Source organism: Falco punctatus, assembly GCF_963210335.1.
Source record: "Falco punctatus genome assembly, chromosome: 10".
Lineage (NCBI taxonomy): Eukaryota > Metazoa > Chordata > Aves > Falconiformes > Falconidae > Falco > Falco punctatus.
The window spans coordinates 42,236,114-42,376,561 of NC_137590.1; the positions used below are offsets into that span (position 1 = coordinate 42,236,114).

The 140,448-nt window shown below is 51.9% G+C and overlaps 1 protein-coding gene across 1 annotated transcript; it reads left to right on the plus strand.

The window, feature by feature from the left end:
• Window positions 1–7,335: 7,335 nt before the first annotated feature.
• On the plus strand, window positions 7,336–106,238 carry LOC308071030 (hydrocephalus-inducing protein homolog; the record flags this gene model as incomplete). Its single annotated transcript, XM_080405893.1, has 64 exons — window positions 7,336–7,344; window positions 8,292–8,411; window positions 10,508–10,589; window positions 11,746–11,954; window positions 18,600–18,799; window positions 24,281–24,405; window positions 26,984–27,185; window positions 30,380–30,563; window positions 35,202–35,301; window positions 36,813–36,931; window positions 38,996–39,219; window positions 39,476–39,543; window positions 41,504–41,739; window positions 42,547–42,647; window positions 43,899–44,034; window positions 44,514–44,678; window positions 47,976–48,128; window positions 56,350–56,588; window positions 58,952–59,207; window positions 60,308–60,451; window positions 62,205–62,348; window positions 63,176–63,489; window positions 68,357–68,549; window positions 70,490–70,594; window positions 71,256–71,465; window positions 72,339–72,641; window positions 76,809–76,983; window positions 77,826–77,953; window positions 78,039–78,227; window positions 78,629–78,778; window positions 79,853–80,092; window positions 80,368–80,666; window positions 81,156–81,420; window positions 81,595–81,856; window positions 82,481–82,654; window positions 83,805–84,013; window positions 84,434–84,586; window positions 84,904–85,087; window positions 85,575–85,716; window positions 86,582–86,748; window positions 87,084–87,091; window positions 87,348–88,121; window positions 88,573–88,746; window positions 89,072–89,274; window positions 89,453–89,592; window positions 89,807–89,999; window positions 91,344–91,503; window positions 91,608–91,780; window positions 92,294–92,492; window positions 93,354–93,453; window positions 94,331–94,430; window positions 94,927–95,095; window positions 95,375–95,613; window positions 95,936–96,104; window positions 96,465–96,903; window positions 97,261–97,496; window positions 98,109–98,260; window positions 99,221–99,413; window positions 99,955–100,063; window positions 100,649–100,912; window positions 101,497–101,639; window positions 101,981–102,202; window positions 103,388–104,290; window positions 104,783–106,238. 63 exons carry the CDS (start codon window positions 7,336–7,338, stop codon window positions 103,550–103,552), a joined length of 11,802 nt encoding a protein of 3,933 aa, XP_080262019.1. The 3' UTR covers window positions 103,553–104,290; window positions 104,783–106,238.
• Between the last annotated feature and the right edge of the window lie 34,210 nt (window positions 106,239–140,448).

The following is a 140,448-nucleotide window of genomic DNA, read 5'->3' on the forward strand; positions in this document are numbered from 1 at the left end:
TTCCATCACTTAATGCCCAAACTAAATGTCCTGGACTTCAAATAGTAGATTTTCTACAACTAAACAAAGTTCCTCTTCTGACTGTAAGAGTGCTGGTTAAATTGAGAGTATTCTTAAGACCTCGACAAAACCAACCATATTTCAAAGCAGCGGCCAACGGAGGAATTCTTTGGATTACTAAGTCTGCATTACTACAATCATACACTTTTTCACATTTCCACCATGGCACTATTTTATTTTCCTTCTCTCCCAATGTAGTTGACCTATCGTCAACCCAGGGTAATACTGAAAAAACCTTTCCATCCCAGGTAAAACACCAAGAAGTTCTTGCCATATACTGAAAATGGGAAAATATGGACATAGACCATATAGAGTCCCACTGGTCTACTAATTGGGTGCTTTGGCCAGTTTTGTTACACTTCCATTCCATGACACTTTTGCTCACATTGATTTTAAATTGTTCATCATGAGAACACCATCCCACAGTCTTAAATCTCCCTATTTTGGTAAAAACATGATTTAACAATTTTTCACAATCCGCCAGACTACCTGGAGTTTTCCACTGTTTTCTAATGACTTTCACTTGCTCGTACCATTGAGTCACTGGCCTTTGTTCACAATAGTTGGTTTCATTTTTATGTTCCAGGTTAGTCAAATTCATAGTTAAAATTCCCCATGGAATAGATTCACCTACTGCCCTTGGTATTGGCAAACAAGCAGTGATCTGCGTGACATTTTGTAAATTGGCAAATTCTTTAATCAATCCTACCATCAAATTTTCCTCAGCCATTTGTTTGGGAATTTCAATCACTTGTTCTGTTTCTACTTGTCTTTTGTTCCTGTCCACCAAGCTGGCCCATGATCCTACCAACACTACCGACCACAATAAAATCCAATATAAAAATTAGACATGTTTCAGTGTCAATTTTAAAGTCTCTGGGTCACGACTGACAATCTTCCATGGAGTAGGTGCTTTCTTCACTCGAGTATAATGTATCCAAGCATCTGATTCAGCTATCTTGATAGCTATAAAAGTGGTTAACAGTATCTGGAAAGGTCCTCTCCAGCGCTCCTGCAAAGGTTCGGAGGCCCAGGTCTTCACATAGACATAGTCTCCTGGTTGGAAATAATGCACGGAATTTTCCACGGGTAAAGGTCTATTCCAAATTACTACACTCCAAATCACAGCCAAAGTTTTCCTTAGAAAAAGCAAATAGTTATACACATCTTGTTTTCCTTTTACATGTATGTTTAGATTTGGTTCTGGAGACTCATATGGTTTTCCTTATAATAATTCATAAGGACTGACTGAGGTTCCACTCTTTGGCTGTACCCTGATTCATAATAATGCCAATGAAAGTGCCTGAGGCCACTTTAGACTGGTTTCTTGACAAATCTTGCTTATTTGTCGTTTCAAAGTTTGATTCATCCTCTCCACTTTCCCACTAGATTGTGGTCTCCAAGACGCATGCAAATCCCAATTAATACCCAATACTTTGCTAACACTTTGGACTACTTCAGCCACAAAGTGTGGACCTCTGTCAGAGGAAATTCCAATAGGAACTCCAAATCTCGGAATTATTTCTTGTAATAACCACTTCACAGCCTCTTTTTGCTTGTGTGGTGCGACAGGGAAGGGCTTCTGGCCATCCTGTACAAGTATCAACCCTTACCAGGATGTACCGGTACCCATTTTGTCTAGGTAACTCTGAAAAACCTACTTGCCAATAATCTCCAGGTTCTACAGCAGATTTCAGTCTACCCATTTGAACCTTTTTCTTAATCACTGGATTATTTTTCAAACATACTTCACACTTTGCAGTTACCATTTTAGCTATTCCCAACATCTTAACTGATATTACTGGCTTTCGTAAAGATGTTACTAAGGCTTCTGCTCCCCAGTGACATTCTTGATGTCTCGTTTGAATTATCTCTCTCATCACAAGAGGTGGAATTACTACCTGTCCATTAGGAGTTATCCACCATCCAGCTAAGTTTTTCTTCACATTTAATAACCGACCCAATTTGTCATCTTCCTCTGAATATCTCTTGAATATCAATCAAATAAAATCAATCAATCTTAACTTATTAACAAATCGATAAAAATCTTGTCTGGGCTGACGAGCAGGGCTGAGGAATGGATTTGGCCTTCTCCATCTCCCTGGGAGGGCGGAAAGGTTTGGGCTGGAAAACCAGAGGAGTTCAATGGCAGGGACGCAGCTGAGTGTGGGAGCAGGGTGGTTGGGTTTGAGAGCAGGCTGAGATGCCAGCATTGCATGCTGAGGTGCTTGCAGGCTTTGCACAGGTTCCATGTGGCTTCTGCCATGCAGCTCCATGAAGGCACTTTGCAGCTAGCGGTTTCCCTTGCTAAGCACCTGCGGCTGCTTTGTCAAGTCCTCTTGTTATCAATTTGTAAATAAGTTAAGATTGATTGACTTTATTTGATTGATTAATTGATTTTATAAAATCATTTTATAAAATTGAAAAATAGAAGGATAAGAAATATTTTTAATGAAACTTATAGCTGCACAGTAAAAGTTGTTATGAGATCTTCTGTACGTCCTGTACCAAGGCTAGAAGAAGGGGCTGGAACCATTGTTAAAACTTAGGTAATAACTCTAGGGTTGAAAGGTTCCTTTGTACTTAACCAGTCTTCTGTACGCAGAGGTGTATTGAAATGTCAGAATATGAGATGAATGGGAACTGGGGAGAGTCGACTGGAACAGCTTGTAGGTGCCTGCCAAGAAACTGTGAACTTTAGTAAAAGGTAATTCCGGCAGGGGAGATCGCGACCACTGACTCATATACCACCTACCCAAATCGTACCCCAGACCCATTTCTAGACCTTTCTAAGCTTTACTGCGCAGAAGCGGATATAGGAGGAGAGTATGTTAATGATCTATGGGAAATGTTAGGATTATGCATGAATATTTAATGAATATGTATGAATAAGTTCTCTATATGGAATCTGATTTTGGGACCTGGTGTGCGTTGATCGTGAGAGGACTCGCTCACGCACCCGGCCGTTAATAAAGAAGTGTCTGCTTATCTACATCACATTGGTGTCGATAAGTTCTTCATTCCGGGATTTCGGTAACACTCTGAGTGTGAAGCCTGGCTCCAGCTGTGCTGCTTGCCTGCAGCAGGCAGGAGTCACTTCTGTGCCGAGCCGGGGAGGCTCTGGCATTGCTTCTGAGGTGGGGGAGCGGTGGGCAGGAGCACGTGGTGGCAGCCCTGTGAGTGCATCTGAGGCCAAGCATGAGAGCCCTGATGGGTCTCACCTTGACGTCTGTCTTGGAGTTCTGCCTTCTGAGGCAGGAAGCATCACCCAGCGTCCGGTTCCCTTTCTTTAGAGCGCGTCTGTCTTGGAGCCTGGAGCGCACCGGGGTGTCATATCTGAGCTCTGCAGTTCCTGCTCAGGTTTGTGTCTGGACAACATGTGGGACACGTGTTGCAGTGAGCTGCCACAAGCTAGCTGGCTGGAGAGCCAGCTTTTATCTTCCCTGGCCGGACTGTAAAGCTCCAGATAATGTATGCTGGTTTTCCAGCGGAGGGTTCCTGGTTCCCTGCCGAGCAGATGTGCTGATTTGGTTTGCTTGTGGCCGTGAGTCTCATGGGAAGCGTTTGTTTATGCCGTATGCTGCGCTGAAAATGCGTGAAGCTCCCTGGCAGCCGAGATGGCCTTGTAAGTTGGATGCCCTCGGCTGGCGTGTGTGTAGATGTGTGCACGGTTAATTGGAACAAGCTCATAGGTGGCTACTCACCAGGTGCAACAACAGAGGACACCCCAAAGGCATTGTTGGAGCTGTGGCAAGACGGTGATTTGCCTGTTCTCTTTTGCGTTGATATGCTTGGGGTCCTCCCCAGGCAAGCAAAATAGGAATTAAGTTCTTGCTTTGTAAGTCAGCGTGGAGGTTTTTCTGTACTCCTTAAAGAAATGAGTAGCTTGTCTGCAGTGTCTGGATGAATTTACCTGAAGCTGGGATCTGTGAGTTTTTGCTTAATTTCGGGATGTCAAAAAGTGTTAGGGTAGTGCTGGGTCTTTCAAGTCCCATAAAATAAGAAGTGGGCAAATCCATCCGTCCCTTGGTCCAGTTAGCCAGGAAGGGAGGGGAAATGATTTCTAGCCCAAAGTAGTGCTTAGTAAGTGCTGTACAGACCTCTCTTTGATTTTTGTCGGTGCTTGAGACCCACTTTCTGGGGGTGTTTTCTCCTCTTTCCCTTTCTTGCACCCACACTTTTTGAGATGCAGATGGAGAGGTCGTCAGCAGGCTGGTGGTAGAAAAAGACCGGCCCATGGACCTGTTGACCCATGCAGCCTGCAGGATGAGGATGCTGGAGAAGAGCTGCCATGAGGATAGCCTATAAGTGGCCCTGCTTTCACATACGTTGCGTTTCTATTTGAGCTAATTGCTCATGCAGCTTGAATGGTTTCATGCTTTTCTTTCTGCTGTTACAGCTTCAAACGCCTGTAGGGAGCCTTGAGTTTGGGTGTTAATAAGTGAAAAAAGGGGCCCTTGTTCTCCATGGAGAAAGGTTCTTGGTCACTGTGGCAATTTCATGCCTGGAGGGAGTCCTATTTGCTGGATCATTTTTGCAACTTAACCAAATTAGCTTTGAGAAACCATAGTTGATAATCAGAGTACTGAGCTCTGTGCTCCATTAGTTAAAACCATCACCAACCTCCTTGCACAAAGGGTGGGCATTTGGTTTGCAAAGTAGGAGAGCCGTCTGATTTTCATGCTCGGGGCAGCAGCGATCCCCGGCTTTAAGGTTGTTCCTAATAATCTGAGCGCTTAGTAGGGTCAGGCGCAGAGTCGCATTGGGTCAGCTGCTTTTGCAAAATGAAGCAGTGAAGTGACATTTCCCTTTTGTTCCCACTGAAAAACTTTTGAAGAGTAATAAAGGACAGTTTGGGTATTAATCGAGATTTGGATAAAAATTCCAGTAAATAGTTCCAAAACAGATGGAAGTTGGGGGGAGAAGGTGAGAAATGCCAGCAGGCTCTGATGTGTGCGTGTGGCTTGTGAAAGGCTGTTTTGGCTCAGGGAATGTTTGTTGTGGGGTTTTACTTCTATCAATCTTCACTCTTCTGCTTCAACATGGTCTAATGATGAGACAGGGTGGGGAGGCCGCCTGCTGTCCAGTTATGAAGGATGCTACAGCCTGGAGACACAGCTGTCTCCTTTGGGTCTGCCATGGAGGGGATTCTGGATTTTCAAAGTCCTGTTGTTGTTCCTTGCAGGTCAACTGAGGCATGGCCACTGGAAAGCCCTGCTCGTTCACAGGGTCCTCCAGGATGGCTGGTGGATTCCCGAGGCAAGTGGTAGTGCCTCGTAATCTGAAGCTAGCCAGAGGGACAGAGAAGCCTGCAACTGTAAGTACCTGCTGCGGCCAGGTAGGAGCTGTGTAAGGCTGGAAACTGCCCCCGCGTCCTTCCTCTACCTGCCCCTCCTGTTGTCTGGCCGCACTGTGAAGCTGGACACCACCTCCCCGTCTCTCTGCTGCCATGCTTCTGTCGGAGGTGGCGATCATGGTGCAGTAGGGGATGGACTGTGTGCTGCTTCAGGGCAAGCCCAGAGTCTGTCTGGATGTGCCACCGGAGCCAATTTAAATGGACGTACCGGGCATTGCACCGGAATAGCTGAAGCGTGAGCGTGTGCTTCGTTCTGTCCCCTTTGTGTGGGCAGTAACGTTTTGTCACGTCGGGATGCTTGCCAGCGCTGCTCTGACCATACCTGCCCTCCAGGTAGCTGGGCATGTGGTGGGCTGCTCAAACTCTGCCTGAAGGTTTCGAGAGGTGTGGCTGGTCCCAGATGGAACAGGTTCCAGACCAGTTGTTCTGTCCCGTATCCCGTGTAGAGCACAGACCCAGCGCTGCAGGCAGCAGCGGAGTCAGGGCAATTCCTCCTTCCCATCCTCAGACGTCCTTTGCTGACCAGAGCTCACCTGGCTGAAGGCGACCTGGCGCTAAGGCTCTGTCGAGGAGATCTCTCTGCATACTTCTGTGGAGGGGTCTCGGAGGCCAGAACAGAGAAAACAAGTGCTAATTCAAAAGAGATAACTAAAACTTGGAGCCATTCCTCTCCACCTCGGTCTTGGCACAACACTGCTTCTCTGCTTTCCTCTGACTCACCCAGCAGTGACGTCTCCACGCGTGTGGTGGTTGTAAGCGTTGTGCAAGGATGGAGTTAGGGGGTTGCTGGTAACTCCTCCCGACCTTCTTCAAAGGTCACTGGCTCAATCCAGCAAATCTGAAGAGGAAACAAATGCCCGAAGAGCCAAATCCCCCAACATGTCACATCAAATCACAAAGGAGAAGCTAATGGGACAGAGCCACTTGGTTGGAGCATGTGTATTCCGCTCTCTATCATTAATTTACTGATGTTAAATATTTCAGCGGGTAATTATGGGGCTTCCAGGACTATCCTAGTGGCTGTGATCACAAATTATTGATCAGTGGCTCTTGAACAAGAAAAGCCTTTCTGAATGAAGGCAGTTCTGTAGCTCTTGCTGGTGTTTTGCATTTCAGCTGACTCCCTCTGCCTTCCTGAAGGAGATGACTCTTAGCACCAAGCAGAGGCTGGCCAGCACTCGGGACATGCGGCGGCCCCAGATTACCCAGCTTCTCAACGTGAGCGAAGCCTCCCGTCAAAAGGTAGCCTTTTCTTGCCCTTTTCCTTGCTGTTTGACGTGACATTTGAAGTGGGCCTATGCTTGTGACAGGCTTGCCTCCAGCTTATCTAAATACTTTGGTGACTAAGTCCTGTTGTCGTTTCAAACTGCTGCTGGTGGTGGTGGAGTTCCTTCTGCTGGGGGAAAGGTGAAACGTTTTCCCCCAGTGAGCTGTTGAAGTCCTGGCCTGCACTAAGCCCATATAAAGCACCTCTGCTGAAGTTGGTGGCTTTTGCTGGAGACGAGCTTCTGTGGCTAAAGCATGATACTGGAGGAAGGCTGGGGCGGGACACAAGGATGCAAGCTTGCAATTTCCCACCCTCCTGCTGAAATAGGCAGCCCTTGGTTTGGTGTAGTCTCTGTCAAACGCTTGGGGTCATCGGATGCCCTCAGTGGTGGCTGCATTGGCCTTTGGGGGCTGAGGGCCTACGGTAACTACTCAAGGTGTAGCTCAAGCAATTGCATGAATGCTTTGGGTTGGAACGACGAGTGGGACCCTTACGGGGTGTTAGATTTTGCAGGCTGCCAGGCACACAGGGGAATGGTGCTGGGCAGAGGGGAGCGGGTATGCTTTATCTGGATCAGTGTTTGCTTACACGTATGTTGAAAGCTGCTCTTCTTACACATCTGCTTAGTGTAACGCACGTTCCAAAGGGGTAGATGACTGAGGTAGGCTGCTGAGTGGAAAAGTGCCAGCAAGAGACCTGTAACAAATTGGTTGGGGATTGCCCTAGACAGCGTGTGAGGTTGGGAACGCCTCGGACGAGCACGCACAGAACTGGCCGGGTGCTGTGGCTCCTGGCTTCAGCACGACCCTGACTGCTGTGCAGAAGCAGGAGATGTGCCTGTGTCTTGTGAGTGCGAAGAGTTCAGCTGGAAGGGGGGAGACAAAGCAGGGAGGGATTTTCTCCAAGTAATGCCTCTGCGCTGTAAGCGTTTGCTGTTTCTGTGTGTCGTCAGGCACGCTTCGGTGGTGGTACTAACTGACATGGCAATAATGGACTGCAATGAAGCATCCGTTGAGAGCTCATGGGAAAAGGAGATGCCAAGTCCAGCCTTACTCAAGTTGCGCAGTAGTGCTGGGGAAGGAGCTGAACCTTATCACCTCATCTGTTGCTTTCTTAACGGCGGTGTTCCTTTTTGGCCTGTCTTCTCTTCCTCATGGTTTCTAGGCTGTGTATCAAAAAAGAGATTTGAGGATGGGTTGGACTTGGTCACTGTCTCAGGGTAAAGATAATCCCCAGACTGTTTCCCATGGAGTCTCCTGTAAATTCTTGGCTTTCACTTGCTGCACGAGTGCTTACGGCTCTCGCAGTAAGTGCTCTGGAGCTGTGTGACTGTTAGCCCAGCGCTCTGCCGGAGGTAAGTGCTGCCTTGCCTTTTGGAGCAGGAAACCTGGAGAAACGGCCAGCAAAAGAGCTGCTCGCTTGAGCCTGCTCGGTGTGGCCCAGAAACTTTTGATCTGCTCAGAGCACAGGTGGGTGAGCTGCCGTTCCCCTGGCGTGAGCTGGGCAGGCGTACTCACCGGGAGACTGTACTTCACTGGGGACCGATGTAGTATTCTCTGATTGATGAATCTTTCTCCCAGCGGCTGAAACTCTGTTTTGCATCTGCAGTTCTCGGCACCTTCCCCGAAACAGCACTCGTTCCAGCCTTTCCCGTCAGAGGTGGTATTCCAGAGCTACGTCCCCTACGAGGTGTATGAAGTGCCACTGATTCTGAGGAATGAGGACAAGGTAGGTGCTGGGATGTGGAAGTTTAACCCTGTGCTGGAACTGGAGAGCAGTGTTGTCCGCGCGGTGCACAGCACAGCCAGTCACCTGCTGCAGCACAGCGCATCCAGAGTAAAAGGTCTCGCCACCTTTATTTTGCGAGATGGTGGAAATCTTGCCATGCTGAGGTTTCTTGCCCTGGTTTTGGCTGTGTGTTGGTAGTACCTCGCTGAAAGGAGCTTTTCTAGTCAGCACCTTTCCCCGTGGAAGCCCTGCACGGATGGGAATGTTGAGGGCTGTACAGTTCTTCCCTGCCCTCGTGCTTTCCCTCGAGTGTGCGCCGCGTCCTGGTGGCTCCGTGGTTAATCTTGGTTTCCACAGGGCACCTCTGCCTCTGGGTGAGCTGCACAGAGAGCTGAACGGGCTGTCAGAGCTCGGGGTGGGGTCTTCTCCACTTTATGCTGGAGTAAGTTATAATTAGTGGTAACAGCGCTTCAGGAAAGGTGTTTTGAAACAGCAGTGGAAACAGACTGATGTAGCAGAAGCAGTGGGAGGCCTTTAGGTGCCGCTTCAGGCTCCTGCTAAGCTTAATTGGGTTCTGCTCAGGTTTTTCTGAGGCAACGTGATGCTCTGTTTTCCCTTTGGAGAGCCACAGCACGTTCAGAGTCAAGTGCCCTCGGAGGTCTCCACCTTTGCTTGAAAAACCTGATCATTTTGAGATTTCCCAAGAAAGTTGCAAATGGAAAAGTTGGAAAATGTCAGCAGTTTTGTTCCACTGTAAAGAGGGAAGTTGAGACCTTTTGAATTTCAGTTGGGGAAATATTTGCTGGAATGAGGCATGTGCCAAGAGCAAGCTGGTGGGAAAAGGCAGAGGGAGGAAAGGAGCTGAGCTCGGTGTTCTCTCCCTGCACACTTTCCTACACGCAAGGGTTTCTCTTGATCTGTAGCAGTAAGTGCACTGGCAGCAGAGAAAGGTCAGGAAGAGAGGTGTAATTAAGGGTACTCTTCTGTAATGAAGAATAAGAGGTATGCGTGAGGGGAGGGTGGGATGGGAAGATGGAAGTGTGCGCAAGAGCCGGTGAATTCCCCCCAGATTTCCAGATTTACCTGCTGGGGGGGACAAACAGGTGGACAACAAAAAAAAGCTGCCAAGGTGTATTGCGGGTGGAAGGACAGCGGGAGAAGTCCAAGAATCTCCTGAGAGAACAGGTTTTGACAGGGATGTGGGCGAAAAGGGAAGACCCTTTGGCTAGGAAGGATGCGTGTGTGGTCCCTCAGTTATTCCTGGAGAGTACTGCACCATTCCTGGTCTGGCATTTAACTTGGGAACGTGGATAAGATGTGGCATGGGTGCCTGCACCCAGGGAATGCCACTGGTGTGGTCTGCACTGGGTTTTGGGCACCCCTTGCTGTAGGTATCTTCTTCCCCAATTAAAATGTGCCTCAGTTTCTCTCTTCCTACTCTCTGCTTCGTTCCCACTGAGTCTTTTGGCTTCAGCTGCTCCATTATCCATGCAGCACTTCAAAATGGTTATCTTTGCCAAGTACCAGCCAACAGGCAAACAGTTGATTTGCTCTGTTCATGCTTCCTCGGGTGGAAAAGAACATCTGCATAACATTTCTGCCCTTCCCAGTAAGGAATAATAAACTTGTCCAGCTGCACCTTGGGATTTACGTGCCCTGTAAAGGGGGAGGCAATGTGTGAATGTGGGTTTTTTTCCAAACCGAACTAGTTTTGAAGCCGGTAAGACCTCAACCATTGGAGAGCGTGGGTGTAAAAGTAAGATCAGCTCTAAGGAAAATCCTTGGTATGTTCTAAATACAGAAAGGTAGAGATGATAATCCTGAGACAGTGTTCTATTCTAATTTTGTTGGCTTTTGGTGATGTCCTGCAGAAAAGCAGAGCAGTGTTGTGCTCTGTCTCAGAGTTTTCGCGCTGGTTTCCCAGATTCTTCTGAATCTTATACTGCACGGCAGCCTGAAGTTGTTTGCCCCCTAAAAATCCAGCTGACAGCAAAATATATTCCAAATAGAGGCTCTGTAATCGTGCAACTACAGAAGTGCTTCGCTATATACTTACTGCTCTTACCTGTGTTGTACAATTGCTTTTCTGTCTTCAGGCTGTTCCTCAGCACCCTCAGGTGTTCCGGGTGGCTTTTGTTGAAGGTCTTAGCCACACGTGCTCCTCTCCTAAGGGACTTGGTGACCAAACTGCTTGTGTGCACTGTGAAACTGGCTCCTGGAACCCGCTGCCCCAGGACCCTGCTGGGTTCCAAGGGCGTTTGGAGAGTTCAGGACTGCCTTGGCCACGGGTTACCAGGCTCGGGTGGGTGGTGCAGAACGAGCCTCCATTTTTTCCAAGCCTCCTGTGGGTTTGTTGTTTGTCAGTGAAGCTGCCCGTCAGTCCAAATCACCTGCTTTAGACTTTGAGATTTGGTGCTCAGGCGTCGCTCTCAATGTGCTTGAGAAATGCCTGTGTGCTGTCTGTGTGCTGGTGGTGTCCCAGAGGGCAGAACCGTGCAGCAGGGTGCCTGCAGGGACTGCTAGGGGTGGGCAGGGGTCCCCGGGGATCTGGCTTGCCTGCGCTGGCAGCTGCCTGGCTACGGTCACAGGCAGCAGGAGCCTCCAGAGAGCAGAGGTTGGCTTTTAAAACTGAGACTCCAGCGCCAGTCAGTGCCGGTCATGTATCTCGAGGCAGAAGATGCCTTTGGAGCCCATAGTTGATAGGCACAGCCTGGGGGGGGGGGGTCGCCTGGCTTTCCATCACTTTGTCAAGTTGCTGGCTCTCATCCTCTGCATCAGCCTTTCCTTGTAGCGTATTGTGCTTCTCCCTTGCTTCTTTACAGCTCCCTGTGAATTTTCCTAGTCATCCTCAGTTTGTGGGGTTGTCTCTTTGTCTTCCCATGGTCCTCCTTTTGCTCTTCAGGCCTGCTTTTATTCCCAGTGAGGCCACAGTATGTGTGGTCTCCTCCTCTTGCTGGTCTGCCCGCATGACTGTAGCACCGCAGCTTGAGTGCCCCGCTCAAACGCAGCACGTTAAAGTGCATTTCTTCCTTCCCCCAGGATTAACACGTACTGTTTGGCCTTCAGATAACACAGTCCCCTTCTAGGGGCATGACTGCCTGGATGTGTATGGGCAGAAGCCGGCAGGTTCTTTGGGCTTGTTGAATACACGGGTGGCTTGATTCAGATATTATACCTCCGTGCTGCTGGTGTCTTCCCTGCTTGGCCCTTCCTTCATCGCCCTGCTGCCTCTGGCCGTGAGCTGTTTTGCCCAGGCAGAAGGGATTAATGTTGACTCTTGTGTATTATGTGCACGTACCTCCAGAGCTAAAAGTGCTTTGGAAAGGTGGTTAAGGAAGGCTGTCGGCAGGTCTCTTCTCCTCCTGTTTCCACGAGCTGCAAAATCATACTTTCTTACCTTTTCTGCAGGTTCCTCAGCTGCTGAAGGTCACCTTGGAGAGGTCACCTTATTTCAAGTTGATCAGCCACCATGCCGTGTGCCGCAAAGTACCGCCTGGCATGCTTGTGACTTTCCACATCGTTTTCACCCCCAATGAGAACAAGGTGAGACTGGAGGTCCCAAGAGACAGGTGCCTTCAGCGGGAGGCGAAGCTGCGGGGCTGGGTTCAGAACAGGGCGTCTGCTGTGGGTTTTGCGGCACTGCTAATATCTGTCCGTTGCTGTATGGTTATGGGTTTGCTCTGATAATTATAAATAACAAAAGCCTATTTAAAATTGACCTGTTGTTTGGAGGACGCGAAGTTGAGCCTGATCAGAGTGAGGACCACCACCTTTGAAAACTGGAGTCACTGGAATGTGTATCACATTGGACACAGCAGTGAGACAGCGGAACGTTCTGTCTGAAGCCGGCACTTTCCTTGCGCACTGGTTATAACCCGTGCCGTGCTGCAAGGTTTGCTCTAGGCTGTGGTCAGGCAGCCTGGCTGGCAGCACCATGCGATGCCACCGCAGCAGGGACTGACGGGCTGTGCGTTCCCTCCCTGTGCTTTCCTGGGCATTTGCAGGGGAAGGTGCACGTGTGACAGTAGGAAAATGGCTGGGAGGGGTGTTGATGTTTAGCCATCCCACCTCTCCACTCAGTGTTAGGGGCTTAATTATGATGGAAAAGACTAGAGGAGTGAATAGATGCAGAGAGCTTTCCTCTTTCCCATCTGGCAACCAGTTCCCTTCCTCACCCTGGGCTGGAGCGAAGGTGATGCTTTTTCATACCATCTGTGTTCCAGCCTTGCCGCTGTGCTGCCCCTGAGGATACTTGCCTGCCTGTGCTCCAGCTGTGATTCTAGGGGAGAAGATGCGCTGTGCTCGTGGCGGGGAGCCAGCCTGGCACAGCCGCACTGAGCTCTAGATGTCTTTAATCAGCAGGGGGTCGGTGTGCTGCAGATGACAGAGACATCTGGAGCGCACACAGGAATGAAGGGGCAGGTAGAATCTGCAGGCAGACACTTACCCCGGAGCCTTTGGGCAGTCACGCTGGTGTGGCTGTGCCTGCGTGCATGTGGCTGTGGCTGCTGTGTCAGCTGGCACCTATTCCCTGCCCCGTGTGCCATGCTTTTGCTTGCAGGTTGGAACATCGGTGCTGTGGCTCTGGCAAGCCTTGCACTGTGCCGTGATGTGAAGGGGTGACAGTGTGGTCTGGAGGCTTGTTAATGCAGAAGGGTTTAGCACATGGCATGGAAGGGAGGAAGCATCGCAGGGGAATACAGACAGGCTGATTCTTTGCACCAGCACTCTGCTGCCTCTTGGCAGGGTTCTTTGTGTGACTTTGTGGGTGATGCAAGGTGAGGGGGTCGCTCTGAGCCAGCTGGCGTTTCCGCACCAGGCCAGAGGCGCAGGATCCCTTTGGGCACAGCTGTTCTCTCATCTTGTGTTCGCTGCTTAGATTTAGTTTAATGCCCTGTCCTATCCTCAAACAGCGTGGCTGTAGCAAACTAAAGAGGAAATGCCCTGCGGTCCCTGGCTCCCTGAGCTTGTGAAATGATCTGTTGCTTTGGGGAGGGACTGAGAAATGGTTTTACGTCATTCGTATGGAAGGTAAAAATGATGTTGGCCTAGGGCAGTTCTCCATACTGCCCAAGTGACATAAGAGCATAATCTCACCGAGGTAGGCTTTGCAGAGGACGCTGTTTCCTTTAAAATGCGATTTATTAGTATTCATGAGCATTCATTTTTGGGATGGAAGTAAATTGGTTCCCATGAAGGGCAAATTGCTGCTCTTCAACTAGAGAGAAGCAGCAGAGCAACAGATGAACATCACCCCAAATAGAAGTAGGGTGAGAGAACCCCCAGGAGCACTCATGTCCAGTACTTTGTCCCTTGTCTTGCCCTTGAACTGGTGAGTGTGTGGCATTAGGGAGCTGTGCCAGCAAGGTCCTCTGCACAGCTTCAGCGACACCACGGCGGTTTCTGCCGAACTGGGTTTTGTGCTCCTTGCAGGACATTGGGAGAGGGATGCGTGCTGCTCAGTGAGGAGCACATGGGGATTGTACAGCAGAACCAGAATTTTGTACAAACGGAATGTTTTGGCTCATACGTGATGGAGTGTGAATCAGCGAAGTGCCAGAGTGCTGTAGCTGAGCTAGAAATGCATCCACAGCGTGGTCAGGAGGCGCAGAGCACCTTGCAAAGCCCTTGGCCAAGAGGCAGGCTTTCGGAAATGGTTCTGTAAAGCCACCTGCGCTGGGCTTGCAGTTGCTTGCCTGCAGAGTATCTGTGTTAGTTGTGGAAGGCTCAGGAGTGCTGCCTTTGAACAACCCCTACATCCCTGATGCTGCACGATCCACAGGGACTGTGGGTAACCCAGTGAACTGGGGTCTGGGTCTTCCTGATTGGGAGTTGGTTTATATAATTCTCTTGCTTTGAATCTGTTCTTCCCTGGAGTAAGTCTGACTTCAGCGAAGTCACTCCTGATTGAAAGGAGTAAAATTGTGGCTAAGCCCTAAGTAATCGGGGCATGTGAGTTGTTAGTGGCTGAAATGCCACGTAGCCCTTTCTTGGAAAATGAGCAGTTTCCTACTGTCTCACAGTCATTTGGGAATGTGCCACGTGCTCGGACTGTCAGAAAATAAATAAACAGCTGACGTGTCTGTTGGTTTATTGGCACTTGTGTTATAAATGAACTGCTAATTTTTCTGCTGGGCAGCGTTTCCACTTAGTTACTCTTGCTGCTTCTGATTTGCACGTTTCTGTTTTGTGGCTCCAGTTGTACAGCGTGGGTGTTCTCGTGCCAGCCCACATTCCTGCGTGTCCTTGCATTATGGTCTGACAGTCTCTGCTGAACTGGGAACCATTGTGGCACTGACTGGCAGATTAACAACAGAGAGAAACACTTCCATTTGTGTGTCCTTCAGGCTTATTAATAGTTTATTGTAAAGGAAGAAGGAAGGAAGAAGCATATAAAACCAGCACAGCTTATTCTGTTTTGCCCTCTTGGTCTTTTCACTGTAGCCATACATTATTTTCCGGCAATGCCAGCTCAGTCTGTGAGGTTTGTGAAATTCATTACTGGTGCTCGGTGGAGACTGAATTAATGCACATTGATTAATATGAAATACGACAGGACAGCGAGTTACTGCATCGGTGAAATGAAGTCCTTTACAATTCAGCGCAGCCCTGTTAGATGCTTTGTAGCGCCCAGAAGCTATTCCAAGTATACTTTCCAGATGGCTCGTGTGGGGAGGAAAGGGGCAGAAGACCAAGGCAAATGGCCCGGTGCCAAACGAACCTGGAGCTAAGCGACTCATTTCAGAGTGCTGCGAACCGGCAGCTGAGGGGGGCAGGCGCAGGGGCACCCCCTTCTCCTGCGACTGGATCTTCATCCTCCGGTCCCTCCTCTCTTGTCATGGCCCTTATTTTCCAGCCTTTGATATCAGGGTTTCAGCGGGAGCTTTCCCTGCTTGGCTTGCCCTGTTACCTCATGCTACAAGGATCTTTTCTGTGCAAGTCGTCTGCTGCAAGGAATTCAGTGCAGGATTTAGGATGGGTTATGCAGGAAATCTGACATCCGAGTGTGGTGTTGTGGGCAGCTAAGGTTGATATCGCTGTGGCAGTATTACCGTTAGCCCCTGAGTTTGCAGAGAGCCTGAAACAACATCAGAGATGAGCAGCTGCTTCAGTTCCGGCGGGTGCCAGTTCAGATGCCAGTGGTGATACCTGGAAGGCCAGAGCTTGTAACTTCCTGCTTGTCACAGGGGTGTGAGAGAAGGGGAACCATCGTACAACTGTCTGTCATCCTTGCAATGGAGAGGGGAGTTGTATGAAGGATGAAGTCATGTTTTCATGAAAATCTGTAGCCTGAAGCTGTGTCTAAACACAACAGACTTTAGAGCATAGATGGGTTGCAGCCCCTCTGTCATCCAGGCATGTCTATTTAGAAACCTGGTCTTAAACAGTCTGCTAAGGGTTTGCAGTTGCGAAGCAGAACGAGATTTTGAACTGGTCTCAACAGTTGCCCAGGCTGTAAGCAAGCGTGTAGCAGAGGTAGTGTCCCGGTAGCACGAGGCAGTGCTGCAGGGGAGACTGCAACCCGTTCCCCCCCCAGGGGGGCAATTCAGCTTTCAAAAGCTTAAGGGACCATGGGTTCACAGCGACACAAGCAGCCAGCTTCTGCCTAGCACCCCTCTGCCTTGGCTTTCCCCCTGTTTGGGCTGACGCTGCATTCAGCCTGGTGCAAGGTCCCACTTTGGTGGGGTGGTAGAGCGTGGCTGAAGGGTCAGCCCGCTCTGAAGGGCTGAGTCAAGCCTTGCACGGGATGCCATGTCCCACGGTGTCCCTGGAGAGGGGGCTTGGAGCATAATGTGCATCTGCAGGAATGGCGAGAGGCAGCTTGCTCTCTCAAGGTTGTGGTTGTCTCTGTGAAACCAAACCCTTGCTGCTTTAGCCTTGCCCTCAGGTCCATGGAGAAAGAATTCCCTTTCCTTGTTCGTTGCTGTGCAGGTGGTCCCAGTGCCCCTCACCAGCAAGGGAGCTGGGAAGGCTGCCAGTGCTTGCTTTTGGGGGGTATTTATTTCTTGGGCTCTTAATTGCATTGCTGTTGATCCATTTGCTCCTTAGCAATGACAACGACTTGACAATTACTTCCTTTTACTTCCTTCAAGTAGCTCCAGTTGTTGAAGTTCCTTTTTTTTTTTTTTATCTCCCTGCTGATCTGTACTTGCATCCTCTTCTGTCTACCTGGCATCTGGAAGAGAGAGGTAAGTAAATATGGCATGCCAAGACTGACTAAGGCAGGTAGCTTTCAATTGGACTTGCCTTTGTTACAGTAGTGTGGCCGAAATAACAACAACAGCAAAAGCAAATGGCACTCTCCATTTGCTAATGCAGTTTCTGAGCATCTGAGCAGTCTGGGAGGTGAAGTACCCGGGAGATAATGGGTGCTTTAAAGTCATATGGGCTGCCCATAGCTTTTATTTTAGAGGGCTTGGGCTGCAAGATTGAGTACAAATTTGCTAATTCACAAAGACTTGCTGAAGATGAAACCCTTGCCTGCAATATGATGTTAAATCCTGCAGGTTGCTTGCTGCAGTTCCCTTGCTAGTATTTTACCTTCCAAATAGGAGAAGCAAAAGCCCTTGTGCAGTTTGTAGGGTGACTGTTTGAGATGTCTAGAAAAAGAGATCCTTCTTTATTCTTTGTGCCTTGGATGGGGCAGCATCTGTTTTGGCAACCTTAGCGGTGGGCGAGGTGCTGGGTGGTGGGTGAGGCGCTGGGTGTCAGCTGTTGTGTTGGAGCACTGGGTCCGTGTCTGTGCCTGGGCTGGCTGCCTTAGGGCCCTTCCAGGAGGGGATGGGAGCAGGAAATCCCAGCCGTGGAGGAATCCGGATCAGTTCTGCTGAAGGGAGTTTGCCGCTGTGTGCGGTTCCTAAATCAAAGCGCTTCCTGCTTCAACAATTACAAGAATATCAAATGAGTTAAAAGCACTGGGGCAAAAATCAGGGCAGCCAGTGACTGATGAGAAGCAGAGCTTTGATCAGCTCATCCATAAGAGCCTGCTGGGGGCAATGGCTCCTGGCCCTGGGGCAACAGTTTCCTCACTGATTTCAATGGGGGCAAGGTGGTACTTGCAGCGCAGCCAGCGGTGCCTGCCATCCATCTGGGGTCTGATCTGCTCATCCCTACAGTAAAATGCTTTTGGTAATTTGATTTGCCTTCCTGCTGCTAAACGCCAGGCAGCCGGGATGGGGGGGGATTGCCTGGCTCTGTTCTGCAGAAGGCAGTGGCTGGGAATGCACAGCCGGCTTTGCTCTGGTGGGGTGTCTGAGTGTCCCCCGTGTGCAGCTCCCGATGCCACCTGCCTGGGGTGGGTGTGCTAACCAGGCACCCCGTCACTTACTCCTCTAGAACAGACCTTACAGAGGGGTGTGATTAAGGCATCAGCCAGAGCTGTCTCTGTGTCCCCTGAGGCTGGGGTGAGATGTAAAGGGAAACTGAGATTAGGCAGAGAAGAACTCTCTTGAATTGCAGTGCAGAGCTGGCGTAGGCTGCTGAGGGCAGGGGTGGAGTTGTTAGTGCTTTGAAGTACCTGTGAAACATCTGGAGGGACACTTTGGGTGCAGAGCTGAGCCGGTTCTGGTGTGGGGAGATGGGTCAGATGGCTTTTGAAGGGTGCGTGTCCCCAGCCTTGGCCCTGTAAGGCTGTGGGAGGGGGTGAGAAATACAGCTGTGCCCTACACTCGCCTGGCATCGCAGCAATTACCGTGTCCAGCTTGTGAAGCATTTCCCCAGCGACTGACCGTTGCTCACGTATGTGGTGAAGTCCTTTTGAAAGTGCACCTGAGCATCGCCTGCCGAGCTTCAACGAGGTCGCCGCGTTGCTGGCGTTGGAGTTAGTGCTGTGGCACAGCTGGGTTCTCAGTGGTGCTTCCAATAGTCTGCGGTGGCGATTGAAGCAGGTTCCATTAGTGCTGTGATCCCTTGCGTGAAGCGACTCTGTTTTGGTGCCTCGGAATCAAAGCATCAGGTAATTGTGGTGCTGCCAGCTTGCTGCGAAAGCGGGTGAATCAGTGGGCTTGTTTCTTCTTTGCAAGTTAACAACCCTGTGCAAGTCATGCTACTGGAATGAAAGGTCATGAAGGTAAAAGGTACTGTTGCGTTACTGAATGATACTGCTACAGTCCTAGAAAACAGCAGTTTTTCTTCTGCCGTGGGAATGGTGCTAAAAGCATTGTGCTGAGATTGTTTCTTTCCCTGCAGGATTATTTCCACGAGCTCATCTGCATCACAGAAAGGGAGAAGTTTGTTGTGCCTATCCGAGCTATAGGTGCCCGAGCTATCCTGGACTTCCCCGACCAGGTGAACTTCTCAGCCTGTCCCGTCAAGTACAGCACCCAGAAAACGCTGCTGGTTCGCAACGTTGGTAACCGGGTGGCCCGCTACTGCATCAGCACTCAGAGGTAGGGAGCTCATCTCTTTTTGTGCAAAACACTGTGGTGTGATAATATAGTTGGGAAACAGCGACAAAAAGGAACCAGAGCATGTGAGCTGCCGTGCTGCTGCCGTGGCTGGAGATGGGCAGGGCACGTGGGTTTTGCTGTTGATTATAGTGTTTGAAGCATGGCGCAACCTCTGCTTAAACTCTGCAAGCTGCAGAGTGGAGTTTTATAGTGCAACGGTGTCTTCAGTGCACAGTCGTGCAAGGCTGATTCTGTTAGACTGAAAGAGCAATTGTAAGAAGGCAGCTGGACTGCCCTTGGGCTGTGGAAGATCCTGCGGGGCAGACGACAGCTCCAGGAGCTCAGTTCCTGCAGACCAAGGGCAGTGTTAAGAAATGGGCAAGCTCTGAGCTGGTGGAAGAGACATTTAAGAATTTATCAGCAGTTTGTCTAGAGTAGCGAGTGCAATCAGAGATGATAGATCAAAGCAATTGGTATTGAGACCCTGACAAAACCCCTGTGGGGTCCAGAACCTGGTTTTCCAGTAGGTTTGATCTGGTCCCTGGGATCCAATATTCTTCATTAGAATGAGCTCTTAAGTGGAGATGAGCTGGCAGCGGCTTCAAAGCTGCACTACAGCCCCAAAGAGGAATGCCTTACAGCGGGGGCACAGGCCAAAGATGCAGCAAATACCTGGTGCGTGGGTTGGGAGCCTCTTGTAGAGCTTTGTCTCTCTCAGATCTCCTGGAAAGTGCTCTAGCACTTTGTAGTAGCTACCGGCAAGCTCCTTGATCTTCAGTGCCTTCTGAAATAGGTATGTGGCCCTGTTGGCCAAATATACACGTTCCTTGGGAGGCCACAAGCACGTGGTATTTGGGCAGTCTCCTGGTCAGGTGCCTGACATGTGCGGCGTTGTGGACAGCCTGTACTGTTCCTGTTGGTCTCAGAAGACAGTCACTGGTTTTCCAGTTTGCTGAACTGGAGAGGGTAGTGCCTTTTTGACACTGCACCTGCAAGGAAACCAGTTCAGCTGGCTGGTAGTTAGCTCCGAGTTGCTTGGTCCCAGAGGTCTTGGTGCAGGAGCTGAGGTCCAGAACGCAGCAAAGACGTGCCATCTGCCTTAGTGCACCTGAGTTGCTTCAGTTTCTTCCCCAGGAAAACAGGGGTCAAGAGAAGGCTCTTTGCTCTTTCTCCTGGGAAGCGTGAGGGTCCAAGAGGCTCCTACCAAAGCCTGGCAAGGCTGTTGAAACAGGCTTCCAGGATGCTATTCAAGCAGGCTGCTGCTTGTCACTGTGGAAATACATAGGCAGGACCTTGTAAATCCCTGTGCAGCTTCCCTCTGGGATTTCCAGATCTAGTCGTCACCACCAAAACAGATACCCAGTCGTGTCTGGCATCTCTTGGCAACGTCCTTGCCAACTGTTCCGTTGAGTGATCCAGCGTGTGTTGAATCCTGCTTGATACGATTTTTATGCTGAACTTCAACAATTAAATTTTTCAGTCCTGATTTGCAACAGAGAGATGGGAAGCGTTACAAAAGTTTCATATGACACACAAAAAAGTAGAATTCTGAATAACTGGATTGTGTGTGTCTGCAGAGATCAAAAGCTGGTAAGATTTCCCATGTCAGCTGAAGGCATCAGTCATCTCTTCCATTTCATTACAAATTTTTGAAAGCCAGTTTGAAATTTCAAACTGATGATTTAAATCTTTGAGTATAAGCAGTGTTTTATTCTAATTAGGTCACCCCCACTTTCCTTCAGATTTCTTTTTAAATACTCTGAAGTTCCTGTGTTTCTGCTCTTTTTATTTTTTTTGCTTTAAGTGTTCAGCAAAATGTCATAATGAATTCTTCATTGGGAACTTTCTTAGAGGTTGAGTTCCTCCAGTGCCTGTCTGTCTACCATCTGTTTGCATATATGCACAGATGTATAGGAAATATGAGAAATTTGGGGGCTATGTGAAATGGAATCGGGCTGATGGAGAAGAGAAACTCAGAATAACTTTGGAAGGGACCTCTGGAGATCATCTGAGCAAACACGGCGCTCAAAGCAAGACCAGTGTCAGAGTTCGATCGGGTGTGCACACAACACGAGAAGTAAGATCGGGTAATACCAGCCTTGCTCTGTCCTCCTCCAGGCTGTGCAAAGCCCTTTATCCCAGCATCTCCCTGTACGTCCTGTGCCGCAGCCCCTAAGCTCCCTTTCCGTAGAAAGGCTTTTGTGCCCACCAGCCTGTACTGCCAGGGATTCTTCCACCCCAAATACAGGTGTTTGCATTTCCCATCCCTCGGCTGCATGCAGTTCTGCTGTGTCCCAGTGAATGGCAGCCCAGCCCTCCAGTATCTGGACTGTAGTGCCCCAAGCTTGTATCCCCCACTCAGAATCCGAGTGTTCCCCCCTCTTGACCAGGTCAGCACGTTCCCTTGCAGCCCGAGAGCAGAACTCCCACGTTCTTTCTCGCTGTGTGATGAGGCCATGGTGTGCCAGGAGCGGTTCTTCCAGCCAGTGCTGGGGACTGCACTGTGTGACAGTGGGTTCCCTGCTGCTTGTGCTGTGAGCAGTTGCCCAGGTACCTGCCCCGAGGTCCCAGGTGAGCTCAGTGGCTCCAGCAACCCCAGCAGGAAAGAAGTGGCCTCCCAGCCAGCGTGACAAGTAGGCTGGAGAGTCAGCGCAGTACTAGTGTAAATATAGAAAGTCTCTTCCTGTCGTTCTCATTGTTAAGGCTGGATAACGAGTTTCTTCTCCATGGCATTCAGGGAGATAAATGTCACTCCAGTACGTTTCAGTTGAAAATGGCGTCTGGAAGCAGATCTCAGCGCAGCACTGCCTTTTCCTGATGTTACAGACCTTGTGCTACGCTGTGCTTTGGGGTCAGAGAGGATCCGTCTGAGAAGATACATTAAGGAATGTCCCACCAGGCTCTGAAAGCTCAGGAAATGATGCTACAAGGTGCAGTGCTAGGAGCCCCCTGTAGGACCCATATACGACACCGAGGTGTGGGATTGGAGAGTTACCACAGGATGTACAAAGACAGGACAACAGATGCCAGAACAGATCCCTATGAAATTGCTTACTAGTCTGGAGTTGCTCCCTTTCTGCAGGGCAGTAACGGGCAAGATCTCAGCAGGTTCTGCTGGGAAGGTCTCCCTCGGGCTGGTGCGGCTAGATGAGTTTATACAAGCCGGGGATTGCAAGGCACCGCTGGGAGATCTGGACCTGTGACAGTTTAGATGTTGTACAACAAAGCAAACGTACAAATGGGCATAGTTAAAAAGGATGTCAGAAGAGAACCTGTTAATAAACCTCCAAACCTTATCTTTCCTGTCGTTTCAGGAGCAGTAGTGATTCACTAACAGGGTAGATCTAACAGGACAAGAATTATCCTAAAGAGCAGCTCACAATTAATGGCTAAAAGGCCAGAGTTTAGCCTGCCAGCTTCATCTCTTGGCAGTGGCTTTCATGTGGCTATTAGTGTGTCAGGGACGTTTCCCTAGCATCTCTTATCTGTAGGCTGCAGGGAACAGCTTAGTGACGTGCACTGAAGTTCAGAGTTGAGGTTAAGCATGGACCTTGCATCCCTCTGGGTCTTGGAGAACCAGGTCTACGTGAGGGATACCAAGCTGCAACAGCAGTAACAAAGTTGTCCCGTGGGTACAGCATGGGGTGGGAGGCAGGAGGTGCGGTGTCTGACTTGCGCTCTGTTTCTCAGTCCTGAGAATGAGTCCTGACCTCGGTGGGATCCTCTTCTTCTGATAATTTGAAGATGGGAAGATACCTTCTTTCTCGGGCACCCCCTGAAGTCATCCTCGGGAGTGTCATTCCCATCCCAGCTATCTGAGGGCAGGGGTATGCAGACAAGGGGACGGGATAGGAGGTGGTGCTGAATTGTGGCCCTTAAACAGCAGCTTTTCTGTTCTGGCCATGTTTGGGGCAGGGGGCGGGGGGGGGAGAAAAAAAAAAAAAGGTGGGAGGGAATTTTTCTGTGCCTTTCCCCCAGCAGGCAGTGATGCCAGCCAAGCACCAGCAGAGCCCTGCCCAGTATAACCAGGCACAACCCCCAGTGCAGGTGCAGGGCCATGGAGAGCAGTCCGGTTCTGAGGCTGGTGGCACCTTGGCTTTCCTCCTCCCTCTCAAAAGTCTCAGGTCCAGCACGTGAACATTGCAGGCCCAGTGCTTCCCCATTAGTCACTGGTGATGTTCTTGCTAGTTGTAATGGGAGCAGGTCAGGCCCCTAATTGCAGCAATATCTCCTTAATGAGCAGGAACTCCAGCAATTTCATCAGCTGTCACTACTTCCATGAATGAAGCTCAGCTCGTGCATGGCTCCTGATTTTCTCATTATTTTTGTGTGCTGCATTCCCTAATCACTGGGAAACTCTCTGGAAGGTGTTTTTGAGGTGACAAATTGACCACCAGCAAAGCACTAAAGCCAGTACCTTTTGCTTTCTAAGTGAGGCTGTACAGGAGCCGCAAAGCCCAGCTGCTGTTGTGCAGGAGCATGTTGCATCTGACTTTTCCCTGAGCGTTAAAGAACTGAATTATGTGTCTGTCAGCCAAGAGCTGTTTACCTGGCCACAAATCATAATTGCTCGTGTTAAATCCGAAGTACACCAACACCTTTTCATCATTATTTCCAACGCATTGCACAGAATTCCTCCAGCGGGCCAAGCAAACAGTTACCAAGCCTGGATTACAACCCGGAGCCCCAGACTGCATTGCTTGTGAATACACCGAAAACCTCCTGTTAAACTTGCCTCGATATGCTCCTGCTAATGGTGCTTCATTTAGCTAGAGATTTAATTGTTCAGGCTGTAAATGGGTACTCCTTTTGTGTCTTGTTTTCTTGTTTCTGTATCACTCTAATGTGCCTTTGCACTCCTACAGATTTTTCTTTGCTTAGAGCAGCTTTCACTGAAACACTGATAAAATGTGCCCTTTCTTAGGCAAAACCAGGATGCTTTCAAGGTAAAAAAAAAAAAAAAAAAAAAAGAGTTGAATTCTGCAACTTAAACTCCAGTTATTCTCTGGTCTTCAAGAAGAAATTCTCTTCTCCCTGTCTGATTTCCAGGCTGCAATCTCACTGGGACAGGCATCGCCTTGACATTTGTATCTCTTGAGGTGTATAGGTGGCAGGACAAGACGGATTCCTGAGGAAGTCCGTGTCAGGCTGTGCATGCAAATAACCCTCACCATCTCTGTGCCCTTCAAAAACCCTCCTCCGATCGTACCGCTAGCAGTCAGACTCTTGAGCCTTGCTGCAGAGAACTGGATGCAGGGTATGGGGGAGACGAGGTCGTTTTATAGCATAGGATGTTCTGAGGGCTGGAGCTCTTCAGGAGTCGAGTTGGTGGCTCAGTTTCTGATACTGTCTGTTCTCTTTTTCTTCTGCTAACTGTGGTTTGTTTGCTTCTTGCTTGCGCAGGTGAGCTGAAGTGAGCGAGACAGCCACATAGTCCCCAAATGTCCCACAGTAATCCTGATGTGCCTCTCTGTGTTGCAGCCCTTTCTCTGTTGATCGCTCTGCTGGGACTCTTGGGATTGGCGATGCCGTGCAAGTAACAGTGGACTTCCACCCACAGAAGACGGGTGATTATTCCGGGTCCCTGACAGTACACTACGACACAGGTAAGTGCTGGACACTGCATGGTGCCCACGCTTTGCGTCCTTCAAAGCAGAAGACTGTTAAACTTGCTTTGCAGGCTCCTTCTAAACTCTTTTCTTTCTAAACCCTTTTGTTTCAAAACCTCTGCATGTTTTGGTGCTTCAAGTGAGCAGGTAAGGGGCAAAGGCTGAGTGTGCCCTTGTTCTGTGTGGCTGCGTGCTGGTCTCTCCCTGGGGGATGCTGGTGTCAGCCAGGAGCGTAAGTGTAAGTGTGTCTGTGTGCCCGGTTCCTCTCCAGGAGAGCAGCAGTAGGGGATGCTCAGCAAAGCGTGTAGAAGCAGGCAGTGTATGTGCTTTCTGCCTCGTGGGCCCTGGAGTTAGTATTTTTCTGTGCTGGAGGCTTTATTCCCATCTTTGTTTAATCACTTCTGATGGTTTTACCTTCCAAGCCTTTGTCCAGTTGCTTTGCGGGTTTGTAGCTATGAGCTTCTGTAGGCTCCCATGGCAGTACGTTCCAAAGGAAGGAATATTCCTTGGGAAAGTGCTGGTACTACACTTCTGTAATTTCTGACTAATACTATTTCAGGCCCTTGGGTTCCTGTTTTACGACAAATGGTGACAAATTTTTCCTCCTTTGGATTTTCCCAGGCCGTTTGTGCTTTTACACTATCTCTTGTGTGATTTCTAGGTTAAGGAATCCTGTTCAGTCTTCATATAGAAGCTGCTCTGTACTTTGGAGAAGGGCAGAAAGAACAATTAAATTTCAAAGGCTTCAGCTTGGCTTTGAAGATCAAAACTATACCCATTATTTCAAGACCCACGTGGCCATGGGTTTAGAAGTGAGACCATGATAGTTTTAGTGGAGTTTATTTTGCCGTAGTTAGTTGTCCCGTAGAGCATTAGGTCATGTTTCCATGAACCTGAGTTGTACATGCTCAAAGCACTGTGCATGTCTCCCATTTCTTGGGTCCTGCTTCCTCTGCTTGCCAACGTATGCCGAGGATTCAGTGGAGGGGGAAGGCAAGGCTTATAAAGCACGCCTGCCTCTGTAACGCTTCTGAACCTCGGTTATTTTTGTACGCTGGGTTGTCTGTTATAGAAAGCAGGCTGTCCAGTCATGGGGACGTTGCTGTTTCTCGCAACATAACTCATCTCTGGCCACGAATCCCTCCCACTCCTCCTGGGCTCCCTTAAGAGCAGAGAAGTTGAGGTTATACAGGCATGAAGGCTGAACTCTTCATGTGTGGAGGTGAGGCAATGGCTGCAGAGATCTGTTTGAAGGGTGATTCATTCCCAACCTCCCTCCAAGAGAGGGGCTCTCTTTCTTCTGGCACGACTGTGATTCGCCGCATTGTGTCTGGCTTAGGGTTTAAGGAGTCCACCCAGAAGGCAGCCAGCTCTCCCCCGTGCTGTTGCGTGGCAGCCTTGGAAAGGCAGGTCCATCCCCTGGCTGCCTTGCTGTAACCCGTGCAGCGAGGAGAAGGCTCTGCCTCGGCAGGGGGATGCTCTCCAGGGCTGGCCGGGTCGCTGCCCTTCTCAGCTGGGGCTGGCTCTGAGGCTTTAAACACGCTCCACAGAAGTGCCATTTCGACGGAGAATGTCTCGTGTTTGGGGTTTGCTTCTCACCTGGGAGACCCTCACCTGCAACAGGCAGAGTAGGCTCGGTGCTCAAGTTTGAGCTTAGTTGACTCCCGGGAGTTGCTTGGTTGGGAAGAATGAAGGTTTGGAAGCTCTGGCAGTGAGGGACGCTTTGGTGGGGATCTCTTCTGGAGGGTGAAGGGCTGGCAGGTGCTCCAGCAAGACTCCAGGTGTTAATCGGCTGCTGTGCGCAGCCAGGGGCTCTCTCCTCTTCGGTCTGAGGCGGAAAGCAAAGGTGTGCTCGCTCGGGTTGTGGGACAGCTTGGGAATGCTCGGTGCAGGCTTGCACGCTCGGGCATAGGCACCGACAGGCTCCAGGCAGAAGAAATGGACTTGCAGGGCTGTGATGGGCAGGTGGGTGTGGGCCGTGCCCCACCGGTCTCGTTCCGACCTATCTTCACAGACCCACAGCAAGTGAGGGCACTGCTGCTCCAACACGGTGAAGTTCTCATCTGCGTCCCATCCTGCCGTGGGCTGTCACTTTGCCTGTTTCTTTTTATCTCCCTCTTCTGCCTGCATGCCCCAGGCACCTTCGCTTGTTGGCAACAAGGGATCAGGAGAGACACAACCCTGGTGGCGTGCTTGCAGGAGACTCTGGGCAAGCCGTGACCGAGGTGGGGCCTCCTCAGAGTCACCTGAACGACTCAGATGCAGAATTCCCTGTGACCCGCATGGGATGGTGACCCAAAGGCCACCTGGGCACACTGAAAACGTCTCCCTGTAGATAGTGTCACCTTGGGGATAATTCTTTACAAGCCCACCCAGAAATAAGGTGCTTAAGGTGGTGCCCAGGACATCCTCATGCTGTACACATGCAGCTCTCGGGATGCAATAAATATATTGATCTGTGGAACTGCTCACACAGCTAAAAGCTGTGACACTTCTGTTCCCTGTGGCTTCCTCCGTTCCTTGTACTCCCATCAGCAAGGGCGATGAGCAATGTCTGCCTTTTGCTTTGTTCTAGGTGAAGATACGCACACAAGCCTTCATGGAGCCGCTGAAGATGTCAACATTAGGCTGGACAGAAACTCCTTGGCAGTTGGGAAGACCTACATCACGCTGTCAAATCACAGATGTGTGGTCATCCACAACCGGAGTAAAATCATAGCCCACTTCCAGTGGAAGGCTTTTCTTACTCAAGAGGAGGAGGATCAGGAGAAGCTGAGGTTCGTTGGAAAGATTCCTTTCAGTAAGACACACTGCCCAGGGGTGAAACTACCATACGGCCTCAGAGGGATGTTGGTGCTTTTTTGGATGGTGTAGGAGAAATAAAGCATCCACCGCATCTGGGTCTGTGTCCCTGGGCTTCAGGGTAATGGAGCTCGGTGCTTCCCATTCTGGTTCCATCCATGTTCCAGCTGATGTTTTGGGGAGGAAAGGTTGATTGCAATGGCTGCATTTCCTCGGAGAGCAAATTCCCGTCTGTGGGAGCCCTAAATCAGTGAGGCCTGGTCCCTGGGCTGGCAGGGGGTCTGTGAGGCTGAGGAAAGTGTCGGCACTCCTTACCTGGGACGGCGTTGAGCAGTAGCACCTAACAGCTGCAGGCAGCGTACCTGCTGTGATATTCACTGCAGTTTCTTCCCCTCCAGCTCTGGTAGGACAGCAACCTCCTTCAGCCTGCTTTTGCAGTAATGCGCAGGGCAGGGTGCTTTGCTGGCCCTGAACGTTGAGGCCATCCGGCTGTAGGATGCTGAATTGCCTCGCGCTGTCCCGGCTTCCAGCACAACGAGGTATCCCTGCCCCTTCTCCGGGGCTGGGGAGAGTTTGGAGGTGGAGGGTTCTGCGGGGAAGTCAGGGACAGGACTTGGAAGTGCCTTTGGGCGTCAGCACCTGTGTCTTCACGGTGCTGAGAGGTGGGGCAGGCTCTCCAGAGGGTGTCTCTGAAGCTTTGAAATTCCGTTTGGGGCAGCAAGGAAACGCTTCTGGCCAGGGGGAGGCACTGGAAACGACACTTCAAAGCTGGGGTGATTTAGGGAGTCCTTGTGTGACTTTTCAGAGTTGGACGGCTGTAGGTGTATAGGAGTTAGTCTGAACCCAGAGCTGATCAGGAAACTGCCTTCAACTGGAGCACTTTTTAAGGGCTTCTGAGCAAATAAAGTTCAATGTAATTAGGTCAGAAATGCCTTGAAGGCCAAACCTAGTTTCCCACTGTTCTCTGTTTTTAATTGCACAGTGTGTGACTTTGGTGCAAGCGCAGTGTGCTAAAGGAAAAAATCTCATGACCTTCTCTTAGTACTTCCCTGTGCCATTCTTTTCGCATCTCTCCCCAGCTGCCCGTCTCAGACAGGACCCTGAGTGATCCTCTGTCCCCTCAGAAGCAACCAGCTTTCGCCAGAGTTAACATGTTTCCCCAATTTTTTTGCAGTGACGCTTGATCTCATGCCAGCCTGTGTTCTTTACTGTGACCAGGGCGCTTTGTTCTTCCTTACTTGCAGTCTTAGGGGTGGTCATGGCTCCGAGGCCACTGTGCTGCTGTCGGAGCAGCTTTTGAGATCTTTTGAGAGCAGAGAGGACTTTGACAATGGGAGGAGGCAGTGCAGCAGCCTGTGCTTTGCTGTCACCCAGAAAGACCTGGCTCGTCACAAGGTCTACCCAGGGGCTTGCTCTGTCTCCCTCCTGCAGGACTTTCTGGGATGTAGTGGTGGAATTCTTGTCCGTTGCTGATGGCTGAGTTGAGGGTTGCTCATGTCGGTGGCTGGAAGCCCTCCTCATGCACAGCGCTGTAGGTCAGCCATGGAGAAACATTTCCCACGACACTCCACTGGGAGCGAGCCAAAGAAAGTATTTTTGGCACCGGTGACAGCATCTGCCCGAGGCTCTGTCTGTGTGCCGCTAGGAACGTCCGTGACTGTGTTTCCTTGCTGATTGTATTGGAATTCAGCTGGGTGGTGACTGCTGTCCTGTTTATAGCGTGTTGCCTCGATTTTCTGTGTACGGAGCCTTCCCCTCACCCCCCTCGAGTAGTCACCTGCTGGTTCTTGGTGGCCAGGGGACTGGAGCGTGAAGGGGGCACATCCACGTGCCAGCTGGGAAGCAAGTGCTCTGCAGCAGTGCTCCCTCCTCACCTCTCGGTTGTGAGCTTTCAACGCTGCAATGATCGCTGCTACAACTACCAAGTAAGGCAGAGGTGACCTGTGTCAAAGCTCTGTGGAGAAGGCCCAAAAGAGGAAAAAGGTGAAGTGGTTCAAGGCTGGATGTAGGGGTTTGGATTCAGAGGTGCTGGTGCTGACTTCTTTATTGGCTAATGCTGATGCCAAAACGGCACAGAGTAACAGCTCGGAGACTAATTTTGTCTTTTATTTATTTCGTGCAACACTGGGGAGCTACCGATTCGCACCGGACAAACCAGCTCCGAAGTTTTCAGTGAAAAGTCGGGTAATTTATACAGGTTTTGTGAGAGGTTACAACATCTTTACATACATATTCATTTGATTTCGACATCTAATCATTCTATTCATAATAGGTGGGATCTAGGTGGAGTAAACCTTTCAACTTTCTTTGTTCAATGATCTTCTGACTCATGGTTTTCCTTTAACATCCTCAATGGAACCTTTCCTAATTATTCAGAGTACACGCCTTTACCTTTTCTAATCATTCAGAGCACATTCCTCTACTTGAACGTGGTCAGTGGGAGGGAATAGGCCCTGCCATCTCTCTCTTACCTCAACACAAAGAGAGCATCACCCAGAGCACAGTACCAAACACATCCTGACTAATCTTTTTAAGACCTTGCTCTGTTTCAATGCCAGGCAAGGCTCTCAGGGCCTCTGGCTTCATGCACCTAAACCCGTTAATTTCACTCAAGTGATGCGATGCCCGAATGCATTAGTTTGCTTTGCAAGTGCTCTGGGATCCTCTGCTGGATGGCAGTGTAGGCAACGGAGCAGCCAGTTCGCTTATCCCTGCCGGTGCAAAAGGGAAGATAAACAAGTGATGCTGGTAACCTGCAGCTGAAGCCCGGCTGCTTCTCCGCTTCCCAGTGAAGCACTGCAGTGTGTGCTCCTTCATCTCCATCCGTCTCCCCCGAGCACCTCTATGGGCGGCAAAGCCATCTGAGGGTGTTGGTGGGGTTGTGCATTAGTCGTGGCAGTAGCTTAGAGCCAGGAGGCTCTCCTGAGGGCTGCTAGCTTTCAAACCCCTCTTCTTAGCTTGTGAGTGTGGCGTAAAAGTGCCTGCCGTGCCAGTGCAGGAGTGATAACCTGATCTGCTTGGGACCCCGTGGCCTGGGGTCAGCCCCTCGCTGAGCTGCTGCTGCTGTTCCTCCCCCAGTGCGTTGCTGCTCCTGCGCTTACATGACAGTCTCTGCAAATATGTTGTTTATTAAATGATCTGCTTGGTTTGTCTCTCCCCACGGCTGCAGGCGCTGTCGCAGGCTGCAGAAGCAGGAGGAGAATGAGAGGAATTCTTTTCTCAAGCAGCGCGCGGTGGACCCCACGCTCCAAGAGCGCCTTGCCCTTCTCTCCCGTGCCTTCCAGAACCAGAGGGCAAAGGTGCAGGAAGACTCTATGCTTTTCTCTGATGATATTTTTGCCATTGAGCCAGTGGTAAGTGATAGCTGAGAACCTCCCTTCCTCCTCCTCCTCTTCCTCCTCTTCCTTCTCCCTGAATGAGGTCGCTTGGCAGATCCCCGCATCAGTGTCTTGATGTGCCTAGAGGGAGACGTGAGGTTTCTAGTGAGGCTGGGAGAGATTGTTGCAAAAAGCATTTCTAAACTGCGAGCTCCGGGCAGGCGTTGAGAGCCTGCCTAAAGCTGAGCTCTGCTGCAAGGGCTGTAAATTAAGGGCACTTCCTAAGTGTCCTGACAGTGTTCCGAGGTATCGATGGTTATATATAAGGGCACTCCTTACACGTAGTGTGTGGGGATTAACCATGAGTATTAGTTCACATACTGAAGAATGAAAAGGTCCTCTATGGAAAGGAGGGCAAGTTCAGCCCAAGTTTAATTGCGGCAAGACCAATCCCTTCATATAATCTGGACTTAGACCGTGCCTGAATCTCCCTCCCAGTGTCGTCTGTGAGCCTGCACGCAAGGCTGGCGGGTTTAAACGGACTTTTTTGAGTTCTATTGCACGCTTAGAGAAAAGTTTTTGCTTTTGTATTTATGCAAACAAAACCTCATGTCCTTCAATTAACTAGAGCCCTGATTCTGAATATTTGCATGGTCTGAGATGATGAATGCCTGCTGTCTGAGCAGTGTAAAATCCCTTCTCATCTTGGAGCAAACCCTAGAATAATCTTAGCCTCTTCTTTCTTGTAAAATAGGGGAAACTATTGTTTTGTTATTTATTTTTAAGGAAGGGGATCATGTTCTCTTCTTGGTTGCTCCTATAGCCCGTACAAGGCTGAGAGCCCCCCATGTCAGCACAGCTGCAGTTTCACACCGCCGCAGCTGAGAGCAGTGTGATGTGACCAAGAGCCTGTGTCGGAGCAGCAGGGCTGTAGCAGGGAGTGGGAGCTGATCAGCTGAACATGAAGAGCATCCTGCAGTGTGTCAGCCGGTTTTGGAGCGTGTCCCAGGGCTCCTGCTCCAGTACAGCCGACTATACCTCCATAACGAGCTTAACCTGCTCTTGGGCTCCTGAAGTGCATTAGGGTGAGGTCCAGCAGCCTGGCTGCCCACTGAGTCCTGGTGCCCCGTGTAGCGCTGTACGGAGCCAGAGTGTAGCCTGGCCTCAAGTCTTGAGTGGAAACCTTTCCTAAATGGCTGTGTTGATGTTATAGTTTGCTCTAGGACTGAGCGTAAGTGGGCTACTGCAGGAGCCTCTCCCCTTCTGTCCTGTCCAGCATTATCAATCTTCTGATTCCCATTAATTCCATGATCTGTGGAACAATGAGTTTCACATTCAGAGTTTCGCTGGTGTCTGTCTTCCCCCCCGGCATATGGGTGTCTTCACATCAAATGTTAGTATTTTTTCCTCTTTATCAAGTGTAAAATCTAAGAATGCACTGCCGCCGACTTCCACAACCTTCTCCCCGGTGACAGCCCCGTAACTTTTAGCTTGGGCAGGCCCCTTCTGGCAGCGCCGTGTAAATCTGCTGGAGGGGCCCCGCCAGAGCCTGGACTTTGCTGCCTCGGACCTTCTGGCCAAAAGCGGCTGCTGCTCTTCCCACCTATCACCCTGGGAGCACCCTACAGAAAGAATCAAACCCTTGGAAGAAGCGGCTGGAGGTTCCCAGAGGTTAGGAGGCCGCTGGAGGGACGATAGCCTTGGAAAGGCTCTCTGGGCAGGGTGGCTTTGCAGGGTTTGTGCAGCAGCTTTGCTGTGTAAGCGGGCCGGTAGCTGCCAGGTGTTGCTCTCTGTGGAAGCTGCAGCGGGTTATTTCAGCCTGTATGGGGTTAACTTGTGGATGAAAATAGTAACAAAAAAGGAGGCAGTGATTTTGGAATTAGCATGTGAGCATGAACATTCTGAGCAGCCATCCAAGCCTGTGGGAGACAAGCTGTTGTGTAAGTCTGGCTTTCTGAGCGTGTCTCCGATTTGATTTATCGGAGATGTCGGCTGTATTTCTGTCACAGATGTGCTGGCCTTGGAGTTCATCGAATCCCAAAGTCAGCTAAACTCACTCAGCTGGAAAAGCGCGCTGTTGTTAGCAGATACATATTCACCAGGCCAACGGTTCTTTTTAATTTTCTTCCTTTCCTGCTTAGCTTCGTTTTTGCTTATGAATTGTGTTACGCTTGCTTCCGTTAACGGGAGATGTATTGCCTCTGTCAGCCTCTGAGTAATAACCAAACTGCCCCGAAGCATCCACAAGGCCAATATATCTGATGGCAGCACATAAAATAGACCAGTGAGTACCACTGACTTGTGATCCAGCAGAAACGAGCAGCAAAAGAGTACTTTGTTAGATAGTTGACCTGAAAGACTGATACTGCTGCCTTAGGCTGCCAGAAGCTTGTTTTCTGGCCCCAGTGGAAGGAGAGATTTGGTTTGAAGGCTCAGGATGTGCTCTCCTTCCCCGCTTGGTGCCCCTCTAAGATGAAGACCTCAAGCATCGTCACTACTCTCAGCATTTCATTAACGTCCTTCCTCAGCACAGCAGCAGCGATGGTTTGTGTGGCGGGTGGTGCTGGTAAGCCTGGCAAGGCACAGTTTGTCACGCAGGAGCCGAGCGAGGGCTGTCAGCAGCTCTCTGGGCAGAGGACCCCAGCAGCTGGAGGATCTAAGGGCACCACTGGGCAGCTCAGCCCACACAGCGCCCTTTAAGGAGGAGCGCAGAACGCCGGTGAGCCGGGGTGTGTGTTCAGCTACAGCTGTCAGGCTGGAAGCAAATGCAAGCAGCTGCCTAATGCACACCCCACCCCCCGCCCCCCCAGGGACTGCCTGCCCAGGGTGAGACCACTGAATTCAGTCTGTTAAACATACAGCGAGCAGCTGGGTGAGGAGCGCTGGTGAGTTATTAGACTCTAATTAGCCAAGCCAGGGAAATCCGTCATCTGAGTGTTTCTTCTCAGTGGCTCGGCTTAGGCAAGCTCCAGGTGTCGTAGCAGAGCTTATGTTGTTTGGAGCAGCACCCCAAAGGCTTTTATTCCTGTAAATTCAAGATTACTCTCTGGACGCTTTTGAGTCTGTGCAGCATCCCAGCAGGACCCGAGGGATCTGCTGTCTCGTACGCTGACTGTGGGTTGCAGGCTGGTGTCCCCAGTTTGCTTCCTCAAGCGAGTGTGTTATCGTATAGTAATGCTTCATCTTCCTCCAGTTGCTTGCTGGGTAGAAACACAAAGTCCATTTGATCTGGCAAAGTGTTTTCTCTAGGTTTTGAGAAAAATCCAGGTGACTTTATTGTTTCTTCTGTGTTCTTACGCTTGGTTTGTTGGAGTTGGAAACAGTTCTTTCTACCTGTTCTTCCCTCTGAGCAGGCTGTGCATTAGGGAATCATTGTAGGTGCAGCTCAGTAACTCAGCATGTCATAGCTCTTTAATTTTTGTGGGGGCTGGCCTCTGAGCTCTATGTGCTAAGTTGATGGGAAGTATTATAGTTGTTTAATATTTATGCTGCGGCAGTGCTGGAGGCTCCAGTCAGTTCAAGATTCTTCTGGACAAAGTACGGAGAATACCCAGCAGCAAGCAGAATCAAGCTTTGTGCATAGAAAAATAACTGTTCTTTTTGTGGTCTTCCTTATTTTTTTCATTGCTTTAAAATATTATTACGGTTGTCAGAGACGCATATATTTATGCCAACAAATGGATGAGGAAGCATTTGTAGTGCTGGGGACGGAGGGGAATGTCAGTGGTGCCTTTGTTGAAACCGGTCGCAAGAAGCAAGAGCCTTTAGAAGCCAGGGATGTCTCTGAAAACACATGACGAGGCTCCCTGGGACTGAGCACCAGTGCCAGGACTCTGAGAGAGGGGGAGAGAATGAAGACCCTGAGGAAGCAGCGGTTGCGCACACACTGGTACCATGGGCCGGACTTAAATCCCGGAGCAAGAGCCTGGCAAGGAAAAGAGCTTGCTGGTTGCAGTAGGTGTGGAGCTGTAAGCAAATGCCATCTCTTCTTGTTTGAGCCTGTGTTCAGGGAAACAGGGATGTACGCACCTTGCAGAGAGAACCGGGCTGCATGTGACTCTCAGCTCCCTTCTCAGGTCATCCATCAGCTGGAGGAGCCTGCAAGCTGGCTCAGTGCTGGCGGCACAGGGCAGGAGGAACCTGGTCTTCACTGCTCCCCAGGCAGGAGGGCTTGTTCTACTTGGTGCCGAGTGCCCTGACTCACCAGAATCCATTAAAGAGTTACATGCACGTACAGGTTGAGGGTATAAGAGGCAGCACGTTTGTAACGAAGAGTGGAAAAATCCCTTTGACTTGCTGACTCTCTTCTGATCTGGGTAAAACATTCCCATGGCCATAGGGAGACAGGGATGCAAGGGAAGGGTTGGAGGAAAAAGGTGCCTTGTGCTTAGATCAGCTGGTACTTCTGAAGAAATGCTTGATTTGCTGAAGCCAGCCAGTTGGGTTCCTTTATTAGAACCCTAATTAAGGAAAAAAAAAAGCCTTTACCAGGTGCTAGTAAAGGTAAGGGACTGACATTTTTTGCAGCTGCTTCCAAAGTCTTACAAACCTGGATAAGTGCTGTTTGCTTCTTGCTCTTCATTGATGCTCTAAATAAAGGCTTACAGGGCTGTGGTTGCAAACAAGAAATGTAGTGTTTGAGGATAAATGGTTTGTTGTCTGCTTCTGTTTTAGGAGGGAGATGTCTGGCCAAATTCTTCAATTGAAGTTAAGGTGATCTTCAAACCCCGAGAAGCCCGAGTCTATCAACAAACAGTCTACTGCGACATCTCAGGTACGGCTCCTTTCTCCTCCTCCTGCCACCCACCGCAAAGGCAGGGCACAAATACTCTTCCAGCCCACTTGGTCCCCGTGGACTTGCTAGGAAGGGCAGCGCCGGCACCTTCCTGCTGTCCCTGTGGCTTCCAGCTGGTCTGTGCAGAGCCAGGGCTTGGGATGCCTGGCTCTGACCACTGATGGCTCTAGAGCAGCCAAAGCAGCGAGGGGATAAGCTTTCCTACCAGGCATTTGCTCTGCTGCAAGGTGTTTGTAAAGGCCAGAGAGCTGCGCCGCAGAAGAGCTTTGGTGGACGAGCACTAAGCCCCTGTAGACCTGCAAGCTGAGCCTTGGATCCATGGATGCACTGCCAGGCTCCTGAGGCGGTAGGAGCTGAGTGAAACGTGCTCCCTGCCCCTGGGTCACCTCCCGCTCTCCAGGCGCTGCCAGACCGTAGGTGGCTGAGCCCCGCTGAGCGCAGGGTGTCTGTGAAAGTACCAGGCGTGTGCCGCTCTCCCTGCGTGGGACCGGTCACCTCGTGGCTCGAAGTCCGTGCTGCATCTGCGTAGTGTTGTACAGGGCTCGCTGCCCTCAGCAGGGTGAGCTCCCTGCCCAGGAAGCACGGGGCGAGCAGTCTGCTAGACAAGCTTTATGCTCCTCCTGGCTGACAGAAGTGCTGTCACGTCTTTTGCTGGCAGCGGTTATCACTGACCCACCGAGTTACGCTGCCTTTGCCCTTACAGAGGTGATGGCTTTGCTGTGCTGGCACGGGGCAGGGAATGCTTGCAGCAAGCTCCGTGGTTCAGGTTACCTTGTCCTTCCTCTCCGTCTGTGTGGTGCTGCTTGAGGTGGTTTTCAAGAGCGGGAGGTCCCTATCAGGTTTCCATCCAGGGAAATGATTTTCCCCATCTAAGAGGAAGGAGGTGCGAGGCCCGTGGTCCCCAGCAGCCAGGCTCCCATTCTGGAGGGTGCTGAGATCACTAACCCAGCTGCTTTGATCCCTTCCTTACTGCTCCAAGCTGGCGGATGCAAAGGCCAGGAAACAGCTTTTTATTGATACGGTAACTGCGCAGGGTTCCGCAGGCTGCTGGGGTGCGGCTGTCAGCCGGCTGCTGGGCCGTGCTTGGGCTCTTCCTTCTCAGCTCCTGTGCGGTCGTCTCTGATGGCAGCGATACAGACAGCAGGTTTTTATCTTTGGTTCTGTTTTGTGAGCTTTGTGCCTTCACTGAACGGCTTTCAAAGCTTGTCTAAGTGCATGGGAAGGAATTCCGAAATCGTCTTTTATGCGCAGCATATCTTCTTCAGGGTGCAAAGTGATTGCTAAGTTATAAAGCAGCCCAAGGACTCGGTTAGAAATGAGAAGCCAGCCCCAAAGTATATCTTCTGAGGGAAGAGAGGGGTCCTGTATCTTCTCGCAGAGCACCTAGTGCTGGTGCCACCCAGCCCGGAGTCAGGGACTGACTCCGAGGCTGCCTGGAAAATCCAGGCGAACAGAAGGAATTCCGTACTGACATGGCAACCTCTCCCCAGGCCGTGAGACCAGGCTGCCCCTGCGCATCAAAGGGAGCGGCATAGGGCCCCAGCTGCGCTTCAGCTTTGACCAGCTGGACATCGGGAAGGTTTTTGTTGGATCAGCCCAGAGCTATGAGGTGAGCAGTGGGGTTTTCCGGGGTTGGGGTGGATCCTGATGGCTCCTGGGGCAGCGGTGAGCTTTGTGGGCCTGTGGGATTTCTGGCAACGCCGGCAGTTGTGAGCACGGAATATTTGACGTGAGTGAAATGTGGGAGGTTTTGCGGAATCTGGATAGTTTTGATGGGGTCTGAAGGGTGTGTCTGTTGTTCCCAAAGCCCCAGTCGCTGCTTTTTGGCAACCTCCCTTTGAGACCAGCTGGGAGGCTTCGTGCAGAAAAACCAGCCCTTGACACATGAAAGCAACACCGGGTCAAAAAGGTCGGGATCCAGAGGCTTTTGTTTCAGCCCTAGAGTCACTGCACCTTTGTACCCTGGCGGTTAAAAAGCAGCTGGAACAAACGTGTTGTGTTCCAACTCAAGTCCGTTGCAAACACCTTTCAGTGAAGCGCATCCAGCTGGTCCCTGGCGCCGGAGGGAAGCCGGCCAGGCTCCCCGCGCAGAGCTGCCCGCGCAGGCACCGGGAGCGCTGTCCCTGCTGAGCAGCCTCCTGCCACCCTTCAGACCTGGTGCCCCTCTGGCTCTATGAACAGAGCAGAGCAGTTCTGGAAATGAAGCAGAGGAGCTTTCCCTCCCCCCACCCATGGTGGCAAGTTTTCTGTCAAAAAAAAAAAAAAAAAAAAACCACAAAAAAACCCCCACCCAAACCCCCCCAAAAAAAACCCAAAAAACAAACCCCCCAAACCCCAAAAATCTAACCCCCCAAAAAAAATACAGCAACTGAAAGAGGTAGAAAATGAGGCAATACGTCGTGCCAGACACTTTCAAAAGCTTGACTGTGGCAGGGAAGGACATGTTAAGGGGTTTTCTTTCCAAAATATTGTGCGCTCTATGCATTTTTAATGCTGATACTTTATGGAGGAGTCTATTTATATAAATTATTTTTTTTTTCATTACTTGAGAAAATGTGAATAAGTAGATGATACTGTAGGTGCTGTATGGAGCAGCCAGACTGGAGGTAAACCTCAGCATAGGATCCCTAAGTGCAATTTGTAACTAAGGTGTAAAACACATGAGCAGTTTTCCAGTTACCAGTGCAGAGTTGGAATAGGTGAATGTTTTCAACAGCAGCTGCAAAACTGGAAAATAAGGGCTGTATGTCTGCTTCTGTCTCAGTTTTTCTGACAGGTTTTGTGGGGACAGAAATTAGGGAAAAAACCTCCAGATCAGGTAGTTGGGAGCGCAGAAATGGCAGGATGTCACCTGCAGCCATCGGAAACTGTAGAGCTTTGCTTTTGGGTAGGTCTGGTGACCAGCAGCGTGCTGGTACTCACAGGCAGGTGTGGGCGCTCCTTGCTGAACGTGAAGAGAGCTGAATCTCACCAAGCGCCGCAGGATTGCGTCGCTTGTTGGAACAGTAAATAATGGTAAATTAGCAGATGATGGCTGCGAATATTTGTGAAAGAGAAATTCTTTAGACTAGGTGGAGCTGCCATGCACCTCACTCTTGCCCTTTCTTGACGTGTCTGGTTGAGCAAAGACAGAGAGACTCTCAGATGAAAGAAAAGAATAAAATGAGCCTCACTGACGTACCCTAGCAGAGCCGGGGAGTGCTGCTGAAGCTGGTTATAGGGCTGTCCCGAGGTATTTTCTACATCAGATGAGCTTGTTGGCGGCAATGGGAGCTGAATGTGTTTTGCCCTTGGCGGGACTGGGCTCGTCTGGAGCAGAAGCAGTGAGGTGGCGATGCGCTAGTAATGCTGCGACCGCCCTTTGCTGCTCTTTGGGGCAGGTCTGCATCGCCTTGGTGATGCTGAGCACGTCCTCTGCACTGCAAGACCCAGTGGACTGCTCTGTGTCAGTGGAATAAACCCAGGGTGACTCCGTTTCTGTGAAGTTATCGCTGTTCTGCATGCAAAAGCCCAAAGGAAGAACCTGTCCCGTTGCGTGTTCTTTAGCTTCAGCCAAGCAGCAACACACAGTATCTTCTGCCCTTTTATAGATGTCTAATTAGAGAAGAAATCAGCCTTCTGTAAGGAAGGAAGATTCCTCATGTATTTCCATTTTGATTTCTTGCTGCTGCAGGCGATCCTGTTTAACAAAGGAGTCATCGATGCCCCCTTCAGCTTGGTTCCTCCAGCAACGGCTCTGGGCTCCTGCTTCTCCTTCCACCCCCAGGAGGGCATCATTTCACCAGATGGCCTCCAAATCCTCCGGATCTCCTTCAGTTCCACCATCCTGGGGCCATTCACAGAAGAATTCCGGTTCAGTGTGGGTGGATCCCCTGAGCCTGTGACCTTGACTGTCAGGTGAGGAGGGTTCTAGGAGCCTGGTGGGCACATCTGTAGCCATCTCTGGGTAATCATCTCCCACCTACCTCATTTGGTGATGGAGCAGAGAAAAAAGTGTTGTCTAATGTCTTAGTCGAGCACGAGGGTGACGGGTTGGTTTGAAACCCACTGTGGTGCTGAGACCAGCTTTTATCTGTCCCGGTGGTAACAAAAGCTGAATGCTTTGCAGTTCTTTTTAACCAAGCCAGTTCCTCCTCTGCCTTTGTCCTTACAGGGGCTGTGTCATTGGACCGACTCTCCATTTCAATGTACCTTCCCTCCACTTCGGCAATGTCTCCTTTGGTGAGTGTGCCCTGGGCTTGGACCGCAGGTCGGGAGGTCTGTGCCTTACTGAAATGAAGCACTTGAAGAGCGTCTGTCGCTTGTGTTCCTCCACAGCAGCCTTCAGGGTGTTAAAAGCAGGGCTGCCGCTTGCTCAGGTGGTGTTTTGCTGTTGTGAGAGCAAACAGGGCCAAAGGAATAGCAAGCCAGTATTTTTCTGGTGCCCTCAGAGCCTGCTCAGCCCCAGCCCGCCAATCCTTGGCGGCAGAATGATGGTGAAAGCCCTTGTCCCAGAAGGGCCCGGGGGTTGGGGCTGAAGGAGAAGGGCGTTTGAGCCACACGCTAGCCTGTGGCTGCTCGGGGCGAATGCTTACCCCACTTGACCTTTAGTGTGAGATGTTGATTTGTGCCGTGAGGGCTCCTCGTTATCACCTGCCCGGTAATAAGCCCAGGCAGTAGCTCTGCGTTGGGCACTGATGTCCCCAGAGATGTGGGCTCCTTCTCCTTCCCCAGCTGAAGCGCTGACGGAGCGGGTGGCTGAGCCCCAGTGTCTCCATTGAAATGCAGATTCTGATTCTCCATCTCGAGTCTCACAAAAGGCTTTTTACTGAGACGATCTAAAGCTTAAATGTGAAATCAATTGTGGATTGATTGAAGGGCAGTTATCATTCTGCGCCCTGGATGCCTCTGTGTTTTCATGATGTTTGTGGGCTTTTTAAGTAAGCTCATTACCTTCCCCGAGCCACTTCCCCCTCTCCCTGCGTCACCACTCTGCCACTGCTGTGTTTCCTTTTGAATAAATAAACCCACAAGAAACGCACTGGGCAGGAATACGGTTGTGTAATAGGAGGTTCATCCTACTTAATCTGATTTCGTTAACAAGGCCTTTTCAGCTGAAGGCAGCTATTGTATTTTTGCTTCTTGTAACTGTGCTGCTGACTGTTGTCTGCCTCTGGCGACTTCGGTCCCATTTGGGGCTGTGCAGTCTGTGCGTGTCCTTTCTGTGCCCCCCCTGCCCCCCGGCCGGAGTAATTGCTGGCGGTGGGCAATGCTCACTGCTGATGGGCACGGGAGAAACCTCTGCTGTGCCTGCAGGTGGTTTTTCTCCCTGTCTGTATGCAAATAGCGCTTGGTAAGCAGGGCATGGGAGGTGTCTCCTTCTGGCAGAGCTGGTGTCCGCTCCAGAGCAAGCTGCGGGCTGGTGTCCTGCCTCTGCAGCACATCCCCTGCCACCCAGTGTGGTTGTATCACTGGTTTTCCATTAGGGAAAGCAAGTGTCAGAGCTAAAGTGATGTCAGGCGTTGCGGGCAGTAATCAAAGGCAGCGAGGATGTGATGTCCCCGTTTGTTAGGTAAGGCGAGACACGTTCCTGCTCGTTTCTAAGGAAGCGTCAGGTTTGCCTGCAGTGGGGTGGGCTGAGTTGTCCTGTGCTCAGTCGTGCTGTGCTCAGTCTGGCTGCCCCGAAACAGGAGCTGCCTTAAGGATCCTGCCTAGGGAAGCTGCATCAGAGTGCTGTGCATCATGTTGTAGTGCCCAATTTCGTCCTTCCTTGTTATTGAAGAGAAGCTACAGTAAGGAAAATCTGCTACTTTCATATATTGAAAACCGGGGGAATGTTCATGGAGTTAATGGGGAATTTTACAGGCTGAATTTTCAGGATAAATGGTCTGTCTGGATGCACGCTCGTCAGTGAGAAAGAGTTGGGGCTGGTTTGGGGGCAGGTGAGAGGGTTCCTCACAGTTAAGGAGAGACTTGTGCTCTTCAGCACCAGCACCGCTGCCCATTGCCCAAGGAAGCAAGCTCGGCCGTCGAGAGAAAAGGCAACTTCAGCCACAACTCGCTCCTCCCTGAGCTTCTCAGTTACCTGCCGTGCACATTGACAAGAGCTCAACTCCAAGCAGGGTTTTATCCTAACAGGAGAGTTGCAACAGGAATCACAGCGTAACTGGGGACTTAACTGATATTTGTCTCACCTTCCCAGGCTTTCCTCACACCCTGTCGTGTCGCCTCACTAACACCTCCTTGGTGCCTGTGACTTTCAACCTTCGCATTCCTGGCGATGGCTCGGGACAGCGCAGCGTCACCAGTTTTGCTCAGATTTCAGACAACGCTTGCCTGTCCTGGAGGAAGGGAGCCCAACATCACGTCAAGCCAATGGAATTTACCATAATGCCTTGCAAAGGCATCATCCGCTCCCAAGGAGCCCTGGATATCCAGGTATGGGATGAGCCCGGCCATACGTGCTTCAACAGGTGGAGCTGCAGCGTCAGTGACGCGCGCGAGGGCTGCAGCGCTGCTGGCTTTGGGCATAACCAAGTAAGAGATGGGCTTTTGTTAGCTGAGGGACTCTGGGATGGAGCAGCGTTTTGTTTCCAGAGTCGTAAGCCAAGGATCACGTATCGTGTGGTCAAGCACAGAAGCCGTGCGTGTGTTTCTGAGCTGCTTAGAGCGATTTGTTTGATTTGAAGGGGGCCGAGGAAGGGTGAGGACGGAAGGTGGCTGTTGAAAAGAGAGATGCCATTGCATAAAGCAGTTTGCTTTTCTTCCCGGTCTTATTTTTCCTCTCCTGTTGAGCAGGATGAGTTGCATTCACTGCAGCGGGGGCTGAGAAAGCTCCAGCAGCCATGAACAAACTGCACAGCTTTTGCTGGGCCACGTTTTGCCCTCAGCTTCCCACTGTAAAGCTGAACTCATTCTGGGAAAGTCAACAGATCTCCCCTGGGTTCCCGCTATTGTAGTTGGGATGAAAAATTGGTCCCTTAATACAGTGGTGAGTAGACCATGAGTTGTGCTTTGATTTAGCTTACACGTGCCCTGGTGTGCAAGGTGTATTTCACAGGTGGGGTTTGTCAGCAGAGTTTTGTTCCTGGGAAAGGCAGTGGTCCACACGTGGAGCAGCAGCAGAACCAAGGCAAAACGCTCCCTTTCCTTAGCATGGAAGGAGAAGTGCAGGACACCACGCGTGCGTGGCTGATGGCTTCTGGGAGTGCTGAAGTATTTGACGCTGCTCTTCTCCTCTACCAGGTCACCCTGTGTTCCAACACGGTGAGGCAATACGAGCTGGCGCTGGTGCTGGACGTGGATGGTGTTGGCCAGGAGGTGTTGGCGCTGCCTCTCACAGCCAGGTACCGGTGCTTTCCTTGCAGCTGGCCACCTTTCCCCGCGTAGCCAGGCCCAGCACGCTGCCTGGCGTGTGGTGTGCTGGCTGCCGCCCCAAAGGAGAAATGGTGCTTCATGAGCTGGTTCTGCCCAGCTCGCTGTGAGCACAGCCGTGCTTTGCCAGCGGCCGTGTTGAGAAGCACCTGTGCTCAGTGCTCAGGGCCATGCCTTTCTTGTTCTGTTTTGAAGGCAACAGTGCTTATATTCCTTGTTGGCCTGTCGTCTGGGACTTGAGGAGTAACGAATCTGCAAAGGGCTGCCCCTGCTTCTCCCTGCAAGCGGTGGGCTTGTGCTGGGTTGGCCCAAAATGCAGCATTTGTTTGGAAGGCAGCGAGCAGCCTGCTGAAAGCTGGGGTCTGGCTCAGTTAGTGAAGGCGTGTGCAAATGGGAAAGGGGCTTATGGCAGGACTGGTGGGGGGAAACTAAAGGGGAAACTCGTCCTTGGTGTGGCAGGTGAGCTCAGCTTTCTCTGGTTCTCTTGAGCATGAACATTCCCAGACTTAAGCCAAAAGCTGCTCTTGCTGCAGCCACGCTCAATGCCGTTGCGCCGCAGCGGGTGCCAGTTTAATGACAAGAGGGACGCAGTTCGCTGGTGCTGTTCCCTCTCCCAGGCGGTCAGCCAGGCAGTGCCTGGGCTGCAATTTTGTAAAACGAGTGGGAATGGGAAGAGTCAGCGTGTGGGCTGGTGGGTGGAGGACCCAGGCAGCTGCAGGAGCTGGGAGAGGCTGGTCACCCAGTGCGAGAGGCAGGCGGTGCTGGTGCCCTCCATCGCGGGGGCAAGCGGCTGAGGTTTCAGGCAGGGCGAGAGCGGTACGGGAGAGGAGGGAGTTGCTTTTACTGAGATGCTGGAGTCTTGTTTTCCTTGAGCTTTGGGGAGCGCTGATCCTCAGCGGGAAGGCTCCCGCAGAGCTCGTGCCTTGCTGGGACTGTGGGAGGGTCCTTGCCGGCCTCCCGGGGCAAAGGAGGGGCAAAGCTTGATGAGAGAGCACTGGGGCAGGGCACTGGGCAGCCTCTGCCACGGGAGTCTCGGGGTCTGCCCCTCCTTTACAAGAGGCTGTTGAGAAAAAAGAAGTTAGAGGTGAGTGATTGCTGTAGAGGTAGGAAATGTCTATCTGGCAGAGACAAATGCCTTGTCTCTATTTCATGCTGTTTGGGGAGTGAACAACTTCTACATTCTCTCAGTGTCTCTAATTCCCTTTGGTCATCTCTTCACCCAGGTGTGTGGTTCCTCCGCTGCACGTGCTCAGCCCTGTTCTGAGGTTCGGACGGTGCTTTCTGAAATTCCCTTACGAGCGGACACTGACCCTTGTGAACAACAGCGATCTTCCAGGCTGCTATGCAGTCCTTCCTCAGGTTTGGCATTGCGTTCGCCTCCTGCCCTCCAACATCGTTATCGAGGGGTTTATTAGGAAAAAAAGGGGGTTTGGAGAAGACCTTGCTGTTTAGTGTTCAAACCTCAAGTTTTGCAGAGAACGGGAGGCTACCTGAATATGAACTTCAGGAGCGGTTTGAACTCTTTAGGAAGCAGTTTTGGTTCTAGTCTTTGGGGTGCTTTCATGCAGGAGAACTTTGAAGGTTGTGAAAAGCGGCTGCAAGGAGGCCACCAGCACCGGAGTGGGTGTGAGTGCAGCAGCTTTTGGACCCTGTGAGGATGCTACTTAGCCCCATATAAATCTTGCACCTTGTGTTGCGCTTTTCTGCTTTCTCCTAGGGATTTTTAAAAACGTGGGTGAATTGCTGCTGTGGTAGATGTTAAGGAGCTTGAAGTTTCCTCAGACTCTGAGGTTCTGTCACATTCTGACAATTGTTGTCTTTGATTCTGTCCCTTACAGGAGCACAAGGAGGATGCTGCTGTGTGGTACTCCAGCCCTGTGCCGTGTGGGATTATCCAGCCTCACAGCTCGGTGGAGATCCCGTTTACGCTGGAAGCCCAGGCGATAGGAAGGCAGGACACTATTGCTAGTGTCTCAGTGTTTGGGAATGAAAGTTTCCCGCTGGTGAGTGCTAGGCGAGATGCGTGCCTTTGCGTGACTCATCTTGGTGGGGCATAAAGTGTACAGGGGTTCTGCCAGGGAAAGGGAGAAGGTCATAATATGTGGCTGGTGTGGACAAGGAAAGAAGGGGTTCGTGGCATAAGTAACAGCTAATACCTAGAGAAGGGTGGTGTCCTCTTAGGTGTCTGAGATGTGTTTAATTATGGGCGTGTGAGGCGGGATAACAAGCCCAGCCTGAAACCCAGAACAATTCCTGGGTCTCTCGCTCTCCTGCATTATTAGATGAGCAGCAACTGCTGCTTCATTAGAACTTTTGTTCAGGAGCACACGGGGACATTGCTGCATGCCGCTAAAGCAAGGGCGGTGTAGGAGGCCGTGCTGAAATGATGAATTCTGTAAAGCTGGATTTAAGCTTTCATGAAAGTCAGGTCCATCCCACCTGAGAAATATCCATCATATCTCTTTGCCAAAAGCCCCAGCCAAAGATGCATGAGACTCCACGCTGCTTGCATCTGGAGCACAGACTGTTTTTGTTGGTTTTTTTTCCCTACCAAACTTGGGAAGGGGTGAGGTGAAGCATTCCTGGACTAAAGCCTCCTACAAGACATTGGCATTCAGGCATGTACAGCAGCAACAAAGTGTAGGCAAGAGAATGTTGTATGTGGTGTCCTGGCTTCCACTGGCTGAAACAGAGAACAAATTTAGTTAATAATTTAATTTAAAAACCTTTTGAATTTAAAAGGAGATTAACTTTTGAAGCAGCTGTTTTAAAATGTCTTGTCCTCTCTCTGAGCATGGAAGGGGATATCAGAGGATTCCTGAGAACCTGAAGCTTTCTGTAATGGAAAGGAAGGCTGGCATTTTGAAAGCAAATGCAGGGATATAAACTTTTTATAAAATGAATTGAAACGATGATGCCAAATCCCCTGGATGCTACTGATCATCTCACCCCAGGCTGCTGGGGATGTGCATGTAAACCAGTCAACAGCAAGGCCAGGCAATGCAGGCTTTGCAGGGAAGTCTCACGTTTGACAAAACAGTTGCTCGCAGATAGAAGGCATGCTTCCCTGGAAGAGGAGGGTTTCTCCCCACTGGAATAGCCAGTTGTTTAACTGTCACCTGGTTTTTGAGCTGCAGGTCCCTTGAAAAGCTTTTACCCTTGGGCTAACAATTTATAAATTGAAAGTTGACCTTACTGTAATCTTTTCTATTTGGACATGAACGTGTTGATGTTTTGCCCAAAGGGCGAGCATTTCAGCTGGAGAATCATAGCTGTCCCTAAAGAAAGGACTAGATGTGCTGCATTTTCTATAGGTCTGTCTTCTGGTTGCAGTGCAGTTCCAGTAGTTCCCTGGTAGCTGACGCACCCAAAGCTTTCTGGGCTGGCAGAAGAGCTGGCTGTCTTGTTACACGTCCTGCGCTGGTGGCAGATCCTACCCGTACGGCTGCAAGTCTGACCTTGGGAATGGCTGCGTGTTCCAATAGAACTTCAAAGCTCGTTCTTGCCTTAGGCTGGGGTGCCCAGTCTCGATGCCTGGTCTTTACCACCGTTTCAGGCGGAACGTGGTACAGATCTTTCATCCAGGTCGTGCAGAGTCCCTCCACAGCTCTGTTGTCAGGTATTTTGTTTGCAGGTGACCACGTGCCAGCTCCAGTCTGGTGTGTATCATCTGCATGAAGGAGCTGGTAAATCCCAGCCCTGGCGTTACTGGTGGCAAGGCAGCCTCGTGTGCCTCGTGTGCAGGGGGTTTGGCAGCTGGCCGCTGTCAGAATAAGCGGGCACTCGAGCACAGCTGTCCGCCAGGGTCAGATGCTCTTCGTTCCTAAGTGATCAAATGTGACATGACCTACCTGTTGACAAAGCCAGCGGTGCTGGGGGGGGCGTGGGGGGGTGGCTGGTGGCTGTGTCTGTAGCTGTGGCAATACTGCCGATGGCAGAGCTGCCATCTCTTCTTGCTGCCTTCCTTTCCCTGTGCCATGTTGCCTGTAACGCTGTTGCATGGCATTTTTCTTGTCCCTTTTAAGAACCCTGTAGACAAAGGGGTTGGGGTTTTTGAAGCCCTCTCCTTGGTGGTGAGGATGCGTGGTGTTAGTACACAGGCTGACAGAAGCCAGCTCACCTGGGCATCCTCCAGATGTTGTTGCGCTCATCTCCAAAGGGCTCTGCCCTACCTTTGCTGCTGCTGTCCCGCTGTCACCAGGAAGCTGAGCTGGCTGGCGAGGCGCAGCTCTTCCCTGCAGCTCCTCCTTCCTGGGAGCTTTGGGCAGCATCGCCCAGACATGCATCGTCGTGCATGGCTTCAGTTCCTTATTTTTGAGGCCCCAGCCTTGGTAGGTGATTTTTTTTGGTGCTTAGTTGCACGCAGCAGTGCCCTGTCAAGGGATGAGCATTTCTGGATGCTGCTGCTGCTTCTGGCTGAGTTGGGCTGGTGATTCTGACAGCTGTCAATACCACTTCCTTGAGCCAGACATCATTAAAGGTTGTACACGGTGGAGGCTGGTTTCTTTTTCGGTTAAATCGTACTCTGTGCCCTCCAGTGAATCATACAGCGTCTGGTCAGCATTGGGAGTTTTATGCATTCAGATCCTGTTGAAGTGTTCAGGTGTTTGGAACCAGTGAAATCCACAGCAAGACTGGACAAATTCTCATTGTTTTTAATGATGTGGGAAGGTGGTTTAGCAAAGGGATCTGTGTTCCTCCTCCAGTAGTCTGTGCCAGTTCTGCAAGGAGAAAGCTTTTTGGGTCTGACTGTCAAGAGAAAAAACACCGCTTGAATGATGTAATGAATAATTAATGCCTGTTATTCGTGTCATACCGGCAATACACCTAGGCACACATCAGAGGCCATAACTTGCACGATCTCTGCTCTGAAGAGCCTGCTTCGCTTCTGGCTTGTGCTGGTTTGCAGAGGTGCATTTTTGGGAATGTCAGAGAAGTAACTGTCCAAGTGTCGCTGTGCAGCAGCAGCGATCAGGGAGGTTTGGGGCAAGGCTGAGCGGCAGAAGGAGCGGGAGCAGGCACAAGGCAGAGAAAGGAGAGCTAACTGTGGAGGAGGTCTGGAAAGGAAAGCGTGGGACCCAGGGTTTCTCTGTCCCCTGAGAACGGGAGCTTGTGGCTTTCAGATGGGATCGCTCCCGAGCCTGCACTTGCCCCGGGCCTTCTGTTTCAGCCTTGCAACGCTGAAAACTTCCAACAGCCGTACTTATCGCCTCGTCGAGGAGGGCCCTTAGAGCTGTCTCGTATTTTTTAACTTCCCCTGCTTTTTTTTTCCTTTCTTTCCTACCTGCTTCCTGGAGCAGAATGTCTCTTTAGTGAGCGTTGGAGAAGGACCAGTTGTCTACGTGCATCCGAGGGAGATAAATTTTGGCAGTATTGAAGTTCTGCAAGATGCGTCCAAAAGTCTCCACCTCTCCAATCAGGCTGTCATCCCTGCATCCTTCTGTGTAGAGATGGTAAGTATCTGTGGGGCTGTTTCCCAATGAAAATTGACTGGTCTGTAGCAGCCTGTGGCTTGATTTTTACATGCAACGTTTCCATATTGCTGTCTCGGAGAGAAAGCAAGATATTCCGTCCCAACGCAGTGAGAGGAGCCTGGCTCTGGGGGCAGTTTTAGCTGGGGCACCCCCTCAGTAAAGTAGACAGCTTGCATAGACGTTTGTGCAGAAAGGAGTCTGGATCATCTTTACAGGTTTTCCCTTTGTTTTCTGGAGGGTATTTAACGGAGAGTCGTGTCTTTGGAGCTCAGAGATCAAGAGGCCCCTGTGGCCCTTTGCTCCTGGAAGGGCATGGATTTCCCGACACTTTCCCCATTAGGTCTGCGTTTGCTTTGTGTCAGACTGCTGTTTGTGACAGAGTCTGGGGTGTGAAGTTTGTCCTCGGCCTGCTTGTGGTGAGGTGAGTTTCACACCTGCTGGGGGCCCAACCAGCTGTGGCATTGCACAAACACAGAACGGTAAGGGTTGTGTAGCTACAGAGTCTGTGGGCTCCGTCGCGTTGCAGAGCATCTCCGGGGGCCAGCCGCAGGGAAAGGCTGTTTAACTGATGGAGGCTGCAGCTGACAAGCTGCGTGGCAGGTGGCAGGAGGAGGTTGGGTCGCTGCCCTGGCAGGGGGGGCAGGGCTGGTGCAGCCAGGGAGGGCTCCGTGCGGAGGCTGGGTGGGATGTGCCGCTCGCTGGAGGTGGGATCTGTGAGGGGCTTAAAAACAGGGTTGGGGGGAGGTTTGTTCTGCTCCACGCTGGGTGGGTTGGGTTTGTGGAGCTGGTTCACCCAGGCCTGGCTCTGTGGGCTTGGCTGGGTCTGCGGGTAAAGCATCAGGCAGCGTGCGAGAGGCCAGGCTCAGCCTCCTGGGCCAAGGAGGAGGGGGGCGAATTTCCTCCTTGCTGCTTTTCCAGCTGTTTGGGGGACAACGGTAACCTCCAAGTGGGGGAGGGATTCCCAGGGCAGATTTCTTTGAATCCACCATGAAAACTCGCTTGCCATCTGTGGCGAGAGCAAGCCACCAGGGATGGCTGGTACTGGTGTTGAAATGATGGGTTTGCATGCCTGTCGCAGGCAGTGACCCGCAGAGCTGTTGGGGTCCTGCTGCCCCGGTGCAATGCCTTCCCTCCTCCCCGGGCAGCTCGCGGTGTAGCCGGGGGGCTTGCAGGGTACATCTGCCCCTCCGTTGCCTCAGGGCCCTAACCCATGGGACTGGGCAATAAAGCCTGTCGTGCTTCACCGCCATCCCTGCCAATCCTGGGGCTGATCGATCACTAGAGCAGTAATACGCGGCGGCTCAGGGACGGTTTCTTTCCCTGCAATGAAGACGGGCTCTGCTTGAGCAGTGGCTTGGACCAGATGGTCTCCAGAGGTCTCGCCAGCCCCAGCTGCTCTGTTACTCTGTGTGTGTGTGGTGATCCCTCCTGCTGACTCCACGGGGCCGAGTTCCCCCATGGTGAGCATCTCTGCTTTTCAGGGCAGCTGCTGCTCTCATGGAGACGTGCCAGGAGGCAGGTCCTGGGGACCTGCTCCATCAGCCGCTTCACCAAGGGCTCTTCAGCCAGACTGTGGGCACGGTGCTGCTGAGGCTGCCTGATGGGAGCAGCGCGGGCGTGGGCGAGATGTGCCCGAGCTGCGCCCTGGCCCTCAGCAGCTGCCTGCTCTGCTGCTCTTTTGCTGCCCCAGTTGAAGTTTTGCCCTTGGCTGCCTTACGCTGCCTGGCAGCTCCTTGACGGGAAGCAGAGGGGACTGAATAATTGTGGAGATAAAGCCCGAGATGCAGTCGGGTGTCAGGGTGACGCACACGTGTCCATCTGAGAGCGGAGCAGGCTGGGCTGTGCCTTAGCCCAGCCGATGGGTGACACAGGCATCCTTCATTCCCCCGTGTCCCTGAACCCAAGCCTTGTGTCCTGTAAAGCGCCAAAGCCGCTGCTCTGATTCCTGCTTGGAGGTTGCTGCAGGGTGGTGAGCCGTCATTTCCCTGTCTCCCATTTGTTGGCCAATCTGCAAACGGTGGCTGTGAGGCTCAGAGATCATGGTCTCCACTTGAAAGAGCGAGTTATTGGCTGAAATTTTCACAGGAGCGTTGCATCGGGAATGTTATGCAGACTGATGGGCAGCTTGACAAACTGAATGAGGTTAACTGAAGGGGCAGCAACAGGGCAAACGAAAGGCTGGTGTCTTATTTGAAACAGAAAAGGAAAATGCTGTAATGCAGATGGCCGTGCTGCCACCTCGATGGTACTCTTAACCGTCGAGTGAAAATTGCTCTTCCTGTTAAGGCAAGCTTGCTGCTCGCTTTGGGGGAGACAAGATCATTACCTGAGCAAGCCAGGATGATTTGTGGTGAACTTCACTTTGGGATAGTGACTTCAGGAATTACTTGCAGTTCCCCTCAGGCACCAGCTTCCCTGTACCCCTCTCCTCTCTGCTGGGTGAGTTGTGTCTGTTCTGTTCTCAGTTGCAGGGAGCAGCAGGGAGCATCTCTGCCACCAGAAGAAAATAAATAAAAACCCGCCAAATCTGTGTGTTGAGATGGGGCTTTTTGGGTGGGAAGAGGGGTGTAGGGACTGCATACCTGCGTCCTCGGTTGGCTTATCCCTGCTTGCCAGGGTGTCTGCAGATCTGCGACCCTTGGGACCAGTGTGTCGTCCTGTGCTCACCCAGTGAATCCTGTGTCTGTCGGGTGTGCTTTTCCCTGTCAGATTGCTTTCCCAGCTGCCAGGCAGCCCAGCCTGTTAGGGAATCCTCTGGATCCAGCGAGGGGGGGATTTGTGTCTGTCTTGGGTAAAAATGACTGGAGCAATGGGTCAACATGAAGGAGCTGTTGCAGCTTAGCTGGGGGTTGATGTAACCTGCTGACAAAAGCGGCTGTTTCTCCTCCTTGCTCCACTGTCATCTTCTTTTCCTGCCTTCTGAAGTGTCTGATTTTTGCCGTATTGACAAGTGCCAAAGGCTTGTTATGGCCTGATGGAAGTGTTTGCTCTCCCTGCAGAAAGGGAAAAGCATCGTTCTTAGATCATTTCCTACTTGTTCTTTGTCATGCTGTCTTCTCAGGGATCTTTTGTGTGACTGCTAAGGTTGTCATCTCTTGGCATCACAGAAGGCAGCTGCGTATCACGTCTCTGTGATCAGGAAAGAAAAGACAGGCCTAGGGTGTAATTTTTCTTAATCAGTGGCAGCTTTCTTCTGCCTGCATAACCCCCGTGCTGGGTCTGTTATGTGCTACCGCAGGGTGACAAATGGTTTCCCAGTGCCTTGTAACAAGGAGGAGAGAGAAAACCTTCCTTGGGGTTTCCTCGTCTCATGACAGTCGTAATGCGGGGTCCTGTCTCCTTCAGCCTGAGCCCTGAGCTCCCTGATCCAGAGCCCTGTGCTCCAGGTGAAGCTCACTGCTGCCTGGTTTCCAGCAGTGCTTGTACAGCCAGCTGGGTTGTCTTCAGGAGGGTGCCTGGTGGCTCAGTGCAGATCCCCTTCTGCGTTCCCAGGGATGAGCTGCTGCCACATTCAACTTAGACCAAGATTTGGTTGGTTGGTTTTGTTTTTTTTAAAAAAAAGCTGTACCTGGTTATCTTGTCACTGGTATTCGCTGTGGATAACTCCATGGATTTTTCAGGCAGCGTATAAAGGCTGTTGGTCAGGTGCGGTGTAAGCAAGGGCAGAACACACAGTTCCCATACTCTCTGCTCCCCTGTAGTGCAGGATTTGTTTCATTTACTAATTTCATTGCTTATTCCCTCAAGCTTTTGATGACATTGCTTTTATTAATGCAATGGCCATATGGAAAGACCGCAAAACACGGAGATAAACTTCCAAACGGTGCCGATGCTGCTTTAGTGACTCTGTTTCTGGGTCTGGCTGACGGGCGATTCTGTTGCTCTCTGAGCAAATCGTGCAGGTTGCGGGCAGTGAAGGCTTTGAAGAGCACATCAGCATTGTCTGCAGTTCTCCCCTGCTACTCTCGCTGAAGTCGGAGCAGACTTCAATCAGCAAGAGGGTGGTTTTCAAATCTACTGTAAATCACTCCCCCCGCCCCCAAAGCAGCTGAATAATTAGCCAGCCTGTCAGTGTTTGCTCATAGTGAGACAGAGGCAGACAGTGCTGCGCCCTTCTCATGATATCTGCAGTGCTGTTTAGAAATCAGGGTTAAATTAACTTTCCAGGGTACGGGCAGCACTAGCCCTGCATATGTGGCCTCTTCCAAGGTGAGCAGAAGTTTTGAAGATGGATAGGCTTAACTCTTTCCTGAGCTGTCCCACCAGAGCCTCATGGTGCTCCAAAAGCTCACCTTTAGAATGAAACCCTTGGTTTGGGTTTAAAGGCTGTGTTTTGCTTATACAGCAGTACCAGTTTGTGCATTTCCACCCAGTTTGGTTTTGCCGGAGCCCTTTGTTGTAGCTGACAGGGCCTGGAAACACACAGCATCAGTCGTGAACATGGCTCGTGGCCAGGAGCATCCAATCTCATGCTGGTGAGGGGTTGTACCAAAAGCCAAGGAAGGTAGAAGGCTGTGTCCCTCCCAGTGTCACTCAGGCTTAGGTCCAGGGCACGTGGGCCTTAAAAGGGAGAGCAAAGGTTTGGAGGAGACCTTGGAAAAGGTGCCTGAAACCTGGCCTTAGGGAAGAGTTTGGATTTTATGGCATCCGGTATCTTCTATGGGTTCATGGTCTTTCAAAATTGCTGTGTTTCAGTAATGGAAGAAATTGTTACTCTGCTCATCTAGGAAAAGTGAACTTGTCACGTTGTGCTGCACCCGCTGGCCAACAGGGTTCAAGAAGGGTAGAAGTCTTCAAAGCAGTTACGCTGCTACAGGCCAGAGTGACTCAGCTGAGCTCTCTTCCCGAGGGAAAAGCAGGAGGATTTTGGTTGTTCAATCCTGTGCTTGGCAGCAGCTGGCCAAGCCGTGTCCGTGTCCTGGCTGGAGAGCCCCAATGTGCAGAGTGGTGGCACTGGTCTCCCCAGCCCAGCGGGGAGGGCAGATGGGACCTGGAGGGCTGAGCAATGGCCAGGGGACACAAATGGAGACAAGCTTCGTTGGCTCACTCAGCAGCTGCTGTTAGCTGAAGCAAGTGTGACAAATTGGGCTCCGTTGTTGGTGGCAGTGAGTGCCACACTTTAATTCTTTTTTTTTTCTTCTTTTTTTTTTTTTTTCACTGGCTTTAGAGGCTCTGCCTCGATTTCACAAAACATCTCCTTGCTGGTGCTCTGGGGCAGAGGCTCAACCAAAGCGGTCCCCCTGATTTTGCCGAGGAGATGCTGGTGCCGAGGTGCCAGGAGGAGGCTGGTGGCTGGTGGGAGCATCCGGCCAGCCTTGTGCTCTGATCCCCACCCTGTGGGCCTTAGGGTGCTTCTGGGCTCTTTCTGCCACTGGCCGTTTGTGCGGGTGAGGAGTCACTCTGCTATGAAGAGCACAGGCTCCCGCCCCTTAGGACAGCTAAAGCCCCTGGGACAAGGCTCCGTGCGCAGCTGATGTGGCGGGGGGTTATTTCCCCTTCGTGCGTGACCCCCACCGGGGTCGGTGGATCCGCCTGACGAGGTGTGAGCACTCTCTCGCCAGAGCTATGGCTTGGTAAAGTACAGCTGCACTTTTCATGTTGAGTTCTGCTGCTTCTTTCACTCGTGCAAGGCCGGAATGACCAGATGACTTCACTTAACGGGCTCAAAGTAACTTGCAGAGGGCAGCTTGGTGGCTCCTCAGCCATCCCTTGGGGCAGCCATCCAGCCGTCCGTCTCTGATGCGCGCTGATGCCCGCTAGAAGCAAACGTTGGCAGCTCTTATTCCCAATGAAATCTGTCCCAGGAGAAGCTAACGATCTCAGCGCTGAGCTTCTCGAAGCGGTTGATGCCAGCCCTTGCCTGGCGCTCTGACTCTGGCGTCCAGTGGTACAAGCTCCTGCAGGGACAGAAATAGCCGCTGTCTTTGTCTGCCCAGCACGTGCAGCTATTGCATCGTGTTCTGGAGCATTCAAGCCTAAGCGAGGAGCAGGGATCTTGTCAGAAGTTAGATTTTGGCCTTCAGAGCAGGGGGATGGATGCTTTTAGCGTGTTCCCAAGGGATTTCTTGTCTCTGGGACACAGCCTGGACCGGTGTAGGCAGAAGCTGACCTAAAAACCTGAGCGGAGCTGGTCCGGCAGAGCCTTTTGGTCCTGGCAGGTCTCCTGTTCAGTGGTGCGCTGTGCTGCCCCTGGGACCCACACCAGATGCTAACGGAAAGGATGAGGACGCGATGCAAATCGTGCTCCTCCGGAGTGGGCTGTTGGCCTGGCAGGGCACGGTGGGTCTGCGCTGGGTCACCCCGGGACACTGCGAGTCTGGCTCCATCGAGACAGCCTGTCATTATTCCTCAGTAATAGTTCCTTGGGTACAATTTCCTGCCCGGCTTGTTGCCAAGCTGTGATAAATGAGCTTTGTCAGATAGCAGACTTGCAGATTCACCTCTGGAGCAGCGCTATCGGGTCTCCTTTTCAAGCAAGCTACCCTGTGTCAGCGTGAATCGGAGGAGAAGTTGTACATTAACGTCAGTGAAAACCTGACGCCCACTGGCTCGGTGTGAATGAGCTGGCTGGGTAGCCCTTGGCTGGCGGCAGCGCAGCCGATGCCTCCGAGGCCAGCGACCAGCTGCAGGGACCACAGGGGAGGGTTGGTGGGAATCCTCCGTGGTCAGTGAGGCCCCAGTGTTTACCCCGTGGCAGCCACCTGCCTCCATCCCAGTCTCATCTTGCTTTTTTAAAAATTTTTTTCAAGACTCTTTTTTTGAAGCCCTAGAGGACAAATGAAATGGAGCTGAGTGTATAAATGTTGCTGGTGCCCGGAATCGTTTTGATGCCTTTGGCACGCTCTGTTACGGGATGCAGGCATGCAGCCCTGACCTGCTCTACATGGAGGGCACAGCCAGCCTAAGGAGTTAGCGTAGCTGGAGCACCTACGCTTGCTGCTGGGACCCTGAATGCTCAGCAAGTTATCGCTTCCCTGGCCTCCAGCTAGCCTTCACCTTGTCAGCAGAGGTCATTTTGGGGTGTTATTTTAAATGTTTCTGTGACTTCAAAGTGCTGCTTGGTTTTCTGCTGCTCTTCTCCCTTGGGCTGGCTGGTGTCCTGTTAGAGCTCAGAGCTGCCAGCCTGACGGACGGAAACTTGAGCTAACTTCACCTGGATCGAGCACTTGCTTTTATCATGTCAGGCCTCTGAGCACACCGTTGTTTTCTATTTAAAGGGAAAAAAAAAAGAAAAAGAAAAGGAAAGTAACCCTCTTCTCGACAGTACTGTAGAGTTTTGGATGAGTGGTGCCTGCCATCCCAAACACAGCGCTGAACTGTGATGCATGTAGCACTGATGCTGTGACGGACACTTGAAAGCCACGTGTCTGCATCCCAGTGCATTTCCTGCTGGCCCGGGAGCACTGCGTGCATTTCTCTTCTGCGAGCTTGCTCCTTGTGAATGTGGCTTTAGGTGGGCTGGAGGGGTCCAGCACCTCTGTTGCCCCATCCGTAGAGGGAGGCCCGTGAGGAACCAGAGGAAAAGAGTGCTTGGGAAGCCCAGGCCGTGCCCACAGGGCACATGTCTTGTGGTTTTCTTTCTGCTTCTTGTTTCGCTGCCCTGCTATAAACACTTAGAGCTGACTTTGCCAAAGCAGAGGGCCTTGGGGCACCTCACTGCAGGTGATGATCCGTGGGAACAGAGGGCTGCAGCCCTTGAGGGGCTGTTGAGAAGCCTGACTCTTGGGAAAGAAGACTTTGGGGTTTTATCAACCGCTTTTGCAAAGTTATTCTTTGGGGTCTCAGCAGTATCCCCCAGCCGTGTGGCTGCTGCGGGGGGACTGGAGCAGTCCTGGCTTCCTCTGGCCTGGAGCCTTTACGGCAGAGCCGGCCACCGTTGTCGGGAAGCCAGGAGATATCAAGTGGCTTCCCTGGGTGTGCCCTCCAAGAGGGAGGCTGGAGGGACAATAGCATTCTCCTGAGGGTGAGCATCCCTTGGGTCAGACAAAGCTGGGTTAACAAAGTGGGTCTGTTAAGGGAGGGTAAAATAGAGGTTGTATGAGCTCCTGCACGGGTGCTGTTTCCAGGCACTGTAGCTCCGAGTTGGGGAAAGGAAGCCTTCATGGTTTTTACCCTCATGTCTTTAATCCTTTTTCTGCATCCCGCAGGAGACCAGGGTCCATGGTTTCCATCCTAAGTTACTGTTTGGCTCATCTTACAGGCTGGCAAACGCTCGCGCTGGAGGATTGAACCCAGTAAAGGAGTGATCCCCCCCGAGAGCGAGGTGTCTGTGGCCATCATAGCAAACTTGGACGACACCGAGAGATTTGAGGATGAGGTGAAGGTGTCCATAGAGAACAGCCACACCTACGTCATCCCTGTCCAGGCTGTTGGCACGGGCACAACGATTGTCACCGACAAACCCATTGCTCCAGAGCTCAACTTGGGCCTCCACTTCAGGTAGGGATCTCTCGGCTCCCGCTTCCCACGTGGGCTCGGCAAGGAGTTTTGCTGTAGTCCTTCAGGCTAGTTGTTCTTCAGTGCTCGAGGTCCTGGCTCTGCTTCACCGAAGCCACAGGAACTCCTTTAGGAGTGTTCTATGGCCGTTTGAAAGTTGTTAGATACCCTCAGAAACGACCAAAATGGAAACCAGTTGCTAGATTGTCCCCGATTTGTTTTTAGTTGGAATATATTTATTTCTGTACTTTATCAAAGAATGAGCTGGAGGAAAACAGCAGGTCCTAGAAACCTCCTGCTGGAAAATGCTACATTACAAGTATAAACATATTTCTGTTTGCAATAACGTTGCTTACCTTTCCACTCGCTATGGACTATTCTCTCGCAAGAGTGGAAAACCTTGGTGGTAGCTTGTTAGCAACTCCTCGACTGAATTAATGGTGCTGGTTTATTTCCCTTCTGCCTGGGAGTCCTGGAGGAGCTGCAGAGTTTCTTTGCCCTGTATCATCCATCAGTCTGCTTGTCTTCCCCGGTTCCCCTGCTGGGCCGCTCTTTATTAGAGGCGCTCGCTCTTCCCTCGTTTCCCCTGCCTGCGTTCCTTGCGGTCTGCCAGCACTGCGGCGGCGGCAGCCCGAGGCAGAAGCGAGCGAGGGTGCCTGCAGGAGCAGCTCTGAGCGGGAGAAGAGGAGAAGTTGGCTGAGGTTGGGTGGGATAAATTGCATGTGCTACCTGAAAGAGCTTAGCTCGGAAGGGGGCATTCACGGATCCTAGTGCGTGTGTCTGAAACTGGCTACATTCTTACAAATGGGAGAAAAAATAAGCCTTTTCAAAGCGCTGTTGCTGTCGGAGTCCTCTTGGGACGAGAATAATACTCTTCTCCAAGTGCCTGTTCCTTTTGCTGGCTGCAAAGAGGCTCCACAGTGCTCCGATACCTAAATTTTGGGCTAGAAAGAGGAGGTTGATGCTGCCTTAAGCATTTAGGCTAGATTAGTGGGGTGGGGTGGGGCGTTGGGGTGTGTTAAATATGCACCCACAAGCCCCCCAGGTAAGCAGGGACGTTACAGGGAGATGGGCACTTGGCCAGCGTGCCCTGTGCTCTGTGCAGCCACAGATGGGCTGCACAGTGGAGGGGAGAGCGTGGGTGGGATTGGTGTCATTGTCCTCTGCCCCCCTTCGTGTCTTTGCCCGCAAGCTAGTTGGGAGCCGCCGTTGGCAGCGGGTGCAGAGCTGCCACCAGGTGAGCTGGGGGGACCCAGGTGACATCCCAGATGAGGTGGGCTTTCCCAGAGCCACAAATCAGGCACCTACCCAGAGCTTCCCCCAGCCTTCATCTGCCGCTGTCCACAACAGAAAACCGGTTCATACTAAGCCTTGTACACATCATTTGTAAAGTGTGTTTCAAAGACTCGTTTGTTCTAATCTGTCACTTCTGTGTTGGTGTTTAGCTGCTTGTGGCAGACATGCATTTTGCAAGCCACGTGTTCTGTACCTTTCAAAAACCCAATAATTGTTGTAGGAACAATTCTGTTCCTGGTGGTGCTCAGATTTATAGAGGGTAGAATAATTATTCCACGCTGGCCTGCAGTTAGTGCTTCTTTACATAATGGAACCAATTTCCATTGAATATTCGTTTCGGTTTATATCTAGCTGTAGTGATCAATCTCTTGTTGTCACTCCATTCCCTCAGCTGGTAGACCGGGTCTTGTTGCTGTGTTTGTCTTGGGGGAAGCTTATGCTGATCCTGCGTTCTCACAGTGCATTTACCTTCCTAAGACACAAAACCAGCTGCCCTGTTCAGCTGATGCGTTGGGGGCAGGGAGAGCTGGATGCTCCCTAAGAGATGGGGGAGTGAGGGGGGGGGTAAGATGGGCCCCGGCGGTGGGATAACTGGTGCCCAGATCTCCAGATGAGTCTCTGCACCCTGCCAGCTCCCCAGTAGCATCTTCAGAGGAAGCCACCTGAGGCAGCAGCTCCCCAGGAGCAGGTGAAATGGCAGCAGAGCTGCTCGTCCACCCACCTGCAGCCAGGTCAGACCAGCTTCGTGCCTGGTGCAGGGAGACCTGCAGGACGCACCTTGGGAAAACCCTCTGAGTGCTGAGCACCAAAGGGTGATGCTCTGCTCACGAGTACCTGAGGTGACGGATCTTTGCGAAGCTTTTCCTTGCTGTACACAAACTGACCAGCTGCTGGCTGCTGAACTTAGGGCCAGCCGGGGTCTGGCTTTGGCTGAAGCTTCGAGCTAGGTCAGCCTTTTCAGAGGTGGTTTTATTGCTGAGCGTGCGGTCAGATAACGCCATTGGGGTGCTGAAGCTGGGTGACCACTGGGAAATAGCAGCCCCCATAACGTTTTCCATCTCTTCTTCTAGCTTTGATCGCTGCTGTTACCATTTCAAGGTGACAAACAGAGGACGACGCACCCACCAGCTGTGTTGGTCAACAGAAGGCTTCCCCATGTTCAGCCATCGTGACCGTCTCCGTGCCGTCAGTAACACCAAGGGCACAGATTCCTTCCAGAGCCCCAAACCTGCCTGCCCTGTGTTTAAGCTTCAACCACTGAGGACAGAGCTGATGCCGGGCAAGACTGTGGAGATGGTGCTGGAAGGCTCCTCCAGCACTCCCCAGGTGAGTTGCCCCATGAGGGCTGCGCCCTCCCCACCAGGTCACCTCCGCTGGGGCTTCTTCCGACCCTTTGACATTTGCCTTGGGATAAGGAGCAAGCGCTTTCCAGAAACTGTTTTAATGCCACAAGTTACCATGGCAGCACCGGCTGCTTTCCTTGCTGGCCACCATCAGTGTTTCCATAGTCACCATAAACCCAGCTCGCTGGTACCAAAATGCTGGCTGAAGGGAATGTTGCTGCTTCAGAAGCAGAGGGCAGGTTACAGGGTGTCATGTGCTGAGGCAGAAAGGAAGGGCGGAGAAAATAAGTTACACTTAGGCTAGGAGCAGAGGCTGTAAATAAATGAAAACATGTGAGGTCATAGATGTGGTGAAGAGTGAGTTAAAAAAACCCAAGCACTAAACCTGTGAAGAGAGGGAGAGTCCGAGAGCAGCATCATTTTTCCTCTGCAGACAAACATGGGCAGAGGCTTGTCTAGCGCTGAGTCCTGGAGGAGAAAAACAGTGCGTGCCAGCCCTGATGGTCAGAGTGACGTTCATCCACGTGGGAAAGTGTTCCCAGGGACCGTTATAATTGACAGCTTGACTTGTTGTCGGTATTTCCATACCAGCTCACCCCAGACTCTCAGCCAGCCTTGGTGTCCCAAGGGCAGCCGGGTCTGGCAGCACCCTTGGGTGGCAGCTCAGCAGGGTCACAGGGTGTTCTCCCCCCCGGGCCCTTCTTTCCAGGCCAGGGGAAATCCCACTCTGCAGAGGAGCTGCCAGCTAACCCTGGTGTACGTTCCTTGGCTCTGGGACCGCTGGGCCCAGGTGTTTAAGCAAATGTGGAATGAATCTTCATGAAGCTCCTGCTGTTCCTAATGATCTGAAAGGTGCTTGCAAGGGTTGCCTCAGTGGCAGCTTGCAGAAGGCTTGATCGCTCAGCTAGCTGAGTGCCCTCATAAACAGGATGCAGCATAACAAGAGGAGGGGGCTATTGAGGAGGGCAGTGGCTGTAAGTTGCGGCAGGAATAGTGTCCGTGGTTGGGTGGCTAGCAACTGCAGCGTGTTTTGTGGATGCCCTGCCAGCACCTGCTTGGGTGACGCGTGACTCTTGCATGCAGGTGGTGAAGGAGCGGCTGCTGTGTCACGCCGTGGTGGGGAGCAAGGCGGGGAAGGCACAGATAATGCAGATGGACATCACGTGTGAGTTCGTTGATCCCGTTCTGCAAGTGTCTACCAGAGAAATCGCATTCCGGGTGGAGAAGGTAAGTCTCAGGATTGCATCCTGGCATTGAAGAGCGTGGCTGATGGCCGAAAGACTGCAGGGTGTGCGTGCCTGTTAAACATGGGGGGGATGGGGACGGTTAAACCGCTTCCCCAAGTCCACGGGGCTTCGGCTATCGATTCGAGCCAGAGCAAGCTTTGGCCGTTACCACGAGATGGTTCTACCGCCGAGATGGTGATTTCGCTGCCCTGGGGTCGGGGACAGTCACAGCTCTGCCCTTCTCGAGGTGGAGGCAGGATGGAGCTGCTGCGCCAAGGGCACAGGTGAGGCAGTGGGACCCGCGAGCGCAGCGTGGCCGTTGCACAGCCGCCTTGTGCGCTGGGGCTGCCGGGGGGAGAGCCGATCGCTGCAGCTGAGCGATGCTAAACCCCTCCTCGCCCTTCCTGAGGTGCTTTGTGAAGTAAGTGAGGATGTTCTTAGCGATGAGATGGTTTTCTGACTTCAGCGAAGTAACGCTGAGATTGCAGCTGCTGCGCTGAGGGGGGATCGTAGCCACTTGCAGAGAGACACGCATTTGTGTAGTCAAGATGAAGGGAGGTTTTTGAGGCTCCTCCAAGGCATGGGGATGTCTGAACACCGATCCTGCAGGGAAGCTGAGAAGAATGGAGCTTCCTGCCAATTCCTCAGGCTGGTGAAGGAAAACTGTCATCTTTTGTCTCTCTGCCTTCCCTGCTCTTGGCATGGATGCTGGCTCTTTGCGTTTCCCTCAGCCTCACCTCCTTCAAAGGACCTGCAGTCATCCCTCAGCTGTAGTGATGACAACACCGATGCAAAACAGGAGCCCTTTAGTCTCTGGGTCCTGACTCCTCCATCATCTTTCCCTCTCCCACGCGGTGTCTGAAACAGAGAAGATGGTTCATTATTTAGTTTCTGTATTTTCAGGCCTCTCCTCTGGTTCCCAGGCTTCCAGAGAAGCACAAAATCCTGTGAGCGGGTGGTTCACACTTAATGAGAAGCTTTTCAGCTGTTCCTGATGTCTGCCTGTGTTCTGCTTGATGCCCTGTGCTCTAGTTTATCGAGTGCTATGACGCTGCAGCTGTTGGATATCGATACAGCCAGAACTAGTTTCCCAACCGCTGCCTAGTTGATGTGAACCCTGCAGGAAGGCCAGAGCGATGCATAAACAGAAAGAAATAGCTTAGGCTGAGCTTAACTGTGAGGCTACAGACACTTTGTCACTGGAGCAGGGACAGCAGGACACACGTTGCAACCAGACCGTTGAGGTTTCTAGCTGGCTGTTTGTGCGTGTAAATGTTGCAAGCTAACCTTAGGCTACTGCAGGCTCTCTGCTCCAGGCCAAATCCTGCTTGCTTTTCTCTTCTGACTAGCATCCCTGCTTTTGTGAGGCTCCTGGAGCCACTAAGGCTGTAGGAAATGACTGGGGGTGAAAATCGTCTTGTGCCATTCTGCCCAAGAGAGGGTAAACTGGAGACAAGCGCTCTGGGTTCACTTTCTGCTTTTGACCTTGGTCAAGCAGCTGCCTCCTCTCAAGGTGCTGTTCCCTCGTCTGTATGTGAGACTGTTTCCCTGCCCCCTGGGGGATGCTGTGGTTTCTAAACGTGAAAAGCACCTGACGTTCTGAAAGAAAAACCTTGTAGAAGGGTAGAAACTAATACAGACAGTGACTAAGAGATATGTGCAATTTTGGGGTTGAAAACTCTGAAATGCGTCGGAAGGGAAGGGAGGTGCGTGGCCACTTCAGGTTGTTTTTTTCTTGTCTCCTCTTTCTGTAGCTACCCAGTGACGTCCTCAGCCTACAGCATAAGCCCCTTTCTTTAAAAAACATGTCCTCCCTGCCGCTGAGCGTCGTCCTGGCCTTAGATCAACCCTTCAGAGTCTGTGATGCGGCCCAGCAGCCCCTCCCTGCAGATGTCCAGGTGAGCAGGACCTTCCCGCGGTGGGCTTTGAGGAGGAGGGATGTGGCGGTGCGTTCCTGTTGGGAAGTCCTCTGGCAGTGTCTTCTGCAGAGTCAGCAGTAGCCTGGCCCCAACTCAATCAGATCTGAAGCGAGCTGCTGGAAGAAACAAAAATACCCGAGTTGGGAAGATACTTCGTGGCTCAAAGCCATGAGGAGAAGGGAGCAGGCACCTAGGGCTGGGCAAGCCATGGAGTAAAGGTATCTCCTGGGACTTGCAGCAGCCGTCCTCAGCCAACCTCAAGAGCAGCTTGCTCTCTGTGAGGGCAGCTCTGCCTTCGGGAAGGCTGAGGATGCTCCTCCCGCTGTCGCCTGGCACCTGCCCTGTCGGTGGTGGAAGGTGCTGGACGTGGGCTGTGCTGGACACGTGCTGGTGGAGGTGCGGGCACCGTTCCTGTGCCGTGCCGGTGACTGGCCCCTGCGAGGCTGAGGCTGCCGTGCCGGTGCACTTGTGCTGTGAGGATAAAGGAGTTTCTCTGGAGTCAGGGCAGCAGCCCTGGCTTGCCGGAGTGCTGGTTCGTCTGTGTGTTTAGCACAGAGCCTCTGTGGGTCCAGAATTCAGTAGGACAATATTTATTTCCCCCTGGTATCGATGCAAAGCACAGAAACGTGAGCCTGCAATAGTCTGACGAGAGCGTGGTGCTTGCAGTCAGGCACTCGCTGTAAAGAACGTGCAGGGTGGGCTGAGAAGCCCACGCTGAGGTCATGCTTTAAGACATTGACATGTTCCATGCTATCCAGCCTTGGACTTCATTACGCTGGTGTTTGATCTTTTTAATCTCCTTGCAGCCAATGAAGCTGGAGGTAGGGGAGGAACGTCATTTCTCCATCGGATTTAACCCTGCTCACGAGGAGCATCTGAATAGCTGGGTGGCAGAGAAGGCTCTGAAGATACAGCTGCTCGAGCATCCTCGCGAGGAGCAGGTCACTGTTCGGGGAGAAGTCTTCTTCCCCAATCTCCAGTTCCAGACTATGGCCGTGGACTTTGGGTGCATCTTGAATGACACTGAGGTGGAGCGTTACATTGAGATGACCAACTGCAGCCCGCTTCTCGTCCGGTACCACTGGTCGTTCCTGACGGGCGGCCACGCGAGCCAGCTGAGGTATGTGCACCGTTGCCCTCTCCTTGAAGCTCCTCTTCCTAGTGTCCTGTCTGTACCTGGCGAAGACCCAGGCCGTTTGCCTGGGATCTGGCAAGCAGCTGTCAGCTCTCCCTGGTGGGAATAACACCTGCCAGCCGTGGTCAGGCTAGATGCTCAGGGAAAAGGTGATCTCCGCCAGCTGGACGCTGGGGGGGAGACCCTGTTCTCCAGCCGAGCTGGGGCTGTATGACACTACTAACGCTTTTTGCTTAGCCCATACCCTGGAGTCCTGCTGTGCCTCTGGAGCTACAAAGCCACGCTTAGGCACGTGGACGGTAACATCACCGGTTTTCCATCCCTGCCGACCCTGTACGTTGTCATTTCATCCTAAGAGCCTACATAGGCGCTGCCACCAGAAGGACCTGCTGCTGCCCCGGTCCCTTGCTGCTGCTTTGCTGTAGCCCCCGTACTGGTTCCCCGGGAAGGAAAGCTGCTGTGGAGAGCTGTGCTCGCAGACCCTGGTGGCCTGAGGCAAACACCACCCTGGAGAAGGGAGTTTTTGTCTGTTAGCTGTTTTGTGAATGCGATGTGCAGTTGATTCAGCATTTTTCGCCAAAACGGCAGGTTCTGCTGGGGCTGTAGGTCCAGCTGCAGGTGTCGGTGGGAGCACTTGTCTGAGCATCCTTGGGAGGCAGGGCATCCAGCCCTGGTCAGTGGTTTCCAAGTCCAAGAGCACTCTTGCAGTGGTGCTGCAGCACATCTATAAACACATTTCTAGCAGTTCCTCCCGCTGTGGCCTCTCTGCGTAGTACAGAAGCCTAGTCTGGGCGGTTTTAATGACAGTAGCAACTGTTTTTTCCATAATGCCCTGGGAAACCGAGCAAAGTTAACCACTGCGCATTGAAGTGCTGCTATTGCAAATAACAGAGATCATAAATAAACAGTTTTGTTTAGGGAGTTGGAATTTGGCTTAGAGGAGACTGGGCACTGGCATTAGCCATGGCGGTGAGGAGGGCTTGGGGGAGAGGCTGTGGACACTGGGGTAGCCCGTTCACAGCGGGGTCTTACCAGGTAACGGCCAGTCTGGTGTGGCCCTTCATGCGCGGTGCCTTCAAGAACAGACCCTAAAATGCCATTAAAGTGGGTTTGTTTTTTTTGTTTCTTCTAATTGGTCAACCCATTTTTTCCTCCTTACTCTTTAGTCACCGCTGCTACTTTGAGCAATCGTATCAGCAACACAGTCCAGCCATTGCTGTGCGGTTAGTCATTTCCAGGGCACGCACAGTGACAGTTGGAGGTGTCGGATCTCACTGCAATGATGTTGCTTCTCTGTCTCCGCGCTGCCTGGTCTGAATGTCAACGGGTGGTTCAGTAAATGCACAAATCTTAGCTCAGCAGAGGAATTTATCCTAGCAAAGAAATAGGCATCAGGGCATTGGGACAAAATGCAGTTTCGAGTTTGCTCTTGGCGAGGGCAGACCATCACCACCACCTTCCCCAGCTGCTGGCCAGGTGGCCCAGCTCAAGCCGCGTGTTCCCACAGGGTGCACTGGGCAGGTTTTGAGTTTACTTCTGTATCACATTGTTTTGTTTTCAGTTTCAAACACCCTTGAGCTGTCTTGCTTGTTCCAAAGTCCCTTTTCAATCTGCGTCTGTTGGCCTGCAGGACAAATCAAAGTGCATCGTCGGGGTCCATAAGCCTGTTTAGATGCCTCAGGGGTGCATGGTCTCTGGTGCTTTGCCCTGTGACAGAGCTGGGGCTTTGTTGGGGGGCTTGTTTTCCCCCGGTACTTCGGCTGTGCCTAAGGGATGCACCAGCGTGTGGTTCCTGGGGGCCTGGGCAAGGATGCTGGGCGTGTGGGTGCCACGCACCAGGGCAGCAGCCTCAGCGCTGTTAAAACTCCTGCATTTAATGCAAAGGGGTGGTGGCTCCTGGCACGTGTCCTTGGTGCTGGCAGGACCTGCAGGGACCTCGGGCCTTCCGATCACCGTTCTGGGGTGTCTGTCCTGCTGGTGGTGGCTCTCGCACAGCCTGAGCTGGCAAGGTCACGTCATCCTGCCTGAATCTTCACGTGCGGTTTGCAGAAGCGGTGTGATTTCTGGCTCCTCTATTTTGGGAGGTGGGTGTGGGGAGTGGTGTGAAGCTGTGTCCTTAGGAGGCTCAGAAACCAAGAGACAGGCTGAGATGATTTTTTTTCCTAATGTCTCAGCGGTTTGGATGGTGGGTGGCACAAGGCTGTCCTGGCCCTAGCAGGAAGGACTCTTCTCTCCCTGCTGTCAGTGTGCCTGTGCTGCCATTGAATCCCCCCTGTTAATACCTGGATCCATTTTGTCTCATCTGACGGGTGGTCAGGTTGGGTGAGATGGACGCAGGGGGGTTAACACCTTGCTGTCAGCCCCTCCAGCCCCAGGCTGACCTGCTTATGTCAGGAGGCTCCTCATCTCCACTCCAGTGTGCTGGTGGAGGCACTTCCGCAGCCCTTTGGCCCCTCTGCTTTGGGGCTGGTGCCTTCTGCAGGTGGAGGAGCCGCTCTCTGCTCCTTGCCTTCATCCCTGCGTTCACAGCCTTGCTCTGAAAGTGCTGGAGGCTGCCCAGAAGGTCCCGATTCTGAGAAAGGGTTACCTCAAGCCTGGGCTGATGCCGAACATCTCATCATCTTGCCCTTCTTTCCCAGGACCAACCCCCTTCAGTGCCAGGAAGATGTCGTGTCCTTGGGGTCAGCTTTCTGTTGACATCTCGGGTTCCTCACTCCCTTCCTTTTCATGTGATGCTCATTGTTGTTCTTTTTGACTTTCCCCCACTGGAAAGAGTCCCTGGCTGTGCTGCTTCACGCTTCTCTGCAGCAGGACTTGCTAATCACATCATCTCCCAGCACTGGGTCCCGGAGGGCTTCTACTTTAGAGGGAAAAATACTGTTGTTGTCTAGGCACCACGGTCTGGTGAAGTTGCCTCAAACCATTCTGTAGAACTAGAGGTACCTTAATAAATGATTATGGCTTTTCCATCTTGGGGGTTTCCCTCTCCTCGGGAGCTGTTACTAAGCCGCATTATTTATCACGAGCCACTCTAAGAGCTGCGGTTTCATTTCCTCACCATGTGCATCGTAGCGAGCGGTTCTGGGACAGCTGCCGCGATGACGGCCGGACCCAGGCGCCCAACGGGTGCGTGGGCTGGTGCGTGGCTGGAGGGTGTTGAGGTGCTCCTCTTGGTGGCCCGACACTGTGGGCATCTCCCCTGCCGCCAGGGAAAGGTAGCGTGCAGCTGCAGGCTGCCCAAAAGCACCACTGTCCCAGCTGAGCTGGATTTATCTCATCCTTACGGAGCTGCCCAAGTCAGCGGCCGCTGGAGGTGTCGGGCAGTTTGGTCGCCCGTCAGGGCCCCCCAACATGCACCCGGGTGCCTGGGCTGAGAGGAGCAGGGGTTGCGTGGGTGGGACCGTAGGTGGGCGATGCGCTGCAGGGCTGAGCGAGCGCCTTCATCCCCTCCAGCCCTGGTTTGTTCTTCCCCACGGATGGTGCCGAGCTGTCGCTCGGGGTCCCCGTGGCGTCCCAGCAGCAGGCGGAGGGAGGGCTGTCAGGGGCTCACCTGGGCGAAGCCGTGTTCTTGCATGTCGCTGTAGGGAGGGCAAGTCAGGCGGGATCTCTTCCAGGTTGTGAAGAGCAGAGCCTGTAATCCAGAAACGAAAACCAGCCTTAGATACTAAAGACAAATCTTTGTTTGAAGCCCGTGGTTCAAGGCACTGAATTCCCAGCTGTAAAAAATGTGCCGTGTTTGACTGCGGGGGGAACGTTTACGAATAGGAACAGCGGCAGGTAGGCATGGCCCGAGCGCGTCCCTCCACGTGGCGTTGGAAATCCAAGCAGAGCTACTGTGAGCACCTGCTGCAATTTCATACAGGGACCATAGTTGGAGTCATTTGGGAATTCTGAAAACGTTAACCCATACGCTTTTTACTGGCTGCTGTTGCTCAAAGGATAAACTCGGCTCTGTTTGCAAAATGAGCGGTTGAACTGCTTTGCTGAACCGTTTGTCAAATTTGTCCTCCAACAGTTTGTGTTTAGAAAATGCTGGGGAGGTAATGATGGCATCAGGACGTGCCACACCGGTTAGAAGCTCGTTTCAGCAGAGCTGCAGCCTTTTTGGCGCGAGGTGCGGTTTGAGCTGCTGTTTTGCAGCCAGGGAGTACCTGCGGCACGGCAGGGAGCTGAATCTCGGTGTCGCGATTGGAATAGATTGATTAAAAATGACCAGCGTTTCCTTCCCCAAAGCACTAATCGCGGCTGCTTTGGTGCTCATCGGGGATCAATGGGCTGTTTAATTGTGAGTCTCTGCCTGGAGCTGCTTGGCGTGTCTTCCCGTGTTCCTTGCGTGTGCGAAGGTGTCCCGTGCTGGGCTCGTGCTGGCTCCGTCGGGGTTCAGGCACAGCAGGCGGCGGGCTCCGTCCCTGCTCCTGCCATCGCCACTGCTGGTCCTGACCCGCAGCTGTGCGTAACCGCCCAGGGGAAAATTCAGGGTGAATACCTAGAAGAGCTGAAAACCTCCTTGCGGCACTGGGTCTGTGCTGGCTCATCACCATCCAGATCTGCCCCTTTGTGTCTCAGTCCCACCTTTTTGTGCAGTTTGTCCTTTTGTCTCCCTGCAAGGTGTTCACCTCTGATATCTGCAGTTCCTCATTGCAAGCAGTTGCCACTGCTGGACCGGCGTTGTCCCTGGGCAGCCCCCAGCATTGACCTGCTGCATCCTGGTTCTGGAGCTGCCAGGTCGGATCCATTCCTGGGCTGGCGGCACCAGTGCCCACCCAGGGGCCACGTCCTGCCAAGGAACTGCTTCTCCAGGTCTTCCTCCCTCCTGCTGCAGCTTCATGATTGAAGTTACGGTTTCTTCCAGGTTCAGCCCTCCAGCACCTAAACCTTTCATCAAACCCCAGCCACCAAAGGAGGAGGGAGCCTGCTCGGAGCACTCGGCATCTGCAGAGAGCAGTGTCACTGATGGATGCATAGAGGAGCCAGCTGAAGCCCTGGGAGCAGTGGGGGATCCTGCCCAAGAGCCAGCAGATGCAGAGGACTCCCTGGAAGCAAAGGTAGATTTTCTTGTACACTCACTGTTTTGCGTTGCCTCCCCCAGCTTGCCACCAAAAAGCCGTGCTGGTGCCAGCGTCCCTTTTTTGCTGCCCTGCTGCCATGTGCCTTGAGAGTGGGCTGGGCAGCAGGGCCAGCAGCTGGACACGGGGCTTATGGGGAGGGACAAGTAGGGTAGTGTTGTTTGGAGAAGCCCATTCAGGTCCTCCTGACCTATGGTGAGGTTGGGGTTTTTTGGTTGGGTTTTTTTTGCACTGTGAAAGGAGGGGTTTTACCTGCACCGTGATGTGGAGGCTTCCAGTTCCCTTCCTCTGTCAAGCCCTGCCCAGTACTGGTCTCCATGTGCCACCTTCTCAGCCCCAGCTAGAGCCACCCGTTGTCACGTCTCTGCCTTCGCCCGAGCCCTGGTATTGCAGCGATGGCCACAGAGCTGCCTTTTTATAAATGGAGACTTGACAAAGTCGCTGTCTTTTCCTCTTAGTATGGAAAACAGCCTTTGGTCTGCTGACCTTCCTGGTGAGCCTCGGTGCTTTGGAGCTTGGCCTCGGTGCTAGTGGGAGCTGATGGCGCCTTTTGCATCACGTGGGACAGAGGCTGCTCCTGGGGCAATAAAAAAGGATATAGGAGAGCACAGGAGGTTCTGAAAGTGCCGGAGTTGGTGTTAAGTTCAAGGAGGGGGGTCGCACCTGCTGACATCTAAATATCAGTGGTTTTAATGTTGTAGCTCTGCACGTGTTTTCTGAATCAGGAAAAAGGATACCCGGTAGGCATAAAGAATAGCGCGGCTGAATGTTTTCAGATAGAAGCATGAAATCATTTTCGTGCCCTGCTTTGTTGCCATGTATGCACAGATAAAGCAGGGAAATTCAAGGGGATATGGCTAGGTAGGATCCAAAATTGCTTCAAAGGATACATCTGGGTTGCAGCGTTGTCTTCTGCTTGTGTCACTGTATCAAGGCAATGCCCATGTAGCCTTCCTGGGGAGGTGGGAGACCATAAGCCTGGGAAAGATGTGGGTTAGCGTCTTTGGGAATATGCCCTTGGCAAAGCTTTGCAGGCTGGAAGATGTGGAGACAACAGAAAGAGCACTGAGATGTGAGAAGGCTCAGCCCTCCCCAGTGCTTTATCTCCTTGGAGAGATGTAGCCTCTGGTTAGGTCTGAGGATGTGCTGTACATACCCTGCCCATGTCAGAGCCCCAGCGCAAAGCCCTCCTTCATGTTACCGAAGCAGCAGGTATTCTTAAACTTCAAGAGCAATCACAAAGCCCTTGCTTATAAATAGGGGTCAGAAGCCCAGGGACGAGGTTCCGTTTAAAGGATGGCACCTCTGAGGTTAAACACCAGCCCTCAGCTGCTGCAAGACAGAAAAACATCTCAGCTGCCTTTTTCAGGATGGTGTTATTCGAGAGAAATGGCGATCCTCAGCCCTCCAGCACTGATGAGCGCACAAGGGGAAAGCTAAGCACCACCTGAAATGGGACAGCTGTGCCAAGGACTTCTGAAGTCCTTATTTCCCATTTTTGACACTTCTCGCTTGCAGCTGCATTCCTATTATTGTCATGGAGAACCTGAGCTGTCCAGGGGTGGGGTGTTTGGTGCGTTTCTTGGGCAGGAGTGAGCAAAGCTGGGGTGGCATGAGGGTGCAACGTGCCCTCGAGGTCCCTGCCAGGACAGGGTGCTGGGAGCACCCCGCTTCCTCGTGCAAGCCGGTGGGTCCGAGCCCGCCTGCCGGTGTGACACGGGCTCCACCTGCACCTCGTGTCTCATCTGCACGGGTCTTGGACCCACACTCGGCTAATGGCACAGGCGTCCCCGTACTTGGTGTGTGCCTGTGTCCCATCTTAGCTGCTCTTGGCTCGATGAGGCGGTGGAGCCTGCAGCACAGTGATCCCCCTCAGCCCAGCCAGCTGCCTCCTGTAGCCCATGGTGCTTGTTTTCCAGCTGCTGCCGTCCGCTGCTGTGGAGCTGGAAAGTCGGAGGCCAGTGAGGACCCAGGAAAGGATGCGGTTTGTGGAGGTGGAGCCCCTCCCCTCGGGACCGGAGGAGGTAAGTGGGCATCTGTCTCACTTCCCCGCTGGGCTCCCAGCGTGGCAAGCAGTTACGTAGCCCCCGCTGCCACTGGTGGCCCTCAGTGCTGCTCACGGAGTGGCCTCGCATCCCTCCCAGCACGTTGCGCAGCGCTGCTGAAGCAACCGGCCATGTAGGGCTGACCGAGGGTCCTGCCTGTGCAGCGCCTGTGGAGGGTGTTATTCGTCTTGTTACTCATCAGGTGCTCGGTAGGAAATTTTTGCAGTAGCTTTTGCGAGAGCAGTGTGCGGGTCGGAGAGAGAGTGAAAAGTGTCAGGAGTCAGACGAGCTGGGCTGGAGTCCACCCCCAGCTCCAAGGGCTCTCATCTCCAAGTCTTGTGTTTTTCTGAAGGCAGTAAAAAGTGTTTTTAAAGGCAAGTTCTTCAGCTGAGAGAATGTCTTGCTGCCAGGAGACATCCCAAATTAATTTAGTGTATTAATACATTAATTAGTATGGGAGAAGATTTTTCCCAGGGTCTCTCCCACCGGTAAGTGGAATGGATGCAGAATGAGATTAGGGTGATCTCGCCTGTGATGAAGAGGCCCCTCCAGCCACATCTGTACTTTGCTCCAAGCCACGGCTGCTCTACTGCATCAATTTCCACGCTCGACATCTCCATCTCTCCTCCCCTGCCTCCAGGTTTTTGATGTCCTGCCACTGTACGGCGTGCTGCCGCCGGGCAAGAGCCAGCGCGTCACATTCACCTTCGTTGGCCGCACAAACATTGCTGCCCGTGTCACGGCGCTGTGCAGTGTGGAGGGAGGCCCGACCTACGAGATTGCGCTGAGTGGGGAGGCTTCGCTCATCAACTACTTCCTTGACGTGACGGAGATCGACTGCGGGCTGCAGGTACCGCACGCTTCTCTTGGCAGAGGTCCTTGTCTTGGAACTGTCGCCGGCGCGTTGCTGCCCACCTAGGTCTAGGGCGCTCTTCCCTTCCCAGCTACTCTGTTGGCTCTGTCGCTTGGAAGTACTGCCTTTGGGTGATACGTTCTGCATCAGAGTTGTTTTTTAATGGCCATCTCTACCCCCCCAATAGTTGGGATTTCCTCCTCTTCAAGGTCACGAGCGCTGCCTCCCGGGACAGGCAAGGACCCTGTGGTGATCTCCAAAGGGACATGTCCCCAGGACCCTCATCCGCCCATCCGTTCCTAAAGCCTGAGGTCCAAGGAGATGCTTTCTTTTAATGCTCTTGATTAACCAACAAAATAAACTGGGGAGGAAGTTAACTTGGGCTTCCAGTCACTGCAGCTGGAGAGAATGTCCCAGAACAATTGGCACTTCTTTTCAGTTAAAATCCCCACAGACCCTTCCAGCTGTTGGCCCTGTTTGGCTGTTGCCCTGTCTGTCTCTACTTTTGCTTCTGTTTTGCTTGCAAATACTTGTATGCAGGTGCCTCTTATTCTGAAATGCCTCGATGCCTCCTCTTTTGTTTCAGCTGGCTGTTAGGTGACACCTTAAAGAGCAGAGGGCTTGTGTCCCCTGGTTTATTTATTACTGCACCTCTACGTGCTGCCGTCAATAGTGTTCCTGCGTAGGGCTAAGGGGTACCCTGTGGCTGGGGGTCGCCCAGGTTAACCCAGGACACCGCAGTGCCTGTACCTCCCCTGCGCTCCCTGCTTCTGCGCTGTGTTCATGTGCTTTCAAGCCAGGGAAAAGGGAAGGAGACTCCCAGCAGCAGACCTGCGTCTGTAACTTCCCGCTCCTCTGTCTTCTCTCCAGCTGTTTAACAAAGTCAAGGAAGCGGAGGTCACCCTGCAGAACAGAGGGAAGGTGGGATTCACCTACGTGGTGCTCGGCTCCAGCGCAGCCGCTGCGGACAGCCCTCCGCTTGGCGTGCCCCTGGCCGTGCCCAGCATGGTGAGTAGCACAAGTGATTCACCCTGGCCAGGCTGCCCAGGAGAGGGTTATAGGGAAAAAAGGTGGTGGGGCGGGTGGAAAAAAAGAAAAGGAAGACAGAGCCACAAAACCGGCACGGAGAGCCAGGGCTGTAAGCAACTGCTGCTGGGTGGCAGAGAAGGTCGAGCAAGCGCAGTCCTACTAGAGCCCCTTCATGGCCTTTGCTGGTGGGTGGCTCTGGCATCCTGCAGCAGCCGCCGGCGGGAGGCACGAGGGCTTTGGTAGCTCTTTGGACCCCGAGTGCTGAGCTCTGTGGTTGTGCCGACACTGGAGCCAGACGGTGCAGGCTCTTGTGAGGGTCACCTTCCCCAGGTTGTGTGGTCAAGCAGGACGTACTCCCTGTCCCTGCCTGTAAGAAACCCCACCTGCCCCCTGCCAGCACTAAGCAGGACTGAAATACTGTCTTGCCTGGGCATGAAGCTGCTTTGCCAGAAATTTTAGCAGCCCTTGTATTGGTCCCTCCTCCAGCTTTGCTGCTTCGCAGCAGTTTTGTGGGGCAGCGAGGGGGTCAGGGAGGTTCGGGGCTGGAACAGCCAGGAGAGGAGTTTGCAGCATCCCGGCGCCCCAGCTTCTTAGTCCTGCGTGGCTGTCTTTGAGCTGAAGCAGCGTTCCTATCTTTGTCCCTTTTTGCAAGGGGAAGAGGAAGCCAAATGGCTTTCACATTGTTTTCATGCCCGTCTCCTACAAGGGATGACACACTGATGCCCTCTTCCCGCGGGCTTCCGAAGACGCAGCTCTGCTTGGACCCGTGCAGCCAGCTGCTGCAGCAGCAGCGTGGGTGCTGGCAGCTTGGCAGGGCTCACCTTTGTTGCAGCTGCGCTGTGCGCTGGAGTACGGGCTCAGGGGACCAAGTGGCAGGAGCTGTCCCGCTCAGCGGCTTCCCCTGCAGCGTGCAGGGGAGCGGGGAGCCGAGGGTCCAGCCCAGCGTGCAGAGGGCGAGCCCAAGGCGTCTGCGTCTGTGCCCGGTCACCCAGAGCCATGCTGCTGTCTGCTTCCATGTGCTCTCAATGTGGCTGGTGTGAGCCCAGCCTGAGGCTTGGAGAGCCTTTCTGGAAGCCCAGGGAGGAGATGTCCTTCCCAGCAACACCTTCTTCCCTAGAATTTGTCCTGGTCTGCTCCTGCATTTCCAGAGATGTATGTTTGCAGGTCGCTGTGAGTCTGGATGGGCTCACGCACCCCTGGTGTAACCACGCAGGCAGGAGATGTTTGGTTGGGATGATGAATGAGTCAGGCCCTTCAGCAGCAGCCTGGCAACCGCTGACGTGCAGTGTGAGGAGCTGCTGGCCCTGCTGAGGGCATGGGCCTTAGCTCGTCTTCCGCAGCAGCTGGTAAAAGAGCTTTTCTTTATTCAGTCTGGCCCTTGCTAGCAGAGGGTAAGCACTGTGAGCAGCAGAGCTGCGCTCCCGCTGAGCAAAGGGCGGTCTGTGCTGTGGGAATGCAGCCTTACGAGCCCTCTGAAGGACATACTGCACCCTGGTGTAGGAGGCTCGAGCTTTTAGGATACGAGAAAGCTAGAAGGCCGTGTTGTCTGACGTTTTCTTCCATAGGAGAAGCTGTTTTCTCTTCTCAGTGTGCCTATCGCCTGAGCCGTCCCCCCACCAAACGCTCTTTGGTGCATTCCCTCTCTTGTCTCCCATGCCCTGCAGGGTTACATTGGACCTGGCAAGGAGCAAGTGCTCAAAGTCTGTTACCTGCCAGGAGTGCCTGGAGTCTTCTGCAGGGCTTTGCAGATTCAAGTGGGTCACCTGGAACCAGCAAGCATCACCCTGAGAGGAGAAGGGACCCTTCCCAGGATCTGCTTGGACCTGCCCAGGAACATCAGCGGTGAGCACTGCCTCTCTGCTCCACGGGAAGGTCCCCTGGCTTTTTCCCCATGTCATATGCCCACAGGGCAGCTCACCCCCACCCCCACCGAGCCTGGAGGTTTCAGGGCTGTCAGAGCAACACTCAACCCTCGGGTTGCTTCCTGGGTCTCTAGCAGGTGAGCCCATGTGGGCTTTGCCCCAGGAACCACCCTGCAGAGCTTGCCAGCATATCTGTCGGAGGCCTGGGAAGGTGGCGGCTGGGCAGAAAAGCTTGGGGAAGCTGTAACGCGGGCTGGCAGGGATGTTGGCAGGGTTGGATTTGCCATCGCGTTGCAGGGGATGGGATGCTCCTCTGTAGGGGGGAAGGTGGGTGGTAGTGAACGTCAGGATTCAGAGAGGAGCAGCAGCATCCACTTCCCATAGATTGCTCAAGGAGTTTGTTTCTGGGAGAGGCCAGCATCAGGGGAGTGGGGCTTCCCAGCTTAAGTGGGATTGGCACGGCGTCCACGCTTCTATTTGTGGATCGCTTCTTCCTCCAGGAAATGCAAAATACGAGAAGGTCCTCAAAGAGGCCAAAGAGAAGATGGCAAAGGACAGCCAGAGAGCTGAAGCAGTTGCTCTGGGGGAGGCTGCAGCCGCGGAGCCACCCAGGGACGACGCGGACACCGCGGTGAGAAGCCCCATTTGGCATGTGCCACCCTGCCCCTGTGTCACTCGAGCCCTGGGCACCCCACAGCAGGCTTCCTGGGGCCCTGCTGGCACTTGGGACCTCCCTGCCCGCACCTGGCCACGAGCATGTGTCAGCTCAGCGCTGCGCCAGGGGCTGCCCAGCTCTGGCTGTTGTCCCTCCAGCAGATGCACCAGCTCCCCGACTGCCTCAGGGAGAGCTCCTGAAGGCCATGCTCAAGTGACTGAGTTCCCGGCACTTTGAAGGAGCTGCGGGTCGTGTCTGAGGGGTTTGTTGCTCACGACCCAGCTTACCAGCAGCAGCCTGACTGCGCCCTGGGGCTGTGCTGTCAGCGGTCATCTCCAAGAGGCATCAGCTTTCTCGTGGTTCCCTTTCCAAGAGAGCTGCTGTCCAAGCTGCTCTGGCACTGGTTGGGGGCAGGCAAATACTCGGAGCTCTGGAAGGTTCCTGGCCTGCCTGTCTGTTTGTCTGGCCAGATCAGCTTTAATGACAGTGACTGGGCAGGCGAAGGTGCTGGAGTCTGTTTCCCTTGAGATCAGGTCTTGACTAAGGGAGCAGGAGGTGTCACAGACGCTGAGCAGCGAGGCAGAGGGACTCCATCGCCCCTCTCAACAAGATCAGGGTGGGATCCTCTCTCAGAGACAAGCCTGTGCCTTGGGCAGGACCTTTGCTAACCAGCCGCTCTCTTTCCTTGCCTCAGTGGGACACGCAGCTGCAGCTGCAGGTGGAGCAGTTGCTGATAGAGGAACATGCCCTGGAGCAGCAGAAAGCTCTCAGCTCCGGCCCCCCAGAGGAAGCGGCCTTTGACCAGCATGCTCGTCGGAGGCTTCTCAAGTTAGTAGAGACTCCAGGTGCCCCGAGGGTGACACCCAGCAGTGCACCCCTGCTCCCGAGAGCTCCTGGTGTCTGCAGAGCTGGCAGTAGCTGGGCACTGCAGAAAGGGTCTGACCCTGGTAGCTTTGACGTGCTCCTTGTGAGCAGCCGAGTGTCCTCACTTCATAGTGCCACCCTGGGGTGCTCAGCTCCCCACAGATGCTGGGTTCTGCTCTTAGTGCTGAGGGGGTCCAGTGCAGACCGTCCAGCCCCTCCAGACAGCACAGACACCGTCCCTGCTGACCAGCTCTGAAAGAGGCAACTCAAAGCTGGCATCTTTGTTCCAACTAACAGGCCACGCTAAGCAAAGCCAGCAGGGAATCGCACGGGCTGAGAAACCCTAAAGCAGGGGGTGTAGATGCTGGTGGGACCGTAGGGCTTGCCTGGGTGACTTGGTCCTTCCCTCTGCTCCTTCCTGATGAGGCAGGGGCACGGTAGGCTCCAGTTCAGGAAGAAAATGCTCTGCAAAACAGACCACTTATGCGCTTTCCCGAGTGGGATTGCTCTGGAGAAGGAGCTGCCCTTGAACGCTGTCGGTGCCGATTCCTGCCTTTCCCGGGGCTGCTCTGGGGACAGACCTGGCTGCAGAGCGGGGAAGATTGCCTGTGCAGGCAAATCTCATTGCAAGGTCCTGAAGCGATTTCAGGCTTGGGCTGTACACCAGGTTAGCAGTTCCACTGAGGCCAGTGGAGGTCTGGTGGACTTAGCCACAGTGGCTCTTTGTAGCCGAGGAGCTGCGACCAGTTCAACACAATTTTGTGTTGAGGTCCCAATGGTAGCTGATAAAACCTAGGACCTGCACCCTCCATGACTTAACTGAAGTGTTACTACCAGGTGGTCAGGCCTTGGCTTTCACAGGCTTGAGCTGGGTTTTTACAGCAGCAAATACCCACTTTATTTGTGTCTTCTGTCCACCTGGAGATGTAGCCGGGCTGTGGTTTAAGGAATGTCTCTCTTCCTTTCAGAGTTCAGCTGCCTGAGTACATCCTGGACTTTGGCTGTGTCATTCCTGGTACCGTCCGCACGCACCTTGTGAAGATCACCAACCCCGGGCGGTTGCCTGTGTCCTTCCTCGCTGATAGACGTGCCTTGTGTGGCACAGGTAACCAGTGCTGGAGGGACTTCCCGTGGGCTTGACAGATGAGCTTAAGTCACTGGGTGTGTGGGGGCGTGTTGCGTGCCTGTTTGTACAGCTTTTTTCTTCCTGACTGCCCCCTGCTCGGTGCTTTAGAGCCTGAATTCTCCTGGACAGCAGTGCCCAGAGACCTGGTCTGCCTGGGACTGCCCTGACACCTCATTTCAGGGACTAGGTGGGCTGATCACCTTGGTCACCTCTCATCATCTTCTGCTCTTGGCTACCATGAGTGACAGCCGAGGTTTTGTGCTCTCTGTGGGCTCGTGTTGCAAACGGACGGGACCCTTTGTGGTTTGGAAGTGCTTTGTTTAGACTTCATGATGTCATAGCCCTTCAGTTGAGCCTTTATTGAGAAAAGAGCCTGTGAGATCCTCTGGTGTATCAAAACAGGCTTCCACGACAGGCCCTGAGGCAAGGCTGTGTCCCATCAAACGGTGACTTGCTGTGTCTGAGGGGTGGTCAGGTGTCTTCTCTAAGTTGTTGTCCAGGGAACACCGCAGCATGGGGGAATCTTCGTTGGAAATTCTCCTTCGGGGAGGTCTGTGCATCCTTCCCTGAGATGCCCAAGGAAGGAATTGCTGAAGCTCAGCCTGATGGGTTTCATTTTTACCATGTGGACCTTGGATTCTGGCTGCGAAAACGCTTTCTCCTTGGGCGGTGACAAGGGAGAAAGAGCAGCAGGCTTCTCCGGGGATACAAGGGGGTCTTTCGCAGAGCTGCCAGCCAGGACGCCCGCGTGGCCTTAACGTGCTTGTGACACACAAGCGACATGAGATGTATCTCAGCTGCTTTATTTTCATCTGTTCAAGGTTTCAGTGTGGATCTGGACCATGTGAAGTGCCTGCCCTGCTGCAAGACTAAGACCTTCAGAGTGCGCTTTGACCCACAAAGCGCCAACCTGCCACTGGGAGAGGTGGACGTGCTCCTGCCCATCAAGGTACCACCTTTTGGGGCAGGCAGCAGGCTGGACACAGCAGCAGATGTCACCTGGTCTCTCAGCTGGATGTTCTGTCCTTCACTAGGTAGCAGGTGGCCCCACGTTCCATGTCCGCCTCCGTGCCGACGTGACTGTGCCGTCCCTCTGCCTCTCCAGGGACAGGCTGGAGTTCTCCGCTGTCCAGTGTGGGCAGTGCCGGGAAGAAACTGTCCAGCTCCACAATCAGCTCCAGGTCCCCTGTCAATGGTTCGTCACCGTGCACGAGCCTGTTAAGGTAAAGCACAGACAAGGTGTGACACGTAACTTCTTGGTTGGGTTTTCTTTGCCTCTCTTGCCCTTTCTGCCCCCGTGGCTGCCTGGGCGCTTGGGCTACAGCTTGGCTGAGGAAGCTTCTGAGGGTACGGGGCAAGGCTGCTTCGCCTGGACCTGTTCGTTAGCTGATGCTTCACTTCTCTGCCATCTTCACCCATTCCTCCTCCTCTGAGGACAGTGCCTCCCCATCTGCCTGCCCTGCCTACACATCTTTGCTCCCGTTTATGGTGCCACCAGGTTATGGTGGCCACGTCTGGTTTGGACGTGGGTGCTCTTCGCACCGTGGCAGTATCTCAGAGCACGGCAGGAACCAAGAGTCTGTCCCCACAAAGGCCACCTCACACGCCTGGTTTCTGTGCCCAGGTGGACAAATGCTTGTCAGCGAGCATGCGTCGGAAGCTGCTGCAGGAGTTGGAAGCCAAGCCCCGTGTCTTTGAGGCACTGCCCTCGGCCGGAACCCTCGCTCCCGGACAGCGATGCAACATGCGAGTCAGGTTTTCACCCGTGGAAGAGGTGAGATTGGCAGGTGTCACCCCGCGGAGGTCTGGCAGGGCAGTGTGGAAATGAGAGCCCAGCGCAGGGGATGAGGTCTGGCCTCCGCATGGAGCTTTCTGCCAGCCCCGTACCCGCTGTGCCCCAGTTTCCCCTGTAGCGCGCACTTCTGAGAAGCGCTTTGGAATCCCCACGGGGAGTTGCACAGGGAGCATCCAGGCTCGGCGGTGTGGCTCCCTCTCGGCACATGGAGGAGATCCACCTGTCTCCCCTCACCTTCCACCTCGTGTGGGCATATCTGCAGGCTGCAACGCCCCGGCGCAGAGCAGCTGGCATGCTCGCGGGGGACAACCCTGGAAGGGCCAACCTGGGCTAATCCTGCTGCCGGTACCAGCAGACAAAACAGCCGCCAGACACCTTCCTGGGCACGGCGGGACTGTCACCTGTAGCGGTACACTGCCAGCAGTCCCTGTGGCTCTGGCCCAACCTGCCTGCGTGTTCCCACGCGGTCTGGGAGTCAGCTTAAGTGATGGAGCATTCCCAAAGGCAGTTTGCATGTGGCCACAGTGACTTGGAAGCTGGCAGTGTGTGACAGCATGGACACAAGTGCTTCCATGCCTGGGAACAGTCCCAGGGACGGTATAATTGCTAGTAGGGATGCCACCAGCTTGTGTTGGGCTTTGGCCAGAGCCAAACGCTGAGCAGAGAAGATGACCCTTATTTCTAGCCAGCGAGAGCTCATCTGCCTCTTGCGTGGCTGGTGTTTGCCTGATGCAGCAGTGCCACAGCTGTGTCTGGGCAGCGTAACCCCGAGGACCTTTCTCATGAGCGCTGCGCTCCCTCGTGACTGGGTGAAAACGTGTGACAGACTGTTTCAGATCTGACACCAAACAGCCAGTTACACCTCACCCAGGATCCATCCCAGTTACCTGGAGCCAGCATGCAGGTGCTGCAGCCTCTGCTATAATTAAATACCTGTTTTCCATTCACCTTAGAGGTACCGATGACACCGCTGACCTTGGGGCAAGGGTTGAATTCCAGGCCCTTGTCACCTGGGACTTAGCGCAGGACCTTTCTGTGCTTCTCTCTTTTCAGAAGTCCTACAGAAGGAGGCTGAAGATTAACATTTGCCAGAGCAGCCAGCACCTCCAGCTGCAGGTCTCGGGACAAGGTCTGGAGCCGCAGCTGGAGTTCAGCCCCCCAGTGCTTGAGCTGGGACCGGTGCTGCCATACAGCCATGGGGCGGAGGGGACAGTGGTGGTGAAGAACCCGTGCGAGTTTCCCATCGAGTTTTACTCGCTGGAGTTTGACCAGCAGTACCTTGAGGAGGAGCAGGTGAGCGGGAAGGTCTGGTCCCCGTGTGCGTGCTGCCGTAGCTTCACAGTGCTGTGGTGGCATTCCCGGGCTTGCGCCAGGGAGATGGAGGCAGTCCCCAGGGCACAGCCTGGTGGCACTTGAGGGGCAGCCAGCCCTGCTGCCAGGCCGAGGGGGGTGCTTGGGTAGTCCGTGCTGGGAGGAAGGCATGGGGGAGAAGACTGGTTGGCTGGGCAGTGTGTTCGTGTGGTCAAGAAACCCCTCCTGTATGTGGTTTCTCGTCCCTCCGCGCACAGGTCCTGCGCATGCTGAACGACTACGACAGCCGCAACACCTTGTTGCTGCCTCTGCGTGGCCCGGGTGAGAAGCTGCCCCCAGAGGTGCTGGAGTACTCTCAGGACCAGAAGGGGCTGCAGGATGATCAAGCAAAGCCCAAGACTGGGGACCCAGCGGACCAGGACAAGGGTGAGGGTTTGGCATGGTCTGTCCTGAGTGTGGACACAGCAGGGAGTCCAGGCTGCGTGCCCCGAGTTCTCCATGACCTCATTCTCCACGGAAAGCCCGTGCTTTTAGCAGCCGCCTGTTCCCCAGCTTGGTGGAGGAATTGCTAGGTGAAAACCTGTGGCTTGTAAGACGCATCCTCTCGCAGCTCTGAGTGCAGCTAAAGCAAGCTCATATCTTACTGCCACACACTGGGGAAATCATCAGGGTGTCCCCTTGTGTCCCTCAGCCACAAAGAGCAGGCTCAGATGAGTTCTTCAGCCTGTAGGACCAAGTCTAATATAACGAGCTGGTTTAGATTTGTTCCTTCGCGGCAACACAAGCACAAGCTCAGAATACCCCTGGGCAGGCTCCTCGGTGCCTTGGGAGTCTCCCTCCTTAGGAGAGTTTTGCTTTTGCTTGTGGCCCTGCAAAGTGGGAATGGCCAAGAGCAGGTTGCCATTCCTTCCCCACGTCCTTCCTCCTCGGCCAGCTCTGAAGGTGCCTGGCACCTGTCAGATGGGGGCAGAAAGCACTCCGCTGGGGTTGTTGGCAGCACCTCGCCCCGTAGCTCGGTCGTTCCCCCCTCCCTTTTCGATGAAAGCCAGTCCAACAGGGTGAATTCAGAATCCGAATGTGAGGAAGAGGAGGAGGAAGGTGTTAAGGAAAGACGCGGGACGGGTGGTAACCCGAAGCTCTTCACCTATTTTGTCCGTTGTGGCAAAAGGGCCCCAGCGGTGGACTTCAGTGCCACCTCCATTGCTTCACTGCAGCCTGGTGCCATCTCCCTCGGGACTGTTCCCAATGCCCAGTTGCACCTGTCACCCCCCTTAGGCACCAGGACCCGGGACCAAACTCCCATGAGGACCGTGGGGAGGGTTCATGGAAGATGTGGCCCAGGCCTCCTGGGTGTTGCCAGATGCTCTTTCCTCCTCCTGCCACCCCACTTACTGTGCTCTGAACAGGCCCCTTCGCCAGCAGCTGGATCTGCGCGAGCCTCGAGGACGGGCACGATGAGATCTGGGCTGTGACATTGCTTGCAGCAGTCTCCTCTCCCAGGGTCTGAGGGGATGGGGAGGGCGATCAGGGTCCCAGGGAGGCAGGAGGCTGACTTTTCTACCTGGTTCTACACAGCAGAGCACCAGCAGAGCACCAGCAGCAGCAAGGAGGCTGCAGGAGAGCTGGCCGACAGCCCTGTCCGTAGGGCCATCGCCCGCCACCTGGGCATCGATATCTCTGCCGAACGGCGCACAGGCGGAAGCCGCAGAGGGATCGTCATCATCGTCCATGGGGCACCTCGGACAGGTGCGTGAGCTGTTGGCTGCAAGGAGAGCGGGAAGCAGGAGAGACTTATCCTGGTGGGCCGTGGTGCTTGGTCGGCCAGTTGAAGCGAAGCGAGGCAAGCCACAGCTCTGCTGGTCCGTGAAACGGTCCCAGGCCTCTGCCTAGCTGGTGCCAGTGCTGTGGCTCATCTTGTGTCCCTATAGCTAGGCTCTTGTCCCCCCAGATGGGGTGGCCATGTCCCTCTTGCTGCATGGGACCACATTGCCTGGTGCCCGTGTTTCCTCATGGGAGCAGCCCCTAGCCCATGCTGACCCCCAGACTGCGCCCAGCTGGCACCCACCAGCACAGGGTAGCGAACGGTGGTGGTGGGCCAGGGCTCGAAACAATGTCCTGGCCCAGGGCTGAGGTCACACCACAAGGGACAAAGTCCTGGGCTGAACCGGAGGTGGAGGCGATCCACCTGGCTCTGGAGTTCAGCGCTTCTGACCGTGCTGAAGCTGCCTCCCTCGTGGTGTCCCCTAAAGGGACATGTGCTTTCTGAACGTCCTTGAAACCTGCAAAGCCTCTGGGGGGGCTTTCCAGAGCCTGTCGCTGAGAATGCTTCACCTGCAAATGTCACCAAGCCGCCTTCCTCTCTCTCTCAAGGAAAGACAGCGGCAGCGGTCGCCCTGTCCAAATATTACGGCGCTGCCTGCTTGTCCATCGACGCCGTGGTGACAGAAGCCATCTCTGACGGGAGCAGCGCGGCAGGGCTCCGTGCCCGGGAGCTGTGCATCAGGGCTGCCGCTGAGCAGAGCCACAAGGAGACAGAGGATGAGGGTAAGGAGGAACACTGGGCGCAGAGCGGCGCTTTGGAAACCCACCATGGCCACCTGCTTCTGCTTGCTCCAGAGGAGTTTGGCAGCCCTTGGGTCTCTTGGGGAGCATGGGTGCCAGCGTGTAGAAATGCAGAGCCATTTCATAACACAGCTCGGGTGAATAAGAAGCTCTGTTTTGAGGGGTCAGACAAAGGCATTTTTACTGCCTCTGGGCTTCTTGACACACGTTCCTTTTTCTGGGAGTGGTGAAGCACACCCATACCTTTCTCAGAGCTTTATAAACACATTTTCTCCGAGCTGAATCCAGCTTGCTCCCTGTGGCCATCAGGCAGAACTGCTGCCCGCTTGAACAAGGAATAACCCTCCGAAGTGGCTCATTAAGCTCTAGGTGACTGACTGTGAGTGTGGCTTCACAGACATGAGAGGAAGGGAAGAATAACCTCTTGGAGGAGTTTTGGATGAGACGCACTGCAGATGAGCTCTTTTTCTCTGGAAATGTATTTTTTTTTCCCCCTATACTGACACTGTCAGGTTGCGGAGCTGGCACGTGCTGTGCTGTGCTCCATGTGAGACTGGAGACTTTGGGGAAACTTTCTTGGGCAGTTGTTGCCCTGAGCTCTGCAGGGTGAGGCCAGACGCTGGCCTTGGCAGGGGACGTTTTACATTGCTCAGCTTTGAACCTGGGTGGTTGGGAGCTGGTGGAAGGGAAAAGGCTCTGGGTGCCAGGTGGGGTTATCCCAGGCAGAGGGTTTAGCTTCCATGGAGATGGGTGATGCTGCTGGGGCAGGGCTGCCCGTTACAGTCTCCACGGGAGAAGGCAGGATGGGTGCAAGGTAGGAAAATGATGGTGCTGGGGGACGAATCTTTGGCTTGATCCATAGGGGAGCTGCTGTGCAAAGTGTCACCTGTGTGCATGTTTATTAAGGAGGGACACGGGGCTGTGCACGACAAACTCTCTGGCCTTTCCGTCCTCTCTCAGCTTTATCGTGCTAGTAAGGGAAGCAGGGCAGGAGCTGCTTCTGGAGAGCAGCGCTGCTAGTGCCCAGCAGGCTGGGGGACAAGTGTTGTGTCCCTGCCAGGGGTGGAAGGTGCCTGCTTGCTCCCCGCAGCACCCATCACCAGCCCCGCTGAGCCATCTGTCCCCTCTGCAGGTCACAATGCAGATGTCTCTCTCAGCGTGCAGTGCCGCGCCAAGGCCGGGCACAGCTCAGCGCTGCGCCAGTCCAGCTCTGAGGAGGACGGCAGCCTGCAGTCCCCGAGTTCCCAAAGGCCGGTGAGCACTGCAGCAAGCAAGAGGAAGCCGCATGGCCGTGCATCCCAATCCCGGGAACAGCATCGAAGGGATTCGACAAGCTGCCAGGTGAAGCGTGATCTGCGCTGGGTAATGCCTGGGTCCTTTCTGTTGCATCTGAGAAGCGAAGGGGCTGCTTAGAGTGGGGGCTGGTGTGTGGGTGTGTGGTGCAGAGCGCCAGCTGGGCATGCTTGGGGTGGGAACAAACCCCTGTGCTCTGGCAGAAATCTCGACTGGGCCTCAACAGTTTGTTGGCAAAGCGCAGTCCTGGCTAATGTGGCCGCAGGCAGTGGGCAAAGCTGCGGGATGCTGTGCCGGGGGCTTGCAAGCCACGGGATGTGTCCTCCAGGGTTGTCCCCTGGAGCTGCTGGCCTGCAGGGTTGGTTCGAGCCTCCCGCTAGTGGGAAACCCTGGCTGCAAGCCCAGCAGTTGGAACTGTTCAGGGGTTACCCAAGTGGTTTGGTTTACTTGTGGCGTTCAACATTGCAGGGCTCCTCCATTTCTCATCTCCACCCTCCCCTTCCCTGCGTCCCTGCGCAGCGATGGCTGAGCATCGGTGGCAGCACAGAGGGAGGGCTGGGCTGTCTGAGCTGCGTGCTGCCCGAGGACTTGCTGGTGGCCATCCTCTCCGAAAGGCTCCAGGTACGTGGGGTGGGGTGGGGGCAGATGCTGCGTTCCTGCTCCGGAGAGACAGGCAGCGAGGCAGTTTGGAGAGGAGGTCTGTATCTGCTCTCGGAGGAGCCCCGAGCTGCACGCAGGGATCCTTGGGGGAAGCTGCAGATGCCCCAAGGTGGCAGAACGTGGGGAAAGATCAGAGCTTGTCTGGGCCGATGCGCTGGACACAACGATGGCTGGTGTCCTTTGACATCTGCTGACAGTGGACATTTACTGACTGGCTGAGAGCCCCGTGTGTGCCACAGCTGGCTAGAAAAGCTGTTCCTTTTCAACTTTATTCGCAGCTGAGTGACTGCTACCAGGGCGTGGTGTTTGATGGCCTGGAAACCCTCTTTGCGCACAACATGGCATCTGCTCTCCTCTGCCTGCTCAAAGCTGTTGGAAATCGGCCTCACATCTATGTCGTGAACCTGTTCCAGGATTATGTGTCCTTTAAAGCCAGGGAGACAGCTGCAAAAGAGCAGGAAGGTGAGACTTTTCATCTCCGCACCTCTCAAATCTTCCCTGTCAAGCACTCAGCCTTATCTGTGTGTATCTGGGTTACCAGCAGGGCTTGTAAGAAGTGCTCTTATTAATCCTTCCACCTTCTGCCTGGGTGTAGCCAGCGCTCAGCTCACAGTTGCTTAAAATGCAGCAGAGCAGAGCTGAGGCTGTGAAGACTTCCCTTGGTCTCTACTGTGAAAGCCTGGGCACAAGTGCCAGCTGTTGTGGCTCAGAACCGAAGCAGCAGCAGCAGCTGCCCGCCACGCTGGTGCGCAGGAGCCAGGCAAGGCGCGGGAACTCACCGTGAACTGTTGATAGTTCAGGGGCTGATCTGAATTTTGGAGCAGGGCTGTGAGCTCCCCAGCACCTCCTGGCAGGATGATCGGCTGGCTCGGGACACAGCTGTGAATCCTGGCAGCTCACCCCCAACAGCAAGCTCTGCTAATGGTTTCTCCTCTGGCCTTGGCTGAAGGACGGGAGCAGGAAGAAGCTGCCCGCAGGGAGAGAGAACGTCTCTGGGAGATGGACGAGGATGAGTATGATGCCCTCACTGCGGAGCAGAAAATTCAGCTTCATAACCAGATACGCCAAGTCCAGCGCGAGAGGAGGCAGAGGTCTGTGCGCCTGTAACTCCCCAGGAGGGTGCCCCTGCAGGGTTTTCCTGCTCCGGAGACCTCGGTTGAGCTCAGAGGGGTCACGGAGCGAAGGCCCGAAAGGGTCTGCTCCAGGCGGGCAGTTCCACCCCCAGGTTCCCAGCAGAGGAAGGCCCTTCCTCCCGGGAGAGAACATCTTCTCTCCAGCTGAGCGGGGAGCCCGCGGGTTTAGACGGTGGCTGCCGGCACCTGGGCTCTGGGCTTGCCTGGCCGCTGCTCCTTAGAAGTGTCTCTAAGTTAATTACGTTGATTCTCATCTTCACCCCCCTTCTTCCCCACACCAGAGGGGTTGTGGTGTGGCTTGGTGTGAGGCACAGCCGTGCTGGCTTGGTTTAGATCCCAGTCCTGCCGTAGGGGAAGTCCTTGCTGATCTCCCAGGTTTTTCCTTCCTGAGCGACACCGGCCATAGAAGCCGGTGGCTCTTGGGCTCACCCTCAGCTGCAGCAGCAGGTCAGCCTGGGAGAAGCTCTGATCCAGCAAAGCAGCCCAGGAGGGGAGGCCGCAGGGGTTGAGGAGGATGCACAGGCTAAGTCCGAAACTGGGAGGGGGACCCGCTTAAAGCGAGCGTGTGTTTCCGCACTTCGTTCAGCCCAGGCTGACCTTATGAAGCAAGGCTGAGGTTTGGCTGGCCCTGGAGGTCCCCTCCCACCTCTCCTCACTTGGGATATTCCCAGCCTCCCCAGGCTGAGGGAGGTCCACAGAGATGGCCTAACGGTTCTGCCTGGCCTCAGGGTCAGGGAATGAAGTGCAGGACCAGCTGGGATGGCGGCAAGCCCAGACTTCTGGTGGTGACTCTCGGGCGTGTTTTCTGTTTGGCTTGCTGAAGGGAGATGGAGCAGCTAGCTCGAGAGCTTGAGGAAAAGCGTCGGCAGGAGCTGGAACGCTTGAAGGAGGAAGAGCTGAAGAATTCTGAGCAGGGGAAGAGAAAGACTGGAAAAGACCAAGAGAATGCTTTGAGGAGGGAAAGCCGGCCTGGTGTCAAGCAGGTGCGTGGTTGTTTACAGAGATGACTGAAAGCCCTGGGGACCTTCCTACGGAGCTGCGCCGTGCCTCAGGGAGCCCCACGCAGTGCTGGGGACGAGCACCTGGCAGGAGCAACATGTGGGGCTGCGCTGGGAAACAACCACCGGGGTCTGATCGTGCTGCTGCTGCACCGGGGTGTCTTCCCATGGGTTTGCTGCTAGAGCTGCTCTACTAAGATCATGCTGCCTTTGAGTCCTGGCTTCATGTAACTCCACATATTGACTACTGAAGCCCTAGGTAGTTTTAGTCCAGCGTTTCTTCCCACTCTGCCTGTGACTTACACCTGTGAGCCATGATCTGTCTAGGATGTGGGGTCTTTTCCTACATGTCTGGCAGGAGATGCCCCCAGGCCTTAGGTATTCATTAGCAGGCAGACTTTGCAAAGAAGCAGCCAGCCACAGGGATGCTCAGCGCACCAGAAATGAACCCAGAGGACTGCACGGGAGTAAGGAGGTGTCTTAAGTTCTCTGCTTGGTTTGGGAACCTGTTCTGTTCCTCAGCTGGTTTGCAGGACCCCTCATCAGTCTGACACTGAAGAGTTTGGTTTGTTGGGCTAAACTGGGTACCAGCTATGTTCTGAACTGGGATTTATAGGGTGCCTAGCACAGGTCTCGAGCGAGGTTTGGGGTGCTATTGTAAAGATCATTGCTGCCCTACAGCACCTGAGTCAGTGCTTTGAAATGCTCCCTGCTTTTTTTGCTCTTCCTGCCCAGGGCATGAACAGTCCCACCAGCAACACCAACACATCCAACAGCCAGAGGTCGGAGGTCACCAAGGGGGTGGTCAAGACACGATCTGTAAGGAAGCGCCTGGGCTCTGTTGCACGCTGCACAAAGGAAGATGAGCAAAAGCAGAGCAAGGTCACCCTGATGGATGCCCACCTGGCAGCGGCTGCACACCCCACAGACCTGGAAGAGGGGGAAACAAAAAATGAGGCCCAGAGTGACAGCGAGAACTTGGCCCTGAGGTTTAATATCTACGAGACGTCGCAGAGGGATGTTGCGCGTATTTTGGCATCCTGGGACAGGGTTCAGGGTATCCTGCTGTTCCCCCTGAACCACGAGGACGCACGGCACCCAGCGGAAGAGCAGCCCCAGCACTCATCCAGCCCCAGGAGCTGGAGGGACAGAGAGAAGGAGCATCAGGAGAGGCTGGAGAAAGAGCATCTGGCAAAACTGAAGGCTCTTGAGGATGCCAGAATACCTCAGCTGGAAGGGGAAGGTGCAAAAGGGTCAGCCAGAGGCCAGGGTGTCGGGGTGCCCTGCTTGGACATCCAGGTGCTGGGCTCAGAAGATATGACTAGGAAGATCCTGGAGAGCAGCGAGCTGCCAGCGGCAGAGCAGGTAGAGCCCTGTGAGGCTCGGAGGCTGAGCCTACCGTGCTCCTGGGCCCCGGTCCAGGCCACCGATGATGTTCCACAATGGCTCCGCAGCAGCCCCATGGCTGGGGGAGGTTCTCACCATCCCTCAGGTGGGTGGGAAGCAGGAGTGCTCTCTGTACAAGCATCCCGTCTGTTGAGAGAATTTCCCAGCCTGGAAATCATTGCAAATGGTCCCAGGGCAGGGCAGCTCAGGTTTCCTTCAGCTGAGTCACTCCGGGGAGAGGTTTCTCTCGAGGTCCCACTTGTAGGTCCTGGCACTGCTCTGGAGCCTGCCCACTCCACTGGGCATGAAGAAGCGCTGTGCCCCATATAAATAAAGCCCCACCACATTGCCAAAAGCTCCATGCCTTTAAGGAGTGAGTGTGAGGATGAAGGTGACAGGGGTACAAACAGGGTTTTCTCTTACGCTTTAGGTCCTGGATAGCCTTGGACTGGGTCCCTCCGGGCTTCCCATTCCCCCTACTGCTTTCTACTCCGTGATCCACTACCCGGCAGAGCGGATGGCCCCTGCAGCAGGAGAAGCCCTCAAGCACTTTGTCTTTGTTGTGCCAGAAGGCGCCACTGCAGAAGAAGACAAGAATGCTGCCGTAAGTCTCGTGGATGCCCCCGTTGTGCCCGAAGTGAAGGTGCCAGGGCAGGGGGGTGGGTGGGGAAGGATCACTGTGATGTCTGTAAGATGAGAATAACGGTTTAAAAAAACCCCTCAAGCCCTCGCCTTGCCTTGAGGTCCTGGGCAAGGAGAGTGTTGTAGGCAAAACTAAACCTGGTGAGGAAGACCAAGTCCCTGGGCAGATGTGGTTGTTTATTTAGTGCTTCCCCTAATTGTTAACAAACCCACAGCTTGCTTTCCCGGAGGGGGATGTCTCGGGGCAGGTCTCACCTCTCTGTTTTCTCCCTCCCCTTGTGGCTCAGACCGCAGAGGAGCAGGTCGCCCCTGTGAGGAGCCAGTCGAGCGAGGAGAAAGCTGCGGGCAGCTGGGAGGCTGCGAGAGAGAAGCAGAGCTCCAGTCAGGGCAGGAGATGTCTCCAGGGGCTGGACAGGGAAGGACCCGTATCTTCTCCTGGGGCGCACCAAAGCGGCGAGGACACGGTCCCATCCCCGCCGAGACATGTCAGGTGAGCTGAGGGCTGAGGAGATCCTTCTGCTTCGCGGCCACCCTGTCAAGTGAGGTCTGTCATCCCCAGCTCCTCAGGGCCCCTCTGTTGGTGCCTCCGTGGGATGGCGAGTCCACAGCCCTCCTCCTCGTCTTGTTTGCTCATTAGCCGTGTCTGAAGCCCTCTCTTTAACTGCCAGGCTGAGCAGCTGCCGGTGGATAGTGCCTGCCCGCGGCGAGGTGGAACTGAAGGTCCACTTCAGCTCCACGGTGCTGGGCCAGTTTGAGCAGACGCTGCGTTTTGAGATCCTGGGGACAAAGCGACTGTACCAGCTGCCCTGCAGGGGCACCTGCCTGTACCCCACCATCAGCCAAGACCCACGGTAAGGCTTGCCCCTGGGAGCCTCCCACGCTGCTCCCCCGTGGGCTCAGAGCCAGGGCTGCCCCTTGTACCCCGCTGACCTTCTGGCTCGGGCAGAGCGTGCTGCCTGAGCCGCCCAGCATCTTGTCCCATGCCTGGAGCTGGGCGTACTGGTACCGCGGCCACCAGTAAGGGTTACGGCTTTCTGACCAGGTTTTCTACTTGGAGCATCTCACAGCTCTTCATTCCCTGTTTTCTCTGCCCAGGCTGGTGTTTCCCCACCGAAGGAAGAGCAAGGGAGACGATGACATTGTCTTCAAGCAGTATGTCACGGAGACGGGTGTCTTCCACTTTGGACCGCTGCTGTGTGGGAAGTCAAGAGACTGGTACGTGCTCCCCGCCCTGAGCGAGCATCCTGATGTGCTGCCTGCACAGCATGGGACGTTGGGATGGCACCTCCAGGGCCTCGTGCTGTCACAGACACGTCTGGGGACGAGCCGTCCCAGAGGCACAATTCAGGGCAGGCCCAGGTGGAGACCTGCCTGGGAGATGCAGGGGGCTGAAGGGCCACAGATGTGTGAACTTGAGCAGATGATGGGCAAGTGAGTCCTGGAGGAGCAGGGGAGAGACGGAGCTGTTCTTCCTCCCTGGTGGGTGCCTTGGTGGCCAGAGCCATGTGCTGCTTCCAGCCTGAAGGTCACTTGGAGCAGCTTGTGTCCCCCCGCCGCATCTCAGCTTCGCCACCTACGAAATGAACTTTATGGTGTTTTTTAAAAGTGCTTTGAGCTCTACAGGTGGACTGAACAAGCAATTACTCTGCTGATGGTTTTGTAAAACATTCATCCGTTTGTAATATTAGTAAGGCCTTATGATTCGACCTGCGGATATGGGGGCGTGGGGGATCTGCAGAGGAATGAAAATGGAAATTCTGTTTCCCCGTCCTCAATGCTGGACAAAGTCTGCCTGAAAAAGTTGCCATTGTAGCTGCTGGCGCATTTCTATTTTTAACATAGCTTTTTTTTTCAATAGTAGAAATTAAGTTGTCCTCTTCATGGGAGCTCTGGAGAGCTAGTGGTATTTTGACAACCCAAGCAAATGAAATCAAAACAGTTCAAAAACCAAAAGGGGATCTTTAGTCAGGCTGCTGCATGGCCTTGGGTTTCTGTTTGTGCTTTTTAACCCTTTAACTCCCAAATCTGCTCCATACCCGAGGGAAGGGACGTTTTTTTTAAATTCAGCATTCCTCTTGGGAATGAATCCTCTCTATTTCCTTCCCTCAGGCTTTGAGCTAACCTGTGAAATACAAGGCAATCTCGTGACTGTTTTGGAAGACAAAAGCTAAACTATTTTTAAAAGCTCTTTCCAAGAGCATTTCTTTCTACCCTGCAGGGAAGGAAACCCAACAAAGAAAGGGGGAGAACCCACGTGCCTGCAGTACCTCTGTTTTTCCAGGCATCTTTGAATTTCTAATTTGTAAAATGCTCTTTAAGTGGCCTGTGCATCATCACGTGTCTGGGCTGGAGGCACCAAGTACAGGGGTGGACATCAAAGTAACGCAAGGATGGAGACACATAGCATCCAGTGTGCCCCTGAAAATGATCCTTTTTCTTGGCCTGCTTGTTGGAACATGGTCTTGCAGTGCAGCCTCCCGCTGCCAGGACATGGCGCTTTCCTTGGTGTGGCGTGAAGGCGACGGTCTCCTCTGCAGCCTTCTCCCCTTTTGCGGACAGGTACAAGGCACTGGACTATCCCAGCAACTGTGAGACGATAACCATCCTCAACGTCACCCCCTTGGAAGTAGAGGCGCATTTCTCCTTTGAGCGCGATCTCAAGGCGGACACGTTCCTTGTAGAACCTCCCAGCATGAGGCTGAAACCGAACGAGAAGCAGGTAGGGGACAGCAGGTAGGGCAGGCACTGGTGTAAGTGCCCAGGAGCCATTCCTCCTGCTCACTGAGTGCTCTTCTGTATTTCTTGTTTCGGGGACGGGGCTAGAAGCTGAGCATTTGGGCGTACCCCACTTCAGCTGGTCTGGTGGAAGACAAGCTCGTCTGCCGCATTAAGGAGAACCCAGAGCCGGTGGTCTTCCCCCTGTGCTGCCAGGGGGTGAAGGTGGAGCTGAGGGTCAGCCCCAAGCGCGTGCATTTCAACAGGCTGCTTCTGCACAGGTCAGTCATCCCACGGCCCCTCTGCTGGGGACGGGTGCTGTCGGTGAGCTCACCTTCAGCCTCTCTGGCTGGCTGCACGGCCCTTCAGGCTGGATGTTGGGCTGGCGTCCCTCTTTCTGCCAGCAGTTCCCGGTCTCTTGCTCACCGTTCCTTGCTGGCTTGGTTCTCTCAGGACAGCCGCAAGCTCTGTAGCCCCCCAGCAACGTGGTGCAATGGGCATCTTGATTCATTTGTATCTCGTCTGCTGGTTCGGAGAGCAGTGCAGTTGCTCCTCCTTATGTCCCTTCTGTTGGATACACCGTTAGCACCCAGCCCTTCCCCAGGACCTCACCTCTGAGACTTGTGACACAGAGAAAACATTTAACTAATGTTATGGATACTATAAATACTGGATGTGTATAGATAAAGATATATATATAAACTAATGCATAGGGCTGCTCCAAGATGCATTCAGTTGCAAGGCCTATCCTGACCATCGAGCAGCTGGTGCAGGGTGTCTTTCTGCCTCTGCAGGGAGGACAGCAAGACCCTGGTCCTGCGAAACAGCACCCTGCTGCCTGTGGCCTGGCGGCTCTGTGGGCTGGAAAACCTGGGCGAGGACTTCTCCGTGTCACAACGTGAGGGCATCGTTGGTCCGCGCACGGAGTTTGACGTGCATCTGTATTTCAAGCCCACAAAGGCTCTCAACATTGAGAAGAAGATCCGACTGGAGGTGAGGGGGACTGTGCCCTCCCTGGCAGGGCAACAAGATCTTTGGGGTGGAGGCTGTGCTTGAAGGGTTCCCTGCAAAGAGGGGGACAAAGGATGAGCCTTCCCGAGGTTCCTTTCTACCCGCATCGCCGGGGGGGCAGGCCCTTAGCGGCAAGGAACTTGCTCTTATAGCTGAGCTTCAGGGGGCATGTGTGCTGCCGGGCCAGGAAGAGCTGCACCTGAGGGACACAAGGCTGCTGTGACCCCAACTTCTGCTGCCTCAGCCTGGGTTCACCAGAGCACATGGTGCATCCCTGAGCATCTGCGTCAGCCCAGACAACCAGGCGCTGTGTCCTGAGCCCGCGTTACAGCCACCTTGCCGCTGTGCGTGGTTGAATGCTGTTGTTTGGTTGTCCAGACCTCGGCGTGCTCCCTGCGCCCATGCTGGAGCCTGTCCGGGGCTCTTAACGGAGAGCAACAAGCTGTCACCCTGGGCTTTTGTTCCCCGTGGTTTGGGGGCTGCACTTCAGTGAGGATGCTGGGTGATTGAAGGGGAGAGGGTTGACGGTCAATGCCACCTGCTCTGGGACACCTCACAATTCTTGAGATTGTTTTTCCATCGCTGTGTCTCCCCGGGTGCTTCCGCGGCAGCACTCCCTGCTGAAGGAGTGCCGAGCTGGGCTGGTAGGGCTTCTTACTGCAGCAGCATCTCGCTGGGTCAGCCCGTGAGATGAGCAGGTTGGGAGAGTTTGGGAATCCACAAGTGCTTGTCAAGCAGGGGAGGCCATGGTGGAAGCAGCCAGCAGAGACAAGGACTCGTATGTTGTCTACCAAAAGAATTTAAGAGAACGGTCTAAGCACTGTTCGTTTCTCGCTGCCTCAGGTTTCAGATGCAGAAAACATCCTGGGGATTGTCCAGACCGAAAATATCCTCGTTTCTGCAGAGGGCTATGATGTTGCTCCAATCATCAACATTCCTAAAGGTCAGTGGACGCCCCAAAACAAAGCAGTCTGGGTGCGTTGCCTTGCCTTGGCAGGTGAGCAACCAAAGCGCTTGGGATGGGGTAGCATGCAAGCGTGGCCCGGTCACATAAAGCGCGTATCCTGCAAGTTGAGTGGAGTGAAGGGCTGTCAGGGCACAGCCAGCCTCGAGTCTCTCGCCCCTGAGCTTTGCAGTGTGCAGGTTGGTCTGGGGGCTTAGAAACCACAGCGATGTGAGCGAGCAATTGGCAGCTCCTGAGGGCTCAGCAGGGCACATAAAGTTGTTGGATCAGTGCTTGGAAGCAAGAAGACAGAAACCCAGCTCCTCACCTGCTAAACCCTGCAGATATTCTCCGAGTAAGAAGAGCAAGGGCAGCAAAGTAGCTAAAGAAAATTTCCAAGAACAGAAACTTCCTGAGAAGGGTTTTGGGCTGCCTGAGAACTCCAAGTGTCATAGAACAGTTTGGGTTGGAAAGGACCTCAAAGATTGTCTTGTCCCAACCCCCCTGCCATGGGCAGGAACACCTTCCACTAGCCCAGGTTGCCCCAAGCCCCGTCCAACCTGGCCTTGAGTGGGGCAGCCACAGCTGCTCCGGGCAGCCTCTGCCAGTGCCTCGCCACCCTCACAGTGAAGAATTTCTTCCCAACAGCTCATGTAAATCTCCCCTCCTCCAGTTCAAAGCCATTGCCCCCTGTCCTGTCACTACAGCCCCCCAGGAAACACCTGTGCCCACCTTTCTTATAAGCCCCATTTCAGTATTGAGAGGCCAATTGAAATTGGCCTGGAAGTGTTGAAATATCTGTCTTGTCACTTGGTGTGGTCTGTAGCAGCTCACAAATACTCCCCGTTTCTTGCCTGGCTCTGCGGGTTTTCTGCAGGTGCAGGTGGCACCGTGGATTTTGGAGTCCTGAAAGTCCTGGATGATGCGAAGCAAGTGCTGACTCTGAGGAACAAGGGGAAGTACGAGATTGCGTACAGGTGGGTCCAGCTGCCTGGTCTGTGAACGCGTGGTGCCACCATCTGCCCAGGCCTGCCTTCTCCTCCTGCCCATGGCTAGAACCGCTTCCCGTGCTGGCTGCCTCGTGGTCTGGTTAAATAAAAAGCCCGGGCTCCCTAATCTCAAAGACTTTAAGGGAGAATGCAGCCCCACACCAGAAGTCCTTCACAGCTGAGCAGGAACCAGAAGGAGAGGCCCTGAAATTGAAGCCACTCACTGCTGAGATCCATTGCCTTCCTCTGAGGGGCAGCTCCTTTCTCTTTATGACTCTTTAAAGGAGGGGATGAGAAAATTGGCTGTCGAGGTTAGTTTGCAACACTCATGATGGTCTGCACTCTCTCAAGATCTGAGATTCCCCAAGCAGAGCTGGACTCTTTCCCTTTTAATTTTTTTATGGTCTTATGTCAAGCCCTGGCTGTGCTGGTGGCACTTGTACTTTTAACTGCAGAGGTCTTTGTTCCTTCCCTTTCTCCCCAGTTTCCAGCTGAAAGCTGCAGGCACCACCATACCAGACCTGGCAAGCCACTTCACTATCCAGCCGCAGAAGGGCCTGCTGGCTGCCTCCGGGCGCCCTGTGCAGGTCCAGGTGTTCTTCCACCCCAAGACGGAAGTGAATATCGAGGACAAACCCGTCCTGCACTACCAGGTGAGCTGCCCCAGCCAGGCAGTGGTGGCACAGCACGTCTTGGGAGCGTGAGCAGGACAGGTGCCTTCTGGAAGGAGGGCTTTAGCTGGGTAATTCTCGTAGGTGACAGCAATGTCTCAGAAAACATTTGTGATGCTTCCTAAGCGGAGCTGAAAGTCTGGCTCCGGAGGAGGCGTTGAAACAGGGAGGATGAGCTGATGGGGACCTGGGATGGGATCAGGGAACAGAGTCAGAGGCTGGCCTCTTTGCTGGTTTTACCAAGCCCTCCTCTGGCTGCAGGTGATGGAGCCCAGCATCTGCGGAGGAGGCGAGACCGTCGCCGTCATCCCAGTGAGGGTGTCGGCGAAAGCTGTGTTCAGCAAGTACAGCATTCACCCCGCCTCGCTCATCAACTTCGGTGCCATGGTGAAGGGCAGCAGGAAAACCTGCACCTTCATGCTGGAGAACAAAGGCAGCCTTGACTTTAAATTCCTCATCTACCGAGCAGACCAGGACGCATCCCGATTGCAAGAGAAAAGGTGAGAGAAGACCTGCATCACCTGTCCTGCCTGAGGAGGCACGACAGCGTGGCTGGTGTGTGACAGGCAGCCCAGACACCTGGGTTATTGTCCAGTTCACGTCACCTGCTTGTGAACAGGGAGTGGAAAAGTGCCTCAGTGTCCCCGTGTGTCGGGCAAAGCTGGTGATACAGCTGAGCTGTCTGTAAGCTGCAGGAGGTGCCGCCGGGGCTGTGAGGGGCAGGGAGGCTTTCCTCTGTGGGGAGGGGAAGGTCAGCTTTGGCTTCAGAGGAAGGCAGGGTGGGGGCTCAGCATGATGGATGTTTCTGCTTTCTCCTCTTAGTGGATGTCAAATGAAATCTGCCCACTCTGGCAAGAGTGAGAACTTACACCAAAGGACTTCCTCAGCCAAGAAAAGCAAGCGCTCGCTGCAGAAGGTTGCCAGCCCCTCCATGCAGGTGGGTGGCTCCCGCTCCCCAAGACACACTGCTGCGGGTGCTGGGGGAGGACGCTGATGGGGGCTCCGTGTCACACAGTGGGGTGGGACATGGTCTGCACGATGGAGGTCCGTCATCTCCCAGCCACAAGCAGAGGCAGGAGCTGCTCAGTTGCACTGACAGTCCCGTGCTCTGGCTCAGACTTGGAGTTGTGGGGTCAAGAGAGAGGAGCAGGTCCCGTGTTTTGGTGGCTGCTAGCCAAAATAGGACTGTGAATACCACAGATGTGGGCACGTTCCTGTTTGAAGTCCCACTCCATAGATACCAGATGACCTTGTGTTTTCGTCTTCCCAGTCCCCTCCCTTCCCTCCCGTCACTTCTCACAGTTATTTCTGCTCTCCTGTTTTACCCCTGAGGCTGGAGGATCCCAGCTAGCACCTTCACCTTTTACACCCAAACTCCGTCCTCTGTGCCAGCCAGGATAGGCCTGCAGCTCCTCCTGGCTTGTCCCTCTCGTCCTGGGGCTGCCTCTGGGCCGTGGAGTCATCCCTCCCTGCCCTGGGACTGGGGGCTCGGCCTGGCTGGAGGTTGAGGAGTGGCGTACTCCTTGCTGGGGATGCTCAAGGCTGGGCTGCTGGACGTCAGCCTCTCCTGGGACTCTTTCTGCAGGCTCGCCTCACTCTAGGCATGTTCACGGTGTACCCTGGCTTTGGTTCCATCCCTCCTGGGGGCCAGCAGATGATCACGGTGGATTGCTCTGCGGAATCACTGGGGACGTGCGAGGAGCACCTGCGCATCGATATCAGCGACAGAGACCCCCAGGACAATCCCCTCGGCATCCCCTATACCCTGCTGGCTGAGTCCTGCCTCCCAGGTACGCCCCGTCCGCAGGTTCCCACAGCCAGACCTGCTGCTGGTCAGCACCTGAACTTCTTGCTTGGTTAGAGAGGCGCCCTGACCTTGAAGCTAAACCCTAAAATCCTCAGAGGTTCCAGTTCTTTTCAAGTCAGCCAGCGGGGAGAGGCTGGGAGGGATGCATGGAAGGATAAAAGGAAAGCAATACTCCTTGACTGGGACTGAGCTCCATCCTCGCAGCCGACTCCCCGCCCAAGGCTGGGTTTTGCAGTGACCTGGGCAGAAAGGGTTTATCAAGCCTTCCGAGAGGCCAGCAGGGTCCCGAAAAATTCATCAGGAATTCAGCATTCAGCCCTCCCTCTGCTCTGCTCCGCAGCATTTGTGGTTGATGACATCGAGTCCATCTTTGAGGAGCATCGAATCTGCAGCAACGTCAACCTCTGCCAGACCCCGCAGACGGTGCGAGACAAGGGTGTGTATGTCAGAGATGAGAACAAGTTTATCTTCACCGACGTTCGGGTTGGGCACCGGGCCACAGCTCGCTTCGAGATCCACAATGTCAACAAAGTCCCCTGCAATGTGGTCCTTTCCATCAAACCCATCGCCGGTGAGGTAAGAACAAGAGGCCAAGGTGACCGTTGCTCTTTACAGGCTGCGCTGCCTTGTTCTCCAGACTCGTTGCTTCCTCTTGCCCGCCCTAGTCCAGCTCCGTGCAGGTCAGGCTACAGGGGGGAGCAGCAGTGCCAGGGTGGCAGTTCTGAATTTGGCACGTCTCGAGCAAGGCTTTGGCTCACCGCTCTGGCTGGGTCTTTGGTGGGAGACCCAAACCCTTCTGCACATCTCTTGGAAGCCCGCTCAGAGGGGGCCTTTACTGGCCTGACGTGCCTGGGCTCAAAGCAGACCATTCCCTCAGGCTCCCTGGCCTTTTCCTTCTCTTTAAAGGCCAGTTCGAGGTTAGTTGCGGGGTTTCCGTGCAGTGCCCCCCTCCCTTGTGTGCTGGGGTGGCTGCCCAGTGCTCAAAGCCAGCTTTTGCGCTCCTGGGCTCCCTGTGCAAGGTCAGCACCGCTTTGGAGTCACCCCTGCGATGGAAGGAGCCTGCCCAGGGCAAGCAGGAAGGGAGACACGCTGTCTGGGGCTGTTCCCGGTGACGCATATAAGAATAAGACTGCGTACGAAACACTGAAGGATGTTTCCTCCTAACACGGCTCTGTGGGTTCCCCCAAGTTTCACAGCCCCATCAGTGACATTTTCAAGGTGGATCCCGTTCGGATGTGCGTGCCCAGCTGCTCCCACGCCTTTGCTACGGTGACCTTCACTCCACAGATGATGCAGAGCTACCAGTGCACTTTTGAGGCTTCCCTCGATGTCCTGGCGAGGTAACTCCCCCTGTGAAATCTGGGCGGGGGGACCTGCCTGATGGCTGCCCCTCCTCTGGGAGGACCCCGACCTCTTGTTAACCCTGATGCTCTCGGTAGCCTTAGGCAGAGTGCTTAGCATTAGAGAATAGAGGAGGCGGTAACTACTAGACAGAGTAGAAAGAGAAGGGGTTATAGCTTAGCCTCTGCGAGTGACTGTGAAGACAGTGCAGCATTTGGTAGCCAGCTGGGAGTTAGTGAATCAGCAAGAAATGGAGATGTGCAACAGTTGAGCTGGGGCTTTCCAAGGACAAAGGTTTAGATGAAGCCGTTTCTGTGCCAGCCAGCCAGCGTGCATTATTTCCTCCTTGTTTCTGTTAAAATAAGATGATTGTATGTGATTACCTGGGGTATGTTAAGCTATTCTCTGTCAAAGGAGCGACTGGAGCCCTTCTAAAAGAGGAGCCCAGTTCCCCTGTCCTGGGACGTGTGTACCAGGGCTCTGACCGGCTCTTCCCCAGCCGTTTAGTGGCTGAGTCAGGACAAGTCAGCTTTCTGCTCTAGTACGCAATTCCTTTTTTAGCGTCCCTGGAAATAATCATTACTGATGGTGCCATTTATTTTTCCCTTCTTGCTTTTATACTATTTCCATGCTGCGCTCGTGCTTTTTGCATGTGTCTCATATCATCGCAGCCAGTGAATTTGCCATGTCTCACCTCTCGCCTCATTATTTACCTGCTGTGCTGCATGATTCAATTCAGTGACATGTTCTTTTACTGCTACTCTGGAAGGCTCTGGCTCTTCAGAGCTCTTGTGAATGGCCCTGATTGGATTGGGAGGAGGGGGGTGGAGGAGACCTGTGTCGTGGGGTACAGGAGCACCAGCCAGGGAAAATGCAGTGGGTGGCCCCTCTTTGTTGCTTGCCAGGTGGGAAATTGGTTAGTGCCGGCCGTCATGATCTCTCCTCTGCCTTTCCTGCAGCCCTGCAGCAATTAAAGCGCAAAGCCTGACCTTCCGTGTCAGTGGAGATGGGACTCTGCCTCGGGTGACAGTCCTGCGCCCGGTACTTCACAGTAAGAGAGGGAACCCTCTGCTGGTCTTTAAGAAGCTGTTGCTGGGTGATTCACAAAAGCTCCCTCTGGTCCTTCATAATGGTGGCACCCTACCTGTCCAGGTGAGGACCTGCTCAGGGAACGCTCTGGTCTGGGAACAAGTGCTTGTCTCGTGGAGAAAAGGTCCCAGAAAGCATGGCAGACCTGGAAACAGCTCTCAGAAATTCTTTTTAAGCAAATGACTGACTTGTAATTTCCAGGAAGAGAGTTCCTCTTGGAAATGCGATTTTTCTGACTAGCCTATCCTTTTCAGTTAAATACAACGCAAGAAAGTTGGTGGGGTGTTTTCCCCCCATCTCTCTTCTCACGCTTTGATTCTCGGGTGGGCACGTGTGATGTCCTAGTTGCATTAGATTGTATTTGATCCCATTTTACTACACTTTAATGAAAAATTCTGTTCATTACTTTTGTATCCCAGCGCCTCTGAACGCTTCTTTTTTCTGTCTAGTTTTACTTGAACTTTGTAAGTTTAGCTAAGAGCTGTGTTTGAAGCGGGGAAGCATGCTGGATGCCCCGTGCTGGACCAGCACCAGTACGGTGCCAACCCACGTGTCACCCTGTACCCACAGCAGTGTGGTTGTGCTCTGTGTTCCTTTTTCTCAGTTGACGATAGACCTGTTGGATGAAGCGGGAGTTTTCTTCTTGAAAGCCAGGCCCACCACACAATGCGTCTACCAAGCTGGGGGCGTGAAGGAGGACTCTCCTGCAGGAGGTAAATCCAGTAAGCGTGAAGCGCGGTCATCCACACAGGGGAGAAATGTGTGCCCTGCTCTTGGCTTGGCCAAGCAGCCGCCAAATGTTAGATGTTGTTTCTTCGCTGGGGCTCTCCGTACCCCCAGCTTTTCATGTGGACTCTGCGCACGGCTTCCTCCTAGAAAGTGGTTGGAAGTTTTTTCTGTTCCTCTGGACATGGTGGGTTGAGTTGCGGGGGGCTGTCACCACTTGAGCGGACCATCTGAGGTCTTTGCTGCGTGTGGGAGTAGCAGCCTGAATGGAGGCAGCCCCTGAGCCCACAGCCAGCCAACAGAAGCCAAACCCATTCTTTGGCTCAGTTTTACGTGTGGCAGGAGCTGACTGACTGCAGTTTGAGTGAGCGCTGGGTGTTAACCTGTGTTTAAGACACTTCAGCAGTGATACGCGTGGTGCTGTCGTAGCCTTGTGAGCATAGGAGGAGGGTCTGGCACCATTGGTGGGAGAACCTGTGCTTAGAGGTAGCTGGGTTTCAACCCCTTACGCCCCACAGAAATATTTCAGTGGTACAGCTGTATCACTTGTCGCTGATTTCATTGCTGTGCAGAGAGGAAGCCTCACACCGCTCTCCTGGTCCTGCTCCGTGGGGAATTAGCAGAGTTTGACGTGCTTTTCAAACCCACCCTGGCCCAACGTGTGGAAGGCAGGATCCACTTGTCGGTGGTGAACAACCCGTATGAGGAGACCGACATTCAGCTGGTGGGCGAAGGCTACGAGGATGACTTCACGCTAGATAACATCCACGGACTGGTGGCAGACAGTGAGGAGGAGGAGAATGCTGAGGGCAATCTAGAGGAAGACGTAATTGAGGGTAAGAGAGGAAAGGCTGCCCAGGTGGATCAAGGAACAGGAAAACAGACGTTTCTGCTCACCCTGTGCCGCGCACCTGCGGTCCAGCTTTAGCAGCCAGATCCTGCTGCCTTTTGTAGCCTGCAGAGGCTTAAGAGGCAGCTTGAGAGCAGAAGAGAAGATCGTCTGTCAAGGGAGAAGCTTGCAGGCTAGCAGGGAAGGGTCAGAGATACCCGCGTTCAGCTGAGTATCTCCAAAAGGAGGGCTGCCAGCCCATGGTATGCTATGGAGATGAAGCCCGTGTCTAATGATTTGTGCCCTCGATATACGCAGCCTGTGCTGTCACCCCCTGGCCTGGCGGTCTGGGAGCGTGCTGGCTCTGTGCAGAGGGGCAGTGCATGCTGTGCTGCGTGGCTCTGCACAGCCACAGCCACGGGTTTAGGGATGTGGCAGGGCGCTTCCATGGGAGCGGTAGGATGGGGAACTGCGTCTCCCCAGGGAGGAAGGCTTGGAGCAAGGAAGAGTTGGCCACGCCTGTCTCTGTGGATGTGAGGGGGGTGGATGGACCTCAGGCACACTGAGACCTCCTGCTCTCCTTCCTAGCAGCTGCCAGAGTGAATCACATCCCGTTCGGGGACTGTCACATCGGGAAACCCTACAGCGTGACCTTCACCATCACCAACCGCAGCAGGACGGAGGCGATGCGGTTTGAGTGGCTGGCAGACACCCCATTTCACTTCTCCCCCAAGGTGAGTTTGGATGGCTCTGCCTTTTCCCATTGCTCCAGCCCTGCCCGGCGGGTTCCCAGGAGCTGGCAGGGAGTCACCACGTACCGGTGAGAGCCTGTTTCAGTGCCACAAAGGAGCTGCAATCCCTGGCTTAGCTGGCGCGGGGCTGTCAACCCCACAGAAAAGGCTCAGTGTTGCGGGAGGTGGCATCTTTTGTATTTTCCTCTGTCAAACCCCAGATGAATACACGGTAAGAGGCAGATTCCTGGCACAGCTGCTCACCACATCGATCGATCTCTTTGCTGTCAGTCCTGCCCTTGCTAGTGATTCCAGTTAGGTCTTGGCTCTCTGGTTCTCCCTAGGTGGGACACCTCCATGCTGGCTGTGCTAAGGCCATCACAGTGACCTTGAAATCGGATGTCGCGGTCACCTTCAAAATGCACCCTGTGAAGTGCAAGGTGGCTAGGATCACCTTCCCGCTGCCGCCGGAGCAGATTAAAGACTGGGATGACTGCCTGCGCACCATCAAGTGGGTGGATACCACCATGAGGGGCCCAGGAGCCACGTGGCCTGTGAAGAAGAAGGTAAGAAACGCAAACAGGAAAAGCTAACGGAGCTGCTACAAAAAAACCCTGGCAGGCCACCATCTCTGCTGGCTGAGCAGCTCCTGCGTCCTCCTGACGTTTAATCCACCCGTGAGGTTCACCCGCAGTGCGTTTTGGGGGAGAGGCAGATGCAGTGACCTGTGACACCAACACAAAATGGGGAGGTCTTTTGACAAGACACGTTTAGCCACATGCAAACTACCGGTCTCTGCCAAAAGCTGAAGTGTTGCAACCTGTGTTGAACGGGAGGGCACATTTTACGATTTTATCACGTTTTGTGGTGTTAAAATTTCTTCGTCGAATTCAGTGCCTTTTCACCAACAAGGAGTTTAAGGCGCTGCACTCTGACTCTTGTTTTGGAGTGGAGAGCCACACTAGTGCTCTTGTGTGTGCACTGGCCAGCCCACCAGCACATGGTGGGTGAGCTGTCAGCTCTGCCTACACCGATAGCAGAGATTTTGGTGGTGGTGCCCATGTTGTGTGGGATATCTCATTGTGGAGCAGCCCAGGTGCTGCGTGGCAGTCGTGCAGCAGTCTGGAGAAGCATCGCTCCAGAAAGTGCCACACACACGTACCTGGCACGTGTTCCTCCCTAGTTTCTGAGCCTTTTTAAGAGCTGTAAACCCCTTCTTCTTCCCCATCAGCAGCAGCAGTCGGAGGCTTTCCTAGTGAGTTCGTCCCCATTCCAAAACGCCCGTCCCCAGCCCTCACCAGCGTGGCTGTTGCCCCACACATGGTGTCTGGAAAGCACCTCCCGCTAAGACAAGAGGGAAAAGGTGCTTTCTGGTTTTGTTCAGTCTTGGGGTTCTCCATCCACAGAACTCCCACAGGGGAACTTAATCCTAATTTAGAGGCCTGCTGGATCTGTAGCGGGCCATGAAAAAGGTCTGACACTCTACAGGGTTGAAACACAGGGACAGGTACCTATGACCCAGTCATTGTCCCCATGGGCGTATTCTCAGTCATGGTGGTGATTATGGTGTTCAGTCGGTAGAAACAAACACTGTAATGGAAGGGTTAAATTTTGTCACCTTCCCGGGGAAATAAATGGGAATGGTCCTTTCTAGCCCCTGTACGTGGCTGATCTTGGAGGCCAAAAGCCTCCTCTTGCTCAGCCGGGCTTTCTAGGCTCTGCTCAGTGATTCTTCCCTTTCCTGTTTGGAGGTGATCGAGACAGACCCAGAACCAGCTCACGCTGTCCTGGAGGAGAGCAGCCGTGAGGTGGAGCTTTGCCTCAGTGCTGTTGTCGACTACGCTGAGCTCAAGCTGGATACGGACACGATTCAGTGCAAGGAGACCTTGCCCTTCCAGACGAGGACATTCCCGTGAGAGCCAGAGGCCAGGCAGGGACCCGTGCGTGGGAGCTGCCTTTGCCCAGGGCTGACCTGGTGCCTGCTTCGCCGGAGCTGTGCCGTGCTCTCTGGTGGCCTCTGCTTCTCCTTCTACTCGTGGTCTGGTGAAAATAAAGGCAATAAAGTGCCAATAAAGGCAAAAAATAAAACACTGACATGTTTATTGTTTGGCCACTTAATAAACCTCTTCTAATTTCTAACTGGGTGATTAGGCCTGGCGGGGGGTGGGGGCAGGGGTGTGTGTGCTGCTGCCTGCTGGTTCTGAGATTTCAGCTTCCACACATCCTGGGCGCCTGGAGATGCCTCACATGTGGGCTCGAGTCCCTTCTAGGGCTTTGTGTTCAGTCTCACCTGCTGTTCTTCTCTTTAAACAAATCATGTATTGTTTCATCCTGTCCAAGTCCTGGCAGGGTGCTGGGGCCTGCGTATCTGCACGTAAAGCCAAGCAGGAGATGGTGGCCACCGTCCTGCCAAGGCGTGCCAGGAAAGGTTCAATTCTGCCATGCCTTTCTGCTGACAACAACCATGGATTTGCTTCCATTGCGTGTTGCCTGTCCTCATCTGCTCGAGGACAGGTTTGCAGTCAAAATAATGTCAAACTGAGATGTAAAGACCAGAATAAGACCCTTGGATTAAGTCTCCTGGGCACCATGCCTGCCCTTTCCTCTTTAACCTCCAAACTTTGAAACACTTTGTCTCCGGGTAGCCCAGGGCAGTGCTCTAGACGTGGCAGAGTTGCCTGGGGACAAAGATACTCCTGAGCATCAAGGAAGGGGTACCAGAAGCTCACCATACAGTGTTACTTTTCTACTTGCTTTGTATTTATTGGTCATTGTCTTTTCACTCCTCCTTCTTGCTTTTCAGTTCCATGCTGTCCAACACGGGGAATGTGGCCCTGGAATACAACTGGATGGCGGCTGTGGAGGACGAAAGGGCATTGAGCCACACTGGGGAGCTGTTTCCACCCAGTCTGGATGGTAAGGTGCTGCAGCGAATGAAGAGACGGGACACAGCTTGATGCAAGCAAGTTGTCCATTTATTAGCGATTTTCTTACAATTACATATGTTTCTACCTTCTACATATTACACACTGATTGGTTAAATCTTAAGCGTAAAAAACACTGATTGGTTGACATTTAAGGCACACCGTTAGAACAATAGGAACTTATTAGTTTATCTTGACATAGCAATAATTTCTATTCCAAAGTTAGGGAGTTTCTTTCTAGGCGGCTTTCTTGATTAACAAAGTTACATATCGGCGCCATCCGTTCCCTTATCTGGCTACTTGTTTCTCTGTCCGCCTGGCTGCCTCCTCAGCTGTAACGGCTCAGGGGTCTGCAGTTGGCTTGTTCCTTTGTTCCCAGGGCTTGTGCCCTACAAGTTCTAACAAGTCTCTATTCATCAGGCTATCAGTACTTGGACTCTTGTCCTTGAGGCCTTGTCCTACATCTCCCCCTTCCTGTTGCACAAAAAGAACCCCTGAAATCAAATGAGTTATTAATTTTTGTAAGCATTGTAAAAGACAAGGTATAAGTAATAAAACAAACAAAAAAGCAACTAAAGCATATATAATCATCTTCACTAAACTTCTTAACCATCCTGAAATGCCCCAACCACTGAACAGTTTATCTAACCAATCCCAAGTATCACGTTGTTGAAGATGAGAAACTCCATCCCTCAATCTTTGGATGCTAGCATGAATTGATTCCGAATGATCTGAAAGGTTCATGCAACACATCCCTTCAAATTCTTCACAACCATGACCTTGTGCCAGAAGCAAAAAATCTATTGCAGCTCTATTTTGTAATGTCGCGTGGCGAACACTATCAACATCTAATAAAAGACCAGACAGGGCACTGCTTGTGGCATTAGTTTGTTTGGCAAGCCAACAGCCAAGCTTATCTAATGTTGCCAGAGCCTTTCCTGCAGCAGCTCCAGGCAACAGAAGAGATGCAATAAAGCGTTGGCCAAAGGACCAAAATTGTACGTTATCATCACAATCGGAGGCAAATGCATGAACGCCACGCTTTGTCCTTCGAGAGTAGCAATGTTGTAAAATCATAGATGTGTTAGGAGTCAGGACGGAAAGTCGCCCTAAGCTACACAGACCTCCTTTTATATGAGAAGGAATGACAGACCATGCTCTATCACCACAAATAAAAAATACTCCAGCAGGTAGTGAGAGCGGAGCATTGCTAGATTTAGACAAGTTGTTAGCAGTGTAATTACACCAGATACTTGCATTTCTAAAAACAGGATGAGTAGGGGAAACGTCCCATGCCCTAGATTGATCCTTTCCCATGTAGTTAAATTTTATGCAAAAATCCATTTTTACAGACCCAAGGAGTTCAATTTCTTGTGGTTCCAAAGTGGCCAGTGGGAGATGGGGTATCCATACATCCCAATTGTCTGTCACATTTTTTGATACGTTTTTGGGTGGAAAAAGACTTTGAAGGTCCCTAGGTATAGGCCATTCATCTAATGGCAAGCCCACAAGACATGTGGAAAAAGGCTGATCCGGAGTGGCCATAGCAAGACACAGAGTATCCTGTCCAGTCAAGTTCGCCAACGTGACCCAAACATTTACCTTTGGTAGAAAAGGGGGATAAGAGCCACCTTCAATAGGCCAAGGTCCAGGTATGAACATCATTATCCATATTACTGACAACACTTGTTTCTCTTTTTCTGTTTCCATCGTCGTTTTACAACCAGCCATTCTTCTGGTCGTACTGTCCATGACCGAGGCACTGCAATTGATTGTCCACACTCTAATCCTACAGTAATGTTCTTGTTAATAATATAAATTCTGCTTGCTAACACAATATATTGAAACAACAACCGTGCAATAGCCCGTACTTCTAGGCTTTCAATCAATGATAAAAAATTTGCAAAAACTAAGTTTGGCAAAATCTCAGAACCTAACCCTATAACTCCCTCTAATTCCAAAAGAGGTTTTCCCATAAAACGTTCAGCCCACTGTATATGATTAAACCTTAATATTTGATTATTACACTCAGAACACATCCAATGACCCCATCTGTCCCTTAGTCTTACAACTCACCAGCGATCGTGATCACAGAGTTCACGATGAATCTTGATCCACGGTCGACAAGATGGTCCATGTTCATAGCAACATAACTGTAGAAATCGAGATGCTGTCCAATCTGGTTCATGACAGTGTCGTTGAAAGTCGATGTAACGGAAGATAATATCTGCTAGCGGTGCCGTCAGTGCGTTGGGGATCTGGTCTGGTCCAAACGTATTACCTTTGTTAAGTGGTTTAATCCAGGGCGATATTGTCCATTCCAAGCGCTGTAAAAAGTGAAATCTAGATGCTATATCCTGAATTTGGTTACCTGACATTAATGCAAAACAGAAATCCTCACACAGTTTTTATTTCATTCTGTAGGGTCGGTGTCGGTATCAGTTGTCTGCGGTAAAGGTTCACGGAAAGGTCGTACATTCTTTGCTGGGATCCATCTGGGTCCTTTTTCTGTGGAGACACAAGCATAACCTTTTCCCCATGTAACAAGAGGATATGGTCCCATAATTTTACCTTTTTCTGGATCTCGAACCAATACTGGGGCTTTAACCCGTGCCTTGAAGAAGGTATTTGCAGTAAAATGTCGAACTGTCGGTGGGTTGTTATCTATTAAAGAACAATTTAAAAAATTGAAAACATACAATGCTTTCTGTAACCGTTCCTCTGGAATAGCCATTACCATTCCCCCTTTTTGTTGTTGTAATAGATGTTTTAGCGACTGATGAGACCGTTCAATGAGAGATTGACCGGTGGGGGAATGAGGAATGCCAGTAATATGAGTTATACCCCACAGGGCAAAAAAGGTTTTTATAGTTGTTGAAACATAAGCTGGACCATTATCTGTCTTTATCTTTAAGGGAATACCCAAAGTAGCAAAAGCACGCATTAAATGTCTACGAACATCTCGTGCCTTTTCTCCTGTGTGACAAGAGGCAAACCAGGCACCTGAAAATGTATCAATGGAAGAGTGGATATATTTAAGGTTACCAAATTCAGAATAATGTGTGACATCTGTTTGCCATAATTGTAGGCTTTGTAATCCTCTAGGGTTAACTCCTGCAGCAATTGATGGGAAAGAATGTTTTTGACAATCAGGACAGACAGCAATAATATTTGGCGCTTGTTGAGAAGGAAGGTCAAGCTGTCGTTTAAGAGCTCCAGCATTTTGAAGGAAAAAAGAGTGACTTAGTTTAGCTTGTGCAATGTGGTCTGGCAATACTTGAACTGGTAACGTCAATAGATCAGCTCGTCGATTGCCTTCTGCAAGAAAACCAGGTAGTGAGCTGTGAGACCTAATATGCATAACAAAATAAGGTGCAGATCAAGAGTCCAAAAGGAAAATAAGTTCCTGTAACAGGGTAAAAAGTTGTGAATGTGAAACATTCCGCAGCACAGAAGCTTCGGCTCGTTTAACAACAACTCCAACATAAGTGGAATCAGTAACAAGGTTGAGTGGTACGTTCCATTTTCGGAAAACACGAACAACTGCATTCAGTTCTACTATTTGAGGTGAACCGGAGACTGTCTCTATGTCCGAGTCCCATTGTCTCTGTTGATCATCCCACCATAGGAGAACAGATTTATGTGATTTGCCTGATCCATCTGTAAAGACAGTAAGTGCCTGTAAGGGTTGTTTGCTTCTTTTGGGTTTTAACATCAGACGAAAGTCAATGTTAAACAGTTTGTGTGAAGGTGGATGAGAAGTTAATTGACCTGTATAGTCGGCAAGTGCCATAACAAAGGTGTCTGATTGCTGATAAAGCCATTGTAAGTATACTGTTGTTATTGGCAGACAAATACAGACAAAATCCTTCCCTGATAAGGTTAACAGGCGTGATCTAGCTTGAACAATCAGAGAGGCAAACATTTCATGTTGTGTCAAAATAGTTTTTGTAGACTGGTTAGGTAAAAAGATCCATTCAGTAATCAACAGGGGGTCTGAGTTCTGAAGGTCCCATTGAAATATCAGGGCATGAGGCTGTCGTGCAGGGTTTAAAATAATCAAGTAAAAAGGTAGTTCAGGGGCCCATCGGTGGGCCTGTCGAGAAGCAATAGCTGAGGCAACCTTTTGTAAAGATGTATCTGCTTCAGAGTTAAGATTACGTGGAGAACAAAGATTAGTGTCCCCTTTTAGAAGGTCAAACAGAGGACCCAAGTCTGTATCAGAAATTCCCAATAGTGGTCAAACCCAATTTATTGTTCCCAGTAATTTTTGTGCATCATGCTGGTTTCTTACATTGATATTGATCTGCAATGGTTGAGGAACAATAGTTTGTGCTCTTATTCGGAGTCCGTGCCATGATTTTGATTTCGTCCACACTGTCAGAGTCAATAACACCTGGTAAAACAAAGAGACCAGACAATGTTGTGGAAGATCTACCAATTAACAGAGCTTGTGTATCGGGGGGTAATGGTCCTTTGACATTTGTTGATAATATATGAACCAAGGAATCGAGCAGTGTTACTGTGTGTGAGGTTGCCAGGTCCAATCCAGCGCTGCCTGAGGTTGCTGGACAGAGACTTGAGGTGTCGGTGCTTCTCTCCAAGGATGCTGAAATGTCAGCTGTGGCATTTGTGTCTGCACATGTCGCTGCCCCGCGCTCCGTGGTCGGTTTCCCTGTATCGGTTGTCCCTGGAAGTCATACTTAGGTCAACATCGATTAGCATAATCACGCCCTTTCTGACATTTCGGACAAACTCCAGGACCAGGAGGTTGTTGTTTATTCCCCGCAGCCCGAGCAAGACAATTTCTCTTTAGATGACCAGGCTTACCACAACCATAGCAATTCCCCACACCACACATCGCTGCAAAAGCAGCAGCCATAGCTTCAAACTTGTGGTCAACCGTACCGATTCGGTTACATGCTTCCACCATTTCCACCAGAGTGGGGTTCGGGTTGGGAAGAGACTTCAGTAGCCTTTTACAATCAGCATTAGCATTTTCAACAGCTAGTTTTGTTAACAATATATCCCGAGCTTCCGCATTATCTACTTGACGTTCCAAAGCCTGTTTTAGTCTACCAATAAACTGCATATAAGGTTCTCGAGACTCCTGAGTGATGTTAGTAAAAGCTTTTTGTGGCTTTTGTAAGTCAGGGACCTGGAAAAAAGCCTTTTTCGCCTCTTCTCTAATTGCCTCGAGAGCCGCACGGGGGCAGTGTTGAGCCTGCGCTACCGGATCAGCACGTGCACCGGTGCCCGTAAGATGCTCTATTGCCAGCGCAGCTGATGCAGCATCATTATGGTTAACGTACGTGAGCAGGAGTGCTTGCAGTCCCCCTCTCCAGTGCGACTCCCATAACGTGTACTGAGTCGGGGTTAGCAGCAATCGTGCTAAAGATTTCAAATCATGAGGAGTCATGACATAAGCATCAAACACAGAAGATAACAGACTTATAAAACAGGGAGAAGAAATACCATGTTCCGTAACCGTGCGGCGCAGTTCTTTAACAACCAAAAAAGAAAGAGCCTCCCATCGTGCTCCCCCTGCCCGACCCTGAGAATACAAGACCGGAGCAACTATAGTTTTAGCCATTTCTAGATCCCCCTCCTTTAAGGCTTGTTTCTTTATTTTTGCCCACACATCACGTAGATCAGGAGGGTATAAATCAGGTTCTTGTTCAGGCTCTACCGGTCCTGGGTCAAAGGGATCTTCTTCTGGCAGATACTCCACTGCATTGACACCCAGGGGTTTGGAGCACTGTGATTTAGAGGCTGATAAGGAAAGGGCTATAGGAGCTTGCGACTCCTCCTCCTCTCCTTCCTCTGCCTTTTCTTTTTGTGCTTTCAGAGTCTCAAAAATAACTCTCCACGAAGAGAGCAGACGGTGGGACTCAGTATTGCCTTTTGTCGCAGAATCCCACAATTTCACCCCTGTGTCGTCCCAAAGTTCCCGCGTGAAAATTGTAGTTGCGGTCACTGCAGGCATATCTACTTGCACCCACTTAAGCATTGCTTTAAGGTCATGCCCAGAAATACTTTTCTCATGTTTGTTAGGGAGACCTTTCATAAGCTCATATACATCTCTTTCTGGGGACGAAGCCTGATTCCCCATTACGCATTTCCCACAGCTCACCTCTCAACTCCGGAGGGATTTCAGGCCGGCTCCCGCTTCCTTTCAGCGGATCATTCAAAGTTCTGTGGGATCCATTGCATGTTGCTCAGTCAGGCGATTTGAGAGTCCCTTCACGTCAGATCCTTCACCGGATCACGTCGGGGTCACCAATTTGCGGTGAATGAAGAGACGGGATGCAGCTTGATGCAAGCAAATGTCCCTTTATTAGTGATTTTCTTACAATTATATACGTTTCTATCTTCTACATATTACACACTGATTGGTCAAATCTTAAGCGTAAAAAACACTGATTGGTTGACATTTAAGGCACACCGTTAGAACAGTAGGAACTTATTAGTTTACCTTGACATAGCAACAGTTTCTATTCCAAAGTTAGGGAGTTTCTTTCTAGGCGGCTTTCTTGATTAACAAAGTTACATATCGGCGCCATCTGAAGTAAAGCAAAAGTTACACAATAACAGGAAGATTGCAGTGGGAAAAGAATGTTGCAGGTGGGAACAGATAACTACAGAAGAGAAACTAGGGGCGGGCTTGGTATTTAGGCAACTAACCAATAATGAGCTTAACTTTTGTAATATGTATGAGCTAATTATAAGAAGGCATAAAAGGTGACTGTAAGGGACAATAAATGAAGTCTGCTGATCACTCATATTGAGTGACTGTGTCTTCCCTCCGTCGCAACAGGGGATAATTCTTAGGGTTAAGTCTCAGGGTTAAGTTTCAAGGCTAAGTTTCAATGTTAGGTCTCAGGGTTATGTCTTAGGGTTAAGTCTTAAGGTTAAATCTTAAGGTTAAGTCTTAAGGTGAAGTCTTATGGTTAAATCTTAGGGTTAAGTCTTAGGGTTAAGTTTTAGGGTTAAGACTTAAGATTAAGTCTTAGAGTTATGTCTTAGGGTTAAGTCTTAAGGATAAGACTTATAGTTACATCTTTAAGTTTACGTCTTAGGTTTATGTCTTAGGGTTAAGTCTTAGGGTTTTGTCTTAAGGTTAAGTATTACTATTAAGTCTTAGGGTTAAAGTCTTAAGATTTAATCTCAGGGTTAGGTCTTATGGTTAAGTCATAAGTTTAAGTCTTAATTTTAAGTCTTGGGGATAAGTCTTAAGGTTAAGTCTCAAGGTTAATCTCAGGGTTAAGATTTAGGGTTAAGTCTTAAGGTTAAGTCTCAGGGTTATGTCTTAGGGTTAAGTCTTATGTTTAAGTCTTAGGGTTAAGTCTTAAATTTAAGACCTAGGGTTAATTCTTAGGGTTATAATCTTTAAGATTAAGTCTCAGGGTTAAGTCTTAGGGGTAAGTTTTAAGGTGAAGTCTTAACATTAAGTATCAGTGTTGTGTCTTTGGGTTAAGTCTTAAGGTTAACTTTTAGGGTTAAGTCTTAGGGTGAAGTCTAAAATTTAAGTCCTAGGGTTAAGTCGTACAAGGTTAAATCTCAGGGTTAAGTCTTAAGGTTAAGTCTTAAATTTTAATGTTAAAGTTTTAAGGTTAAGTTTCAGGGTTAAGTCCTAGGGTTACTTCTTAAGGCTAAGTCTCAGGGTTAAGTGTTAGTGTTAAGTCCTAGGGTTAAGTCTTAATGGTGAGTCTTAAGGTTGAGTCTTAGGGTTGATTTTTAAGGTTAAATCTTTTGGTTAAGTCTTAAGGTTAAGTCTTAGGGTTAGGTATCAGGGTTAAGTTTTAAGTTTTAAGGTTAAGTCTTAGGGTTAAGTCTTAATGTTATGTCTTAAATTTAAGACCTAGGGTCAATTCTTAGTGTTAAAATCTTTAAGTCTCAGGGTTAAGTCTTAAGTTTAAGTCTCAGGGGTAAGTCTTAAGTTAAGATAGGATGAAGTCTTAGGGTTAAGCCTTAGAGTAAAGACTTAAGATAAAGTCTTAAGTTTAAGTGTAAGGCTTAAGGCTTAGAGTTCAGTCTTAGGGTTAAGTTTTAAGGGTAAGAATTAAGGTTAATCTTAAGAGTTAAGTCTTACGGTTAAGTCTTAAGGTTATGTCTTAATGTTAAGTCTTAGGGTTAAGTCTCAGGTTCAGTTTTTAAGGTTGAGTCACAAGGTTAAGTCTTAAGCTCAAGTCTTAATTATAAGTGTTAGTGTTAAGTCTTAAGGTTAAGTCTAAGGGTTAAGTCTCTAAGATTAAGTATTAGGTTTAAGTCTCAGGGTTATGTCTTAGGGTTAACTGTTAAGGTTAAGACCTAAATTTAAGTCTTAGGGTTAAGTCTTAAGGATAAGTCTTAAATTTAAGTCTTAGGGTTAAATCTTAAGGTTAAGTCGTACGGTTAAGTGTTAAGGTTAAGTCTTAAATTTAAGTGTTCTGGTTATGTCTTAAGGTTAAGTCTTAGTGTTAAGTCTTAAGGTTAACTCATAAATTTAAGTTTTAGGGTTAAGTCTTTGTGTTCAGTCTTAAGGTTAAATCTTAAGTCCTAGGCTTTGAGTCTTAGGGTTAAGTCTTAAGTTTAAGTCTTTGGGATACGTCTTAGGGTTAAGTGTCAGCGTTAAGATTTATGTTTAATTCTTAAGTTTAAGTCTTAAGGTTAATTTTTAAGTTTAATCTTATGGATTGAGTCTTAGGTTTAAGTCTTAGAGTTGTCTTGGGGATATGTTTTAGAATTAAGTCTCAGGGTTAAGTTTAAGCTTAAGCCTCAGGGTTAAGTCTTAAGGTTAAGTCTTACGGATTGAGTCTTAGGTTTAAGTCTTAAGTATAAGTCTTAAGTTTAAGTCTTAGGGTTAAGTCTTAGGCTTAAGTCGTAGGATTAAGATTCAAGGCTAAGTCACATTTAGGTCTTAGGGTTAAGTCTTAGCGTTAAGTCTTATGGTTAAGTCTCAATGTTAAGTCTTTAGGGTTCAGTCTTCTGGTTAGGTCATTATTTTAGGTCTTAGGGTTAGGTCTTAGTGTTAAGTCTTAATGTTGAGTCTTAGGGTCAAGTTTTAGGGTTAAGTCTTAAGGTTATATGTAGGGTTAAGTTTTAGGGCTAAGTCTTACAATTTAGTCTTAGGGTTAAGTCTTAAGGTTAAGTTTTATGGTTAAGTCTTTAGGTTAAGTCGTAGGGTTCAGTCTTGCGGTTAAGTCATTAGGCTAGGTATTAGGGTTAGGTCTTAGGGATAGATTCAAAGGGTTAAGTCTTAAGGTTGAGTCTTAGGGTTAAGACTTAGAGTTCAGTCTCTAGGGTTAGGTCTTTAGGTTAGCTCTTAGGGTTAGGTATTAGGATTATGTCTTAGGGTTAAGTCTTAGCTTAAGTCTTAAATTTAGGTCTCAGGGTTAGGTCTTAAGGTTGAGTTTTAATATTGAGTCTTAGGGCTAAGTGTTATTACCAGGAACAGAGGTATATTACTGTAGGGTCTTGCAACTGGGTCTTCTGCAAGATCGATTGATCGATTGATATATAGTCAGACAGACATAAAAATTACGCAATAGCTGCCCTAAATGTTTCAGAGATTTATTTCCATCAGTTTAGGTCATTGAACTTCCTACAGTAGTTATCTATTTCCTCATGCTGCCAAGAACTCCATCGTGTTTGCCATCACTAGTACCAATTGCTCTTTTCCTTGTTTCTTTGGGTAACTTTGGAGTCTTTGCTGTGGAAACAGGCTAGTGTGATGAAATTTAGCACATAGGAATACTTCATGGTTTGCTGACTCTTCAGCAGGGGTTTCCTTCCTCCACTCCCTGCCCAGATCCATCCCTGTTCTCTTCATTCCTCTGTCCCTCTCCTGTCACCACACCGCCCCATCTCACCCCCCTCTGCTGCTCAAAATATTAAGGGAACTAGATCTGTATTGAAAAAATTGGGGTTTCTCTTTCCTCTCCTGAGGATTTACCACCCAGAGCAGGCTCAGGTTCTGATCCTGCAAACTGCTCCCCAGTGCTTGGATGCTTGCTCTGGGAAACAAGGACAGCTGCTCAAATTCTTTTGCAGGCACAATCTTTGTTTAAATTCTAGTTGAAATGAAATGAAAAGCTGTCATCAGTCCCACCTGTGGCACAGAGAGACACCTGTGTTTCACGCACATGTCTGCACAGAAACACACGCAGAGGGAAAAAAGCCCGGTACTGCTTTGTGCAAGGAAGTACGTAAACTCTCCCTATCAGCATTGCTGCTTTGAGCAATTGAATTGTTCTACAGTTATCTGACAAGCCGACACGCTGCCCATCAAATCAGAACCAGAATGTATGCCATTTGCAAGATGGGGCAGCAATAAGCTTTCAACCACTTTCCAGCAAGATCAATTCAAGCAAGGCTGTGTATTCATGGATTTTCTCCTCTGCAAAGCCATGAAGAAAACATGAACAGCACTCCCCAAAGGCAAAGGAGCAAACTGAGGGAGAGCAGCTCATTGGCGCCTTTCAGAGCTTCAACAGTCTGGAGAAAAGGGAAAAACACCCATACAAAGATAAAGAGCACCAAGATGCACTTTTATAAAATGTATATTGGGACCTGTTCCACATCTCAGAATGACTTTCAATATTGCTTTGCATGGCTTTTAGACCAAGGCCTAAAGTGGCGTGATAGCTTCTGCTTGCCGGGGCATGGTAAGATCACTTAAACGAGCGACAAGGTAACAAGTAAACACCAAAGGCAATAGCGGAGCTTACCGTTTCCCTCCACTGGCGACCAGCTGTGCAGTAAACCAGCTTAACCAGCCTCCCTAAGGATGGCTCTAAAGTCGCTGAAAAGGAAAAAAAAGAAGGTAAGTCCTTAGCCTGGGATGTAAAGGCACCATTTTGGCTCCCAGGCAGGTGGCACTGATGGCCCAGCAGGGTCATGTCCCCACGTTCCAGGAAAGATAAAAAAAGTGCAGGACATGTTTGTGGGGTGGGTCTGATGCATCCTTTCCGTTTGCTGAAAGCCTGAGGAAGGATGTATTCCACGGTAGGACCGGTGGCACTTTAGACCTGAGGTTAAAATAGTGCTGCACTTCAGTGACGCTCCCCAAGCTGCTTTCACCACCAAAGAGAAAAAGATTTGCTCTCTCCAGTATGGTGGGAATGATACCATAAAGTCGGTCAGGGAGAAAAACCCTCTAAGACTTGCTTGCAAGTTTCAGAAGGCTTGCATTCTTTATGGCAGTGCTGGGAGCACGGGGGAATGTTTCCTCTGAGCGTGCTCACCCAGTTCCTCGAGGGTACGCACTATGGACAGCAGAGCACTTGCACACTCATAGTGCATTACACATACATTTTCAGTCAGGCACGGGATGGGTTACAAGTTGCTTGCTTTAATGCAAACGAGCACACACCCTCAGACAGCACTGCTGAGGTTTTTTACTAGCTCCCCGTGCTCCCCAGGCGGGGCCTTGCCCTCTCTCGGGGGGCTATCTGAGTCAGAGGTCACGATCTCCCCCCACAACAATTACCTTTGTCCGAATTCCAACCAACATTCTGCGGATCGCAGCACTCTATCGGCTTGTCTCCTCCTGCGACCACAACGTCCTCACCCAGAGGCTCTTTCTGCATCACCGAAGAGAACGCAGATCTTTCCCCCATGCATTCTTTGTTCCCCATCCTTCCCAAGGCTGACTCCCTGGATGAGAGGTCCCTTAATTCGTCACTTCTAACAGCTTTAGAGAGTCAGCTTGGCCTAACCTTTGTGCGCAGGTGTGTTTAACGTAGAGCTACACACCAAATCAGAGCGTGGCAACTGGGGAGCTCAGACATCTTGTCCCTTTGCCGAGCCAGCAGCTTCCCCTTAGCAGAATCCCTGGACATAAATGTATATACAGTGGAATCTATACAGTGGCATCAAACGTCCCGCCAGACACCACATCCGTCCCTAAAATCCTTCCCCCCAAACAACCCTGAAAGACTTCCCTTGACACCCTCCTCCACCCCAGGCTGTTCCTGAAATCATCCCCCACCTCCACCTCCCTGCCCTGGCCCTAAAACTTCTCCCCCAGACTCTGGTCCGGCCCTAAAGTCCCTCCCCCACGCTCGGTCCGTCCCTAAAGTCCTTCCCCCAACCCCAACACCTCCTCCTCCGTCCTTCCCTAAAGGCCTTCATCAACCTCGCCCATCCGTCCCTAAAACCCTTCCCCCAGGCTCCCCACTCTGTTCTCTAAATAACACACACAGCCTCAATACCTGCCCCCCCGTGTATCAATACGCACCCCCCCACATACCCCCACCTCCCCCACTCCCCCACCCCACCTCCCCCCACCCCCCACCCCCCATACACCCACTCCCACAAACACACATCCTTGCCCCACCCCCCACCCCCCCACACCCCGGTCCACCCCTAAACACCTTCATCGATTCCCACCCGTCCCTCCCTAAACCCCTTCCCCCCGCCCCCTCCCCTGCCCCCGCCCCTCTGTCCCTGGCATGGCCCAACTGCCCAGCACCACCAGACCACTCTGGCCCAAACACCATAAGGCAATGGTTCCCACCTGACAATAGCAAGTCGAGGAACATTGTTTTTTTTCCTAAATAGAGAGAGTTTTACTTCGTACGCTGCCGACTACGCCGAATTATGTTTTGCTGGCTGACTGGATACACAGCAAAGCTGAACTCCACATCAAATATAATCAAATCTATCAAGTATATCAAATAATGGAATATATCAAATGCAGTTTCTTATATTGCAATAAAAGAAAATAGCATGCAATATGATAAAAGGAACCAGTAGCAGTTACTGTGAGCGATATGATAAAAGAGCAATAGGAGCGAAGCATCCATTTGTTATCCCAAAGTGTTAACGTGACTAAGGAAAGGAGACATCACCAATTCCCACCCCAACAACACCCAGGCCCACCCTTCGGCTGGGAGCCCCCTTGCAGCCAGTGCCAGGAGTCTCTCGGGAACTGGGAAATTCCCCTGGAGAAGGTACCAGGAAGGAATTCTCTCGCTGCTTCCCACCGTGCATGGTAGCCATGTGAGGCACAGCACAAGAGTTCTGCTCCCTGCTTTCTCTGGTGAGGAAATTGACACAGCACATTTACACCCATACAGAACCAAAAAACATGGCTTGGGAAAGTGCAGGGCTGCTCCCCTGGAGAGGGTTCGAGGAAGGAATTCTCTTGCTGCTTCTCACCCTGCCCTGGCAGCCGTGTCAGGCACAGCAGAAAAGTTCTGCTCCCTGCTTTCTGTGGTCAGAACATTGACCTCTTTTCATTGGCAATAATGCATAGCCCAAAAAACTCACCTTGGCAAAGTGCAGCAGTGCTCCCTGGAGAAGGTTCCAGGAAGGAATTCTCTTGTTGCTTCTCACCCTGCCCTGGTAGCCGTGTGAGGCACAGCACAAATGTTCTGCTCCCTGCTTTCCGTGGTGAGCAAAATTAACCCTTAAGTGTTGCAGTCGTTAAGAGCCCAAAAAAGTCACTTTGGGAAAGTACAGCACTCCTCCCATAAAGAAGGTACCAGGAAAAAATTCTCTTGTTGTTCTCACCCTGCCCTGGCAGCCATGTCAGGCACAGCACTAAAGTTCTGCTCCCTGCTTTCTGTGGTGAGAACATTGACCCATCATGGTTGCACTCATAGAAAGACAAAAAAACACACCTTGGGAAAGTGCAGCACTGCTCCCCTGAAAAAAGTGCCAGGAAGGAATTCTCTTGCTACTTCTCACCCTGCCCCAGCAGCCATGTGAGGCACAGAACAAAAGTTCTGCTCCCTGCTTTCTGTGGTGAGAAAATGGACCTCTCACATTTGCGATCACGCAGAGCCAAAAAAAACCCTCACTGTGGGTAAGTGCAGCAGTGCTCCCCTGGAGAAGGTGCCAGGCAGGAACTCTCTTGCTGTTTCTCACTCTGTCCTTGCAGCCATGTGAGGCACAGCACAAATGTTCTGCTCCCTAATAACTGTGTTCTGAAAATTAGCTCCTCACATTTGCAATCGCATAGAGCCAAAAAACCCCTCACCTTGACAAGTGCAGCACTGCTCCCCTGGAGAAGGTTCCAGGAAGAAACTCTCTTGCTGTTTCTCACCATGCCCTGGCCGCCATGTGAGGCACAGCACAAAAGTGCTGCTCCCTGCTTTCTAAAGTTGGCAAAATTGACCGTTTATAGTTCTACTCATGTAGAGACAGGACTTTCTTATTCAAAAGCAAAACCCAAAAAGCCACGTAGCCGTGGGAAACCCTTTATCCTTCCGTGTGGCTGGTGACTTCCCATGGCTCTTCCGCAAGGCAGGAGAAACAACCATGAATTTGGAAGCCCACGTAAATTGAAGTACACTTAGTCCTCTGACAGTCACTGCTTATGGGCCAGCAGTCCTCTCACCCCTCCACAGATCTGCCTCTTAGTCCTCTAGCAGTCATCCTCCATGGAGGGACCACAAGTCCTCCATACCTACCTACCAACTCACCAGAAATGAGTCAGACCACACCAGAAGTGACACTGTCTGACCTGCAGGAGATATACTAGACCAGTAACGATGGTTTCAAGACAGAAAAAACACCACCATCCACCAGCCCAGCAGAAAAACAACCAGAAGAAACATCATACACAAACCAAAGGCCCCCATCCAAACCCCACAAAGGCAAAATAGCTGAAAAAAGGCACTCTCCACAAAAAAAAAAACCACCACACAGAACACATGATAAAAATGCCATAACCCCAGGAACACAGGGCCAACAAACACAGGTTCTGTCCATAACAGTAACACACTTTGACACTAACTCGCCTGACCTCTGGCATACCATAACCTTGTTGCCCCCAAACCACAGCACATTGTAGCCCTAAGGCAACACTAGATGGAACACAAAGTCCCTGGAGATCTCTGCCAAGGCCTTCAGGTGGTCCCTGACCTCAGGCATCACAACCTTGAAGTGGGAGCCAGACGGAGGCACCAGGACATCACCGGCACCCATCTTCACACCCTGAAACAGAGCCTGGGATAAACGCTCCTGGGGACAGAGGCTGAGGCACTCGGAGGCTTTGAGCCGGCCAGCCACCATCACAGGGCTTCAGCTCATCATTTCTGTGTCAGAGCCACCAGGCAGGTGGCCCCATCCTCCCTGAGAGACCGCTCAGGGCACCTGTACCCAGCTCCAGGGGGCTGGACACACAGCCTCGGATCCATGGGGGGGAGGGGTGCTTTAATCCTGGGAGCAGGATTTCTAACAGTGCCCCTGGGGAGGAAAGCCTCCTCAGGCCTGGAAGCCTGAGAGACATCTCTGCGCTGCTCCGCATGTCACCAAAAGCTGGGGCTGAGGAAGGCTGCTTTGGGGCCCGTCGAGGGAACCAGCTCCCCTGGGCTGCTCTGCGGCCACCGGCTGCTGTTGCTGTCGCGCGGGTCTCAGTGCTGCTCTGCAGTCGGCCGTCACCTCCCCGCAGGACACTCCCCAGCGCAGCACACGTCTGCACTGGCTCTCCCTGGGGACAAAGATCACAAGCGAGGGATGGGCTTGGCTTTGGCCCCAGCCCCAGGCTGCCACCAGAGAGACCTGCCACCCCCGCCCCAGCTGTGCGATGTGGGCACCACGTACAGCTGCAGATGTGGGTCAGGGCAGCTGTGGGCAGGGGGCAAGCCCCGTGGTGGTGCCCCCGGCACTGGCAGCAGGCAGAGCTGGGGAGAGCGAGGGGCAGCCCAGGGCAGCCGGCAGCTGGCGGCGAGGCCCGTCAGGGTGCAGCACCCTCAGCAATGCCCGGCTCCGTGCGCCTCGGCCCCAGGGCTGCAGCGCAGGGCTGGCCCCAGCTGGGGCTGGGCTGGGAACAGGCAGGCAGGGCCCCTGGCAGCCCCGGCACGCACCTGCTCCCTGCATGGGGCAGCCTGCTCCTTTGCAACCGACCCCGTGGCATCCAGAGAAGAGCCCTGCCCTGGGCCTGAGCCATCTCGGCAGGGATGAGGCCTTCCTCGGCGTCCGTCCCTCAAACCCCTCCCTCCGGCCCCCACGGTCCGTCCCTAAAACACTTCCCCTCGCCCCCAGTCCCTGCGAGCGGGGAATCCGCCTCCCCAGCTGTGAGCCCGGGCGGCGCAAGCCCCCCCAGGGCTCACCCTGCCACCCATGTGGTTCCTGGAAGAAACACCATCCCACCATGCCCGCAGGCAAACCGCTATCCCTATGGACACAATGGGGGCAGCCGGCACGGGGGTTGGGGGTGGGGGGGTGGGGGTGGGGGTGGGGGGGTGTCACTCTCAGGGCTATCCTAGTGAGCAACACTCAGAGAGGCCAAAAACTGGAGTGCAGGGTTGATGCCGGCATTAGAGCCGGCTGCAAGCGAAAGGCACTCAATGGGCATGGGCGCTGCTGGGAGGGAAAGCGCCACGTCAGGACGGTCGGGAATCTTGGCTGGCTGGGAGGGAGCTCCATCGAGCGCTCAGAGTCGAGGCTTGAGATCCTTGCAGCCACGGAGGTTTTTGCACGGAGAGCTGCGCTAAGCAAGGCCCGTTTATCACTTTGGCTGCAACACGAGGGTGCTGCACCCCTGCATGGTGCTTCCCCTGAGCCGACAGAGAACTTTCTCTCCTGGGCTTTGTTCCCTCTGGGACAGCGGCTGTGAGCGAGGCAGGGCTGTCAGATATGCACAGCTGGGGTCGAGGGGCTCAGAACGGATAAACCCCCCGGCCTGCGCCCGGCCCTGCCCCTCTCTTACAGCCGCCATGGCAGTTCCCCTGCAGCTGAATAGAACCATCAACGCTCTGTCTTCAGTGGGGTTTCTTGTACATAGAAAAAAGGGACAGCACAAAGCGTGAAGCAAAGCCAAGAAGGTGGCACCTGATTTTAAAAAAGAATACATTCAGTACATCACAAAAAAATGCGGTGGAACTCACTCTTCCAATTGGGTTAGGCAGGAGGAAAATGGATTTGGAAAGCAAATAAGAATCGCTCACTTCAAGCTATAAGGTGTCTACGGAACACAGACTCTCCCGTGCATGTCCTGCTCATTAGTTCCGCGCTTTGGAAGTGCCTGTGGTTTCCCTGAAGCACCCTCTCTGGGTTACTCTTCCAAAGGGGTTCCGGGGACATCTGCATAGGGAAGCTGCCTGAAGCAATCACCGTTTGTTATCCTGTCAGGTTTCAGCCAGGGCAGATAGCCTGTGCATGCAGGGACTACAAACTTTTTCTGTAACTACAGACTTTTTCTATTAACACACTGATCTTGCAGAGAAGTCATGCACTGTGCAATTAAAAACAGAGAACAGTGGGAAACTAGGTTTGGCCTTCAAGGCATTTCTGACCTAATTACATTGAACTTTATTTGCTCAGAAGCCCTTAAAAAGTGCTCCAGTTGAAGGCAGTTTCCTGATCAGCTCTGGGTTCAGACTAACTCCTATACACCTACAGCCGTCCAACTCTGAAAAGTCACACAAGGACTCCCTAAATCACCCCAGCTTTGAAGTGTCGTTTCCAGTGCCTCCCCCTGGGCCAGAAGCGTTTCCTTGCTGCCCCAAACGGAATTTCAAAGCTTCAGAGACACCCTTTGGAGAGCCTGCCCCACCTCTCAGCACCGTGAAGACACAGGTGCTGACGCCCAAAGGCACTTCCAAGTCCTGTCCCTGACTTCCCCGCAGAACCCTCCACCTCCAAACTCTCCCCAGCCCCGGAGAAGGGGCAGGGATACCTCGTTGTGCTGGAAGCCAGGACAGCGCGAGGCAATTCAGCATCCTACAGCCGGATGGCCTCAACGTTCGGGGCCAGCAAAGCACCCTGCCCTGCGCATTACTGCAAAAGCAGGCTGAAGGAGGTTGCTGTCCTACCAGAGCTGGAGGGGAAGAAACTGCAGTGAATATCACAGCAGGTACGCTGCCTGCAGCTGTTAGGTGCTACTGCTCAACGCCATCCCAGGTAAGGAGTGCCGACACTTTCCTCAGCCTCACAGACCCCCTGCCAGCCCAGGGACCAGGCCTCACTGATTTAGGGCTCCCACAGACGGGAATTTGCTCTCCGAGGAAATGCAGCCATTGCAATCAACCTTTCCTCCCCAAAACATCAGCTGGAACACGGATGGAACCAGAACGGGAAGCACCGAGCTCCATTACCCTGAAGCCCAGGGGGGACACCCTGATGTCGTGGATGGTTTACTTGTCCTATGCCATTCAAAAAAGCACCAACATCCCTCTGAAGCTGTACATTAGTTTTACCCTTGGGCAGTGTGTGTTACTGAAAGGAATCTTCCCAGCGAACCTCAGCTTCTCCTGATCCTCCTCTTCTTGACTAACAAAGGCCTTCCACTGGAGTGGGCTATGACTTTACTCCGATTGTGGATGACGATGGATTTGTGGTTTGACAGTGTGATGTAGGTCTTCCCAACTGTCACAGAGTTCCTGTCTAGCCTGATGTTGACATCTTCAGCTGCTCCGTGAAGGCTTGCATGAATATCTTCACCTGGAATAAAGCAAAAGGGAGACTTTGCTCATCACCCTTGCTGATGGGAGTACAAGGAACAGAGGAAGCCACAAGGAACAGAAGTGTCACAGCCTTTAGCTGTATTAGCAGTTCCACAGATCAATACATTTATCACATCCTGATAGCTGCACGTGTACAGCATAAGGATGTCCTGGACACCACCTTAAGCGCCTTATTTCTGGGTGGGCCTGTAAAGATTTATCCCCAAGGTGACACTATCTACAGGGAGACTTTTTCAGATGTTCCCAGGTGGCCTTTGGGTTGTGATCCCACGCGGGTCACAGGGAATTCTGCATCTGAGTCGTTCAGGTGACTGAGGAGGCCCCACCTCGGTCACGGCTCGCCCAGAGTCTCCTGCAAGCACGCCACCAGGGTTGTGTCTCTCCTGATCCCTTGTTGCCAACATGACAAGATGCCTGGGGCACGTAGGCAGAAGAGGGAGGTGAAGAGAAACAGGCAAAGCAACAGTCCACGGCAGGATGGGACACAGATGAGAACTTCACCGTGTTGGAGCAGCAGTGCCCTCACTTGCTGTGGGTCTGTGAAGATAGGTCGGAACGAGACTGGTGGGGCACGGCCCACACCAACCTGTCCATCACAGCCCTGCAAGTCCATTTCTTCTGCCTGGAGCCTGTCGGTGCCTATGCCCGAGCGTGCAAGTCTACACCGAGTGTTCCCAAGCTGTCCCACAACCCGAGCGAGCACACCTTTGCTTTCCGCCTCAGACCGAAGAGGAGAGAGCCCCTGGCTGCGCACAGCAGCCGATTAACACCTGGAGTCTTGCTGGAGCACCTGCCAGCCCTTCACCCTCCAGAAGAGATCCCCACCAAAGCGTCCCTCACTGCCAGAGCTTCCAAACCTTCATTCTTCCCAACCAAGCAACTCCCGGGAGTCAACTAAGCTCAAACTTGAGCACCGAGCCTACTCTGCCTGTTGCAGGTGAGGGTCTCCCAGGTGAGAAGCAAACCCCAAACACGAGACATTCTCCGTCGAAATGGCACTTCTGTGGAGCGTGTTTAAAGCCTCAGAGCCAGCCCCAGCTGAGAAGGGCAGCGACCCGGCCAGCCCTGGAGAGCATCCCCCTGCCGAGGCAGAGCCTTCTCCTCGCTGCACGGGTTACAGCAAGGCAGCCAGGGGATGGACCTGCCTTTCCAAGGCTGCCACGCAACAGCACGGGGGAGAGCTGGCTGCCTTCTGGGTGGACTCCTTAAACCCTAAGCCAGACACAATGCGGCGAATCACAGTCGTGCCAGAAGAAAGAGAGCCCCTCTCTTGGAGGGAGGTTGGGGAATGAATCACCCTTCCTCTGCAGCCATTCCTTCATCTCCACACATGGAGAGTTCGGCCTTCGTGCCTGTATAACCTCAACTTCTCTGCTCTTAAGGGAGCCCAGGAGGAGTGGGAGGGATTCGTGGCCAGACATGAGTTATGTTGCGAGAGAAACAGCAACGTCTCCAATGACTGGACAGCCTGCTTTCTATAACAGACAACCCAGCGTACAAAAATAACCGAGGTTCAGAAGCGTTACAGAGGCAGGCGTGCTTTATAAGCCTTGCCTTCCCCCTCCGCTGAATCCTCAGCGTACGTTGGCAAGCAGAGGAAGCAGGACCCAAGAAATGGGAGACATGCACAGTGCTTTGAGCATGTACAACTCCGGTTCATGGAAACATGACATGAAAAATGCTCTACGAGACAACTAACTACTGCAAAATAAACTCCACGAAAACTATCATGATCTCCCTGTCTAGGCCCATGGACAGGTGGGTCTTGAAACAATGGGTATAGTTCTGATCTTAAAAACCAAGCTGAAGCCTTTGAAATGTAATCATTCTTTCTGCCCTTCTCCGAAGTACAGAGCAGCTTCTATACAAAGGCTGAACAGGATTCCTCAACCTAGAAATGATATAGGAGACAGGTAGGTTTGTAAAAGTATGAATGGCCTGGGAGAAAGTGAACGAGGAAAAAATTGTCACCATTTGTCATAAAACAGGAACCCGAGGGCCTGAAATAGTATTAGTCAAAATTAGAGAAAAGTAGTACTAGTACTTTTCCAAGGAATATTCCTTCCTTTGGAACATGCTGCCATAGCTGCCTACAGACGCTCACCGCTATAAATCCACAAAGCAACTGGACAAAGGCTTGGAAGGTAAAACCATCAGAAGTGATTAAACAAAGACGTGAATAAAGCCTCCAGCACAGAAAAATGCTACCTCCAAGGCCCACGAGGCAGAAAGCACATGCACTGCCTGCTTCTACACGCTTTGCTGAGCATCCCCTACTGCTGCTCTCCTGGAGAGCACTTACACTCCCGGCTGCAGGCACCGAGGATGCTTCCGAAGGCTGGAGGGCTTTGCCGGAGCACCTTCTACCACAGAGAGAAGGATCTGGCATCGTGCTGACTGTGTAAACCCACAAACCTCCTGGTACAGACGAGAGCGTGCAGATGCCAGCGAGTCAGGAGGGAGCAGCAGGTCTTTCTGCCAGGCAGATAAACTGACACAGAGCAGAGCTGTCAGGGTTGGCCCAGGGCAGCTGCAGGCTTCATGTCCTGGGTGCCAAATTAGATGTGACATTTATTTAAGACTCTTGGTTGTTTAATATATAAGTCTGGAGGAAAAAAAAAACAAACCACAACAAAACAATCTCTGTACTGTAACAGCAATGTAGCCCTAGGTATTTCACTTGACGGGGCAATGTCCATGGGTCTGTGGTTTGGGATGCTTTGCTGCCATGAAAGCACGTTTACTGAAGCCAGACGTACCTGCCCTATCGTTACTTACACAACACGATCTTATTACAGGCTGTCAGTTCTCTCATTCTTACATTCTTACATGAGCAGGACACAGCTCACTCTGCAACCTGAACAAAGCGACACCTGAACTTGAAATTAAAAGAGAGGCTTCTTATACAGCAGTAGAGCAGATGCTTTCGGCTGTGCACTCCTGAACGATGCTTTTTGAGACAGCAGGAACACCACCGTGTTTTATTCCAGCATCCATCTGCATGGCTATGGCCACCGGTATCTTAGCACATCACGGTAACTTTTAACTATCTGAAAGTAAGAAATCCAGCACTGGGCCATCCTCTGTGGGGCCTGTTGTGCAGGAGGAGAGGGAATTTACAGAAGAGCTAAAATATCTTTCCCTTGATCAAAGCAAACCCTTGAACACGATTTCAAAACAAATTTCAGGTTTTATGAAGAATGTGTTCCTAGCATTCAACAGCCAGTACCTTCCTCCATCGATTACTGCTCTAAATATTAGGAATCTGGTAGCCAGATGGATACGGCTGAAGAGAAACAAAACAGCACTCTGCTGCCTTTCGTCCTCACCATAATATTCTTCTTCTATCCCTGTAACTCTCTCCTTGCTGAATTTGGATTTTAAACCTTTTTAGGAGTGCATGACAATCAGGTTCAGAATATTTGGGTAACAGGGAAAGCAAGTTTAAGTTAATTTGCCCAGTTTGTCAGAAAACTATGCCTGGCTCTCACCTCTTCTAAAAGAGGCGGGTCCTGCTGCTTTTTCACTGAAAATACAAGCAAGCAACGAAAGCCAAGCTCTTCACTCAGAAGAGTGTCATTGTACCTCCACATCGATCCTCTGAGCAGTTCTTTTGCTCCTGCTGCTATCACGATACCCAACTGCCTCACCACCACCAGCATATTCTGGTTTTTCAAACAGCATGCAAAGGTCTACTGGTACCACTTCACCACCGGAGACGGGAGTCATTTCACCAGGCTAACGATCTCTGGAAAGCGAGAGGAGTCCCCTGCAGCTGGATCCAGCCCTCCCCACCATATGCGTTTGCTGAACCTCCCATAGAGCTACCTCGATCAGAGTCAGGAGCGCTGCTCTGAGCTGTTTTGCTGTCAGGAAGCTAATGGCATCACCTTCAAAGTGTGCTGGATCTCTGACAAAGGCCACCTGTCAGTCCCCACGCTCGTATTTCCAGCACTAGAGCAAAACACAGGGCAGTGACAGTCATTTTTAAGTGTTTCTCTGAGGCAGTGTTCATGAGCTACCTTCAGACATCATTAAAACCATCGTGCTGGTTACTCCAGCCCTAGGAGCAGGTTGTTTATAAACCTCACCATTAAATAACTGCTGCCAACACAGGGGTTTCTGCAGGACCATTGCCCAGGCTACAACAAAGCTCAGGGCACCCTAATCATCACTGCTGCCACAGGTGATGCTGTCAACAGCTAAAGTCCCCAGCAAAGCCCCCTCTGAGCCCATGCAGCCCATTGCAAGGAAAGGATCTGCTACCCCAGGGCATTGCAAGCCACCGTGAGACAACAGATGGGGAGGAAAAGGGAGATGGAGAGCAATGACCAGCCACAGCGTCTACGGGACAGGTCGCAGGCTCTTCAGACGGCTCTCCTGCACTTAGGAGTCACTTTGCTTTCCACCAGGCTCCTTGTTGTGCATCCTCCTGTAATGGATCACCCAAAGTATTACCCATTACCTCCTCCGCACCGTGCTTAGGAAGGGCTGTTGGCTTTGTTACAGGATGAAATACTCCAGCGCAGGAATATCTGGGAGCCAGCACAGAGGCTTTGTGCTGCCCAGCGCGAAGGAGACTCGCAGAATGGATTGAAAGGACAATGAAACTGTTGGATAACGCAAGACAGCACTGCCGCATATCCAGGATGCCGTGGGCTATTTTTAATCATTATTGGTACTACAGCCATGGTACGCTGGGGTCCCTGATCAACTGAAACATTGCTTTTGGCCCACGGGGAAAAACAGAGCAGGAATCTTCATTCTGATTGCCTGGCAAAGGCATGTTTAATACGCCACTTCATAAATCAATCACCCGTCAAGCTACTCCTCTGCTTCTCAGCAAACGCTGATTGATCCACGAGGAAAGGAGACTAATGAATGGTCAGTTCTGCCCTGAAATGCATCCAGGGTTCATGGCACCTAAGAACGTACTAGTGATTTCCACTGATGATAGAAGAGACAAGCTGCAGTCCAGGATGCCCTGCAAAGAGATGAGAACTACATTCTTCCAGAAATCCTTCACAGGCTAAGAACGGGATAGGCGGCGTCACATGGAAGTCTGCTTCTGGGGATGAACAAAACAGCCAAAAGGGGACTTTTAACCTCCAAATAGCCCTCTTAGCACCCACCCCCCAGCCGTGCTCCTGCAGTCAACTCCACAGGTTGCTTTAGCAGCATTTTTGTCAGAAGGGGTGTTACGTAGTTTTGAAGATATAAAGCCATGGGGAAAAAAAAAAATCAAGCAAATGAAGCACAAACCTAATTTCTCTTCTTCTACCCTCAAAGCGACAGACCATCGGCTTTGAAACACAAGGCCCTAGAGAAGGGCGAAGGCCATACTCTGTTTGCAAGAAATGTAACAACCTTATCTAAAACAGTATATATAAAGAAAAATCATTGTTACAAGCAGTTGTGGAAAAGGGGAACAAAGACAGGAAACTGTTGTTAACTGTTAGCTGATCTGACATGAAGGAACACTTTGGAGACCAATTATACTCGCCCATCATTCTAATTGATTTGAACTATAAAAGCCTATATAACCAATTATTTGTATAAAGTATTAGTTACCAATCCTCAGTCCATTGCAGTGCTGCTGTGATTAAGATGCAAAGTCAACATATAATTGCACGAACTCCTATTTACACCTCTTTTTGCCTACAGTATATGCCACCCTGCACTTGCTTTGAAGCAGACGTACAAGAACATAAAAGTCCGACAGAAACTAGCCAATCCTGCTGGGAATTCTCACAAGTGAAGGAAGAAAAGCACAACATGCACTCACGACCCGAGACAAGCAGAAAGGAAAATCCCTTTGCAAAGTTCTTAAATGCCTGGCAGTCCAAGGGAAAGCTAGAGCAGCCTCTTGTAATAACCATGGTGTCAGAGCCTGGCTTACACCTTTGGATAACACAGGAAACAAGATCTTTAAAAACTCACCAAACAAAACAAGTTTGTCTGCGTCTGCTAGCACTAAACACAAACGGAAATAATAACATCAGTTCATGCACTACAGTGAAGCTTTAGAGCCAAGAGAGGATGCTGCTTAGGGAAGCAGAAGGTTTCCTCACCTCTCAGCACTGGTAAGAAGCCACTACAAGCCTGCCTGGTGTTGAAGGATCAGAGAATTGTGCGGCGATGAAGAGCTACAGACCTGACCAGCAGTGGCACACAGCGGTGGCCACCAGAAGCTATGGGGCTGTTGCCGTGAATATAGCTCGATAGCAACCGAACACACTGCGACATCAGAGCCCCTGTGAACGCTCACACCAGACCAAGGTTAAAACCAGAAATGGTTTTGGCATTCCCACCCTGGTATCCTGCACAACACAGGCACAGCTCAGGTCAATATGCAGCGAGGCAGAGGGTTTGCTCAGGCAAGTCCTGAGCCTACTCCACTCCGGCTGGAGTCGGTACAAACCGCGAGGGCTCAGCAACCTGAGTGATCTCAGGAACGTGAAACACAACACAGCAAGGGCTGAACCTCAGCTAAACCCTGCTGCCTATCCACATCCATCAGTGGGTTTGCAGAGAAAAAAGACAAAGGAAAAGGCTTGATCTAAAGGCTAAGTCAATAGGATTTTCATTTTGTTTTCAAACAAGTTCCCAGAAGCTACTGATGGCAGTGCCAGCCTGGCAAGATGACAGGACCTTTGGTAGAAAGGGGGTTCTTAAAGGAAAGAGAAGAGAGGCATGCAGAGATGGTTGTCTTCTCCAAAGTCTGCACAAAACCACAGACTAATATCACAGTGAGGTAATGTTTTACTCTTGCGAGTAGCTGAGATGCCCAGAGGTGATGGCACATCCGTGCTGCCGTTACTTGTTCAGCCTCAAACATCAATAAACACGTAGGGCTGGGATTTAATGAGCTTCCTGCATGTGTACAGTGGCCACTAACACACCGCCAAGCCCTTGCAGAGGTGGCCTCATTTACCAAAGTAAGCTGATTCAGCTAAGCCCAGCATCAATTTCAGCTGAAGAAAGGGATTCAGCATCCCAACACATCGACATTTCCGGCTGGGAACCCCATGCTGATCTGTGCAGGAGCTGAGCAGTCAGTAACGCCCCTGACAATTCCCCTCGGCCCATACGCAACGCGATGCAGCCCCTACTGCAGTTTCCCACCGTGGCCGAGATGCACAGGCTGTGCTTGCGCTCCTGCCAGCCGAGCACACCTGGTTCTGTAGTTACTGTCATCTTCACCAAACCCAAATGGCTCTAACACACCACATCAAACTCTCTGTCGTGCCACAGGTGACTGAAGAGCTCCACATCAGCTCCCTAATTAATCGTGTTTCATATGCCTTGATTTTTCCTGTGATCTCATGCCTCATTTCCCCCCATTTGTGATGAAACCTCGGTGTTTTCTCAAGCTGGCGGTTATCACTCACAGCTCCAGAGGCTGCCAAAGCACAGAGAAGCTGCCTGTGGTTGGACCGAGAAGGGCTGAGGCACCTCAGGGCAGTGGCTCAGGCCGTCCTGTGTAGGGCAGAAGACCCAGATCCTCTTCTGACATCCCCTGCCACCCTGAGCACTGCTGCCACACTAAATACAGTGATCCCCAGCCAGTTCTTCCAGATCTACTGTTGGGAGAGGGGTCTGCCGGAGTCAAGAAATTACTCAATACGAGTTATGCATCTTGCTCATCTTTATTGGCTTCTAATACTTCTTATACAGCCTCAATACACAAGCATGTTCCCAAAGCAAACATATAATTGGTGATTAGCCCCTAAGCACGCGCTGCTCTCACACCACTAATTATCATGATTAGAACAAGCATTCTATCCATGCAGCTACTTGCGTTAGCTATGTTTTAGCCTTGCGGTTTGCTACTCCCTTTATTCCCATCCCGCTCCCTATCTCCCTTGGCCTTGCGCCTGTCTTCCCTGACAGCTGCAGCTTGTTACAGCCACGGCCTGTTAGTACAACAAAGTTACTTGGTCTCAGGATTCAGGAATAGATCAAGGCCACTTTCTTGTTAACTTCAGCACAACAACTTCAGCACAATTCTAATTCCAGGCCTGGATTGTGCAGATCTTTAGGGATTCTATGGCCACGCTTCTGCAGCCATTCTGCCCTAAGGAGATCTTGTCTATCGTGCAAGTGTTGGTGCTGGCTTAGAGGAAGGGGAAGATCTGAGGCCAGCTCGTCACGCTTACTGACCAACCCAAACCACACATCCCAGTAGCTCTCCAGTGCTCAGTACCAAACCCCTCTGCAGCAGCCCCCCGCGTGCGGGCAGCCTAAGCAGCAGCTGCCGGCCAGCCTTCGGGACTGGGGGGCTGGCGGGACCCTGCCAGGGAGGAGACGGCTCCGGCAGGGCTTGCTTCTCCACGCTGCAGGCTGGAATCACCACCCCTGACGTGTTCGACAAACACACAGATGTGGTGCTTCGGGACACGGTTTAGCGGTGGGCTTGGCAATCCGGGGTTAAGTTGGACTTGGTCATCTTCAAGGTCTTTTCCAGCCTCAATCATTCTATGATTCTACGAGGCTGATGGCATTTGCCCCACGCCTAGCAAGCAGCAATGGGGAGGAAACGGTGCTGGGGACCCCCTGCTGTCAGGGCCAGGCAGCAAAGCTCAGGGGCAGGGGAACAAGGCAGCCAGAGCCCTCCCTGACCCAGGGCAAGGCAAGCTCTGCTCCACATCATCTCCAGCTCCCAGCGTGCTGCACTGAAGAAGCCTATTTAGCTGCTCTCTCCTGCCATACAGGAATAACCTGAATCTGGCACAGAGCAAGTCTTGCCGCCCAGGGCTCAGGAGGGGAGACATGACTTCACCCACTTCCTATGGGGACAGGAACTGAGCCAGCGCAGGAAAACTCACTCTGATTAACAACCACGGAGCCAGAATCAGACCCTGCTCGCACTTTCTACCTGCCCTTGAAGCAAGTAATTAAGGAGCCGAGGCTGAACTCCCCCAACTGTGCCCTGGGCGTGCAGAACCACAAAGGATGCTCTGAGCCTGGGTCTGCCATCCACAGCAAACAAGCCAAGATTTGCTTTAGCACAGCTCCTGCTCAGCAGCTGTCAGCCCTCCTGCAAGCTGTGTGGGAAGTTGAGGGAAAACAGGGTATTCATCTGCCAAACACCTAGATGGTTCCTCAGCAGGCTTTTAGCACAAGGCTGGAGGCTTCCAGCAGGACTAAAACCACCGAGAACTACTCCTGAGCCACACACGTTACCTCTCTTCTGGGGAAACCGCTTTTTGGGGCTCTGAACCAAGGGGAGACAGAAGAGTAATGGAATAGACAGTCCTGCTTGAGGGCTGCCTCCTCTTGGGTATGCTGTCTTCTAAAATACTCCTATGGGTATGGGTTCTGATCTCCCTCCTCAAAGAGGGTGAGATCCCGCCCCCAGGCTTTTGCTTCTGCATTAGACTCACGGAGCTACTGAAAGAGAGCCATCTGCATCATTACTTTTATTACTGACAGCAATAAAAGCATCTCAATACATAGTGTCTGTCAGCCATGCACAAGCTCAGTGGTGCTTTGCTAATTACTGAAGTTTTCTGTGCTGACAAAGAGATGCCAAGGGATGCAGCAACCAATGGGGAAAAACTGCACAGAGGAATTTCAGTGCCGCACCACAGATCCCCTGGGCTAGAAGCGTGTTGTAGCACCTTGACACAAGGGCCAGTGGGCACTGCAGGCACCCACATACAGGCACAGGATCTGGTCCTACACCTTGAAGACCACCCATCATACTATACTAGGTACTCTTTGGAGACAGGAGTCTAATGTGAGTCAGCATTTAGGGAGCTCTGAGTAGAGAAGCAATTCTCCTTTCACAACTCCAAGCATCTCTCCGGCACCTCCTGTCTCTGGCAGCCTTCTGCACCTGCATGGAGCACCTGCCGTAGACGTTATTGTTTCTGGATGGCACTGGACTGGTGGATTTGCTTTGCACCTCTGTCACACCTCTGGGAACCCGTCATGCATCTCCTCAGCCACGTGTCCCTGAGCAAAGCTCACCTTCCCACACCAAGCTGGTGCTACGCTGCCAGGTTGCAATAAATGTTGTTACTGCAGCAAACTGGGTTTGGTGTACAATCAGCAGCACTCAGGGCAAGCAGCTTGGGCATCATCTCACTTGAGCAGGACTTGACAGCTGAAAGAATATCGAAACTTTATGAATACTGACTTGGTTGAGACCAGGACTTACCTCCATAAACTTATTTTCCCACATCCACACGGTCCACACAGGGTGGGCTGAACGTCATCTGGGAAAGGCCAAGTGACCAACAGGACTTTCAGTGGAATTGAAACCTTTTCCAAAGCTGTACGAGTGCTTCGCACGCAGGTTTCAGAAACCCTTTCAAGTACCATAATCTGATGTTAAGGTGCTGGGCAGGGATATGCTGGAGCCCAGAACATCCCAAGTCACCCTCATTTCAGTACGAGCTGGGATTTTTCACACCCAGACACATGTACACAGGTGAAAAGAAGGAGTTTAGGCATGTAAAGCACTGAAGGACAAGTTTTCATTGTAAATCATTACGCTCGTAGCAGCAAACATTTTCTCCACGCTCATCCATAAATTTGTAGCAACAGAACCGCCACCACACACACAGTCTAGCCAGGGGACAGTACCTGTGCTCCCAAGCAGCCCAAAGGACACACAATTTAAAGCAACCAAATCATACGCTAAGGGAAAAATTGTGACTTGTTCACATGGAAGAGCTCCATGCTTGCTTAAGCAATGCTAGGGACAGATCTGACCCAGCTTCAGCAGAAATTTAAGCAATGTTCACCTGATCCTGCGTAAGTCACCCTAAGAAGGGTGTGATCCATTGAGAACTACTGCTGCCTGCGAGCAAGTCAGTACCGATACACAGCAAAGCGAGGGAAACGCCTCCCAACACCTTAAACTGCTGTTTTGCTCTTAGCACTTCTGTTTCTTAATAAACACTCTGTTGGTGGCTCCGAAAGAGCAACCCGGCTGCTTTCTGTACGCGCATCACAGGGAGCCTGTCGTGGTGCCGGACACATTAGCCAGGGCTCGCCGCGCGAGGTCAGGGAATGCTGTCTGGTGCTCTGCACTACTCCTGCAATAAGCTCTGCACCACACCTCGAAGGACTGATTGATTAAACGTTTCTGCTTCACTTTAGCAATTAATCACAGCAGCCTTTCACTTACCTGTGTGCTTCAAAGCTAGAGAGATAATCCCTTCGTTATCCCCTTGCTCTCCTTCGCAATTCGTAGTTTATTTCAAAATAACTGCCACATTGTACTGGCAGGCAGAAATGAAATCCTGGGTTCTTCTCCCAGGGAGCTGCACATGTTCCTGGGAAATCACCCATCTCAGAGCCAGCAGAGAGTTTATCTCCGTGGCCTACCCACACAAATCACTTTTGCAAAGATTGACTACGGAGGAACCAGCTGTTTCAGTAAGAACAAGACTCTCAGGTTTTTCAAAGCAAGCCACAAAGATCCTGGCCCTAATTATTTACTCACTCTGTTCCGTCACAAAGTATAAACCCCACGGCCCTAGTCTCCACTGTCACTGCTCATCTGCCCCAGAGAAATTCTATCCCTCTCAATTTCATCCTATAGATTCTGTATAGGCATACAAATAAGGCACTTTTTTGTGCTTCCCTAGCTGATATTTCATTTATTCTTCCTAGAAACTGTTACCCAAAACAATAAGCTCCTCTGATTGAGCATAAACCATTCTCCGTGAATATGTCAATAACTGGAAAACATTAGACAAAGCTGAAATAAGTCGTAAGGCTACATAAGCATTTGGAAGATACAGGAGCATTTGTAACTCCACAAACCCAAGACAACTAAAATGCTCTTTGCCGGGCTAAAGCAGCACACAGTATCACCTCGGTTAGGACACCACACTTCCAAGGACCAACGCTGAGGAACAGGGACAAACCAAACCTCCCTCTCAGGCGAGAGGAAACACACGCCAAGTGCCTTCATGCAACTGAGGAAGCGTCTCGTTCGGCACCACAACATACCCCTGCTGAGCCAAGGCCGACAGAAGCATTTTAACATGACGCCTTTTCCTAAAGATATTCCCCACTTACTCTTGAGTGAAGCTTAAAGCTGATGGTGTTTCTGTGGCCTGATCTTGGCTTCTCCTAGCCTAATATAAATTTTACACCTATCTCAGGAGGCAGCGAGCTCTTCCTGCCAAATCCCAAGAGCCCTCAAGTCCTGGCTGCATTAGTCCTGATGTCGTGAGCTGTGGGACGCAGGTGGGAGAGGGCAAAAAGAAAGAACAAGGGTCTGCGGCAAAACAACGTAGAAGCAGTGCAGGGGACAGATGTGTAAGAGACAGTGGCATTGCAGCGAGTCTGACAGAGGCACGCATTCCCACGTTGTGCTTCAAACATAGCACCGCCAAGGAATGAAGCTTCACACGTGCATATGCACACCGTAACGGAGAATCAAGGTTCCTCCCGCCTCCGACTCAGCAACTCCCAGCAAAACCGGATTCCAAAAAACCTCATTCCTGCTTGAGGGGATGCACTTTAAAAGCCCCCCTAAACACCAACTATTTGTCACTTTTCTTTGAGGCAAAGCCAGGACAGGGGAGATACACCTGGAGAGGGAGTTAAGGTGACCAGGACAACAGGGAATGATGGTAGATGACAGTCATGGGGGGGCTGGGTGGAGAGCACCCAGCCAACACAAGCATCCCCCAGGGAGAGGCCGGCACACAGCCACACAGAACAAGGGCACACTCAGCCTTTGTCCCTTACCTGCTCACTTGAAGCACCAAAACATGCAGAGGTTCTGAAATACAAGGTTTTAGAAGTAGTCTGCAAAGCAAGCTTCACATTTTTCTGCTTTGAAAGGTCTCTGTTTTGAAGGACGCAGAGACTGGGCACCATGCAGTGCCCAGACCTTACCTGTGTCGTAGTGTACTGTCAGGGACCCGGAATAATCACCAGTCTTCTCTGGGTGGAAGTCCACTGTTACTTGCACGGCATCGCCAATCCCAAGAGTCCCAGCAGAGCGATCAACAGAGAAAGGGCTGCAACACAGAGAGGCACATCAGGATTACTGTGGGACATTTGGGGACTACGCTCCTTCTGCCATCTAGCTCACTCCAGCTCACCTGTATTAGCAAGGGGCCAAGAAACCACAGTCAGCAGCAGAAAAAGAGAACATACAGGGCCAGGAACTGAGCCACCGACCCAACTCCTGAAGAGCTCCAGCCTAAGCTATAAAGATCCTAAGCTATAAAATGACCTCATCTCCCCCATACCCTGCATCCAGTTCTCTGCAGCAAGGCTCAAGAGTCTGACTGCTAGCGGTATGATCGGAGGAGGGTTTTTGAAGGGCACAGAGATGGCAAGAGTTATTTGCATGCACAACTTGACACTGAGTTCCTCAGGAATCCGTCTTTTCCTGCCACCTATACACCTCAAGAGATACAAATGTCAAGGCAATGCCTGTCCCAATGAGATTGCAGCCTGGAAATCAGACAGGGAGAAGAGAATTTCTTCTTGAAGACCAGAGAATAACTGGAGTTTAAGTTGCAGAATTCAACTCTTTTTTTTTTTTTTTTACCTTGAAAGCATCCTGGTTTTGCCTAAGAAAGGGCACATTTTATCAGTGTTTCAATGAAAGCTGCCCTAAGCCAAGAAAAATCTGTAGGAGTGCAAAGGCACATTAGAATGATACAGAAACAAGAAAACAAGACACAAAAGGAGTATCCCATTTACAGCCTGAACAATTAAATCTCTAGCTAAATGAAGCACCATTACCAGGAGCATTTCAAGGCACCTTTAACAGGAGGTTTTCGGTGTATTCACAAGCAATGCAATCTGGGGCTCTGGGTTGTGATCCAGGCTTGGTAACTGTTTGCTTGGCCCGCTGGAGAAATTCTGTGCAATGCGTTGGAAATAATGATGAAAAGGTTTTGGTGTACTTTGGATTTAACAAGAGCAATCATGATTTGTGGCCAGGTAAACAGCTCTTGGCTGACAGACACATAATTCAGTCCTTTAATGCTCAGGGAAAAGTCAGATGCAACATGTTTCTGCACAACAGCAGCTGGGCTTTGTGGCTCTTGTACAGCCTCACTTAGAAAGCAAAAGTTATTTGGTTTAGCGCTTTGCTGGTGGTCAATTAACCTTAAAAATATGTTCTGCAGAGTTTCCCAGTGATTGGGGAATGCAGCCCACAAAAATAATGTGAAAAACTGGAGCCATGTGCAAGCTGAGCTTCGTTCATGTAAGCAGTGACAGCTGATGAAATTGCTGGAGTTCCTGCTCATTAAGGAGATATTGCTGCAATTAGGGGCCTGACCTGCTCCCATTACAACTAGCAAGAACATCACCAGTGACTAATGGGGAAGCACTGGGCCTGCAATGTTCACGTGCTGGACCTGAGACTTTTGAGAGGGAGGAGGAAAGCCAAGGTGCCACCAGCCTCAGAACCAGGCTGCTCTACATGGCCCTGCACCTGCACTGGGGGTTGTGCCTGGTTATACTGGGCAGGGCTCTGCTGGTGCTTGGCTGGCATCACTGCCTGCTGGGGGAAAGGCACAGAAAAATTCCCCCCCACCTCTTTTATTTTGTTGTTTTTACCAGAAACATTGCCGGAACAGAAAAGTTGCTGGTTAAGGGCCACACTTCAGCACTACCTCCCATCCCATCCCCTTCCTACTCCATCCCCTTGTCTGCATACCCCTGCCCTCAGATAGCTGGGATGGGAATGACACTCCTGAGGATGACTTCAGGGGATGCCCGAGAAAGTAGATACCTTCGTATCTTCAAATTACCAGAGAAGAGGATCCCACCGAGGTCAGGACTCATTCTCAGGACTGAGAAACAGAGCGCAAGTCAGACGCTGCACCTCCTGCCTCCCACCCCACGCTGTACCCACAGGACAACTTGGTTCCTGCTGTAGCAGGAGCTTGTTATCCCTCACGTAGACCTGGTTCTCAAAGACCCAGAGGGATGCAAGGTCCATGCTTAACCTGAACTCTGAACTTCAGTGCACGTCACTAAGCTGTTCCCTGCAGCCTACAGATAAGAGATGCTAAGGAAACGTCCCTCGTCCCTGACACACTAATAGCCACATGAAAGCCACTGCCAAGAGATGAAGCTGGCAGGCTAAACTCTGGCCTTTTAGCCATTAATTGTGAGCTGCTCTTTAGGATAATTCTTGTCCTGTTAGATCTACCCTGTTAGTGAATCACTACTGCTCCTGAAATGACAGGAAAGATAAGGTTTGGAGGTTTATTAATAGCTCTTCTTCTGACATCCTTTTTAACTATGCCCATTTGTATGTTTGCTTTGTTGTACAACATCTAAACTGTCACAGGTCCAGATCTCCCAGTGGTGCCTTGCAATCCCCGGCTTGTATAAACTCATCTAGCTGCACCAATCTGAGGGAGACCTTCCCAGCACAACCTGCTGAGATCTTGCCCGTAATTGCCCTTCAGAAAGGGAACAACACCAGGTTAGTAAGCAATTTCGTTGTGATCTATCTTGGTGTTTACATCTTGCTTGCTTTCACCAGGCATCAGCTCCCCATCTTGACAAAGCTGGGCAAAAGTTAAATCCCATGAGGATACCACGGGCAAAATACTCCTGACAAGTCAGAAACACAACTGACAAGTGAACAACGCTGACAATTCTGTGGCTCAGGATTTCCCGACTACCGCGCTGCCTTTTCTCCTGCAACCGTACGTTTAGTCAGTGCAGCGTGCAAGGAGGCTGCAACATACTTCGTCCCATGGTATGTTTCTCTTCTACAACCACAACCCCTTTAGTCCACTGGTGCCTTAATTTGCATTATAAATCATCTGAGTTTGTGAGAATTGATTTCATTAAAAGCTGCCTCCAACCCCAAGACTGACAGTAAAATTACTGGTTTGAATTGCCTCATCTGTCAACTAAGACCTATTGCAGGAAAAAAACCCAAAGATCATTTAATCTTGGCATACAGAATGTTTTGGTAATGGTATAAAAGCCAAAGTCGAGCACTGTAACCATTCCAGTAAACACAGTCTGTTAGGTCAAAGCATCCAAGACTCCATCTCCATACTGAAAAAATCCTGCACAGAGCCAGCATCTGACAAGCTCTCTCTTTCCCTCTTTCCCTGCACATAGGCTCTGTTGTCACATTCCTGTACATCCCATGGTAACTCTCCAATCCCACGCCTCCATGTAGTATAATGGGCACTGCAGGGAGGGATGCAAGGCGGCTCCTAGCACTGTGCCATGTAGGATCATTTCCTGAGCTTCCAGAGCTGGATGGGACATTCCTAAATGGAGCTTCTCAGACAGATCCTCTCTAACCCCATAGCACAGCATAGCACAATGTAACATCAGGAAAAGGCAGTGCTGCACTGAGATCTGCTTCCAGGCAAGCTTGGGGGAGTACAGTCGAGATACCGGACTGCTGGGCTGCTATTCAGGGGACACAGCAGAACTGCATGCAGCCGAGGGATGGGAAATGCAAACACCTGTATTTGGGGTGGAAGAATCCCTGGCAGTACAGGCTGGTGGGCACGAAAGCCTTTCTACAGAAGAGGAGCTTAGGGGCTGGAGCACAGCACATACAGGGAGATGCTGGGATAAATGGCTTTGCACAGCCTTGAGAAGGAAAGACGAAGGCTGGTATCACTTGGTCTTACTTTTCGTGTTGTGTGCACACCTGATCAAACTTTGACACTTGCTTTGAGCAGTGTGTTTGCTCAGATGATCTCCAGAGGTCTCTTCCAAAGTTATTCTATGATTTTATCTTCTCCATCAGCCCAATTCCATTTCACATGTTCCCCAAATTTCCAATATTTCCTATACACCTGTGCATATATATAGGCAGATGGTAGACAGACGGGCATTAGAGGAACTCAACCTTTAAGAAAGTTCCCAATGAGGAATTCATTATGACATTTTGCTGAACACTTAAAGCCAAAAAAAAAAAAAAAAAAAAAAACAAACCAAAAAAAACCGAGCAAAAAGACAGGAACCTCAGAGTATTTAAAAAGAAATCTGAAGGAAAGTGGGGGTGACCTAATTAGAATAAAAAAGTAAAACGCTGCTTATATTCAAAGATCATCAGTTTGAAATTTCAAACTGGCTTTCAAAAGTTCATAACGAAATGGAAGAGATGACCGATGCCTTTGGCTGACATGGGAAATCTTACCAGCTTTTGATCTCTGCGCACATGCAATCCAGTTATTCAGAATCGTACTTTCTTGTGTAGTTTGAAATAAAGCTTTCGTAACGCTTCCCATCCCTTTGTTGCAAATCAGGACTGAAACATTCAATTGCTGAAGTTCAGCATAAAAATCGTATCAAGCAGGATTCAACATACGCTGGATCACTCAATAGAAGAGTTGGCAAGGACGTTGCCAAGAGATGCTACACACGACTGGGTACTTGTTTTGGTGGTGACGACTAGATCTGGAAATCCCAGAGGGAAGCTGTACAGGGATTTACAAGGTCCTGCCTACGTATTTCCACAGTGACAAGCAGCAGCCTGCTTAAATAGCATCCTGGAAGCCTGCTTCC